Source organism: Scomber japonicus, chromosome 15 (assembly GCF_027409825.1).
Source record: "Scomber japonicus isolate fScoJap1 chromosome 15, fScoJap1.pri, whole genome shotgun sequence".
NCBI lineage: Eukaryota > Metazoa > Chordata > Actinopteri > Scombriformes > Scombridae > Scomber > Scomber japonicus.
Window position 1 is genome coordinate 17,749,058 of NC_070592.1, and position 136,585 is coordinate 17,885,642.

Below are 136,585 nucleotides of genomic sequence, written 5' to 3' on the forward strand. Positions count from 1 at the left end.
TTTGCCATTCACTCGCTCACTTAATCACACAACTCCTCAATTCACACTGTTCTGCTACTTATTCTTAAGTAGCTTTAAAGTTAGAAAAATCATTGTATTCCACACTGTCTGGATGTGATATATGTTTTGTGTCACCTCTTTGCAGCTTAATTTGAGCTCCATGATTACGCACTCATATTAAGTGAAATATTCAAACCAATGACTTCATATTGTTTCGGCCTCACAATCTGATGTAATGACAATATTCCGCTTGTTTACTACTTAATTTTAGACAGGAAATCACAAGTGAACTGAAGTGCGAGTCCGTTGCATTATGTTCGTCTACACTCTCTGGCTGATCAACCACTGGCTGATAGGAAAACGCGTCACTAACTGCGCTGCTTCTGATTTGAATGCGTGGCAGGAAAGTCCCCACCCTGACTCCCTGTTCATAATAATCATGATACTACAAATGTAAGAACTTTCATCAGCGGGCCATAGGCTAAATCCCCACTGTGTTTCCTCATTTGGAGATAGGTAGTGATTTAACAGACATTTATTTGAACGAAAATCTTCAAGATTATATTTTAACCAAATATACCAAAGGTTTGCTGGTTTCATGCTTTTCTTTGTCATACATGATAGCAAACATCTTGTGGTTTTGGACTGTTTATCAGACAAATCAAGACTTAAAGGACCAGTGTGAAAGATTTAGTGGCATCAAGCAGTGAGTTTTCAGATTGCAATCAACTGAAGACCCCTTCCTTCAAACCCTCCCTTTCAAGTGTGTAGGAGAAGTTACGGTATCTGCAAAACTTGCAAAAAACATGATAGTCTCTCTCCTGAGCCAGTGTTTGGTTTGTCTTCTGTGGGCTAGCTTAGAAACATGGCAGCGCAAAATGGAAGAGGTCCTGCTCCCAATGTAGATATAATGGGGCTCATTCTAATGTAATGGAAATGCAACAATTGTTATTTTCAGGTGATTATACACTAATTAAGTCATTCTAATGTACTTTAGTTGAAGCCCTAAAATAAAGTTGTATGGGTTTTAATCATTTTTGGTGGCAGATGAAGTTTAATCTTTTCAGCCCAACAGACACTTTTGCATGTTGTAATGAAGACCTCTAGGTTTCTAATAATAACTAACCTGTCATGTGTAATTACAGTGTAATGGGTATGAAATTATGCATACCTACACTTTTCTGCAATATTAGTGAATCAACTGTGAAAATAGCACCGTGGGCCCTGTTCTTCAAATGTGGCTCGACTAATTCAGGCTATCAGGCTCAAATAAACCTGTCAATTCACATCCAGCTAATTTGGCTCTTTGAAGGCAGTTTGAGGATTGATTTGTTGATCCTGGATGAAGTTGTCTTCAATAATGAGGGCAGAATGAGGAGAGTTGAAACCATGATCAGCATTCATCTAATTGCTGTTAAATGAGGTAGGTGTGTTGGTAACCCTCCCAGCGTGCATTGGGGCAATAGTTTTTAGAAGTCTGATTTTATCGACAACAGTCCAATCTGGAAAATGGTTACCCACCCTGTTTGGCAACTAATTTAATTTAACTGTTAAGTTATGTAATAGGAAATGGAGGAAATGTATTATTTCTCTCATTGATTTCCATAATGACATGCTGTACTTAGATCATGATATTTGCACCTGAGTGCATTATTTTGAATTTGAAGTGGTGAATAGTGATTGTTGATTGCTACTTATTCATTGTTTGTAATTTTTCAAACAAAATTAACAAACATTTGATGCTTCTGTCTTCTCAAATAGAAGAATTAGCTGTTATTTTCTTATGGTAAATTGGTTGCTTTGATTTAGGACTGTTGCCTTCAAAAGAAGCAATTTGAAGGCAACAGTATGGGCTCTGGGAAATTGCGATTTTCATTGCAACTGTGGCATTTTTGAAGAGCCACAAACGATTTAACCAATTAAGTATTTATCACAACAATAAATTGTTATTTAATAAAATTATCAGAGCTAACTCAGACTGGTGAGGGCTCAGTTTAATTTCAGATCATGTTTTGAGTGGATTTTTACACAGAACGAGAACTGTGGATTTTTGTCCTCTGCTTAAAGAAAGAATCTATTTCAGGCCAGTATTAACCATACTAAATATTACAGTAAATAAAACCTGTTTCAATGTTCATATGGTAACTTATACAAAGTTGGAAAAATGTGAATCTATCCTGAAACGTACCCATCTCTGTAAACTTCAGAGGTGTTTGGGCAAGCGTACATCCCTTTTGGTTTTTAAAATTATGTTCACCCTGAACAAATTTGATCATTGACACTATTGTTTACAATAAAAATAAATAATTGAATTTGACTGAGATGAATGCTGAGGCAATGTTTGATTGGTTCACGGCAGATGGAGATAACCCAGGTCTACTCCACCCGACGCTCTATCCGCTACAGCACCAGAGGCCGAGGCCAGGCCCTGAGCTTCCCTCTACTATCAGGGTTAGAGACTGTGGACAGCTGCCTGCTGCCACCTGCTCGCAAGAAGAAAGCACGAACACTCTACAGCACTGGTGAGGGACGTATCTATTTGTTCAGGTGTGCTGAGATTTAAATATTATGCAAATATTTGACCTGCATTGTGTGTTTGTGCACGTATGCATGCAGATCAGTTAGAGCACTTAGAGGCCCTGTTCCAGGAGGACCACTATCCTGATGCAGAGAAGAGGAAAGTCATTGCTGCATCAGTTGGTGTTACGCCTCAGAGGATCATGGTTAGACATCCATCTTCCTCATTTAACCCTATGACTAATTCCTCTTATGATGTAACGTTTGATGATCTATCTCCCTAAAAGAAAAATAACCTATTAGCAAACCGTGTTTGAATAAACTCTTGCTTTTCTCCCCAATCACCTTCATCATCTCTCCTGATCTCTATTTATTGCCTCCCTCAATATGTGTCTTTCTCCTAGGTGTGGTTTCAGAACCGCAGGGCAAAGTGGAGGAAAGTGGAGCGTTCCACCACAGCCAAGGTTGAACACAGGCAGATTAGAGCTGGATGCAGTATGAGCCCCCCACACCATCAAATCAACCCCACGCTGCCCAACCCATCCAGCAAGTCAGTAAACTCTGCCTCTGTATTTTTGTTGTTTATGTCCTGATATGGTCCATGTTACTTGAAGTTAAGCTTAATTTGATATACTACCTGCTCTTAGTGGATGATGGAGAAAGTCTAAACTTTTTTCTTGGTTTTCAGTAAAGGAGCTCCCTCTTTTTCTGCTCACTTTGCAACCAAGCTACCCCAGCTCGCCCCTGCAGCACCTTCTTTTCCTCCCCTGTCCGGTCACACGCCACCCTCCTACGGCAACCTACTGGCCAGCCTCAACAGTCCAGGTTTTAAAATCCACATTGATGCGCACAATTTTCCAATATACTGCTTGCACTGCACGTTAGATTATTATGCTCAGTAATTATTATTATTATTATTATTATTTAAAGAGTGTTTGGTTTCTGAGGAATTATGCTGTTTCTCTGACAATTATTATTATTGTTTAATGTCTGTGTGATCAAATAGTTTAATGAGTTTAACTGAGTTTAATACTTTTTGCTTAGAAACCAAGCATTAATTAATTAATTCATTAATTCATTAATTAATTTAACATTTTATAGTACAAAGTCTTAATAGTTACGCTATCTAATGGCTGTGAATGTTTTGGTGAATGGTCTCACTGTTTTGTTTTTGTTTGTATACAGCCAAAGCCTGTGTCCACACTAACACATTTTCATTTTAAAACAGCATTTTATATTGAAAATGATCTCCATCCACACTAGAGCTGTATCAGAAATAATCTCCATTCATAATAAAACGCATATCACATTAGTGCTGGACATGGGAACTGTTGCAGTAGTTAGATTATAAAATGCAGAATTTAACTGCACCACAGCTGCTAGCATAGACAACAAGGTCAGCAACGTAATTTGTTATCCATGTGGAATAGTAGCCTTGACTACCTTGACTGGTAGGCAAGGCTAATATAATTTGTAATCTTCCAGAGAAAGGTCACGTGATAGGAGTGTGACGAATCAGGGAAGGACACATTGTGATTGATCAGACCTAATCAGGAAGCAAATGTGTGTGTCTGGGTATGCATTTTCAAAACAGTTTTGGCCTGTCCAGACTACATCGTAATCCCAGAATTTTCAAACTAAAATGAGATCTGCAGTGTTTTCAGATACCACCATTTTAGGGGTTCAAAAACACTGGAGTAGTGTGGATGCATTTTAAGACCAAAATGCACTAATGTGGATTTAGCTGGCTGTTTAGGGAAAGTAATAAGAATAAACGCACCCGTCAGATTCACTTGCAGCTTTAGCAAAAATAAAAAATAAAAAAAACTTTTGCCCCACTAGCATAATGAGAAGTTGCTATATTGGCCAAACAAATATGTGTAATCACACATTCCTGGTAGATTTTGTTCTGTGAAAATTGTTTCTTCTATTTACCTGACCTCCCTCACAAGAGAGAATAACCTTCCAGAAATATAAATTCAGTTTCATGGTATTATAATCTGCTATAAATGTTCTGAGTGCCTATAAAAGGGGAAGTGCTTGTTGAGAGCCCCTACCGAGGGCTCAAAAGTCCCTTGAATATCATGTGTTTTGCATAGTTACACCAAAAAGTTGCTAAGTTTAATTTCATTTTATGGTTACAGTGTTTCCCACAGATCTGAAGGCAATGTGTGGTGGTAGTCCGGCGACCGACGGGGGGAGGGGGTGGGGGGGGTGGGGGTTGGTTTCGGTAAACCGGCCGACGGGGGGGGAGGGGGCTTAGTGTGTGTGCTATGTGAGAGAGACGCGTGAGTGACAGAGAGACGCAGGGAGAGCAGAGAAAGGAAAAAGGAAATGCAGCTTAACGAATACGATGCGTATTTTTTAATTAGCGTAAAAAAATAATAATAATAACGAAACGCAATATGTGGCGGCCGGTGTTGAATCTGTGGCGCACCGCCACGAATTAGTCTATGTGTGGGAAACACTGGGTTAATAATGAAATTAGAGGCTTCATGACTACATGACTTATAGATCATTGTGGGACCAGCCAGTCTTTTGTGCAGATTTATATTTACATGAGGAGCTGTATCATGATGCTGCAGAAATCCATGAATTGAGTTGAGCTTGGTGCAGGTTCATTGCCTCAGTAAACCTTTAAAGATCAAGATAGACTTTATTTTTCACAATGGGGAGATTTGTTTTGGACTCCACACTGCAGATTAACAAATAAACAACCCAGAGTAACAACACAGCACTCATTGTAAAAACGATAAGAGATGCATGCAAGTCGAGACAGTAAAATTCCCTAGAAACCAAACGGCACTATCGCTTTAATCTCAGTGTTTAATCTGTATTTTATCTCCAAGGTCAATCCAGAGTGAGAGATGGGGGCCAGCACCAGCTTTCATCTCAGGGGGGGTTGGCAGAGTACCATCCCCGCCCCATGCACAGCCCTCCCCCACTGCGGCGAGCCAGCCTCCCCCTCTTCACATCGACCTACAACAACGCCAACCCCACTCCACCTCTCCTCAACACCCCAGCCCACACCCCACCTCTCTTCTTGGATGCTCTCGAGGACGGCTCCTCCTTGGCCCACCGGGACACGCAGTCTCTTCAGACTGACACCAGGTCAGCACAGCTCACAGCTGACTGTGACATGAATACTAGAAGATGATTTGAACAGGGGCAAAGAGAGTAAGGGACTGAGCAGAGCTGAGCAGGGAACATGTGAAATACTGATATTATATGATGGCTCATACTGTGCCTGTGATAGAAGATACTTACAGCTGATTTTGCTTTGTACAAAACTATGATTATTTGACAACAAAACGATGTATCATACCACTAAAAAATACAGCTGTTAAAAGATGTTTTCAGAGGAGCTACTTTCTACGATATTAATCCTTTTGAATTGGCTGACAATATGTTGGAGTAATTGGGACTTTTTCCCCTCAAAATTATGCTTTTGAATGACTTAAATGTCATTTTAAATTGCTTTATTGAATGGCTAAAGACCAGTAAAATGAAATAAAATGCTTGTTTTTTTTGTCATTTGGGTGAACCGACCTTTTAAGAGTGTGTTGCTATGACAGCAAGTTGATGTTAGTGATTTTAAAATTAATCAATCAGTGTTTATGTCAGTGGTTCCCAAACCTTTTCTGTCAAGGCTCCTCTTTCAGCGAATTAGTTTTAGTTATTTACAGTCCTTTTTTACAAACTTTCACAAATCAAAATAAATATTCAGCCTTCACTGTGTCTCCACTGTTAAGGCTGATTTATGCTTCTGCGTCGGAGTTGCTACACTGTCGTTCCGACGCCGTCGTTCCGACGGCGTCGTTGTCCTTTCGAAGTTCTGCGTTGAGGGAACGTGTTGCTAGGGTGTGTGCGTGTGTGTTTCAGAGGAGTCTCTATCTGTATCCTTGTTTATCTTCCGGTTACAGTTGCATGTAGCATTGCGCTATGTGTGCTAATAAGAGAAAACACATACCTTTTGTTCATTATTAATAAATAAAGCAACTGGCCAAGGAACTGACGCGTTAACCGAATTAATCACAGCCCTTGCAGTCCGCGTTGCCGTGACGCGTAGTTAGGATTTTTTGGAGGTGCGCGTCAGGCTACGGCGTAGGGGTCCGTGTCGACGCAGAGGGCTACACGTAGCTACGCCGTCGGTCCGACGCAGAAGCATAAATCAGCCTTCAGTAACTCTGCTCCCGTCAGTTTGGGAAAAGATAAAATAAAAACACAAATGCACAAGATCAGAGATGCTGCATGTGGAAATCTCTAAGCAGTTTAAGAGATTATGTCCCAAGAGTTAAGTGTGTGTACTGTATATGTGTCTGTTTGTGACTAAATTCCTGTATTTTCCTTAGTTCTCTCTTTGATTTTGGGGAGAAGCTCGACTTCCTGACGTCCAACCAGCAGAACAACACCCTCTCCTACCAGCTCCAGACCTCCTACCCCACCAGCCAGCCGCAGCACCAACCTCAGGCATCTCTGCCCCGCATGGCCTACCTCACTCCGTCTCCCTACCTCACTCCCAACCCTCCAGATTCCAACCCCACCTCCTACCTGACCTTTGGCCCCGGAGGAAACTCCACCGGTATGGTGACCTACTCCAGTGGAGGCCACACATACTTCCAGTCTCAGAGCTCAGGACAGATCCTGCTGCAAGCCACTGGACACCACAGTGAGTCACTGGGACGAGAGGGAGAGTGATAGAGTTGTGAAGTATTTTTTTAAATCACTGTAGATGTACATGTGAATGTTTTTTAATGGTAACATGTCCTTCAACATAGAAACACAGGAACCTACTGGATCATTTAACAGTAACGTAGATTTATGTTCTGGCCCTCACTTTTAAATATTTCAGTTTAGTTTCTATGAAATCATGTTTTCTCCGTCTAAATACTAAACACAATTTGCAAAGAAGCCAGTCAAAGGTGAGAATTGGAAATGTAGCAAATTCAGAAGGTTCAGTGTTTCTGTTGGGAACAAAATACTGCTCCACCATCACCAAATTCATTTGGTGATTTAATGTGCATATATTTATATTTAATCAGGTTTTTACTTTTAAGAATTTTAAGTTGCAACTTGTCATTATCAGCGTGGGTAGCAGTGATTTGAAATGTGGGTGTTTTTTTGTTTTTTTTTACAGCCCCTTAGGAGCTGTAGTTGACTTACTCTGCAGGTTGTCATGTACAGAACAAGTGCTGCTTGATTCTGTTCGTACCCATTCACAATGTCTACACAGAAAATTAGGAGGACTTTTACTTCTGGATGCCCGGAATTACTTGTCACACATCTACTTAATTATCAGTTCAAAGACAAGGACAACATCAGCTGAGATGCAAATATAAGTGTTTACTTATTTAATTTATTTATTGATAGTTACAGTAAAGCTGGACAGGAAACATGATTAGAAAAGGGGGTTGACCTTCAACAAAGGTCACTTGCCTGCATCAAATCAGGATCATTGCATTAACATTTAACCATAACATCTAACCAATTATCGTCTAGGACGCCCCAATAAATAATATCAATAAGTGTTTAAATATAAAAATGTATGAGTACGAGAGGGGAGGATGGTGGAGCAGGATGACAGCTGTGAGGTGGGAAATGCTTTCAAGAGGATTTACTATAGCCTGGCCTCAGTGGATGCCTCTGGGACCAATGAGAGATAAGGGATGAGAGAGAAAAAGTCATTGCGGAGGGTGGGGCACAAAAAAGAGAACAAACAGGCGCATATGGCAAGAAGGCATTTATAGATGTCTGATAAGAAGAGGAGCATTATCTCAATCTCAACTGTCTCTGTTTGAATCTGTGTGTTTCCATCCAGGTGGCGTTACAGCGTACCAGTCCTACCCATGGGGTAACATGTACAGTCAGCCAACCATGCACCAGCGTGCTCAGTGTCCTGCAAATTACCCCCCAAACATGGGGGCTGCTCGAGACCACCAGCCACCTTCCTCCACCACCTTACCTCCCCCTCCTTCATTCTTCCCTCGGGGAGAGCACGCACCCTCACATACAAACCCACAGCGTTCATCACACACCCTGACACACACCACCACAAGCACCACTACCGTCCTTCCACCTGTGTCCACCTTGCGGCCCTCTCGCCTCAGAGCGGAGAGCGCTCCAACAAAGGTTGCACCTCTGCTGCCTTCTCAGGTCAGCCCTGCCTCTCCAGAAAGCCCTCCAGTGCCCCCTTCTGTCAAGATTGAGTATGACAGCCCCCGAGAGATTCACAGTCACTTCCACTGCGACTTCTCCCCCATACATTTTTGACTGCATGTTTGAACTATATTATGTGTAAGTGTGAATATTTCTATATTTTCTATTTGAATAATTATTAGCATGTTTGCCAGTAGAAATAGTATTGTCAGCAGGCTTGGCTGTGCTGCATTAACAAGGCTGTAATAAATGCTCATTGTTCTGTTAATCTTTATTTCTGCATTTAACTTGCTCAGTCAGCTTTTTCCACTCTGCTGAGTGTTTTCATTGAGAGAAAATTGAGACCAGAGGGAGAGGATTCTGGGATAATTCCCAAGTGTAATTGTTTTCCACATCTGCATCAGCATATGCATGCACGTTCAAAAACCACTATGTTTTGGTTTAGGCGCGATCACCTCCCTACACACAAAAAAGCCTTGAGAGCAAATTAGACATGACAGAGACAGGCAGAAGGCACAGAGTGGGCACGCATAAAAATTAAGCTAAATAGATATTATTTTGTCTGTATTGTGTTTTTTTTACTTAATTAGAACAGTATATCAACCTATCGGGGTTGTAGCTTCACACAGAGTTTCATGTTCTGCTGAATGCTGAACATCTGTGATTATGTAATTATTATTCAGCCCTTTTGCCAATGCACATGGTTCTTCACAGTTTGGTAGCAAATGTTCCGATTTAAATGAGACGCATTTCTTGCCTGGTTTAATTCAGATCTGTGTTTTGGCCACTAGGGGGTGCTGTTCCTTTGTGCGAGGCGACCACATACTGGGATCTATTTAGCAGTGTGATATGTCTGGCATCCCTCCATCAGAGGGGATATGTGACAGGCACTAATCCGATGGAGGAGAATAAGAACACTGATGTCTGGGGTAGAGGTATCCCAGACAATCACTGTTACACCCCAAATCCTTAATCTGTGTTGCCATCTGCTGTGTTCTCACACTTACTGCACTTTCCGCTCTGTTTGTTCTTAGTATGCCAGTCAGTTGCTGGAGCTTTTGGAAACCAAATCCCTATATGAAACTCCGCCTATCAAAGAGCTGGAGGCATTTTCTTGAGACTAGAAAAGACATTTGGGACCAGCATGTCGTCGTCTTTTACTCTCAGTAGTGAAAGTAAAACTAAAAGTTTCTTGTTTTAACTCTAGTTAATATTCCTGGTTCGTAGTCCTGCTGTATGTAAAGTTTGAAGTGAAGCTCGGATGACGTGGGAGTAAGAGAAGGAAGTGTTTGATGAAGAGAGGAGGAGGTGGCAGGGACCAGGGGAGCAGATAAAGGAGAGGTTGGGGGAGAGAGAGGCAGTGTGATGGACTGGGAACAAGGGAGGTGAGCTGAAATGAGCTGTTGCTATGGGAGGAGAAGAGGATAATGGGTGGGCTCTGCCAGTAGGCGTGGGAGGGAGAAGAAGACGGGGATGAAGGAGGAGTGTGTTTGTAGCGCAGGGGGTTGTGGGATGAACAGAACTGTTGGTTATGTAACTGCTGTATTTGGGTTTTTAATGAACCTCTCTCTTCCTGCTAACTGGCTACTGAGCTGTTACTGTTGGCAGGAGGTGCGCAGCATAAATACACACTCAAATACACACATACACACACACACACTTCATTTGCAGTGCAGAAAATTCTCCTCTAACTCTCTTGCATAAAGAAGCACACACAACACCCTCATTTTAGGAATGAAGCCCAAAGTTTGAGAACTCTATTCAAACTTTGTGCAGTCAGGTTTTAACTCTTAAACTTTTTTTATTTAGTGTATAGGTGAATCCTGCCAGTCTGTAAGTCTCTGTCTCTGTATAGTCCATGTGTCAGTGCAGATGGTTTCCTCATATTTATGAGGCAGTGAGCCTGCATGTGTGACTGAGGAGGGTTTCATGTAGGTTTAAGATTGTAATTAATTTTTCCATGACTTCCTTGGTGTGAACAGAGAGTGCTCAGAGCACAGCTGGAGGGCGTGTGTGTGTGTGTGCGTGCGTGTGTGTGCATGTGTGTATGCGTGTGTATGAGCACAGGTATGGGATGCTCAGTCCACCCCGATCCCACCATGTCAACATTTACACAGTATTCTGAGATTGGAAGAAAGGGAACTTGTTTCAATATTTATGGATGTGGTCAAACACGAGATCCTCGCAGTCTTTCCAAACGCAGTGTCAGTACACACACACACCACACACACACACTGACTGAAACCTGTGAACTGCTTGCATAAAGTCGCGTAATGTAGTTTATTGATATTACTGGATAGGGTTTATTGATATAACTGATTGAAAGTAATAACGTTAGTTGTGGAACAAAGCTGAAACCTGGTTTTGGAGATCCTCAATTCCTGTGGCTCTCTGGTTCAAAGTACAGCGGGGTGTTGATATTTAGTTTGTTTTGAAAAGATACAACAAATAGACTTGTGTTGGACTTGGAAGAGGAGAGAACATGGGGCAAAGTGGTCTGAGAAAACAACAATAAAAAAAAGATTTGCATATTCAAATGTTGTACAAAAACAAAGATAAACTGTGGAAGATAAAATATATCTCACCCCACCATGTTTACAGTAAATAGTCATTGAAAGTAGTGTTATTTGATCGTGGTTGTATAAAAATGCGTAATGGTATGCAGAGTGGCTGAGATGGAGGAATTTGTTTGTTTTAGACTTGTTTTCATTTACTCGATGGGTCTGGCAGCAGTATTGTGTTCAATATTGTCTAGATTTAACTTACCATTGTGGTTGGGCTGTTGGCAGTGAAAAGGGACTTACAGGAACATGTCCTTTTTCAGTAAAAAAGCAAATATACTTTGTCGTTATATTAGATTTCTGTTTTATTACTGGAAAGAAAATGGACAAGGAGGGAACAGGAAACAGAGTTATGTTAAATTTGGTTTGTGAATGTCATTACACAAACATGCCCTTGGAGTGATTTATTAATTACGAGAGTCAATCAATCAATACACTGACTCTCAACAAATCATCAAATTTGATGATTAATGAAGGGCGGCAATAAAGGATTATTTTATCAATTAATATGCCAATTATTTTCCTGACAAGGCTATGGAATGAGAGTGCCAGCCAGACTTTCTCACACCCCAAAGATGTATTGAAAATTACTAATGTTCTCCAATCAAGTTTTCAGTGAATTTTTGCCATTTTTACATTACCCTTTACATGACTTTGGCGAATACAATAGAACAATAACCATTAATAATGATTAATAAGCCCATCGACAGAAAAGCTTGATAATGATTTTTCATCTTTAAAGCAAAATGTCCAAATTCACAGGTTTCAGCTTCTCAAATGTGATGATTTGCTGCTTTTCTTAGTCTTCTAGGAAAGTACATTGGATACCTTTTGGGAATTAATTGTAGATTGGAAAAAAGATTTAAGTTTAGGACTTCATCTTCATCTTTGGGCTCTGGGAAATTTATTTTCACTCCATTTTATAGATTAATCAAGAAAATACCTGGCCAAAGCAAGCAATTCCAATATGTCTCCTTGGACTCTGGAAAAATGATAAATATTTCTAACTAATTTCTAGTTTCAAGAGATTATGTGAATAGTGGTTATTTGCAGTAATACTTTAAAGTAACAAAGTGAAGTTTAAAGGTTTAAAAACATATCAGTGTTTTAATTGGAAGTAAATCATGGTTATTTTTTTTATTAAGACAAATTTCCGGGCTTTTTTACTGTCAGAGTCTCAACAGTCCACGTCTGTTTCTGTGTGACTTAACTCATGTTTAAACACAATGATAAATTCCACTTAGTTATGAAATACTGTAGTTCAGAAATGCTGAAGTATCCAGCTACCTCCAGCTACCTGCTTATGTTTGTGTTTTCCCCACTTGCCAACTAGACCTTGTTACATAACTTTTGAGTGTATATGTGTGTGTGTGTGTACTGTATATGTTTGTGTGAATATATGGTTGTGTGTGTTGTGTCTTCCCTATAAGCCAAATAACCCTTTCCCAGAGATGACACACTGTCCAGGAATAACATCTTTGCTCTTTCATCTCCAACTCATCACAACCCCTAACACACACACACACACACACACACACACACACACACACACACACACACACACACACACACACACACACACACACCTGTTGATTTTGCAGCATGTTCAGTTCAGTAGGAAATCTGTCTGGCTTGTTACTGTACAGCCTGAGCCCCAACTCCTCTTCCCCTCCCAGACTAACCCCTCAATTGCGGCTTGTTCAGGTCGTGTGTGGATGATGGAGGTGTGTGAGGAGGAGGAGGGGGAGGGTGCAGAGGAATGCAGGGTTGGGTCGGGTAGAGTGGGATGTTGAAGGGAAAAGAGGGGTCTCTGTTTAATGTGTATGTGGGCTCTATAGAAAGATTAAAGATGTGTATGTGAGCTTATTGATGAAAGAGTGTTTTCCTACAGTGTTTACTTCATGGGGGCCGCTGCCTACCTGACAGTGGAGAGGAGAGTGATGGAGAAATATGCGGGAAGAGGAGTTGGGGTGAAAGTATAATTTTTTGATATGGTAGCAAATCAGGGAATCTCTACTTTTGATTTATGTGTTCGTGTGATCTGTTCTGTGGTAAAAATGACCTCAAAATATGATAAAATTCAGGCAGTGTCTTAACAGATCTTTAAAGATGTGAGAAAGGAAAGATGAGAGGAGAAATGGATGAGAAAATGACCCATGGAGTGTTAAAAATACAAAATGTGCAGGAATTCAGGGGCATTGAACTGAATTGAACTTAAGAAACCAGGTATTTGCTTGTATACTTAAATTTATACAGAAATGCTTATAAAGACACACACACACACACACACACACACACACACACACACACACACACACACACACACACACACACACACACCCCAATGTGCAGACTAGCAGGAACACTGTAGGCTGTGTATAGTGGCTCTGCTTCACTTCCGCACCATAAATGTGTTTGCTATACGAGGGAACACGGGGAGAAAAGAGGAATTCATGTTGGTGTTTATTTGAGCTTTGGCCAAATCCAACCTGGGGCGGCTGCGCTGGTGCGCACACTGCACCAAACCCCAGCCGCTCCTGTACCCCCAGCCAGACACACTCATACTGTACACACTCAGTACACCCAAGCGCACACACAACGCAAATTTTACTACACACACATACACATACCTGTCCATCCTACCCATATCAAGGTGTGTTTGTCTTTCCCTGCCCAACATTTTAGGTCCTCCCATGGCAGGTATTTCCCTCTCTTCCCCACAGACACACACACGCACACACACACACTGGAGCTAAAGAGGGGGGCTGTCTGTGTGTGTGAAGCACTTGCATTGATAACCTGCAGCTCAGAGTCACTCAGTCTCACTTTGTGGCCGTGCCCCTTGCCTGGAACTCCCTTCGCCCTGCTCCATCTCCCCTCCGGCTTTTCACTCTTAGGACCATCTGCGGACGTGCTCGGACCCCCGCATTTAGCTGTCTCCCCTCTGTCACCATGTCGCCTAACCCGCCGTTGTTCCTGCTGCTCCTTGGCCTCATAGGAACTCAAGCCACCGTGGACCTCCGCACAGCTGCTGCCATGGGTAAGAATGATGACCTTTAACCCCTTAAGTTGATTAGCCCCGGTGAGGACTCAGAGGCTGCTGATGGTGTGATTCCTGACATCTAACACTGGATTTCACTCCTTATACTCAAAATACTTAACATTTTAGACATAAAACCCCAGTGTAGACATTACTGTGATGACACTTAACTGATCTCAACAGGTGCCTGAGGCAGAAGTGCTGTGAAGGTCTATCTATGTAATTAGATCCATCTTCATTCTTGTAATGGGTATCCATCTAGTCTGAGTTCTGGTGTTTGAAGTTGCGCTCAAAATTTGTACACCAGAGAGTGAAACAAACTCCCAGAGGTAGTAAAATTATAGGAGGGGAATGGAAACAGTTAAGTTGTTATGTAGTTGGACCCTGTGTCATGTGGAAATGATTTAAATAATTGTTTCAATGCTTTTTTTTTATTTGAAAAAACTGCATAAATCCACAGTGATTAGTGTCTTTTGTAATAGAAGAATTATAAGTAATGTATGTGGATTGGATGGTCAATATTGGAGACAGATGTAGTTTCATTTTGTTTCTGATGGTTGAATGGCTGGCTTAAAATACTGTGCGAGTTTGGATGGCGGTTTCAGGATGGACTTGGTGCTCTGGGCTTACATAATTGTGTGTGTGTGTGTGTGTGTGTGTGAGATGGAGAGATTGCTAGGAGGAAAAACTGGAAGGAGGGAGAGAGGTGAAGGGTGAGAAGGGAGATCAGTGATTATTCATAGACACTAGAGGTTTCAGGGAGCTGACAATTAATTTAATGAGGCCAGAAATGCCTGGACCCACACTGAAAACCCACTCAGCCTTTCTGCTACAAAACTCGTATGGATTTATTATCATCAGACAGACTGTGGCAGAATCAGTTTTCTGTCTCTGGAATACATAAAGTTGCTCCAATGTGTGATTTCAACTGAGCAGCTTGTTTAGTAGAAATGTGTGCATCCATATAACAAATAATTAAAAATTAAGTCAAGGTCTACTTTTTCTGAGCTTTCACAGTGATTTTGCCCTGTTTTCATCAATCCATAATATATTGATTTTATTATCCAAGAGGCACCTCAAAGACAAAACCTTTTGGAATATATTTTCTTATTTGACCAAACATCTAATCTGGCCAAACATTCCTCCATCTCTCCCCCCACCTTTCCCACCCTCCCCTGTTGCCTCCTTGCATCCTGTTTTTCTGTTTCCTCCCACTCCCACTATCTCTCTCTCTCTCTCTCTCACTCACACACACACACACACACACACACACACACATACACATACACATACACATACACATACACATACACATACACATACACATACACATACACATACACACACACACACACACACACACACTCTCACACACACACACACAGACACCGGCCTCCAACCCTTCTGCCCTCCCCTTTCACCTTTATCCAAATTCCCCCCTCTTTTCTTCCTACTTCATCAACTTATTTTCTTCATATTCATCTCCATTTCCAGACAATTTTGTGGATGTAAAATTACATAAGCTATAAAATAATGTTTACTTAATAATCACCTTTGTCACCCTACAGCAGCAGGTTTGTGCAAAACACGGCCCACAGACATTGTGTTCATCATCGACAGCAGTCGGAGTGTTCGCCCATCAGAGTTTGAGCAGGTCAAAGTCTTCCTGGCCAAGGTCATCGAGGGGCTGGATGTTGGACCTAATGCCACCCGTGTGGGAGTCGTGAACTACGCCAGCCGTGTGAAGAATGAGGCATGTGGCTCAAGCAAAGTGTTTGTTATGTCTCGAGCTGTTTCAAATATCGCTGATTTTGCTATTACCCCTCTATAGGTGTCTCTGAAAACACACCGCACCAAAGCTGCGCTGATCAAGGCTGTGACCAAGATTGAGCCCCTGTCCACTGGAACAATGACAGGTCTGGCCATCCAGTTTGCTCTAAACGTGGCCTTCAGTGAGGGCGAGGGTGCTCGTGTCAAGTCGCCTGATATCAGCAAGGTCACACATACATTTTATACACACTTCCACATGCAGTTCACCATATCCCATAATGACTTTGCATCTAATTTTGCACCTGTTCCAACACAGGTTGCCATTATCGTGACCGACGGGCGTCCCCAGGACAACGTGAAGGAAGTGGCTCAGCGTGCTCGAGATGCCGGCATTGAGATTTTCGCTATTGGTGTGGGACGTGTGGACATGAGCACCCTGAAGCAGATGGCCAGTGACACCCTGGATGAACATGTGGACTACGTTGAGAGCTACAGCGTCATTGAGAAGCTGACCAAGAAGTTCCAGGAAGCCTTCTGTGGTAAGATGGGAAGAGGAAGAGGGACAGATGAGGGATGTTGTCTGGATTAATTGTTTACAGTTTAAGAGGACAAGGATCAGTTGTTAGTGATAGAAATAGACTAGCTGAAAGAAGTACCCTTAGAATGAGTCATCATCATTATCCACACCTTTATCCCTGTGGAGAGAGCTGTCTATTGCACCCCCCCATACTGAGGGTAAGGTGTCAGGGCTTTTATCTTTTCATTCCAATTTATTGTTCCCTCCCTTTTGTCCTCCACTCCTCCTCAACAAGATTCATTCAGCCATTAAGACTCATTAAAAAAATCCCAGTGTGTGAGGGCATTAGGGCAGGAACAACCTTTTGGAATGAAATTCCCTCATGTTCCTCAGTCACTCTCAAACAACTGAGAGGCGAGACTGATCTATCTGTAATTACCGATCCATTAGTGACAATCATTAAATGTCTAATTAGTTATGCCCTTCGGCACTCCCAGTCTGCAGCACTTTTGACTGCTGCCTGCCATTCACTTTGCAGCAGCTTACTGCAGATGTTTTGCCCAAGGGCAAAACTGCATGTTGGCAGTGTTGGATTGTTATTGGATAAGCCTGTGTGTCACATTTAAAAGCAGAAATAAAAACAACACATTTTGTTCATTTAAGGCTACTCCAATCTTTTCCACCTGTTTGTTTTAAGGATCCACTGGATGCATGCATCATCTACATATGATAAAAACTGCTTAGGTTGACTGATTGAAGGCAGCAGGTCACAGTGGATCATTAAAAATAAATGCTAGATTTTCCCATTTTCAAACTGACATAGTTTCATTGTCTCCTCCTAACCCCATTGGACCCCCCCCCCCTTTGTGTGTGTGTGTGCCGCCACACATACTCTATGTGTGTGTACGTGTGTGTTCTGCATGCACACGCACACACACAGTGTCGGACCTGTGTGCCACTGGGGATCATGACTGTGAGCAGGTATGCATCAGCAGCCCCGGATCATACAAGTGTGCCTGCAAAGATGGCTTTACCCTCATGGCTGATGGTCGCAGCTGCAGTGGTGAGTGTGTGTCCGTGTGTGTCCGTGTGTGTCCGTGTGTGTGTGTGTGTGTGTGTGTGTGTGTGTGTGTAGGTAGTGGTCCAATTACGGTCACTGTGCTACCATGACTAACATGGTCTGCTGCATATATGTGTGTCTGATATCACCAGCTTGCAGCAACTCAGCAACAGATGTGGTGTTCCTGATCGATGGCTCTAAGAGCGTGCGTCCTGAGAACTTTGAGTTGGTCAAGAAGTGGATCAACCAAATCATTGACAAACTGGATGTTTCTGACAGCAAGGCTCATGTTGGACTGGTGCAGTACTCAAGCTTAGTCAGACAGGTATGTGTTTGTCGGGCATGTATTATCACCCAGTAATCACATTCCTTCCTTCCCTCCCTTGAACAAGTCATGTTTTAATCTCATTCCTGCAGGAGTTCCCCTTGGGCCGCTTCAACAATAAGAAAGACCTGAAGGATGCTGTGAAGAAGATGGCCTATATGGAGAGGGGAACCATGACAGGCCAGGCCCTCCGCTATCTGTCAGACAGCAGCTTCAGCCCCAGTCAGGGCGCCCGGCCTGGAGTCACCAAGGTGGGCATTGTCTTTACAGACGGACGCAGCCAGGACTACATCGGAGACGCCGCCAAGAAGGCCAAGGAGCATGGTGAGAAGATACTTCTCAATGCATAGGTGTAGTATGAGTAATCTGATATAATACCTATTTACACCAGAGAACTGTGTGTGTATGTGTGTGTGTATATTACAGGTTTCAAGATGTATGCTGTTGGAGTGGGCAATGCAGTGGAGGATGAGCTGAAAGAGATTGCCTCTGAGCCAACTGGAGAGCACTACTTCTACACTGCTGACTTCAAGACAATGAACCAGATTGCCAAGAAGCTGCAGATTAACATCTGTCAAGGTCGCTCATTATAGCATAAACACTTCAAATATCAATTCTTATATATATACTCACATGAACAACAGCTAAAATTTTGCTTTCTCTTCCCACAGAGGAGGACCCTTGTGAATGCGACTCCCTCGTAAAGTTCCAAAAGAAAGTAGAAGATGCCCTACAGGCACTAACAAAAAAATATATCCTTTACAAGACATGAAATGGTTTGAGAATATGATGTTGGGAGGTTTTTGATGTCTTTGTCATATTTTCTGTCTTATGGTTTCTGTCCTTAACAAATATCTTACTAGAGAGCATGTCGAAGAGGATCGCTTTGCTGGAGAACAAAATCGTCTGAGGACTCACATCCCACTCTTCCCTATTCATATGCACACTCACCTTCATACACACACAAACAATTTTTACTTCCTGTAAAATACTGAAGAGGAACTTGTGTGTGCGTGTACACCCTGACCTCTGCTTGTAGCCTGAGCTCTCCCAAACCACCTCTGCCTCCCCCTCTCTCGGCCTTACCTCTTCCACCCTTGGTTTCCTGGGACACGAAGCGCCAGTTGCCATGGGGACAACACCTTTGTGTGTGTGTGTGTGTGTCTGTGTGTGTGTGCGCTCTGAAGGTCATCCTCCATAGCCAGCCTGTGTGTTTGTTAATAAAAGTCTTCCCTCATAGGGAAACGGTGACGGTACACTGAAAGGTTTTTCTTTGTTGCTGCCTGTGTGCAAACAATGTTGAATCTCCCCCAAAGCCCCCAGAGAGTCTGTGTCTCGTCATGTCAAACGGAGCAGCACATCACCCTCACTTGTTTGTCTCTTTAAATCTGTCACTGTCATGTTTCCCTCTCTCTCCCCTCATATGTGAAGGCTTCAACTTTTTTCTCTTACCCCCACACAAAGGTATCTAATATTATGTATGGTATATATGAAGGTAAATTAATGTAAGATATATGTCTGATAATAAGGGTACACCATTGATGTTTTTTATTTTCCTAAATAAAGGTGATTCAGGAAGTACATATTATAAGATTGTGAAACTATTGTATGCAAAAATAACATTATTGACATAAATGCGCATACAGACTCAAATGATGTTTTAGTTTTACACAGTTAATTACAATTAAGCTTAAAAAGGATGCAGAATATTCTCACGTTGGCTACATGACATGGTCTCCGAGGACCACAAGGGCTTTGTGAAAACTGTTTAAATTCAATATCAGAGTTAAGTGCAGTGGCAGATGTTTATGTATATGTACAACTTGATTGTAATTTTACACAAAGTCTTATAAGTACTATACTCACCAAATGGTAGTGATGAGGACAAAATCAAAGTTGGATCTGTGGCCCAATGTGAATATCTAGGTTTTGGAAACTCCTTGCAGCCATTACGGTAATGTAATGCTAAAATAAACAGTAATGACATCAGTTTGTTGGCTTACATAGAGGATAAAACAAGTCATCAAATGCATTGTTCATTACAGCATCATTGTAGGCGTTTTAGCAGTTGTGGGATTATACCATTTTAAGACAGTGTGTGATGGATATTTGCCATCAGTTTTAACATTTAGACATGAAAAACATTCAGGTATACTTATAACTGTTTTATTTAGTATTACATATGGTAACAAGGAAGCATTTGTGTGCAGTTCATAAAAAAAACAGGTGTAGGCCAGCTTGCCTGCAGAAACCAGCACAATTCTCACAATTTCATTAAAAAAAGAGATACTCCTTTATTAATCCCACAGTGGGGGAATTTACATTATTGCAGCAGCAAAGTGGACAGTAAAAATAGAAGAGCGCCAATAAGAAAGAATAAAGAACAATGAACAATAAGTAAGTACAAAAGCAATAAAAACTAGTAGTAAGAAGTATTGGAAAATAATAGGAGTAAAATTGGTGTTGAGTGATATGCCCGAGGTTGATATTGTTATTGCACAAATAGTAGTATTAAAAACGAGCTTAAACAGTTATTATTAAAACGAAAATGTAAGTTACCATTCATTTTATTTTTTCACACAGCGTTATCTAAATGTAAGACAAATATTTAAAACTGAAAGTGAGCGCCTCCTCGTCCTCTTCACTGTCTTCAGTCATTAGTGGAAAGTTTCGGTCACGTCACTGTGACGTCACGCATCTGCCAGCTCTGAACAGCTGAACGAAACCGGCGACTTGAACTGTCGCTGCTACAAAAATACGCCTTTTAATATCTCATGTACGCTGATTTTTAGACTTTAATTATATCGTGTGCAAGTCGGGGAGTTCAGTGTAAACACAAACTATTGGTTCTCAGTGTTTCTTTGTATTATTACGGTTAAATGCGTTGTTAAACAGTTTGCAGCATCTGCTAGCAGCAGCTAGGCTAACAGGTAGCAGCTATGAAAAGAGGAATATGTGATGAGAGCCTTGAAGGTTGACCGTCAGCGTTAATGATTTGTGGAGCTGATGATTGCGCAGTTAACAAAGATAAGACAGGCAGCGGACATCTCAAGTATTTGGCATTTAAGTAAACTAATCTTTGGGTGTAGCTAGCGGTTACTTAATACTTCAGCTAACTAGCGGCGGTGAACTAATCGAGGTGCTTTGAAGGTGCAGAGGAACCAGGGCAAGAGATGGCGAGTGACCCTGCGACGGGCTTAACATGCCGGGCTAACGGAGAGAAAGCACCGGGGCGAGGGTCCGCTTCTGGCCGCTCATGTCGCCACCTGTCTGAGTCAGAAACTGACGGTGGCCCGACCGTGAGGAGCTTAGCACGGCTGTGCAGCAGGGACGAGGAGGAGCGGGCAGCGGCTCTGGAGGAGCTGAGCCAGGGGGTCCTGGTGGGCTTGGATCTGGACCGGCCCGGTTCGGCACGGCTGGGCAAACCAACGCTTCTGCATCTGCTCCGGCTCTCCAGGTCGTGTCCACTGCAGGAGGTGCGGGAGAAAGCCACGGAGCTGCTGCGGACTGCGCAGGTAATGTTGACATAACATAGTATACAGTCCTCTGCTCACATTGAAGCAGGGGGAAATATCCATCAAAAACTGTGCACATTTGATAGTAATACGCAGAAGTTTTTTCTTATTTTACGAGCATTGGGCCATCTTGCTTATCATATTAGGACATACTAAGATTAGCTGGCTGGTTGATTAATCATCACCTAACAGCTGATTGGTCAAAGCTATGGCCTGATTTCCATTTTCTATCAAGATTGCTGCTGGTTTCATCAGACATTGAACTACAGGAGGTGATGCAAGACTCAGCTGCGGTGTGCACAAACAAGCAGGCCGGGCACGCCCCCTCCCGGTGCCCTGAAAAACACAGCTGACACACCCCCTTCAGCGTCACGGGCACAGCCAGCTGTAGCTTCGAGAAATAAAAAGTCAGACTAATCTGTTGGAAGTAACAAGCGGTCATTTGTGGTAATCTGCCTGCGGGGTTTCGATGATGTCGGTGAGTTTTAAACGCAGGCTGTGATAGGAAGAGTTTATGGAGAGCAGGTTATGAAACGGCTCTCTCCAGTTATACAATACAACAGCTGCAGCCTATGTGGGTCTAGTCAAGTTCAGGGTGGTTGAAACTCAACTACAGATCTGCTCATTCGTTTTAGATATTCTCTTTCTTTTAATACAACCATATTAACTATCTGGATTAAGTTTTTAAGAAGAACCAGTTTAACCTTTTAGTTCAGTTTGTTTGCTCAAAACATTTTTTACATTTTGATATGAGGTAATGTATAGACCCAGAAAGTGTAGTAAACACGCACTATGTATGTGTTGTTTTGGATGTATGCAGTGTCACACTAAGGACTCTGAATGAGGACTTTAATATTAGGCTTTTCCTGTGGATGTTTACTCTTTGCTGCCATGTTCTTGTCAGGTAGAATTAATTCCTGTGTTGTTTATTAATATCTGATTAATTTTACTAATGACATTTATATTTTTCATATTAGGCAAACATCTGATGGTTTTACATTGTAAACTATTAAAATAATAAGAAAATGAGGGACAAGTTTTTAGAATATAGAAGCACCTCTGTTTTAAATCTAGCTATATTTAAGATATGACAGATACTGAACTGATATGTTTCTGCTCTTAGGGTCCTTTTTATTTTTATTTTCATTTTCATTACATATTTCTAAAATATATATATGTGTGTGTCTATATAGATAGATAGATATATTTACATGTGTGAGTTGGTGCTTTTATATAGTATGTTAATCAGTGATAGATTGGGTTTTGCACATATATCATGTGACAAGAGCCTTTGATCTATTCAAGATGACGACTATGTATATTTTGAGAACATAGCTCAAAATGTCACTGGTGGATGTCTTATTAAATTGCATGTAAGGGAGCTACAGTGTACGAACCTTTACCTTAGTTTTTTTGTAATGTATAGGCCCGATATAATCAGCAACTATATTTTGTCGATTGATAACCACGTGTCATTTTTCAAGCAAAAATGCCAAACATCCTCAAGTCTCAGCTGTGAGAACTTGCTGTTTTTCTTTACTAAATATTATTATTTTTGTGGCGGTTGATCAGACTAAACAAACAACTGATCATATCTTGCTTGGGAGATTTGTGATGAGCATGTTTCACTCTTGTGTACTTCTGTCTTTTAACTGTCTGTGTCTTTCTCATCACCATTAGGAACAAGGAGTTGATGTACCACGTGCTCTGGCCTCTGGCCCAAGTGCCTTTATTCCAACAAAACAGGTGTGTATGTGTAACTTTGAACAGTTTTCTGGTCATTTAAATCCTTTATTATAACATAGCACCGTTTGTAACTAAAATAAAAAAAGTTTATTTATTTACAGATGTTATAGGGGCTTAATTATGAAAAGTATTACTGTTAAAAGAAGTGTTTTCAACATTTGTTTCCCACTATTGCTAAGTATTGTAATGTGAAGTCATAAGGAAGGCAACACTGGTAACCAGGTTTTCCTGATAAAACATCCCATAATCAGTGTGATATGTGTGTGTGGTGTGTGTACAGCTGTCCTGTATTTCTATTATACTGGGTGTCTCACAGGCTGGCATCATGATAAACAATCAAATCAGTGTGTGTGTTTCTTGCCAGTTGAAACTACAAATTACCATATCTTTGAAACATAATTTGAATAAATAGACATGATAAGGTTGCTAACAGTCACCAAATCAGTGCTAGTATTCTTATTTAGTTCCACTTTGGCTCAGATTTCTTTTTCTCTTTTATTAGAAAAATCACTGGATAACACACAGACATCCTCCTTCCTTTATTGAGTTTTTATGGTTAAAAGGAAGTTTTATTACCAAGTAGCTGTTAAAGTGTTGTGGCTGCTGCAATACTGCAGTGCTTGTTGCTTCATGTCATCAAGAAACGCAACACTTAAAATGTGTTGCCAAAGCTGATGACTGAAAATGCTGACTTGATGTGTGACTCACTCCAAGCTTTCCATTGGAACGAGTGGGAGTGTTGAATCAGCTCTGGACGTTTTCTGCCTCACAGGGCTGCTCGTTTCTGGCTTTAAGAGAAATGTATTACTTTCAAGTGAATTAAAGCCAAAAAGTGTCTGTATTAAAGAAAAGAAAAAAAAGAATGTGACTTCAGAAGTACTTAAGGGAATCAACTGTCAGACTTTAACATGAATGTTGTCTTATTCTTTAGACATTGAGAGAAGGAACAGACCAGAACATCTTGATTGAATCTTTTCTTTCATTGGGTCGTGTGGACCACATCACCATGGTAATGGCACTGCACCCTGCTTACCTCAGCTGCTTCCTGAGGACCCAACATGCTTTGTTGGAGCTGGATGGCCCCTTGCCCCACCATTGGAGACATTACATTGCTGCCATGGTAAGAAAACCACAATATATGATTATTATCTCCATGGCACTTTTTAAATCCAACACCAGCAAATGCAGTTATGGCGTGATGTACACTTGTGAAAATAAAGACCTAAAAATATTTTGATTGAAGACACTACAATAATATTCAGGAAAAAAGACTATTTTACAATCAAGAGAATATAAAATGTAGTCAGCTTTTCAAAAAGACATATTTTAAAATCCCATTCAGCACCTGCAAAGATAATGAAACATGATGATAAATCAACTGTGGACATTAAAGTTGCTATCTACTTCAGGTAAGTGGTTGTCCTTTTACAGCCGATATAGCACAAAACAACAATACACTACAACTAAAGTGCAATTAACAGTAGTTGAATACATGAATAGGACCAGTAAACTTTGAAATTAAATATTATTCTTACGGGCGCGCAGGTGGTTGAGTGGTTAGAGCACACGCCATATACGCAGCCAGCCCCGGTTCGAATCCTGGTCGGGGGTCCTTTGCTGCATGTCACACCCCCCCTCTCTCCCATGTTTCCTGTCTGTCTACTGCCAGACAATATCAAAAAAAAAAAAAAGATTCTTACAAAGGCAGCTTTTGAGCACATAATTGTTTTCTTTCTTTTTTTCAGCGTCTAAAATAATGTTTTTATATAAAAACAAACGGTGCAAATTAAAACTGTGCACATTAAAACAGACCCTTTTCAGCCCCCCGTTTTCTTTTTCAAATGTCTGCTGTGAAAATAGTCTATTGTTCTTAACTCTAAACAGGACTGCTGTCTGTTGAAATTTTTAGCATAACTGTGCAGTGTCACTGCGGGTAAAATCATATTATCAACACAGTCTGTCTGATAAAGCCCACATGATCATTTGAAGGGACATTTTTAAAGCGGTAGTGACCGTGTGTTTACTGTTATTTTATTTGCATCTTCATTTAGTTTTTAGTGTCAAATGAGGCAAAACTAAAAAGACTTATTCTGACTGAGCCACTTATGATTTGTTTCTTCTTACACACACACATACACACACACACACGTATCTAATCATTTTGGCTTTATTCCTGTCTTGGCACAATTATATCAATATTGCAGTAATGTTCTTTTCGGCATGCTGCCTCTTTTACAGTCAGATCAGCTGTAGTGACCATAAATAAATAGAAAGGCTGCAGGGGTAAGGATGTGAGGAAGCACAGTGCATTAATTAGAAAGAACAGCATTTTTACTCTCTGACTGAAGTGACATCACTGCATTTCAGCTTCAGCTGAACCTTTCACTGTGTCATAGCTGGGGGAACAGCTGCAGCTAATAAAATTAATGGAGGTAGGTGTGATTTGGATGTGAGCACCATGCGGTTAGCAAACACTGTTAATAATGACTATTATCAGCTCTTGATCGGTAACTAACCTTAATCAAACCTCTCGTTAATTTTATTAGCTTCAGTTTTAAAAAGCATCACTTGACAAACAAGTGAAACTGTTACAGCTGCATATGTTTAAAGTTTGTACTGTTCATTCTTTATTTTTCAAAACATGTTAAACTTGATCCTACATAAGCTCAGCCAGATGTTTTTGATGTAATTATGATGCTCCACCGTAGAGTTGTGTCACAGGTCATTGACTCATGTGTGTTTGTGATAACAATGTCTGAAAACCAGTGAACCAGTGACTGACTACTTACTGAACCAAGGAGGATTTGAGACTTAATCTTACATATCAAATGATTAAAATGTCTAGAAAACTTCAAAGAAACACAACAAACATTCTTCATTATAATTGTTTTTCATTTGGACATGTTGTTTTTTGGTCAAGTTCGATGGTAGATCATTGAAGGAATTAGTAGTGTATAAAAATATATTTTGACAGAGATCCCAGTTGGGTTGAAGTTACAATTTAAAAACAAGTGAATAAAAGAATGTTATGTTGTAATGTAATGTTGCAGGAACACAAACACATTAAGAAATTAAATGATTTTGTTATCAAGAGAAAGTTAACATGTATTATGCTGCCACTAATAGGTCTGCTGAAGACCCTCCCATAAATATTTAATGACTCTCCTCACTCATCGAAACATCACATTAGCTGCACTTTCACCTGATCTACTGGAGGAGAAGTTTAGTCGTGTTGCTTTAACCTGTGAGTCTTTGACATTTATGAGCACAGACTGATCTTAATGGGGATTTTACACATCAAAGTCTGTTTACACGTGTTGGGGAGAGCCGCTGCATATATGAAAAAAAGCTGAATCCTGAGACCTCTGTAACCCGCTCCTCATCTCTGCATGAGGCTAGTGACTCCAGGCTACATCACCCACTACTAGCATAACAAACCACAACCCGTACAGTCCATAAATCAAGACAGGTTGCATTGTTGGTAATCTAGGTGCTGGGTTTTGATAAGGAAGAGGAATACATAGAACAGTAATACACAGATTAGTAATGACGCTTTATTTTTAATGTATGGTCAAGAGTCTACAACACTGACTCTGTGTCATGTTTCACAGGCTGCAGCTCGACACCACTGCTCGTACCTAGTGCAGCATCACAGCGCAGGATTCCTGGACGCTGGTGGGGAGGAGAGCTGGCTGAGCAGCCTGGAGCACGCTCCCACCAAACTCCGCAGCCTGCAAATGCTCAACAAGCTGCTGGCACACAGACCCTGGCTCATCACACAGCAGCACATCCAGGTCAGACACAGCACCCACTCAGACACTCTCAGTCTCTCTGCTTGTAGCAGATTGTAGAGACTGATTGTTGTAATGGAGAAAAACAAGAGTTTTCCATGTGTTTTCCAATTTTACAGTGCTTTATATTTTCACTAATGAAAATATACAGTATGTAATGCCAGAGGTTTTTCACAATCGAAGGATTATTAAACCAGGTGCACAGAATAACATGAACGCCTTCTATATATTCTACTTAAATACAAAAAAATCAGCAATAAATATTGAAGCTTGATGGTTCATTCTTGACCTTTTGAAATAGACGTTTGACAAAACTTCTTATCCCAAGGCCCACTTTCTTGGTTTTTTCAAAGCTTTCAGCCACATTTTCCTGGCCTTCCTCAGCAGATGGAGTTTGCTCCATTGCCTATGGAGATGTTTTACTTGTTATTAACCCTTACATACATATTCTGTCTCATAATAAGTCTCTACACCAATTCACATTCATAAATTCTTCCATCAGTCATTAATAAATGTTTGATTAATCGTTCTGTTTGATTAATCAAATGGAAAAAAGACATTCACAATCACTATTTTATTGTCCAGGAGAACATTTTATAGAATATGATGAATACAACAACATGTTTGAATGCTTATTTTGGAATTTTTTAAATAAACATTTGTATAAATAAGAATGTGTATCAACGACACAGAAAAACATTTTATTTTTTTAGTTTTAGTTTTTGTATACTGTTGGTCACAGTAGGAAAAGTCCAGCTAAAAGAAATATCTATAGAGTGTTTTTACAGCTCTCAAATGTAAAAGTGGGTCAAATTTGACCATAAATCAGTGTGTAAGGGTTAAGTGAGCTTAGCAAAAAGGAAAAAACTAATAAGTGGACCGTGTGATGAGAATCTTTTATGAGGCCCTCTTTTGCACTAAATTGGCAGGGGTTATTGTTATTTTGTTCACAGCTGTATTTGGTGGTACAGAAGTTGTAAAATGTGGTCTGTCCTGTAGGAACTGGTGTGTCCTGGAGCAGATCCTCGCTGGTCATTGGCTGAACTTATTCATGCCGTGGTCCTTATGGCACAAGCTCACTCTCTCTGTTCATTCGTCTGGGGCTGCGGCTTAAATCCTGAACCTGACCACATCGGAGGTTATACCTTCCAGCCTCCTTCACCCAGTCACTTCCCTCGCAGCCCGAATAGTCCCGCTCATGAGGATGGCAGACAAGAGGTGAGTCTAGTGATCATTTTTCACCACAGCTGCGACAAGCCTGAACTTAAGTGTCAGCAGGACGCGGACAGAGATGCATTTGTTTCATCAGTCACACTGGTTTAGTAACAGTGGTAGAAACGGTCATTTAACAGTTCCTAAAGCCCCACCCCCACACACTTTTCTTCATTTCTTCCCAGTTGGTTGATGGAGCAATGGAGGTGGAGGTGTTGATGAAGAGGATGGTGGAGCTGCAGCAGCAGGAGGAGGAGTGCACACAGGAAGAGATGGTCACTCGCTTTGAGAAGGAAAGGAGCGAGAGCATACCAACAGGTACAAATCTGCCCACTAATGCGTGCATCACTCTGCCATTTACTCAGTTCGCTTTTGTTTACTCGCCGCTTCCTCTTTGTTGTGTTTGTTTAGCGGTTGTGCGGGGCGCTCCACCTGACCTGGTGCTTTGTCTGGTGGAGGATCAAGAGTTCACATATGAGGACTTTGCCCCTAGAGGAGAGCAGTCACCAGCCACCATGAGAGCTCAGGTAATTTGGAACATTTCTGTTTGTATTTTGCCTTTTTTTTTGACAGTGTACATGTTGATTGTTTGTGCTTAGTGTTGCAGAACTGTTTTTGTAACTGTTGATGTCTGATGTGTGCAGGACTATTCATGGGAGGACCATGGCTACTCTCTGGTCAACAGATTACTGCCAGACATGGGCCAGCTCCTCGATGAGAAATTCCAGGTATTCTCAACATTCAACTCATACACATAAACACCAATAAGCAGGTAAAAAAACAGGATAAGACATGACAGATCAAGGAGTTTTAGTGCAATAAGATGCAATAAGAAACTAAGATGTGGAGGAGATGGTGTGGGCCTACATGCTTGGTACAACTCCTGAAGTGAAACCACTTGGTGTCAGCAAAACAAGACATTGGTTCCAACTTAATAGTAGAATAGTGTTTCCCAACCTGTGGGTCAATGCTCCCACAAGGGAGAAGTGCAGAAAATGTCAGTTTCTATAGGTGTTTGTTCGCTTTGTTCCCACCTCCTTTACATGCAGTGATGTGATAGCTGGAGTACATTCTCTGAAACAGCACAGTGTCCTTGGTTAGAAGAGAAAGCTCAATAATAGAGCACAAGACAATTCAGACTGTCTTTGCCCTCTGTGATCATAATTTTATTGTAGCTGTCAAAGTAAACACATTGATTATGAAACACAGCTCTCCTGTGCTGGCTAACTCACTACAGACCAGGAGTTGTTATAGTCTCATTAAGTTTAGCACTGTACAAACAAAAAAAGTTAGGCATATTAAAGTTAGCTGATTAATATACTTGTCTAACAAAAGATAACATAGTTAGCTAGCAAAGTAAATGTTGTGACAAGATGTGTAACATTCTGTTCTTCTTCTCATGTTGGTGTTTATACTTGTTTGACAAACAAGAGAAGCATTATTAATTCTTCCAGGATTGCAAGTTTACTGTTCTATTTTTCCAACAGTTTCAAATCCCATCTGTGTGGCGACAGAGTTACTGTAACTTTTACCTTACCTAATTTTTTTCTGATTGAACCTCCTACAATTTTCCCTCTAAAGTTATTTTTCTTGGTAAATGGAAGTAGCTGCTGTATAGAGTAAACTCGCTTTACATCTATCAGCAAATAACATTTGATGGTAATCTCATGCTTAATAAACACACCGGAGAGACAGAAAAAAAAGAGAGTGAAAGCCCAGGCAAGGAAAGAAAAGAGAAGTAAACGGGTAAAAATTTGCACTATGAGTTGTAATAGAGACAGAGCGCAAGGCGTCACGCTCTGTAAACCACAACCACCAGAGAGAAAAACAATAGCACCATAATGCGCAACAAAGGGCTGAAGCGCTTACAAAAACCCTGCAGATTTCATCACGTCGAAGGATTATTTTAGCACCCTATGTCTACCAGAGAGGAAAATGTAGTTTATAGCGTATACTGAAACCTGTTACATTGTGTATGCAATACATAAATGCAAAGACTGACATCACATCCACAGTAGAGAGCACAATCATACATCAAACTCTACAATATAACAGGATGGCATGACACTTTTCACAGCTGATTTGGCGACTATAGTTTTTAAACAGCAGAGGAAATTACACACACATACAGATGTAATCATTTCCCATTCAGGCCCAGTTACCTTTCTTTAGTTCTCCTTTTACAGTTAGCATTGCAGCTGTATGCAAATTAACTGAGTTGCAGGCTGTTTGTGCAGCTCAGGTCGGGTCTTTCTCTTCTTCTGCACGGCACACAGCCTGTAACATTATCCACTTTTGTCTTTTTAGAGGCTCAGTTTTTCAATTCAGCTGCTTATAAAAACTTAGTTCTGGGTTCTTTACCTTGTTGGTAGTGCATCCCACCATACAGCAGCTTTTAGCCATTTTTCTATTGCTGACACACAGAAGTGACAAGGAAGGCACCTTGAATTGTTTCCCTTCTGGGGTGGCCAGGACTTCATTGCGCTGTATCTCTGTTATCTTAAAGAGCACATCCTTCTGATCTGAGCATTGTTTAAGCCAGTCTTCCCATCGCTCATTTTAAGAACACGAGGTCCATGAGTGGCCTTTCTTTTGTTTTTTTTCCGAGACCTCCCCACCACTTTTCAAATCAAACCTTAACCCTTCCATAGGCCTATTATTAATGTTTAAACGATCCCATTGCAGGTTGTGAGCAACTTAACCTACAACAGGATGGCCATGCATGAAGATGTGGACACTCACACTCTGAGGAAAGCCCTGTGGAACTACATCCACTGCCTCTATGGGATACGGTCAGTGTCTAAACTAAATTACTTAAAATAAAACTTTTTTTTCCCTCTGTTGTCACTAACTTTCTGCCACTGCATGTATGCAGATACGACGATTACGACTATGGAAGTGTGAATGTGTTGCTGGAGCGCTCTTTGAAGGTGTTTGTCAAAACCATGGCCTGTCATCCTGAGCAGACCACAGCACATGTTTACCACTCCTTCTGGAGACACTTCAGACACTCTGAAAAGGTACGGACCAGTTCAAACACTCACCTGACCTGCACTCTTCAGTCACAACGACTGGATCATCTGACATTTTATGCATGTCCTCCCTCTTTGCCAGCTACTCAGCACAGAATGAATCATTTGACATTTTAGCTTTTCTGCTCTTTTTTCCTGTATTTTTAAATGTCATTAGAGAAGGGAAGCCTCACAGTCAGGACTTGAAAGTGTGTCACCCAGTAACCTGAAAGTAATGACACGGTTCTCTTTTTTGCAGGTTCATGCAAACCTTATAGTGATGGAGGCCCGACTACAAGCAGCCCTTCTGTACACCTTACGAGCCATCACACACTACATGAGATGACACATGCAGACACGTGTTTTTGCAGATGCTGAGCCAGCTGTGTTGTACCACAGTCCAATGCATATCATGACATGGATAGACAATCTCACACACACACACACACACACACACACACACACACACACACACACACACACACACACACACACACACACACACACACACACACACACACACACTACAGTGAATGCTTGTGTATGCATATCTTATGTTTCAGTGTTAATGTTTTGATGCTGCTTTTTGTGACAGGGATATTTAAAGTTTGTTACTTATTTTGCACTGAAATTTGTCAGGTTTTGTTTCCCCACTTGAGCCTCAACAGTTCCCCCCCCCCCCCCCCCCAGAATATCTTGCACATGTTTCTGTCAATCACAAGCATATCTAGGTGCTACATGGCAGTTACAAGAGTGGAATAAGGCACAGCATTACTAAATCATCATGATTCAAGTGTTTCCTTTTCAGAAATGTTTTTGATATGACTGTTCAGGCCAACTTCTATCAACCAGACAACACAATGACTACTCATGCCTCAGTCCTCTCTGTCTGCAGCACACAGAGGCTGAGTTAAAAGAAAAGCAAAATAACTTGTATTTTTATATACAATAAAAAGTTACTTTGTTATCAAAATGAAAACACAGTGTTGCATGCTTCTCTGAACATACTCTATAGTTTAAGGTTGTATTTAAAGCACAGTGAAGTCTCAAGTATCTCTTGTATCAGGAAGCAGCTCTTGTATTTTTTGACATCCAATTCAAAGCGTTACATAAGAGATATGTATTTTGAGAGTTAAGTCCCCCCCCCAAAGAAACACAAGGCAGCTGGACATGAACCCGAACTTGTATGGACAGTTGCATGGACACACCAGACGATGGCGACAAAGACTACAGTTCACTTTGAGTCAGCAACTATTAAAATAATGTTAAAAATACATAAAGGCTTGTTCTGCTTTCCGGTTACAGCTGAAAGTGCATGTAGTGGCTGTAGATGATGGTAGCTTATTTGGCAAAACACCTTTATCTGTCAAATCAACATGCGATCAAATGTGACATGGCATCTAGAAGCACTTGGAGACTTTCTGACAGTTTCTGACATGCTCTCATGCAGCACGACTAATTTATTACGCGGATGTCACACATATGACGATACGGTTTTCCTGTAGTTCACAACTAAATGCGTCGCATCTCACCCTGCACTTGCACTTCAGTCAGGCAACAAACTCATCCAGACTGCACCAGTATGTAGACTGAACTTGTGTGTTTCAAGTAATTACACTACTGACTACTAAGGTGCATTTATGTACTCTTGTGTAAGGTTTTGATTTCAAATTGGTAACTCCAACCTACTCCACCCGTGTGACCTGGTGAGTGCAATAAAAACACATTTTGTGTTATATACCGGTTTATTAAATTGTGAGGGACTCTCAAATCCATGTAAGTAAGGCTTCAGGATGTTAACTGTTGCTGCTGTGTTTCTCGTAAATAATGTGCAACAGCGTCATTTTGTGAGCATTTAAGATAAGCACATACATTAGCCAGCCTATTAAATTGAATACGTCTTCTCTGCGCGCTCGCGTCCCTCTGGGGTGGACCTCGTTGTGCACGCCATTCGTCCACTCGCCGTGGTTTCCGGACGAGGCGCGCGCTCACATCTTCTCGTTTGCTCTGCTGAGCAGCGCGCGGCTTTTCTCCGTGCGCCCCGAGAGCCACCGGACTCCTCAGATATTGGTCCAGGTCCCCGCGCGGCTGTCAGGTATAACGACGATTGATTTTCGCGCCCGGTGAGTTTTACTCTGTTCCATCACTTACTAACTAAAAAAATGAATATTTAAGTGTTAAAATGAGCAAAGATATGGGTGAGTTTGTTGTTTTTATCAGAACAGCTGATGATTCACTCAGCTGACAGTGGGAATCTGCTGAATAATACATGAAATATGGGAAAGTATTATTCCTACAATGTCTGTTAAATGAAGAAGAAAAAAAAAACTTTTTCACTTTGGGTATGCGTGGAGGAAGTCGCCCACAGGCACCATCTCTGTAGCAGAGTCTAGGCTATAGAATGAACAGAATAGATACAGGGACACTGAAAGTAACAAACGAATCTAGGTGAGGTTTTTTTTAGCAGCCCACAGCCACCTCAGTGCCTCCTACACCCCTCTTTGTCAGTTAAACGATGAGAGCTCTGTTGATTTCATTGTTTGTGATAATTGGGTAACTTTAGAGTGCACAGTCTTTACACTGGCTCCCAGTTAGCTATAGAATAGATTTTATAGTTCTGCTACTGGTCTACAAATCACTGAATGGTTTAGGTCCAGAATATATGAATGACATGTTAGTAGAATATAAACCCAGTAGAGCTCTGAGATCTACTGACTCAGGTCAGATAGTTGAGCCCAGAGTTCAAACTAAACATGGTGAAGCAGCTTTTAGCTGTTATGCTGCACACAACTGGAACAAACTACCAGCAGAACTGAAATCAGCCCCAACTGTTTTAAATCCAGGTTAAAAACATTTCTCTTCTCCTGTGCTTATGATTGAGCTTTTTTAAAGCACTTTAAATTTTAATCTTACATTTGCACTGCATGTCCTTTTAATGATTTGAAAGCAAATCAAATCATTATTTAATGCTACAACCTTATATTTAATGTCCTATTCTTTCTATTTTTCTGCACTTTGTTTTTATTTTTAATTTTTAACATTTTTATTACTAGTAGTGGGGTGGGGGTGTGGGGTTAATTGTATGTTTTAATGTTTGGGTTTTATTTTTATTTCTCAAATTCTTACTGTTAAAAGTTTGCCTTGCCACAGTTAAAATAAAAGGAAGTTTGTTGCAGTTGCTTCTGAGAAGTGGTTAATCAAGTGCGGCATCTAATACTTCCACTCTTTTGCTGGATGGGGACCAGAAATGCTGAAGTTTGGACATCAAAATACCAATATTGCAATATCGAAAGAGTAGAAACCATGAGATGCTATTTCCTCAAATGAAAGACTTTTGTTATTGACATGGCTATTATTTGTACAGTTTTTGTAACAGAACGACTATGTTTCATCCATAAAGTCAAAAGGTCAAAGAGTAGGCTAAATTATAGGGTCTGGATTAGTTGATTGTGTGGTGTGGGGTCAAGTGTTGTGTTTTTGCTGCACACTTTTCAAATGTGTGATGGATTTTCACTGTGGATGAAGATCTCATCTCTCTCAGACTATGTAAGATATTTGCCTCAGAAGAAGCTTATTCTTTTATTTAATGTGGCTGATTTATCTGGCAGTACGCCTGCAGGAAGCCACCTTGAGGAAAAGGCAAGGCTGCATGTATCCTCAACATGTCCGTCTGTCTGAGGTGCTTCTGTGGCTCTGGCTGGTGTAGGTGTTTACTCCATCATGATTGTCTGTATAGGTGGAGGTTGTATAATGACACCTCCATCCTCTATGATCAGAATAGATTGTTTGTTCCACCACTTGTTTCAAGGGAATGGAGGCTTGTGTGTTTGTGTTAAGACTGAGTTGTCGTGGAATTTTGAGGGTCGGATAGGGGAAAAAACGCGATTAGGCTGTCCAAGGCCGGACTTCATCACTTCCTGTTTCTTTACGAGGTCAGTTCCTGTCTTTAGCCTCAGGGCTAGGCAGGAAGGAAGGAGGCGTGGTTAGTTTTTTTTAGTGTGTGTGTGTGTGTGTGTGTGTGTGGGGTGGGTGGGTGGGTGGGGGGGGGGGGGCAGTAATGGCGGTTACGGTCACAGAGCTTTCCCACCAAGCAGCTGAGGGCTGTGACAGTTGAATGTTTGACCAAGATGAGCGGCAACCTTAGAAAGCCTGATGTTGGGACCCTGGGCCACCTCTGGATGGGCTGGTCTGATGAATCTGTCATGTTCTGTTTTGTAGCTTGACTTCTGCTTCTTGTTGGTCCCTTAACCCCCAAACACTTCAAAAAGTGTCTGTAACTCATTTCATGTACAAGTTGATGAATGCATTCCTTAAAGCCTCCTTAGTCTGTATCTGGAGGACATGACGACATCATGTGGAAACAGGACGTCCTGATGACCGAGCCACCTTACTTTTCCATCCCCCCCTTCTATCCCCCCCTCCAGTTTTCTCCCTCTCATTTCTGTGTATGTTATGTGTGTGAGGGTTTGGTGACAGCCTGCTTCCCATTGTCCTATCATCCCTGCCCCACTCACACTCTGCATCCTGTGGGGCTTCCTGCAAATGCGGGAGTCAGAGTCAGGCAGAAAGACAGGGGAGTAAGGCCAGAAATGAAAGGTAAGAACTGAAGAAATTAAGAGATGAGAAGAAGGAGGAGAGGAAACCTGATCTGGAGTGAAAGCACAGAAACTCTACAGATGTGAACAATCGTGTGTATGTGTGTGTATTTGTTTTTCAATGTGTTCTGGTGGTGAATTCCCCCACTGGGAGCGCTTATCTGCAGTCCACAGTGCAGGAAAGGGTGTGTCACTTGGATTCGGGTGTTTGTGAGTGTGACGACGGTGAGGGTGATGTTATTGTAATTTTTATAAGAGTGCACAGAATGCAAGTTGATGCTTTGTAGAATTTCTTTGTTTCCTTATATTGTGTACAAAATATTCTTCAATTTACTCTTCTGTGATTTTTTTTTTCTAAGATGGTCACCCAAATCTTTAAAGAGCATATTTTCTCACCTCTAGTAAAACCAAACCATGCAGATAATTTGAGTTTCATTTGTCCAGATTTTTGACACATTCATCTTAAAGATTTCTGCCTTCACTTCAATACGATGGAGGCAAAGTATATTTAATTTATGGTACTTCAAATATTAACACATTACATTTCAGAATTTGAATTTTATTACAGCTACTCCATCTGTACTAAGATGAATTACACCAAACTAGCCGTGTGGTAAATAAAATAAATGTAAACTTGTCTTAACAGTGTAAGTGTCTACGTTACACTTGACCTTTCACAGGAATGATTTCCTCAGTATAAAGAAATTCCAGTGAATACTATCGATAGCTATGTCGCCATTGTGCTGTGACGGAGGAGGACATTTCAAAACCAGCGTAAATAAAACCAAAATGATTTGCATAACTTCATACAACCGGTGATAGAAGAGAAAATAACCTTTTTTTTTAAACTTGGGTAACAATGATATTGTCTTAACAACACAAACACAAAGACATTGACATGAATGCTTAGCCAAAATCTACTGAATAACAAGTGCTGGTCTATGGTATAAAAGAGCTCTTGTAGTAGACAGTTATCGCAAACCAACACCGCACTTCTCCTCACCAGAGGAAGCCACTTCTGTTTCACGGGGTATTAAAATTATTTCTTTGTCAACGCTTGCCAAACAGCTAATGAAAGTCTGTTGTGACGGTCAGCAGTCAGACAGTGAAGAGAAGTTTAGTTTTCACACAGCAAACAGGGGAAATACTTTACAAAGTCTTTGTTTTTTGTCAGTATTGCTGAACCACATGCAAATTTGAAGAAATTGACAGACAAATACAGTTGTAACAGTCACTGTATAAATTGCACACCATATACACACCTTTATGTCTCACTGAAGGAAACCATTTCAAACTTGCGCCCTTTAAAATAAGGAATTTCTGGTTTAATTCTATCCTAAACGGAACGCTATATGTGTGTACATCTCATTTTCGTTACTTGGTTTCAGGTGGCAAAGAGGAACTTAGAAGGTCCTTAAATTACTCTGCATGATAAGCAGTGAAGTAGCAATACCAGTATGTGTTTTTTTTAGCTCACTGTGCATACGTGCATGGTGAAACCTTTGTCCAGTGGCTTAAATGTTAAAATGTGCTTTGTCGTTGCGTATGTGAACACCTCAGTTCAACTCAATTATGCTGTGCTATTTATGTTGCAGCACAGTTTTTGTGTGCAGAGAAGTAGACAGGCAAGTTAGAGAGAACAGGGACCCAATGGAGCAACAGTGACTGTATGTCTGTGTGTCTGAATTCATATCCTGTGGTCATCTGCCAATCGTAGAAACGCAAAGAGAGGGAAGAGATGAGAGAAAAGGGCAGATGATAGATTAGGTTGAAAGGAAAGAGGCCTTCTTCACACCCTGTCACTTCTCTTTTTTGAGGTTTATCACAGAGTGAAAGAAAGTGGATCAGGTGCAGCGGACTGGTGGACAGAGGGAATACGAAAGGTTATTGTTGGAGTGGTGCGGGCAGGGAGGAGGGAGAACACGAGAAGAGAAAAACAGCAACAGAGAGGAAAGAGTAGTGTGTGTTGGAGTGTTTGTGCCACTGCAGCTGCTTCAGGCGTGTGTGTGTCTGTGTGTGTGTGTGTGTGTGTGTATGGATGGACTCTGTCCTCAGTTTCCAGGAAAAGGGGGGAGCCATCAGAAGGGTGGACAGGAAACTCTAACAGTGCTAACTTCCTGTAGCTCTCCTGATGGCTGACCTGATAGTGAATGAGTGTGTGTGTGCGTGCGAGCTCCTGCGCACGTTACATTTTTGCATATTTTGCTCTGGGTGAGCAACAGACTCTCCTGGACGAGGCTCATAATAGCTTGTGTTGCTTTAAAGCTTGAGAGGAATTTCTGGGAATATGTGGTGTCGATGGAACAAAGCTGACTCTGCTCATTGGGAGCTCTGTTTTTTTTTTTTTTTATAATGCAAGTGAATTACCTTTGTTTTTTTGTCGCTGGCTGCCATAACCTGTATTGTTCTTCCTGTGTGTGACTTCCCTCACATTCCTCAGTAGGTGGGGTGGCTGCAGACTGGAGTTTAGTCAGCTTGAAAGGTTGCCAGTTTGAATCCCAGGGCCACTGTTACTACACTCAGTTGTTCGATACACCAAGCTAAAACTAAGGCCATCTAATTCTACAGTCCTGCAATGAATTCTGCTGTCATGAGGTTATAATGTTAAATGAGGCTGAAACAGTTTTAAAGAGTTCATTCAACATCACGGTTGTTCTGGAGTCTGTGGTGATGTTCGCTTTTATTTTTATTAAAATTAAAGGTGTTTCTAATATTTTGTCCACTCTAATTCTCCATCTTGTTTGATTTGAATTGTCCATTCATTTTGTTTGGTCTACAAAATAAAAATAGTGAAACTTCTCTTAACAATTTCCAGGTCAAATTACTGATTGATTTCAGTTAACTATTACATATGACAAAGAAAAGCAGAAAATCCTCACATTTTTAGAGTTCCTGGAGCTTTCCTTTGTGCTATAAAAATGACTTTAACAATGAATCAATCAGCAAAATAATTGTCCATTATTTTTCTGTCGAGCGACTAATTGATGAATTGGCTTGTTCTCGGTTGTAGTTGAATCATCACCTTTTAAAAAATGGCTTCAACAACAACTAAACATAATAACATTCATGAAGATATGATCTATTGCTGGACTGCTGTATCAAAATACATCTTTCTGAACTTGGTGCACCTTATAAAACTAAAACTGAGTATTTAACCTTTGCCCTGAAGGGTGCTGTTGAGTAAGGAGGGCGCTTAGCAGGAAAGTTTGTGATTTCTATGAAGAAGTAAGTGACGGATCACCTTGCTTACGTTGATGGATAGCGTGCCGGCATCTCAGTACACAATTAAAATGTTTTACAGTCTTGTCTGTATGTTATTTCCTCTTGATGTCCTTGGCCCTGGCATTTGCTTTGTCAACACACGTTGTATTGAAACAATGCGGTTTGCTCAAAACTGGAAGTCAGGATTGTGTACATGTGTGCACATCGAGACACTGATCTCTGTGAAATGCATTTCACATTGTCAGTGACTGTCACTTGGAGTCAGTTACCCTTGTCTAATGATGACATTTATGATCTATTTCACCACAAACCCAAACTCACACACACACACATAGCCGTTGACCAGAGAGAGTGACTGAACACCTCTCGAAACTGCAAAGCAAAAGGGAAGTGGGTAACCTCACATCTCTCTGTCTTTCCTTATCTTGAGCTGTCTCTGTTTTTTTTCGAAACTCCTCTGTCTCCTCGCGTCTCCCTTCACGCGTCTCTTTATTCACGCTTTACTGCTCTTGAACCCTTCTCTCACATTCTTCACCACCTTTTCCCTCTCTGGTTCTCTGCCACTCATTCCTCTCTTGCCCCACTCTCTTATTCAGACCCTTGTCACTCACCTTTTCCCTCTCTTTCCCTCTTTTGTTTTTTTTCTTCCAGTGGCGATGGTGATTGACAGATGATCTGACAGAGGAAGACATCAGGTGAGGAAAAAGTTAACTTCTCCTGCTGTGTTCTCCACCTTCCTGCCTTTACGTTCACCACCACCCCCACCCCCACCTCCCTTTCGTTCTTCCGCCTTCCCCTCCTGCTTCAGGGAAGTTATGTTCTTTATTTAAAGTTTTAACTTCTCTCTTCACAGTTCTCTCTATTTTTTTCCACCACAGTGACCTCTTGCATGCTGTTAATGCGTGTCACTTTCATTTTCTATCAGGTTCTGGTGAAGTCTCAGGTTTCGCTCACGTAGGCAGCAATTAAGGCAGATCAATTACTTTTAGTAACCTCAATTTATTTATTCTCAATCTAATGATAAGCCACCAGATTTAGTTCTGTATTTAATTAAGTAGTTCAGTAATTGCAGTAATTAAAGGGGCACTCCACAAATTTTACACATACGTATGGCTCTGTTTACCCGTCACAAGGAGCACTCAGCCAGTGAAATGTAATGTCTCTGTGGCTTTTAATAATTTGAAATAATAGGTTGGGTTTTAGTGGAAAGCTTGCATTTCAAACTGTGAATGTGGAGTTTGAAAGAGGGTTTTAAAATTATTATTATGGGACATGTAGGATGTGATGTTTTTGTTTTTGGACTCAATCAAGCGCATAAAAGTCAGAGCATCTTGGCCTTTCAATGTTGACCATTAAAAAAAGTCTATTTTTAGCTCCCCTACTTTATGGATGTGAAATACTAAATCACTTTAAACAGACTGTGCTTTTTTAGTTTTTCATATTCCATCTTCTTTTTTATTCCAAACTAACCTAAAAGCAAGTACATTAAAAATAGGCTTTTATGAAGTGTGCACACAGCTTGAATCACTATTATTGCAGCAGAGAGAAGAAAACTGACATTGACACATTGGAAGTTTTGGTGTGTACTTTTACTGCTGCAGTTTTCACAGATGCTGTCTCTGTACAGGTTATTATGGGGTGTGCCTGTTGCAAGCAGAAGAAGTCCGCCAAAGCAGCAACAACATCAGCAGCAGCAGTAGACATTACAGATCTGACTCTTAACAACGCGGGTGGAGGGTTGTCTGCAGGCTTGACTCAGGGGCGTTACTGTCCTGACCCCACTCAGAGCATCCCAGACTTCAACAAGGGTTTCTCATCCAGTAGCATCTTCCCCAATGCCAGCACGCAGCAGCGGCCTGGAGGTGTAACATGTAGGTTTGTGGATGTGTGGGTGGGTGTGTATGTATGTGTGTACAGGAGATCCAAGTAAAATGGTCTTGTATCCTCTTATATTAATTTTACAATATACCTTACATGCAGGTTAAGTGTCTTGAAATGTGTCATTAAAATAAGAAAAAAACATTATTGTAATTTTGATATCACATGATATGTATGATATCATCATGATATTACACAGGTGTTTTCACTTGTTCTGGCTAATTAGACCTCTGGTCAGGTTTAAGTTGGGCAGAGCAAACTTCATGAACAAGTAAGAATGATAAAGGTGTAACTTCACCCACGACAACAGTAACTAGAGGATAAAGCAAATGTCAATTAAGCGTAGTCTGCACATACACACAGTCCTCAGTACAACCAGGCAAAACAAGTGAAAAAACAACAAAACTATGTATATATGTGTACATACATAAAGGATTTATATAAAATCAAATATTGTTTTGGACATAAAACATTCCTTCTCTTTAGTTGGCCTTCTTGAGTTGTTGTATTTAAGCATTAAAACATTTTAAACCATATAAAATAGCAACAACTCTAGGTGATTGTTAACATTCAGTGAAATGTATAACTGGAAACTTATTCCTCTTTTTCTTGTTTTATGTGTGTGTATTTGGGTGTGTCTGTGTGTTTTTGCATATTCATGTGCAGGTGGTGGAGTCACGCTCTTCATAGCTCTGTATGATTATGATGCTCGCACAGAAGATGACCTCACTTTCCAGAAAGGAGAGAAATTTCAGATCATCAACAACACGTGAGTACAAATGGATATTAACACAGCTATATTATAATCACATCTGTTTACAAATGGTGAAAACAACCACAAAATGTATATATGATCAGTGTTAAATGAGTTCAGTTATGACTCCCAAAGGTAATTATTTTTGTTTGCATACATTAAATGCTAGAGGCTGCAATTAAATGTCATCCATTAGCACTGTGAACTGTCGGAGGTCTCATTTGCTGCCTGGTGATATTGACAAGCATGTATTTCAGTTTTCAGCGTGCTGAAAACCGAAAATCAGTTTTTATGAAAATATTTGAATTTGGGTTTGTGGCAACCTGTTGTCGTGGTATGTTTACACGTCGCCACAATTACAGTTACTCCAAACAAGACAAGACATAATTTATTCTGCAGTTTAGTTTTATTCAGCTCAATTCAAAGAACTTTATTCGTCTACCACACACAAACACACAGTATAGAATAACAAGTTTAATATTAGAATCCTAAAAATTAAAAAGTATGGCCATAATAATAGAGTACGTAAGTGATGACAATCCGCTTATTAAAAAAGTGAAACTTAGGAATTTACAAATTAGATTATTTTTAGACTGGTCAGCAATTTCTGCACATTTCACACCTAAGGTGTAATAAATAAGGCCTTTTGTGCTGTTATACTTTATTTTTCTAACTTGAAAAAAGAAAGTGAAGCATAAACCTTGTATTTTGTAATATATTAGACTATGTGCTGACTGTCCACTTACCCCAGATGTTCTAAAACACAGTATATGTGACCTGCTCTGTGTATACAAGAAAATGTCATCATGCATGTTATTTGCTATTTATGTTTTTCAGAGAGGGCGACTGGTGGGAGGCTCGATCTTTGGACACTGGCAACTCAGGTTATATCCCCTCCAACTATGTAGCTCCTGTTGACTCCATACAAGCCGAAGAGTGAGTGCACAAACACAAACACACACACACATCACACACTCACACATAAAAGAAAGCTATGCTGCTCTTGTGTTAGAGTTCATATGTTTTAAAAAAAGACATTTATTATTGTTTGACATGTGGTCTTGTGGGGTGGAGGTCAAAGTATGTGCTGCTGTGGTGACCTGGATGTTGTTGTCATGGTGACAGGTGGTATTTTGGGAAGATGGGGAGGAAGGATGCGGAAAGACAGCTGCTGGGCCATGGCAACCAGAGGGGAACTTTTCTCATACGAGAAAGTGAGACCACAAAAGGTGAGGAGACCACACACACTTGTATATAGACACACAAACACTGAACAGAGGCTTACTACTCTACATATGTACAAGCTTTTAATTTTTCTCTCTTTTTGACTCTCTCCTCCTTCCCACCCATCAGGTGCTTACTCTCTTTCTATCCGTGACTGGGACGATGCCAAGGGAGAGCACGTCAAGCACTATAAGATCCGCAAACTGGACAATGGTGGCTACTATATTACCACGAGATCACAGTTTGATACCGTGCCACAGCTGGTGGAGCACTACACAGGTACACAGGAACATGGATTCATACTCTTTTTTTCTTCTCCTTCTACAGAGTAAAGAAACAGTTTTGTTCTGCCAATGCATCTTCATGTTTCAAAGTCTGTCCTTCTTAAATTTATTTGGATTTATTATCTTTCTCTGCTCAACTGCAAGAGAGAATTCAAGTCTCATTCTGTCTTTTCGTAATTCATACTTTGACTCAGTGACTTCAAGCTTTGCTCAGAGTTGGTCAAACAAACAGGGTTCACACCCTTCACTTCCTCTGCTCTCTGTCAGTGTAAATCTGCCCTCTAGTGGCTTGTGCTGATATAGCAAAGCAGCTCTGACATATTGATTGATAACACTTTTTTGCTGCTGTATATCACTGCTTTTTTTGTATCTGTACATGATGCTGCTGCTCAGAATGTGTTTTAAAGTCTGTTTTGCTGAATTTTCCTTGTGCATTTGTGCCTCAGTTTTTGGATTACTTGTCAGTTGCAGAAGCACATGAGCAACTTGTCTTGTTCTTTCTTAATCGCATTTGCTGCCTTTTTCTTGTTTTTCTTTTTTTCCTTTGCCTGCCTGTTGTCTCTCCACTCTCTCTCAGAGAGAGCAGCGGGACTGTGCTGCCGTTTGATTGGCAGCTGTAAGCGGGGCATGCCTAAGCTGGCTGATTTATCGGTGAAGACCAAGGATATGTGGGAGATTCCCCGTGAATCCCTCCAGCTGATTAAGAAACTGGGCAACGGCCAGTTTGGAGAAGTCTGGATGGGTAGGACTGGTGGGACTGTTTCGCAGGGGGGGAAGGTGACAGCTGGAGCAAACCTGGATAAAAAAAAGGATTAAAACAAGAGCCAATACATCCTGTATAGTATACCTCAGTCTAGGCTGTGTTCAGTTGACAAGAACATCAGTAAGGATTTCTGGTGTGAAGACACTTGTGTGCTCTCATACAGACACACTGTAAATCTCTGTTTATCTGTCTGTATTGTTCAGAGTGTCTGCCTTTAGCTGCAACAAAAAATACATGTGGATTGGAACCCACAGTCATAGACAACACACATATAGTAGTTAGCTGTTGTCTGGACATGTTTTTAAAATGTATGCGTTGAATAAATAATGTGGCCAAGAAACAAATCCATAAAAAAATTTTTTGAATACAATAAAATTACACAGAGGCAGTGGCTGATAAATTAAAATGTAATAGGTTGTGTTTTACATCCAGGTGTGCAGAGTTGTTCCCCTCCTTCCCTGCTGTTGCATGTGCATGTTTCATCATCTCACCTCATCTTTTTGTCACCCCCAACCCATCTTTCTTCCTTCTTTTCACCCATTACCACACCTTTTTACTCCCATTCTCCATCACCCGCTCCTCCCTCCTTACTTCTTTTTTCCTACATCTTCACCCTCCTTTACTACTCCCTCCCTTCCCTGCCTAACAGGCTCTAATGATGGGCTGTGTTATTTCCTGACCAAGCCCTGCCCCAACTCCACCCCGCTCACCATGGGTCTTGGGCGGGATGCCTGGGAGGTGTCCAGGGAAACGCTGTCCATGCAAAGGAAGCTGGGTCAGGGCTGTTTCGGGGACGTGTGGATGGGTGAGACTGACACCTCTGACTTGTGACACCCTCTCCAGACTCAGAGGGAAAACTGTCTGTCTAGCATTGTCCTCTGCAGTGTCCGTTACTACTGTCCTGTAGCAAAGACTGTTAATGGTGCTCTGGCTGTGGCTATCCTATCTATGTCAGGTAATCTAAGGATGTGCATATTTACAGTTACATCTAATGCCATTTTATTGCCAAAGTGGTAATACAATTTCCCTGACTAAATCTCAGTGTGGGTTTCTGAGTTATACAGAGTTTCTCCCTGAAGTCAGCAGAGCTCTGTGCCTGTCCATGTAACTCAGGTACTGCTGGTGTTGATGTAAGACCAGTAAACCTCCCTATATCCCTCCCGTCTAACATCACCCTGTCTCATGTCATGCATGCTCTCCAAAATAACATTGGTTTGCATGCATCAGGATTTTTATAGCGTGTGTGTGTGTGTATGTGCTCATTACAACCCTGTGTCTGTGCCTGGACATGCATAGTTCGTTGTTCTTCTGTGTTTTTTTAATATTTACAGAATGCATATGTGTGTGGGTGTTTGTGTCCCTGTATATGTTGTATGTACTGTATATAAAGCCATTCCCTTGTGTGTATGCCAGAGAAATAGGTGTGTTTGCTTGCACAGTATTTGTTTGTGTGTGTCCATGTACTGTGTGTGTATTAACTTGTTCTTGTATGTATGCTAGGCATGTGGAACGGCACCACCAAGGTAGCGGTGAAGACTCTGAAGCCGGGAACCATGTCCCCCGAGGCCTTCCTGGAGGAGGCTCAGATCATGAAGAGACTCCGCCACGACAAGCTGGTGCAGCTTTACGCCGTCGTGTCTGAGGAGCCCATCTACATTATCACCGAGTTCATGAGCCAAGGTATCAGGCTGTGTAAACTGTCATGCCTGTGACATACTGTAGGTACAGTGTGAGTTACTGCAGTTAGGTGGAGACCTTACTGACTCTGAAAAGAGAGCTCCTCGGATATTGGACATTAAGTGTGTCTTTTTTAAAGTGTAGTTTGATGAAATGATGAAAATATAAATCAGAGAGAGCACATCTTTACTGTACTCCTGATTTGTTATTTTAATAATAGAATATCTTCATTCTTTTTTAAATCTTCATTTGCATCCTTGCATGTAAAAATTTGGTCACACAGTTTTCAGAAGTCCTTCTAATACAGCCTGGATGCAGACCTGCACCAAGAAATAATCACTTGTTCTTTTCCCTGTGGCATAACTTTCTACGATTTAAAAAACTGTGCAAATTAGAGATATTCTGCTCTGCACAGAGCAGACAAACAGTTGATAATGAACACTCCTTGGCAGGTATAATACGTATTAATATTGAAAATTTAGAAAAAAAGGCAAGAGAAAATTTGGCAGAAGGGTGATGTTGTGACCAGAGAGACTTGTTTTAAATTAGAAGATCAGGGTTAAAGCATGGGGCCTTTGACCTCCCTGTGGAGGTGGCCAGGAGCAGGCAAAATATTCGCCACACACAATTTCTTTAATATTCAAATGATACAAAAGTTGGAATTTAGATGTGTCTATGGTAAAGGGAATACAGTCATTTACTGAAATGTGTCACTCTTTGTGATTTTAGAAGCATATACTGTATAGCCTAATGGGAGGGTAACTATTACATACTGTATTTTGTTTATGCTGCAATAGACAGTGCGGTATCTGGTAGACAATATGTTAACCACAGGAAGTGTAATAGATTAGTCATCTGTCTCATTTCCAGGAAGTTTGCTGGACTTTCTAAAAGATGGGGAGGGGCAGGGTTTGAAACTGCCTCAGCTGGTGGACATGGCTGCCCAGGTTAGTTTAACACACACACACACACACACACACACACACACACACACACACACACACACACACACACACACACACACAAATAAAGACACACACAGATAAAGACACACACAGATAAAGACACAAAATGACAGACTAGACGAACACATGTACTTGCCCTCCCTTCAGCTCTTTTTTTGTCTATACTGTAGATTGCAGCTGGAATGGCGTACATAGAGAGGATGAACTACATCCACCGTGACCTGCGAGCAGCCAACATCCTGGTTGGAGACAATCTGGTGTGCAAGATCGCTGACTTTGGCCTGGCTAGGCTCATCGAGGACAATGAGTACACAGCCAGACAAGGTAACAGGATGTGATAGTAACTCAGCTGTGTATGTGTGAGTGCATGAGAGACACAAGCAGAGAGCCACGCTTCCTCATTGCGATGATTAAGAGTGTCTGCCTCTGCCTCCATGCCTATATTTTTATATATAACCTATCCTAATTATATGATTATGCATCTTCACTGTGTTGCCATGGTTTCAGGGGCGAAGTTCCCCATCAAGTGGACGGCTCCAGAAGCTGCACTGTATGGACGCTTTACCATCAAGTCAGATGTCTGGAGCTTTGGCATCCTACTAACCGAGCTCATCACAAAGGGACGTGTGCCGTACCCAGGTACCAGATGATTCTTGTCTGTTTAAAAATATCTTCATTTAGTTGCAACTGGTTTATTACTTTTGGCAGTAACATTTCTCCAGGATTATGTATTTTGTCGCTATTCAACATCAAAACATGTTGCAGATGACAACAGAGTGTGTTCACTTACATTCTCACCCAGAACAAACTGCATCAGAGCGTTGTTGGTCACTGAGCAGCTCCACTGGAGACTTTATGGCAGCAGTACTTCAAAAGTAGATGGAGAGGGAGGGCAGCATATTTCTTATTCCCTGTCTTAAGCGCCCGCCACCCTGCTGTGCAAATTAGCACACAGATCATGCCGTTTCCCCGCCCAAACATTCCTGGTTTTATTGTAAGGCCTTAAGAATTGATTTGAACACTTAACTAATGCTGCAGTAAATCACAATAATTTAATTTAATATAATATTAATACAGTGACCTCAATCATTAATGTTTGAACAAAATATATGGATTAATGAATAGTATTTTTTAAAGATATTTTAGGTGGGAGTTTTTCATTCCTCTACATCAGATGTTTTAAATGTGGAACTGTCGCCTATTATAATGTCATAATATAATTTTATTCATTTAAAAAGATCTTTATTCTCTGAGATTAAAGAGCTCTTTTACAGGACAATCCTGCTCAAGATAGCAGCACCTCACACAACATAAAACAGTTTACAGAGTCTACCAAACATATAAGACAGACTTATAACAAATTCCATAAAATATGAGGCGAATAATCAAGGATCGCAAAACACATAAGATTAGAAGCATATTTAATATTGTTACAATAACTGCAACAACAATGCCATGATATGGAATATTAAGAACAGACGTGTAAAATAAACAGCTAAATCCTAAAACAGATGTTCCGGCATGTCGCCAGTTTACGGCTGTTCAGTGTTTGAATGATGTCATGTCAACATGTTGCTCAGTGTTCTTATAAGACTTCACACTTTATTACATATTTTTGATTGTATTCTTTGGATCATAAAGCGGTTCAAATGTTATTTAGAGATTATTCCTGTTTTTAAAATGATTTTGTAAATATTTTTTCTCCTTCAGTTGTTCAGTGTGCTTAGATGTTTTTGAGGGATTTTCTTGCAGCATTTAAAGTATGTATATAGTTGCAATATATCATCTTAGCATTGTCGCGAGTTACCCTGCATCATTTCTACCACTACTGTTTTGATGATTTCCGGGAGTTTTATTCCTTCCTCTTTTTTAATTCTCTTCCTTTTAAACATGTTGCTTTTTAATCCAACCCTCTTTCTCTGAACATCCCTCACTCCCTCCCCTCCCTTCTCCATTCCTTTAGGCATGAACAACCGTGAGGTGTTGGAGCAGGTGGAGAGGGGCTACCGAATGCCCTGTGCCCCAGGCTGCCCCTCCTCACTCCATGAACTGATGGTGCAGTGCTGGAGGCGGGAGGCCGATGAGAGGCACACTTTCGAGTACCTGCAGTCCTTCCTGGAGGATTACTTCACTGCCACAGAGCCGCAGTACCAGCCTGGAGAAAACCTGTGAAAAGTGCACACACATCGGAGAGATGTGAAGCAATAACCGGACAAACAGAGACATAGAAACATACACGTGAACATGCCGACTGGCGTATTGTGACTTACATGTACATGCTTTTTATTGTGACACACACACACACATGCACACAAATATAAAGAAACATATGATTGCCTTGTTTAATTTTTTAAAGACAAGTTCCTCTTTTTGTTCGTGATCACTGCAGCTCATTTGGGACAGATCAGTCAACCATGTTGAAGAGCAGAGTCGGAGCTCTGCTGCTCAGGCCTTGCAGTAATGTTGCTTTACTCTGTAACCATGACAACAAGGAACTGAAAGAAGATGTAGATGGTTGTGTTGGGGTGGGGGCAGTCGAGTTGGTACATGATCTATTCAGCTGCCATATATGTTCAGGTCCTTTGATTCCTCTTTCTAAGAAGAGCGCTTTAGTGGGTCAAATCTGACGTAAATATGTTAAATATGAAAGGATCACAGGCGCAACAGGTTGTCAGACAACAGTTGGAAAATGTTTAAATGAACCTCATGAACCTGTGTGGTGTCTGAATAGATCATGTTCAGGCATTCCACAAATGTCTGTGTGAGATTTAAGAAGATGGCTGCTCCTATATTACATGAACATTTTCAACCTTTTCATGGTGTTTGAAATAAAAAAGGCTGTTTAACTGATCCCAAATCCATGTCCAAACTATCAACATGTGTCCAATTATGTTCCAAATATGGGCTGTTTTTAGATTTAAGTGCCTTCAATACTGTGTTAGCCAGTCAGAGAGATGGTGAGAAATGCTCTTTGTTTGTCTGATAAATTGTTTTGAAAATTTTGAATGAACCGTCTCTTTTGTTGTTAATTTAACTTGGATATATCTGCATCACAAAGACTATTTAGTTAACATGTATACAGTTTTCATCCATTGGGAGGGCAGGGTGAAATGTTACACATAAAGGAGGAAAGTCAGTGTCAGTATGGTCTTTGGAAAGATAGTGTTTTTATTGTATTTCCTTGACAAGAATGTAACCTTTATGCTGAAATTCCCTTGACATGTTATTGCAATAAAGATCAGATATCTTTGTTTAAGACAAGTCTCTTATTCTATGTGTATGCTTTTTTCTTTAATGTAACATGTAATGACTACGCCAATCACATGCTCAATCTACTTTATCTCTCATTATTATTATTATTATCATTTTACTTTAATTGGACGCTATTTCCAGTTAGTCTTAAGAAAATGAGTAGAAAAAGTGAGCAGTTGGTTAAAAAAAAAATCTTTGACTTTCGAGCAAATTCAGTACAGTAATTGTATCCTTAGATTTTACCATATAAATTGTATCATATTATTAATACAATGGGCATCCCTGGCAACTATTGTCTGTCCTCCCACTCTATCTCTGCCTGTCTTCTTCATTCACACTCGCCCTCTCTTTCTGTCCTCGGTAAACTACTGTTCCCATAATTCCAGAGGTGTAAAGTGAGGCCAGCTACGGGTGCCCGGATGGCTTTGACAACCAGGCACGTTGGAGAGGCACAGCGGAGAGACAGGGGCGCACCAGAGACAGAGAGCTGGAAATGCAGAGGCAGAGACGCACGGGCGCACAGTCGATTTTTGCCTCCCGCATATTGGGGAGTCCCGTGCCTGTCACCAAAACCGGAGCCCAGCGCTCGAGCGCAGTTATGTCAGCACCTTAACTGAGGAGAAGACTGTGAACCAACGTCTCGTCTCCCTATTTTCAAAAATTCTCTTCGTTTTGAATTTTTTTTTTGTGCTTTCCCATCTTTGTGGGTGCAGATATTGATGTGAGCCAGAGGAGCGGGGTTTTTTTCCGTTGGCGGCACGATACGGTGACGCGCGACGGCAGGAGGACACAACGTTTACATTAATGTGGGAAGACTATCTCCTTCCTACTCGGGCAGCCCAGATGAGAGGGAGCTCCGTGACCCGGGCGAGGAGAGGAGTGAAGCCCCGCCACTGACAGCCTCGCGTACCGCCAGCCCCGCGAGCCAGCGTTGACACCGCAGCAGCTCCAGCAGCGCGAGCCCCCAGACTCTCTTTCCCTTTCTTGGTGAGTGCGCGTGCAGCGTCTTGTGTACACAACACCAAAAATGTTGCTTTCTGTCCGCTCAGCCAGTTGTGTTGCGCACCTCTGGCTACGTTTCTTTTTGAGTTTTTTTTATGTTAACCTCGTCAGTGCCGTTAACTGAGGAGGGTCTGCATGCGTACCGCTCGTGCTGCTGGATCATCTGGGCTTTTCTGTGGGCATGCAGTGTGTGGCAAGTGATGATGTTCAACCACACACACACACACACACACACGCAATATGATTGAATGTGTGCGCAATGAACTCTGTGTACCCACACCTGTTTTTCTGGGTATTATCATATCCTCATCTAATAACCTCATTATCACTGTATATTGCTTACATACAGTGTAGGCAGGGCAACAGTATACAGTACCTCTTCTGGTACTGTCATGCTGCTGACACACACACACACACACACACACACACACACACACACACACACACACACACACACACAAATCCTTTCTTGTTTATTTGCTGTCTCCACAGGCTGTACCTCTGTGGCTGAGTTTAATGGTTCTTTTTCTAATAATGAATATACATACCAGTGGCACATATATCATGGGTCTGATGATGTATACAGATGTTTGCTTTACATATGAACATCAGACACTGAGAGTCCCTGCGAGCGTCCGTCCAGCTCCCGGGGTTTCCATCCCAGCAGCTGTCAGGCCACTTAGACAGGACACAGCAGCGACACATCCTGCAGTGGCAACAGGGCCGGCGCATGTGCCTAGCTGGAGAGACGCACCATGCTCATGGTGGTGATTATCAGCTCTTGTCTGTGGTTTAGAGAGGAGGAGGAGGAGGAAGAGGTGGGGGGTGGGGGGGTACAAAGGAAGAAAGAGTGCCTAAGAAACTGAAAGAGAGGAGAGGGAGAGAAGATGAGAGGGAGAGAGAAGTCAATGTCAGTGTCTGGGCAGTGACAGTTCGTTATTTAAGGGCCCCTCAGAGACGTGCACAGGCTGCCCTAGTGCAGGTGCAGTTAGTATGCAGAGTGATGCTCTGCCTGCCTGCCTGCCTGCCTGTCTGTCTGTCTCTCTGTCTCTGTCTCACAGTCACACAGTCTCACTCTCTCAGTTGTTGGTTGAAGAGAGAGTTCTCTTATTGGCGGTTCCTCTTGGACATAATGAATAATTTCAACCCTCTGAATGCTGGAATGAAAAGGAAATGGCCTCACCTTGGCATGCAGCCGCTGTCTGTCAGACTTGTCTTGAGTGCACGGCCTTGTGTGTGTGTGACAAACAGAGAGAATGTGAACATATAACAGCTTAGGCCTATTGTGCTTCCTACCTGTATGAGCGGGGCTAGTTGTCATAGCAACGGCCTTTTAGCTCCGTTGGTGTTCCTCCTGTCCTCATTGGCAGGGTCAGCGCACCTAACACACCACATCTCATCTCAAAGCTGTGTGTGTGTGTGTGTGTGTGTGTGTGTGTGTGTGTGTATGCGTGTGTGCATGTGAATGTGAATGTATGCACATGTGTACTTCAAACTGTGTGTGTGTGTGTGTGTGTGTGTGCGTGCGTGTGCTGTAGAAGTACCTTTTGTTTGCGCCTTGCTGCAGTTTGTAGGTGTGTGGGTTGATGGCACAGACAAGCCATAGTGTGTGTGTGTGTGTGTGTGTGTGTGTGTGTGTGTGTGTGTGTGCGCACAGGTGTGTGTGTGTGTGTTGCAGTGTCACAAAGATATACCCTGCTGATATGACAGCCGACAGCTCAACCAATCACCTGTTTTCTCTCTCTGCCTATCAGCATGTGAGGTTGCCGTAGTCAGACGTCCTCTTGATATGGAGGTCGTCATGGAGATGGAGAAGACAGAATGGACACACATATTCATGTTTGAGCATACACACACATGTACAAACACACATAGACACATAAAACACTGAGCTGTGTGGTATATTTAATGACTTCTATTGGTTTTCTGGTGTTTCTGGAAGTTTTGAGTTATGTTCAGGATGGTGCAACCTGTTGAATGGTTAATATTTGTTTAGAGGAACCTTACATTAGCATGGTGACAGAGCAATAAGCTATATATGGTCTGTTTTGATCTTATCATTAACCTTTTATATCATGGTACAGACCACATCCCAAAAACATCACCACCAGTAATCAGAAACAACACCCTACCAGCGATTGAGTTTGTTCAACTGCTGATTCTCAAAAAACAATCTCAGGCTTCTTCTTAGAACTACAAAGCATCTCATTTCATGATATTGGTTTCTAGCTGTGTGCAAGATTTGTCAAATGCAACAAAGAGCTTTTTTTTGTATTTTGGTTACAGATGTTTTGTGAATGTCATCTGAAGATCATTCTGGTAACTCCTCTTTGAACTCTTCACAACAGATATATTACTGCCATTCAGGAAAAAGGCAATTTACAGCGTTGTGAATGAGTCAGGCCATTATTACTCAGCACTTGAAATGCATCCCAAAATACACAAGAAATTGATTCTAGGGCACAGATTCACATACACAATTCGCAGTGACAGAATCTGGATGAATTGAGTTTAAAGTTGTCTTCTGATAGCTTTGATTTATCAGAGGATACCTGGAAGCCTAAACCTGAGATGCAAATTGTAAATGTTTCTTCTGATGTTTCCAAATCTGAGATGTTATATTGTACACGTGCATGCTTTCCGCTGCCTTCCCTTTAAAAGACTACTTTATATCCTATAAAACCTCTTATTTTTAATATTTAGTGAGAGGACTTTTTCAGAATATTTTACAACTTTTAATATTTCACACTATTCAGCAGGCTACTAAATAATTAGACATTACTTTGTCCTTGGAGTGAAGGGTCCTGTCTTTTACGACTCCTATTAATCTAATCGTCACCTGAAGTGAAAGAGCTCTCGCCACAGGCAGGTAAACATGGTTCAACTCCCACACACACACACACACAAACACACACACACACACACACACACACGTGCATGCGCACACATCACATGCACCCACACACACAGCAACCATTTAGCATTAGTGTAAGCAGTGTTTGTATGCTCCATTCTGTCACCTCCCACACAATACATTCATAAAACGGCTCCTCCACGCCAAAGGCACTGACTCAATAGAAGACATCTCCCTTTCTCTTTTTTTTCTCGCCTCCATCCCTCTTTTAAACCCTCCCTCCACCACCACCACCTCATGTATCTCTGCCTCTTCTTATCACTTGTCCCTTCCTCTGCTTCTTTTTCTTCCACTTATCTCCCTGTTTCCTTCTCTCCCTCCTTCCCTACATATCCTTACTCACTTACCTCCTCATTCTCCTTGTCTCTCTAACACCCTCCCCCCTGCAGGGCTGGTTGCAGCCGGTTTGAGTCTGACAGTGAAGAGGAAGCTTCGACCTCTCACCTCCAGAGGATGGAGGGAGGGAGGCAAGAGGAGAGGGATGATGGAGGGCACAGAGTTGGAGGAGAAGGGAGGGAGCGGGGAGGGTGGGTGGGGGGTGGTGGGACTGCAAGAGGCGAGGGAGAGGTCAAAGAACAGGAGGGATTTGCGAAGAAAGAGGGAGAGGAGAGCTGGGGGAAGGGACAGAGAGAGATAGGACGGAGGGGTCAGAAAGGAAAACGAGAGATAAATGAAGGGAGAGCGGCAAGATGGAAGGATGAGGAGGGAGAGATAGAGAGCGTGAGGGGATGAGAAAGAGAGAGACAGAGTGTGAAACTCTTGTGTACCTCCCTAACAAGCTGGACAGAATCAGCTCAATTATTAAAGAGGAGCGAGAGATGGGGAAAACACGCAGACACACAGACGTAGACACACACACACACACACACGCAGAAAAGCATCTCTCGGTGTCTGGCACACAACTTGTACTCGCCGTCTCTCACACACAAATGCAGAGTTACACACACACACACACACACACACACATCTATCTGCAGTTTGACATCAACATACTTACAATGCAACAGACTTTATTGGCATGACATTAGACATGTGCTGTCAAAGCACAATTACGATTATGAAAGACTGTTAAAGAATGAAATGAACAAGTTAATGTGGATTAGAATATTAGTTTATAGGGTAAATGATTAAATATAATATGCATATGAGTAATCAACCTATAGATGTACAGTATGTCTGATTTTTTAATGCTTCTTCATGCTTGTGCATCAGAGAGTCGGAGACTTAGTTATCTTTGTTTTTAGTGGCGTATACATGTGTCTGGGTATGGGTGTTAAAAACAGTGAGTCAGAGGATAAGCAGAGACTTGTTAGTGATTCTCCTCAACACCCCCGACCCCCTCCCCACCACCACCACCAACAATACCCAATTTGGCTTCAGCGCAGTCTCAACGTTCCACCAGCGTGGCTTCAATGTCGTCCCATCAATATGAACAGATAATCAGAGCACTAAGGGGTCTGTCTATAAATCCCCGTCATGAATATAGTTTTCACCCTCTTCCCTTCCTTTTCTCCCTCCCTTCCTCTCCTTCTCTCCTCCTCCTCCTCTTCCTCCCTTGCCCGTTCCACCCTTGTTTCTAGTTCTCTTTCTTCTTTCCCTTTTCCCTCCTTCTCTGAGGAAGTGTATGCCCCCAAGGGACGAAAAGATTTGCTACCTTCCAGGAGAGAAAGAGATTGTGTGTGTGCATATGTGTGTGTCTCTTGCTGTGTGTCTGTGTGTGTGTCTGTGTGTGTGATTGTGTGTGTGTGTCCTCCATATGTGTGGATGATTTTGTGTGTGCGCGTGAGAGTGAGAACACACACTTCCTGAGACAGAGAGGGAGAGAGAGGCAAGGATGAGCAAGTGAAGAGAGAGTGAAAGCAGGAGGCTGTGGAGGGGGAGGAGAGAGAAAGAGATAAGAGAAAAAAGACAGAGTAGTCGGGGAGAAGGGGGAAGATGGATGAATGCACTGCGCACTGAGTGTATGTGTGTGTGTGTGTTTGTGTGTGTGTGTGAGAAAGAGAGATGGTGGAGAGATGCAGGTAGACAGAGAGGGACGGAAGGGCTTCTTATCCTCTCAGCAGAAGTCATAATTTCTTAGAGCGTGCACAGATGTGTGTGTGCATGCCTGATTGTGTTTGTGTCTGAGTGTGTTACCTTGCTCAGGCTTGAGGCCAAGAACCAAAGAGGTACAGTGGGGTAGCGTTGGTGTGCAGTGTGAGCCGCATGTGTGTGACTGTGCGTGCTTTTTGAGCGGTGTGTATGTTGAGGCTGTGGCTGATGAGCTGTCAGTACCTACAGTTGGAATGTTCACAAGGCGGCCATTGTTGTTCAAACAGCCAGCAGCCTTCTCCTTGGCAACGGGCGCTGCAGCAGCGTCTCCCACAGCAACTGTGGAACAGGAGTATGGAAGGAGGAGGAGGAGTCAGGAAGTCAGGGCCGCAGCACAGAGGCCCCTCTCCAAAACACTGGCCTCAAGGTCTGACTGTGTGTCAGGGTCCAAGCATCTGGTTTGTGTGTCCTCTGTGTGTGAGGTAGATGTGCGTGACTGTTTTTGTGTGTTGGTATGTGTGGTTTTTAAGTGTCTCCATGAGTTCTCGCCAGCGTGACTACGTGGAGTGTCAGTGTGAACGTGCATCTTTGCTTGCATTTGTGTGCCTCTGCATATGTGTGTATGTGCTTGTGTGTTTCTCCCTGTTTGTGTGTACATGTCAGCTCAGCGTGTGCATGCACCTGCATGAACTGTAAGTAGGAGCGTTTCTGTGTTTGCACCTAAGTGGTTGGCTTCGTATTCCTGTATTTGCATGTGTTTCCCGACATATCCCTGTGTGTTCTTGTTTGTGTTTTTTTGTGTGCACATGTGCACACTCTTGGCTGTTCCCAAGCGGTTGGTCACATGACCTAACTGAGGGGCGGCCATCAGCAGCGCCATGAAACTGCCTGCAGGAGAGAGAGAGACAGAGAGGAGAGAGTGTCAGGCTGAGTTGAAGATGAGGGAGGGGTGTTGGGGAGTGGGTGCGTGTGTTGTGAGAGAGAGACTGGGAATGGGAGGAGGGGAGGTGGTGGTGGTGGGTGCTATAAAGATGAGAAAGGGAACAGTGAGTATGAGAAGTGAGGAGGGGGGCAAAGGAGGAAGAGGAAGGGGTAATACAGTCCTCCTTGTCTTAAAATAACTACACCATGTGCTGTAGGTTTCTACAGAAACAACAGGAGAGAGACAGTCAGATAGTGAGACTGTCAGAGGGGGGTGGGGGGTCCTAGTTTTGTGTTGTCTAGTGTTTCTAGCTACTTCTCTGGTCCCCTGTGTGCATCCTTGGCTGAGCTGCAACTGTATCTGGTTTGAAGTCTGTTTACGTTAGATTTCTGTCTCTGTCTAAACGTCTGTCTGCCTTTTTGTTGGTCCGCACATATGGTTTATGTGTTGGTCTCTGTTCATTTATATGCTTTGTGTGCCTGTTTGTTGTGTGTGTGCGTGCACATGCTTGCTCTTGGCAGTAGATACAGCGTGCACACTGATGATGAGGATCATTAGGAATTTCCTGCAGCTGGGGAGGTGGTGGTGGTGGTGGGGGGTGTCAGTGGGATGGGTGGGATGTGAGTGGGTGAGAAAGAGAGGAGAGGTCAGTTTGAATGAAAGTGTGGGTGGGGGTGTGTGTTTGTTGTACTGTCTCAGTTTGACTGACGTGTGTGCATGAAGCAGCAGCCCACCAAACCCAAAGTTCAGTTCTGTACTGAAGGGACTCTGATGGTAATTCTGTGCAGGGCATATCGGCCCCAGAAGTATGATATGTGTGTATAACACTGCTTGCCTCCTTGGCATACTTACACATACCCCAAGCTCCCAAATGACCCAGGCCTGTTGATTGGAAGGTTTGGATGTGCTTGAATTTTAGCTGTTCAGTGTTGGTACCCGTCGGGCAAGAATGCACTGCGGTCAAGGCAGGACCTTAAAACTTCAATTTTGTTGTTTTTTCATTGACTTGAATTAAAACTTTGCAGCTTGGCTGAGTATTGAGTAAATAATGAAAACTTTTTCCCACAGTGGGAACACAAATAGCGCCTTCAAATTTGACATGTAAGACTAATTTTAAGATCATTTTATCATCATTTTAAGATGATGTTTAGGTTCCTTTTAGTTTGTGCTCATGTTATAAGAAGGTTTTCTTGTGTTCTGCTGTTCAAGTTTTTTTCTTTTACCCTCAAGCTGATGTGAAATGATATCAACATGCATTAGCAATACATTTTCATTTAAAGTTAAAGATTAAAGAGTCCTGGTGGCTCAAAGGTTGATGTTCCAACCAAGAACTGAAACGTGTCTGGTTCACATCTGGTCATGACCTTTGTTGCATGTCGTTCCTCATCTCTTTCTCCCATAGTTTCCTGTCATGTCTCTGCTGTCTGCTATCACATAAAGGCATAAGCATAGTCAAAAAACTAATATTTAGAAATTTAAAGGTTATACCACTTGTTATTTTAGTTCTATTGCTCCACACACTGAGGATTATAATTCATGGTTATTTGATTTGATTAAGTGACTGCTTTATTACACACAGTGTTTACAGTTCACACCCTTGCCACTGAAAACATGTCATGAATGACTTGAAAACAGTTAGTCATCAAGTTGTCCAACACTTTTGTTGATTTTCCTTTGATATATTTTTTATCATATTTCTTTTGACTCAGGACTTTTTTTTTCAGAAGTTGCACATTGTCATGTGAGGTTTTGAGGTTGAGGTTGCATCAGGGTGGAGGTGGTGGTGTAGAGGAACAAGAGGCTGATGGTAGCTGAGTTTCTGCACGGTGTCACTCAGTCTCTGTGGACCCCCTGACCCACTTCCCCCTCCCCACCTCTCTTTCTCTCCTGGCCTCACATACACTTTCTCTCTCTCACACTCTCTCTGTTTTATCCCCCCTTCTTCTTATCTTTCTAAACCTCTCTGTGGAGCTCCCCCCTCCTCCCCTCACCACCTCTCTCTAACTACCCCTCTCTCTCTCACTCTCTCACTCTCTCGCTCTTTCTCCCTCTCCCCTCCATGTCCCCCTCCCTTACAACACCCCCCCCCCCCCCCCCCCATGCTGTTTCGGTGCTGCTGCCTGTCTCTTAGCAACAACTGCACACCCGTTAGAGCTCAGTGAGTGCTTTTACAAACACACCCAGGAAAACACACTCATACACGCACACACTCGCAGACACACACACAGGGGTGTGCGTTAACAACCACATCCATACACACATAAGGTCTAGTTCCTCATTGAGGGTTGCTGCTGGCAGGCCAAGTGAGTCTGCAAGCCTTTGTGGCAGTGAGATAGATGAGAAGAGAGCAGATATGCTGTACAGCTACCATGTACAGAATGATTGTTTCTCTCAGACTATGCACAACAGGGCAACTGCCTAAACTGGAAAATGACAGCTTCTTGTCTGTGCTCTCACACTGGCATCTGCACACATCCACTCTGTGGCATGTTGCGTTGTTGTTGCCTGTCCTGCAACCACACAATAGCACTGAAAACTTTTATGCGCAAGAACAAATTTTTCAAACAATATCATTCATATGAGAGCTGCTCTTTGTGAAATAGATTCAACAGATCATCATGTGGGAGAAGTGCACACCATTGGCTGTTTTCACAGAGACAATACTACACCACAGTGTGTTCCAAAGCGCCAGAGCCATTCACAGTGAAATGCACCAAAACACATTTGCTACGTATGACGGTGAATATATTGGAACGGTGGCTGATGGATTCCAGGAGTGTTTGCTTAAACAATGAATCATAGTAGGAGCGTTTGATTGGCTGGCATCTAAGCCCTGTCAGAATGCCCCCCACAGAGCACAGTAGAGGGATATTTGCATGTGTGTCTTTGTTTTGTGTGTGATTGTGCAAGACTATACGTGTGTGTGTGCGTGTGTGTGCGTGTGATATGTATGTCTTTATGTGCAAATCGATGTGTGAGTGTGTGGGAGGATGTAGCTGTGGGGGCATATTTGCATGCGTCTTTGTGTGTCGGTATGTGTCGCTCTGTGTGAGTTTTGTGAGTGACAGTGTGTGTGTGTGTGTGTGTGTGTGTGTGTGTGTGTTTGTGCATGTATGTGGAAGCACATGTGCAGCAATGTTTAATTAAAGCATGTGTTTTTCTTCCCTCACACACCGGTCAGATGGAGGCTTAATTAATGAATGCTGTTAATTAGACGAAAGGGAAAGTGAGAATGAGAATGGGAGAGAGAGGGAGGGTGGGAGACAGCACTGGACATAGAAGGGAGTGAGGGAGTTAAAGAAACTATGTGCAGTGTGTGTGTTTGTGTTCATCTCCATGTATGTCTGTCCCAGTTGTGTCATTCCTCAGAGCAGCAGAACACTGAGGTTGTTCTGCTCCGTGTGTGCAGCTCCAAACTCTGCTACAGCAAAACTCTGCTTTTCCTCCTCTCGCCTCCTCCAACTTTTTCTCCTTCCTTGTGCCTGTCTTAAATCTGTCTGCCTCTGTCTGTCCCTCCACTTACCATCATTTTCCCATCTCAATCACATCTTTCATCCCCTTGTACATCTGTCACTTGCCCTATCTCATAGTTTCTCTCCTACTGACTCACTCATTCTAGTCTTTCACCCCCTCCCCTTCCCTGTCCCCCTCTTTCTCTCTCTTACTCTCACTCCTTCTCCCTCCCCCCTAATCAGAGCCATATGTTGGAGAGGGAGGCAGAGAGATCTGACGGTGGACAGGATTGTGTTGTATGTGGAGAGTGTGGTACAGCGCTGGAGCCAGCCGTGCGCGTATCTGCGTGCAAGTGTGGCACGCATGCTTGTATTTGTGTGTCAATGTGTGCAAGCATGCAGTCACGTGTGAGTCTGATGCACGTGTGGTTCAGATTTCATGAGACTTCTGTCTGCTCTGGGTGTCTTTACTTCCATTTCTCCTTTGCTCTGTTTCCATAATCCCTCCATCGTTCCTGTCTTTCTGTCACCTTCATCTCTCCATCCTCTTAACACCTCTCTATTCATCACCTCTCTGCTTCCCCCTGGTGGCTGCAATTATTCACAAATTCTCATTCTTATGCATCCTCCAAGTATGGTGCTTTGTAAAGCATTTGAATAGTTTTGGCAAAATGTGGCAAGCAGGGTGTGTTTATACATGTGTTTTTGTGTGCGTACGTTTCACCACTACACCGCAATTTCTTTTGTTATATTTAGTTGAATTTTACAAGAGGTTAATTTGCCACATACTGAGACTGACCTACACAGCTCACTGTATCCCATACACAGTACTTGATTCTGTGAGTTTGGTCATATCATCAGTTTGTGTGAGTGTGCACATCTGACATCCATTAGAAAAGAGTAAAGTGGCACTGGCTTACATGTATACCTACAATCTGCTGTTACACAGTGAAATGAAACACAGACTTCAATTAGAATAGAAAAATTTATATTGCAAGCCTTCTTCCAAAATAATTGCGTCTGATGTGAGATGGTGCAGACCTCACCAAAATACTGATTCTAGTCTGGTCTGGTGCATGCTGTGACATCGTGTACTAATCTCCTATTCTCTTTTTGTTCCTCCCCACCCTCACTGTTCCTCCCACCTTCTTCAAGTCTCTGTCTCTTCCTCTGTCTGTCTCTGTGTCTTTCTGTCTCTCTCTTTCTTTCACTCTAGCAACCATGGGCAAAAGACAGGAGCAGAGGGGAGAGAGAGAAGTATGTGAGCTCTCCACTGCAGTATTGATGACCCAATGATCCCCTGCAGAACAGAGCCAGTCAGGCAGACAGAGTGAGGCTCAACTCAGAATCAAAATCAGAATCAGACCAAACCATTTGGTAAAAGCAACCAGTTGAGCAGGATATAAATGGTAAATGTAATTTAATGTTGTAATGCTGCTGTGTGGGTGGCACAGTTAATAAAATGGAGTGCATTACAGATTAGGTTTATGGACCATTGCCAAAAATGTTGACGATCATATCACACAATCATGATTCCATCTGTGCTGTAAATGTTCGATTTCTCTATGTACAGTATGTTTGATGTCTTACAATGAATATTACAATGAATATATTTAGCAGCATGGATTTCAGATTACATGTCTTAAATGCAACAATGAGACTGTGGATTTCCTATCTGAATCATGATGTTTTTTTTCTTTCCGTAGGTCCTTGAATCTTCTTGACAGCTGTTTAAGGAGGACAGCCACAAACACGAAACATTCATTTACATACAGCAGAAAACATCCTTCATTTTCCTCTTCCAGTAATAGCAAGACTGTTCACTGAATGAGTGGCTTGTCAGATCACCTACATCCAGGCCAAACTGGGGCTCCAGTGGGCTGTGGGGGGACTCAGGCTGAGGAAAAGGGGTGTGTGGGGGGGCTGGAGGGGCTAGACAGGCCTGAGCTCTGGACCAGGGAGCTCAGGCTCCAGGATGGGTCCCAGGCTCCCTCTAATGATAGACTGGTGCCGGTGACCCCCGACCATTTTCCCACCTCCTCTGCTTCCACCCTGGCCAACGGCCTCCATCTACAGAGAAGGCTGGGGCACGGCCCCTGCCGGCGGAGGCAGACGGAGACACACTCTACCGCTGACACACATATATTTGCAGAGACACTCAGAAACATGCAAACGCACATAGACCCAGATGTGCATGAACAGGCACATATGGATAATTGTGGAAACATGGATATGAATGCACATACGGGTTCTGTAGTACCAGAAAACTCCAGAACTCTCTCACCAGAGGCCATACACACAACATCACCTCAACCCCTGTCTTTGGCACTTGGCAATCATCCTGCCTCTACCAATCAACTGACAGCCTCAATTCTCAATGCAGAAACTGACATACCCCCAAACCTTTGTCCAATCCCTATTGGTCCAAATCCAAATACAAGCTCTTCTCCTCTTCCTGTTGAGGCGGAAAAGAAGTATGCACTCCGCAGCTCTGGGCGTCCCCGCTTCCCTTGTCACCTGCGCAAATCCTCCCGTCTTCGCCGAAGCACAGAGGATGGGGAGAAGAGAACAGAGAGGGAGAGGGGAGGAGAGGAGGAGGATGAAGCATTAGAGGAAAAGATCTGGAGGGTTAAGGAGGAGGAGGTGGTTGCTGTCAAGAAAGAAGAGCATTTATCTGTTGAAACTGTTCTCCCTACCCCTCCCTGCCCTACAGATATTGCTCTCGCTCTAACAGTACCTAAACAGGTCCCTAAACCCATACCTAAACCTGGGCCCAGACTTGGCCATAAACCTGGACCTAAATCCAGGTCAAGGCCTGCACCGAAATCAGTCCATAAAGCAGGTCCTAAAAGTGTCATGAAACAACGTCAGGCAGCCCAGGCCATCCATCATCGTGCTACCCCTCATCTGCCATTTGCAAATACATCCACCATCACTGCATCTCGGCTAACTGTGAAGGAGGCACCTGTTGCAGAGGTGGAGGTATCGCCTTCCAATAACCGGAGGCGTGGACGTTTTGTTGGAGTAAGTTCATCAATAGTTACATATACCATTGTACATACCTACTAATCCTTGATGTTACCTACAATTTCATACAATGTATCTGAAATAGACAGTTGGTAATTGCATGTTTTACTTTGGTCTCTGCTGTACAGGTGAGGAAGATTGTTGTGAAGGTGGCTCGCATTCCCGTTAGCCTTAGCCGCCGACAGAAGAGTTACAAGATTTCCAATTTGGAGACAGTTACTGGGACAGAGAAAGGTAATGATGGCGGTCTGGAGGGAGAGACAGTTCGAGAACCAACCGCACTTCTTCGCATGAAGAACAATGGGAAGAGTGTTATGGTGATGTTCCCTCCTGGAGAACTGCCTGTTATTCTCAAACGCAGGCGGGGACGACCACCTAAACAGCCTCTACCAGGAATACCGGGAGAGCCTCCCAATACTGGGACTGCTGGGAATGCTGGAGGTAATGGAGACCAGCCCAAGAAGCCCCGGAGGCGACGTCGGACTAAACTCCCATCCCCCTTTCCATCATATGTCAATGATACTAATGATGTGAAAACGGAGTATGGGGATGTTCTGTCCAAACTGGCCTTTCTTAACAGGCAGCCCCCTGCCAGTGGTCGCTGCTCACCCCCTCGCTGCTGGACACCAAGTGAGCCAGAAAGCTTTCATACTCCCTTAGAAAACCCTGGAATATCCACCCTGCTCCACCGGCTCACTGGTTTTAGACGCCCACGAGGTGGCAGAGGAGGGGGCATTGGAAGAGGTGGAGGAGCAGCAGGGGGAATTGGGGGCAGTGAGCACAATAAGAGTACCTTTAGTGACTTCTTTGAATCCATTGGCAAGAAGCGAAAACTGAGCCCCATGTCTGAGCATGGATTACCTAGGAAAAGAGGTAAGGGTGGGGGTGGTGGGGTTGGTAGAGGAGGAGGTATGGTAGGAACTGAGCCTGGGGGAGAGAAAATAGTCAGAAGGAGACGTGTGAGGAAAAATGGTGCATTTAAAGGGGAGGGGGTGTCTATAGGGCAGGACTGGCCTAATGGGGCAAGTGGCTGGGGGGAAGAAGGGGGTATGGACAAGGAGAAAAGTCTGGGTGGGTATCAGCTCTGTGGATCTCCAAGGGGGGGCTTTGCCTCCTGTGAAATCGGGAGAGGTGCCTACAACAGTCCAGGAGGAAGCAGAGGGGGTGGGCCAGCTGGGGAGGACTCACAAGGCCTTTTTGCTGGATATTTTCGGTCACTGCTGGACTCGGATGATTCGTCAGACCTTTTGGACATCTCCTCACAATCAAACCCCCGCAAAGCGTCATCCACCCCGGGTTATGAGCCATCCAGTCCAGCTACTGGCCAAAGCTGGTCTCCTGCATTCCCTAAGTGGGCTAACAAAGGTGCAGGTTCTGGGGTGGAGGGTTCAGCCCAGACACATTGCTCCTCAGCCAGGCCTCCATACAGTTATGGGAGCCTGGCCCAAACATCCCCCACCACTTCTACCTATCCCAAATCCACTCCTCCATCTCTTTCACACTCTCCCAGCTCCCCCCACCCCACCTCTTATGGCCACTACTCCTCTGGCTATTCCTCCTCTTCTCCTGCAGGAGTTGGTGCAGTGCCACAGAGATCATCAGACTGCAGCTTTGCATATGGGGCTGGACACAACAATGGCAAGGTAACCTCTGTTGGTCAGATGGGTTATTCTAGCTACCAGGCAGCCAAGAGGGGCTATAGTGGATATCCTGCAGCAGGTCATTCCTCTATGGTGCGGGGGGAGTCGACAGGACCTACATCACCAGGAGGAGGGTTCATGTCTGTTGCCAAAGGTAGCCCCTTCAGCTCCTCATCTTCCCCAGAAGGTTTTAAACAGTACAACTGCAATCAGTGGAGCTACAGGTAAATCACTTGTGACAGAAATGAAAAATACTCAAAAAAAAACATGAATTCAAGCAATTTCTCAGTGACCTTTTTACACAAAAATCTGACTTTGTATCAAAGGATTTTAAATGAATGGTCAATAAAACGTTTCTTCCTCTATAAAGATAACTACAAACTAATAAGGGTCTGGCCGAGGCAGGATCAAAGAGATGTGATTTTATTTAAATAATGTCTCACTCTAGAACATAATTTTCAGTTCTTCTTCTTCAGTTAACTCTGGGCTAAAATGTGCATTGTGGTTCTGTTATCAGAGTTGTCTCTTGAAGTTCTTATTACTGATTGGTGTAACTGTAACAAAGAGCAGTGGAAACTGAAATATTTATCAAGTGCAGGGAAATTGTTTATGTGTAATGATTTGTGTTGCTGTATTTATGTTTTTTTTCAGACAAGGCTATGGTGGCTGGCCAACAGAGGGCTTTGGATCTCAGTACCATGGCTACAGTGAATATGGCTCCAATGAGTCCAAAGACATCTTGGATATCTCAAACTATACCCCCCAGAAGGCCAAGCGGAATCCATTTACTGAAAGTCTTTCAGAATCCTCCTCTGACTCTTCACATCTTGGCTCTGCAGCCACTGTTAGTGGACCTGCCCCCACAGGTGGCATTTACAAACAGAATGAGTCTGTTTCTGTTGGTGGAGAAGGAGGTCAATCAAGCCTATCCAGCCTGGAAAAGTTAATGATGGACTGGCATGAGAGTGCTTCAGCACCCTCCTATAACTGGAGCCAGAATGTCCTCTTCCAGGGTGGGGGAACCAGCAAGCCTGGCCGTGGTCGCAGGAAACGGACTGAAACACAATCAGAAAAAGAAGGGGGTTCTGCTTTACATTCGGATTCCCCATCCAGTCCCTCCCCAACGCCCACTCCAGGACCTAAGCGAGGGGCTGGAGGACGAGGCAGAGGGTCCAGAGGAGGCAGAGGGGGTTTGTCTCCATGTCAGAGAGAGCGCCCATCAGGGGCCAAAGGTAGGGGCAAGGCTGCCTCTATATCAGGAGTGGGAGCAGCAGGAACCACTGGAGGTCCAGAGGTGTCTGTGCTGTTCCAGGAGGGACTGGACTATTACAGCGGAGATAGTAGTAGTCTCTCTCCCCTGGCCACTCCCAATCCTGCACCACCTTCCAGCTACCTCCAGGACCCCTGTGAGTACCCCTCCCCTTATTCTGCCCACCCCTCCACACCTTCCTCAGAGGAACGATATCCAGCCTTGTACCCTGGAGAGTCCTCCTCTTCACTCTCACCCAGTGTTTCATCCCCCCCTTACCCTCCCAAGCCTACACCTCCTCCACCCCAGTCTTACCACCCTGTGCCCTCCAGGACCTTCTCCCCCTCCTGCTCTCCTTCACCACGGGTAACACCCCACTGCGGCACTGCACTGAGTCCCTCTCATCGCCCCCCTCCAAAAGAACCACAGTTCTCACAGTATGACTCCCCCAGCTACTGCAGTTCCCCCTACTGGTATGGACAGACATCACACAGCGGCAGCCCGAGCCCACACTCACACAGCACACACTCAAACACAGCCGTGCACACACACAGCAACCCACACACAAGTCCTCATGGAAATACACATGGAAATCCACTGGCTAGCCCAAATGCAAACACGCACACACATATGAACCCCACTCCCCATGACACACACCATCACAACGCACAAGGCCATACAAACCTGAGCTCACACACCAAAACCCATCCCAACTCACACCTCCAGAGCAACCCCCTCTCCCACTCAAACCTCCACACCAGCAATCAGCCCCACCACAATGCACACACAAATCCCAACACTCACCTCCCCTCCCATACACACTCCAACCCCAGTCCCAGCCTCCACACCCACTCAACATCTTTGCTCTATGAGGAGCGTAGCCCTCCCTCCACCATGACTCCCCTGAAGCGGGATCTGACTCCCCATGCCATAAGCACAGGCCCCCGCCAGGGCCCCTTGTCCCTCTCCCCATATCCCAAACCTCCCCTTGACTCTTCACCCCATCAGGAGGACACTACCAGCTACTCTCTGTCCCACCAATCCTACCAAGGCATGGGACACCGCTACCCCTCCCAGGCGGCTCAGGGGGGCGGAGTGCTGTGCCAGCTCCTGGACCCAACCAATGATGACAGCTTCAGCGTCACCAGCCTGTAACAGCAGGTGAGTTTATTGAACCAAGGACCACCGCTGCATTACTGGATGACCATACTTAATGACTCAGATCTAGCATAGAAAGCATTCATTGATATTTAATTGGAAAGTAAAAAGAAGGACAAAAAGACTTAAAGCTGGGGTAGGCAGTTTTTTTGAAAAGACAAATAAAGGAAAGCTGGAATTTGAAAATACAACCCTCCTTGTGCAGCTCTCACCTACTTCTCCCCACAGCCATCCTAAGTCCCTGCCATCAGACAAGCACAGGCATATCCACTGGTTTTATATGTGCATGCCACACAATATTTACTGCACTCACTTACACACACAACTTCCTCTCAAGGCAAAACAACCTTTAGTAAAGGGTAAACAGGCCCGCCTCTCACCTGTTTGAAGTCTGCCACAAAAGTAATAAGTGTCCCATCTCTCTGCATGAATTCGAGTGATATCGTGTTTCACTTCTGGGAGTCGACTTCACTTCCATTGAAAATCTTTCGCTCCAGGGTTGTTGATAAAATTATGTGCTGTTCAGTTTCCCCCACACGACAAGCAACAGTCCAATGATCGCACGCTGCTTTTCATTCTGCTTTCTGTTGATATTCCTGTCTCTTTTTTTCTCTCCTTCTGCAATTCATGCAGTCCTGTCACTTCCTATCCCTCTGTATCCCACTGCTAGTCTGGCCTCCAAACTTTCTGTTTTGAAGACTCCAGTGATGCACAATAAGTGCAACAGCAGAGTGTACACGGATAGATAGGCAGGTCGGCCATCTAATCATTTCATACGAGCTAAATGAAGTGATTGGACAAATTTAATATAGGCCCGCAAAAGCTATAGATTCCAGAATTTTCTCTTTTTATTCATCATCCTCATCAACTTTATTACAGACATGTAGTTATTGTTATTGTCAGAACATTTGATTTATTGGCTGCTGTTGGATGTCATGGGAATTTCAACAAATATAACACAAAATACTTCTTACATAAATTGCCTACCCTAGCTTTAATAAACTAGTAAACTCTTGCACTGATGAATACATGTAACTGTAAAGCGGCTCATTACTTGATATTGAATTGGATGATAAAGCAGTATGAGTAACAAAAAGATATTTACAGCCTCAATTGCTACATAATTATAAAGGCTTATCTGATTGGTATATTGAAATGCCCACTTAAATAGCAATTAATTCATTGCTTTTTGCTAGACTCCCTAGATTCATGTTTGCAGACACTGCATGGACGTAATAGGTAGATTTCAATGGGTTTTATGGTAGGTTATGTTATGATAAGATGTGTAAGTCCATGTATAGTCAGAGTTGAAGTATACATAGATAAATTAAAGAATGGACTATAACAGTACTGACACTTTCAACAATGAACCTCTGTAATGTAAAGCTTTACGTTTAATTTTATTACAGTCAAAAATGTATTATTACTCTATCTCTCTTTATCTCTTTCTATCTCCTTCTTTTTTTCTTTCAGGTGCATTCAAACCAAGCTTTTACAGATTTGCAAACATTTTTTTTTTGTTTTTTTGTTAAGGAAACTTCTTTGTGAGAGACTGTGAAATGAAGGGTGAGAATTTTGCTGCCAGCTTTGGACAGTAAAGCTTTAATTCTCCAGCATTGACAATCAACCGCAACTTAAACACCCAAGCATGCGCACACACGCACATGGACACCAACACACATACACACACACACACACACACACAGACACACACACACACACACACACACACACACACACACACACATGCACGTCCACATACACAAACAAAAAACCCACACGCATGTGCAGAATCATTGACTACCTGAAAACATAAAATCATATATGTGTACGCTGGAAGGAGGGAATGGCCAAGAGGAGCTGATGGATGAATCCCAGACGCTGACGGACAGAGACAAACCTATTGCCTAATTCCTTTTCTTTCCTGCTGTGATACATAGAGGTCTCCCAGAATCTCACCAAATCTCTGTCTGTATCTCACCAAATCTTACTGGTCCTGTGCTGTACATCTGCAGTGTGGACAAAGCAGGATCACACTGCTCTTTCTCTCTCTGTTTCTTTCCTGTATCTGTTCTCAATTTCCCCTCCTCTGCTAAACCAGCAACCGTGTTCTGCACTAGACTCAGCATTTCTGTCTTATGCCCTAACCTGAACCGCATCTGAGCCCAAATCATCCTTTTAAATATCATGAGCCCAGCAACCGTCCTACTCTGTGCGCTCCCTGTGTTGTGTCCCATGAGAGAAAAGTGGACTAAACCAGTTTCTGCTCTTGAAATACCAGCATCTGTACATACGACTCCAGCTCCAAACCACGGGCCCCCTCTTCACTCTGAAGGTCCGTCATCAACCTCCTCAGCGTTCTGCCATAGTTTCTCTGCTCGGGGGGGGAGAGACAACTGCAGCATGGAGACTCTACATCCTGTGTTTTGCTGTTTTAACTACAAGGGAAAGAGACATTGAAATCACACAATGGCCCCAAAGAGACTCTTGTTTTCTGTCGGCAAATGTGAGAAAGACGAGGATGTGCTTGCGTGACTGCAGTAATGCATGTATTTGTGTGTATGTGTGCATATATGTGTGAGTGATTGTGTGTGTGCCTGTGGGGTCAAAAGGAGTGGAGCTCCCCAGACACTAAGTCTTGGCGGGGCTTCATTCGCTCTTTCACTCTCTCCCTTCTTTTTTCTGTGGTCTTGTGTTGTTTGGTGGTTTTTGTGATGAAAAAAAAATGTATATCTGTCCGTTACATATCATGTATGTATCTGAGGTGCAAAATATTTAAATACACATTCTGTTCTTGCCATTGGTAATCTCGTCTATAGTATAATGCTTCTTTAATGGATTATGGGAGGTGTGAGCGTGTGTGTGTATGTGTGTGTTTTAGAGCCTCCCTGAGTATTGGGCTTTGCCCAGGCTGTCTGCGACTGAGCGAAAAAGAGTTCAGTCAAGGACACAATTCGACAGGGAGTGAAAGGGAGGGAGGAGAGAGGAATGGATGGTTGGGAGAGCAGGGGAGGATGTGTTGGAAAGGAAAGAGAGAAACCAGACTGGGGGAAATCAGAAAAGAGTGTCAGAGAGGTATCAAAGCCACTGAAACAAAATGTACAAAAATGTACTGTTTCAAAATTCTTCTTCCAAATAAGGAAATGTATTAAAGCACAGCGTAAAGGCTGGCGGTACCAAGGCGCTGACAGAAAGGGACCCATGCTCATTTAATGTCCTCACAGGGAAACTTGATATAATACAGCAAATATTGTACATCTGCAGCTCATGTGTATATGAGCGTGAGCCAGACAGAAAGCGAGAGTGAGAGAGGAAGAAAGAAAGCAGATGGGGGGAGTTTACTGGCTGCATACTGTGTACAGTTTGTCAACAGGCTGACTAAATAGACTCAGACATGGCCGGAGGAAATGTGTTTGCTGTGACATTCCACTGTATGGTGGAAGGGGACATGCACTGTCAACAACACTACATGACAGACAGAGAGGAAGGGGTGCAGGGCAATAGCTCTCTTTCAGACTTTTCTTTTGTACTATTTAAAAAAAAACTGCCTTCAATTTATCACTTTCTGTGCAAAATTAGCCAACTGAAACTTAAAACCACAATCTCAGCAAGTTTGACAACACTAATATATTAAGTGTGTTTCTCCCTTAACATTTTTACTCAATCACTGGTGGAAAAAGTATTCAGATGTTTCAGTTATGCAGAAAGCAACAATGTAAAAAAATATCTATTACAAGTAAAATTTTTGCATCCACAATTTTACCTCAAAGCACTCTGAGCAAAATGTAAAACTATAAGTATTCCCTATGAAGAAGAATGTGACAGGGGCCATCCTCCTTCAAGCACTTTAACATGTAACACTGACAGGTTGTCAGTATTACATGTTAAAGTGCTTGATGTATTGACCCATTTACATGTAAGCAGCATTTCAAGGCTAGAGAGAGAGAGAGAGACATTTCCAAACTACATTTATATATTGTTGCTGCATACAATTATTCATAACCATGCATCATATTTTATAGGTATTGTATGTATAATTTTAAACTCCTTACTTGTAGCTGTTAAATGTAGTGCAGTAGCTAATGAGTACAATATGTCCCCCTGAATGTCGTGGGGTAGAAGTGTATCATAAATTTGTACATAAAACTTGCATATAAAGTCTACTTGAGTAATTAGGAGCTACTTATAGGCCACAAGCAGTGACTGAACTCTATTTCTGCTTTATAAAAAAAGTAACTGCATCACATTTATCACTAATTCAGCAGTCACTGCTCATGCGGAAGAGAGCTGCTTGGCATCGCTTAGCAACAGCTGAAGCAACCCTAAGTTAGTTAGCAACTTTGAAATCATTAGCTTGAGTGTCTTGGTTATTGATTTTTATCGAGGTAGTTTTAAAAAGTTTTTGGCCTTTAAACTCAATATGTGACTGTGAATAAAGGGGACGGTGGGACGTTATAAAAAGAAATGTAATTACTTGATGTGGTAGTTATTATTATGGGCTAACGTGAAATAAAACGTCGGTCACTGTGACAAAAAGGCCACTGCTGACCGAGGAATGCGCTGCGTCATCACAACCTTCCCCTGGGGGTAAAGAAGGAGGAAAGAGGAGGAGGGGAGTAATTCTCAGCTGGGACTTTCCCCTCTACCTTCCAGAAAAAAAAAGTTAAATCACAGGGCACCGCACCGGAGATGTTCCCCGGTGCCGCCACAGAGGAGGTATGCGGACCTGTGTGTGGTGGTGCGGCCGTGGTGGTCTCCCCTTCCGCTCGGGACTACCACTTCTTCTGATCCCTCCATTTCTCCTCGCGCTCCAGCTCCTCGTCGTCGGGCCGTGGTTACCTCGAGCCGCGAGGATGGGGATGGAGGAGCAGGAGGGCGCGGTTGCGTTTTCCGTTATCAGCATCGAACCGGAGAGGAGCTCACGCCAAAGGGAAACTCTGTCCCGGCGACCGGATCTGGCAGAGGAGGGGGAGGAGGTGGAAGATGGGAAAAGGATGGAGGGGGCAAGAGCATATGAGGACGAGAACGAGATGCACTCGAGCCAGGTATGTAGCGCGAGATATTAAGTTGACTGAAATGTTTCTGAATGTTTGAATTATTGCCAAAGAAGTGATGTTTATTAAGTGACATCACACCTGGTCACTTTCTGGGGGGTAGAGTGACTATTTACATTTTAGCCAACATTTTTATAGACCGCCATAGGTGATAAAACAATGCCCAATTAATTGACTTCACATGCACAATCCAGCAAGCTTTACTGATTCGGTACTGAGCACAGAAGAGGACAGATAATGCCTTTCAGCAGGCCTGTACATATTAAAATGAGTACTAAAATATGTGCTTTCTTCATCCAGTATATTCATTATGTTTCTGCACAGCTCTGTGAATTATTACAGACATGATGGAACAGGTGAGGGCAGGGGGGCGAGCACAACACTGACCCCAGATCAGAGAGAGGTGACAGCTGTTCTCTCATTCTCTCTTGCCCTTCGGATACCAAGAGCTTCAACCTTCATCTGTGTTGGTGTGTGGGTGCATCTGTCCCCTCTCTGCCTTGAACTCCTTCCCCTCACTCCTCCCCACCCTCTCTCTTTCATTCTCTTTTTCTCTCACTGTCTCCTTTTCTGCCCGAGGCTAAACTCTGACTCATTCTAGTGAATCATCACCCCCCCCCCCCCCTATAGAGGTTGCCATGGTGACCACAAGGCTCAGTCTGGGTTGGGTGGGGGGCTTTGTGTGTGTGTGTTTATGTCTTACAGTGCCTCAGGCAAATACGTTACCAGTAGGACTGAGGTCAGAGCCTGTGACCTGCCTCCTCAGCACTCATACCTAGGGCAGGGGGTGCAGCAAACACAAACATGAACACACACACACACACACACATTCCTGTCATCCCTATGCATTATTCAGCCCACTTCCAAATTCCCATGAATCTGCTGATATTCCTTGTACTGTTGTATCAATATATTGATGTGTGTTGGTATGTGTGTGATCCCAGGTCAGATCGAGACCTTTGGAGTTGCAGCCTTGGGCTGCAGACAAGCTGTCTTTCTCAGCAGAACTCAATCGTATCGTCACATATATTACCAGGCCACAGGTAGGCTACACAGAACATCAGCTAACAGAAAGTGCTGCTGTCAGATGAAATCACCTCACATGTTAAACAAATCTACTCATCAAATCTTATTGTGTGAAAAATGTGTGAAATGTCTGAATGCGCTGTAATATCATTGTTTCCTGACCAAATTTAGACATAACCAATCTTGATTTACTGTATACTCTACATTTTAACTGCTTGAATATATTACATTCTCTTTTTTTATATTTTACAGACAACAAAGCAATATGAGAGTAAAGCACTAACAAATGACAGGATAAACAATTACTCTTAAAAGTCATAAAATACATAACCATGAAGGAATTAAGTATAAATTTATAGTCAAATAGAAAGATTCCCAAACTTTTTGTGACCCTTTAAAACGAAGTGATGCATGTTTATGACTAGTATGTTTATGATCTAGTATTACTTTTTTAAATCAAATCTTTAACCAGGTGAAATTAAGATTACAAACTCTCTTTTCTGGTGACATGAGAAAATACTGACCATTGTAAAAGTCAGAGAGAGAGAACCTATGTGTAGCAAAAATGTTTTTCTTTCTTTTTTTCTGTCTTGATAATCATCTTGTGACCCCTCTGATTTATCTTGTGACTCTGTAATGGGGGTCCTGAGCCTCAAGTTGGGTACCACTGGTCTAACATGTAGAGCCCTCCCTGAAGGCCTCAGGCTACACTCCAACTCATAAGGGACTTTACAGATGCTGCAGCCAGCAGTTAGAGCTTGCCAAGCCTTAAGAGTAATCAATAATACTTCACTTTCCCAACTACTACTTCTTCACTTCTGCAACTGCAGACTTGTGGGGGTTAACATCGCAGTAATGTGATCAGTCGGGCGCTGTCGATATCCCTATTGTGCCAAATCTGGAGCCAGAAAGGACTTTCAGTTCCAGACTGGAAAATCCCGTACTAGAGTTAAGACTTACATAACACCAAGTTATGGGGAACTGGAAGCAGAACAATATATTCAATAATTTAAATGAGAATGTTGTGGTGATTTTGTTAATTAACTACTCAGTATTTCCCATAAATTAAGATGACTTACCAAGTTACTTTTGTAAAGGATTATCATCTACTGAATCACACATTTAAGAGCCAGAAAATAATTCGCTTTACCTAGAGGTATTTGGAGACATCACTTACTGTCTGAAAAGTTCTCATGCATTTATATCCTTCTATCGACTGTCTTTCACACAAACTTCCTCTCTTCATTTGTATGCTAATTTTGTGTAAGCTGCACCGCACACTTCTGTGCCCATCTTATGTGGCCTTTCTTCTCCTGTCCATCCCCAGCTGAACTGCTCCAGGGTTTTATCTCCAGGTCTGGCTCAGGTATCACGGCCGCCTGCAGCTTCACCTGTCTGGCTGCTGTGTGCTGAGGAGTGGCTCCTTCCAGCTGCAGATACACCATGTGTTGCATACTCCTTCAGGTGTGCCCATGTGTCTTTACAGTATGTGCATGCGCCATGATGCTTTTGCATTCACATCGCTGGCAGAGTTGGAATAAACAATGCAATGCATATTTAATCATGCACGCAGTAATCTTCAAACCACCTCTGTGCTCCCCTGCCTCTCTGTCTATCTTTCTGTGTTTGTCTCTGTCTCTCTAGTATGGATGGGGGAGATGCAGACTTTCTAAAGACTGTTTCAGGGCTGGAATGTGAAGTCCACAGTTTTGATCCCAGTAACTCCAATGCATCTGGTGGTCACCTTGGCAACAGTTTGGCCAGTAACCATGGTAACGGAGGTGTGGCGAGCCAGCACAAGATGTGGCTGGAGTGGCGGGCTCCAAGGAAGCGCAAGCACAAGACAAGAGGCAACCTGGGTAGTGTTTCTCAAACACTGGCAGATATCATGGCAGCTTTGGGACATCACACAGTAAGACAAACACACGTACATGCACATGCATACACATACATACACAGAAATATAGAGAAACCGTGCCAAATAAACATACCTTATAGTCTTTTCACCCCAACATACCCAGAAAGCTCTCTTACTTTTATGTTCCCATAGCAACAGGGCTCTGCGCCATCCCTGGCTGCCATGGCAACAATTTAAGTGAGTGAATCACACACTGGCTCAGTTACATCCTGGAGCCACAAGAGGGAACTGCACTCCTACAGTTTGAATATACTATATTTTAGTTGACACAATAAGGAACGCTTAAAGACATTTATGAATATTCAGAGATCGTTTTCCTTTGATTTATCCATGTTTGCAAAGGGATAACATGGAAAACAGTGAGGCAGCACGCAGACTCATGTGCATTTACATGTACATTTACATGTACATGAGTCTGCAACACTGACTTGTATGGAGCTTCTCCATTGCTTTCTTTTTTGTCATTTCCAACAAAGAATTCCAGATGCCCTGTATTTTTTTTGGAAAAAAGTCTTAATTATCTTTCACTTTTAAAATAAAAAGGGCTGCTGCTTTTTCTGATTAGTATATCTGAAAAGTAACTGATAAATTCCTGTTATAGCTTTGATGAATATTGGATATATATGGTATTTATTGTGGATCTCTGTTTTGCTTCGTCTTTTAGGTTCACTTCCTGTATGTTGATCTACTCAGTGCTGAGTGGCGAGTTTTCCAGAACTGGATCGAGACCGGAACTTTGCAGAGTGTTCGTCATCTGGTTGCCACAGTGCACCTGCAATGGGCAGGGTTTGAGGTGGGCGGAACCAATGAAGAAGTGCTCCGCTATTGGTTCAGTGTCCTGCAGGGTCTCCAAGACTCTGGACTAAAGCTGGTCCATAGCTCTGCAGGAGAAGGACACAGTGTCTTAAAACAGACAGCAGCAAATGCTCACAGCTCCTATACACTCAGCTGGGTCAACATGAGACACTGACAGTTGTGAATGGACAATGGTGTACACACATGACCAGATATTGTGGGTGGCCTGTAACAAAAAAGAGAGGATCAAACTTAAAATAGTTGTTGGGAGTCAGACTTTCGGTTTGTTTCTTTTTCCTTTGAATCAGGCAGACAGGTTCTTAACATGACATCTCCATCTGGTGGAGATGAAGGGATCTGCTATTTTATATGTCGCCACCCTCAGAAGGAAATACTGTACTGTAATTCTTGAATATAATACTGGTTGATTTTTGCCAAATATGTAGCTGAATGATTGCTTTCTCTGGGTACAATGAACAGATGCTTTACAAACATTAAAGGATGTAGTTTTCTCACTGGCAACAAGGAACACATTTTCTTTTCTCATTTTCTATTCTATTTTTTTCATTGAAAGTATGAGCTGTTCTATTGCCTTGGTATTATATCAATATATCATCATTATATCATAACAGTACAACCTCTTTTGTATTCCTTTGATTGATCCAGGGTTGATCCAGATGTTTGAATGTAGTCTTAAGAAAGTCTCTGTAGGCCTTAAAATGCTTTTTTGCAATAAACTGTTGACACAGAAGATTGTTTAAATGATAATGAAAAATATTGTGCCTGCTGTGGAATTTCTTGAATTTTTTTCCAATACACTGATGCATTTTTTGCACTCTACTTCTGTATAACAATAATAGAAACGATGAAACTCTATTTAAAATGTGGATTAATATCACAATAAATTATTTATCCTGATCATCCCTGATAGCAAGAGGTTTTAATGTCCTGAGAAGACAGGTTGAAAAAGATAATCTTATAGCTGAATGTTTTGATTTTTTGTTTTGGTTGATTTTCCTCTACAGTGTATAGTGTATGTGGAAGCACAGTTATAATACTAATCTACATATAGAAGTGTAAATGCAAGCATATTTATGCATCTTACTTGATACCTAACTGTATGAGTGTGTGTATTTCCAATAAATTATAAGTGTTATTCAGTGACTGCGTTTACATTTTTTTTCCAAAACATATTTGCACTTGATCCAATAAGCAAAATTAAAGAAGCGATTGCAACAGTGGCATAACTGTTTAATCCAACACAAATAAAGTTAAGAAGGCATTGTGCCGCAAGACAAGGCTATAATTGCCATCATATTGCAACAGTCAAACAAACACATCATCCCAGCACTACTAGGTTCTAAGCCACTTAGATAAAATATTTATCTTTACTGGATGAAGTCTTGATTCTTCTACCATAAACCTTGTGTACTTGTAGTGTGCACTGGCTGAGTTGAGGTGAAAGGTGCACTTAACACTCGCCCACATTGTTATCTGTCTTCTTAAGTGATTTTCTACATCCATAGTGAGCTTTTGTTACTTTAATTCATAAAAGGCCAATTCCAGTCATACCTCGGATGGGTTCCAACTCGCTAGAGCGCACGTCGGAATGTGCTCCTGCCTCCACCCTCAGTTACGCAAATTACGGCCAGATGTTTGCCACTAGTCAGGGCGGAGTTGCGCATTTTGCGTTGAAATTTCCACATCCTGTTCTCAGCAAAAACGAGCGACAGGCACAGTAGCCAATTAGCTTCGAGGAATTCAGCCGCTCGACCAATCAGAAGTTCAGAATCCCGGGACTTCTGAAATCTGTTTAGCCCGTCCGCGGCGTCCTGTACCGCTCAACATTTCTTGTAAAAATCTTGAGATAGGACAACAACCACACTGTATAGAGAGAGATTACATCCACCAATTGTGACGGTAAGTAAAGTGTGATTATTTGGTGTTGTTATCATGAATCGAAGGGTGTAAATATACTTTTGTGAGGTTGTTTCTTCGAGATAAGAGGCGTTTACAAGTTACTTCCTGCTGTGACAAGGCCGAGATCCCAAGTTACATTTTAGCATATTTTAGCCAACTTAGCTTCATGTTGTGGGCGTTAAATTGTAAAGTTGATTTATTTTGTTGTGGCTTCCAATCTTGGATACAATTCTGAGTTAATGCAATATATTACATTTCTAATGAGTAAATGTTTCCTATTTTCAGTGTGTCAGCTTGACAGTCGAGGGCGGCTGACTGTCGCTAACTTACTGCTGAACATACCGCTGACTATACCACTGAACATACCACTAACCCACAGTGAGAAACTATTTTCTGCTTAAAGGCGTAGTTCAACCTTTTTATAGCGAAAATAATAAATGTGACAGAGCTACAATACGTTCCCTGCGGAAATACTCATAACAACGTGCCTGTCAACCCAAGGAAAAGGGCAGACAACTTGAATCCATTTGTAGGATGACCTCACCATTCTCAACATGAAAAACTTGTAATTAGGCAATCGAAATGGGGAATAGGAAGCTCTGTAGGGTATACTTAGTGTAAGCTAAATTTTGCCTGACTGTACTGTTTTGGTTGCAGGAAGAGAGAGTCTGCAGTCACTGCACATCTGTGTCATTTTCTGAACTGATTCCAGGTGGCAAAGTAGAGATACTGTTTTGTGTGGGAGTTGACATTAGCACACGATAATTGTAATTTGTCCAGAATAATTTGAAATATTTAAATAACTGTATGCATAATGTTGCTGATATAATTACTCTACCAAAGATTTTAAAAAATGTTTATGTTTTCCATTTTAGTTTACATAAACTGGGTGGGTATTTTAGGGTTGTGTGCTGAGTGGAGCAAGTCTTTAGTTTTGCTTCTGCTTTACCCCTGTCTGGCTCCCTGTTTATTTATATGTGTGGCTGGGTGTCACATGAGCATGTATGTGACTTATTCAAGGATTGAAGTAATAACTATTTTCATTAACAAGTAACCTGTTAAAAAAAAAAAGTATGCACTGGTCAGTCGATAAGGTCATAAACCAGTGAAAAATACACATCAAAGCTCCAAGGGACCCTTACTGGAACTAGTGAATGTACAGCATTGTTGCTTGATAAAATAAAAAATAATAAGAATAAAAGAAATAAAAAACGATCATTATCAAAATTGTCGAATAATTATCTGACAATAAACAAATAAATTAATCCTGTCAACACAAAACTAATGGGTATATTTGTCGTTTTGTCTTATAGGCAATGTTTGTATATCTGGCTCAAATTAACCCCCTTCTCTTCCCCTTCAGGGTTTGGCCCCACCACCCCACCATGCCTCTCGTTACAAGGAACATAGAGCCACGACATGTGTGTCGCCAAACCATCCCTACCAACATCCGCAGTGAGCTAGAATGTGTCACCAATATCAGCCTGGCCAACATCATCCGACAGCTCGGCAGCCTCAGTGAGTGTTTGCTGTGTGTGGATAGGTGTCAGTGGTTTATAACGCATGGTGAATGTGTGTGTGTGTGAGACGCCTATTTGCATGTTTCTGCGATGACTGCGATGTGATTTTAATTTGAATGAAGTTGCGATTTATAAATATGTAGTTATTGTGCATCTGTGAGACAAATTCCTTCATAAATGCACATTATAGCCCTGTGTGTGTGACTGTGTTTGTAGGCAAGTATGCAGAGGATGTGTTCGGGGAGCTGTTTGTACAGGCTGGAGCATTCGCCATCAGAGTAAATACACTGGGGGAAAGAGTGGATCGCCTTCAGGTCAAGGTCACTCAACTGGATCCTAAGGAAGAGGAGGGTAAGTACTCCTACATAACTAATACTCATGTTAGTGTGTACATCAATGTGAACTCAGATAATATTATATAATAGTCTGCATTTTAATGTTTTGTTACTTGTCTGACAAGATGAAATACATCACTATTAGTCTATTTTAAAATTGCAAATAAGCACAAACTGTAAAAACAATGGTTGAACATCGCTGACACTGCTAATTGTAAATAGAAAAAGCTCTTAATATTGGTGTATCATTTTCTTTTATAAAGATCTTAAAATAACAAAATGTATGCAATTAAAAATGACTTTCGCAGCACCTCTTCTCTTTTTGGACAGTGAATATTCAATTGACTTCCCTTTGTTTTTTCTTTCTCTTTCAGTCTCTCTGCAGGCCATCACTACCCGTAAGGCCTTCCGGAGCAGCCTGACTCAGGACCAGCAGCTGTTCATCAGGCCATCTCTGCCATTACCTGTACAGGACACCTATATGACCTGTGACCCACCCCCACCACTCAATCATCTCAGTCAATACCGGTAGGACTCAGCAGACACACATTCAAGGCTCACATTCATTTACTGCAGCATATCGTGCAAGGAATAGAAAGACCACGTGCATACATATGTGCACACGTGGAAGTACACACGCATGCCATATGCTTGTCATCATTATGCATTATTGAAACCCATCTCTCTGATACATATGCTTTCAAACATCATCAGGGAGTAGGTCTCAAATATAGGCTGGGCTGTAATATTGTGTGTTTGTCCTAATGAATCTTACTCCCAATTAAAAGGTGGAAAAAAAACAATTGCAGATTTCAATATTTAAGAATTTAACAAAACACAAATTCCTGTAGCCCCCATTCTAGGGTTAACTTCTGTTTATTAGTCAAAACATGAACTAAAGAAAATGGATCTGACCTATTTATATGACCAGGAAGTTTGTTTTGTTTCACTGTTTTTGATAATTTTGTAATAAACAATAAACACTGATCAATATGTTGTGGTCTAAAAAAATCTAAAACATTATATGTCAAAGACCATTTAAAGCAACAAGTCATTATGTAGTATTTGGTTTAAATGGCTCTGCTTTATACTTTAAGTGTTCCCCTCTATTGAACCAAGGCAGCATTAAAGAAATTCTGCAGGCAAAACAATAATCATGTCTGTCACAACCCAGCTGACACATATCAGTGAGATCTTGAATATAAATTATGCACGAGACAAGAGGTGTCAACGGAAGTATGATTAATTAGAAACCAGAAGAGAGGGAGGCTGGGTTGGTAGAGGGAGAAGTCAGTGTAATCACTAACCGCAACTGTGGCATTGATGATAAGCAGGAGGAGAGTGTAAGCTTGTCTAATTATATTATCAAGACTGTCTCTGAGTGGTTTCAGTGTGACAGTGGTATTAATTTGACCTTAAAAGTGGTAAATTTGCTCACTTTCATGCTTACTGGGTATTGTGAACATGACAAGACAATAGCGCTCTGTTGCTAAAAAGGGAAGTTTTATGGTGTGATGATATACACATAAGACACATAAGGCAGATAGAGCATTTACATAATGTGTGAACATAAGAGTGTAACTGATATCAAAATATTGTTATAATGTCTGTAAATGGTTGTCTGCAGGGAGGATGGGAAGGAGGCCCTGAAGTTTTACACAGATCCTTCCTACTTCTTTGACCTATGGAAGGAGAAGATGCTGCAGGACACCAAGGACATCATGAAGGAGAAACGCAAGCACAGAGTGAGACATAAACATGCTAATACACATCAAAAAATAAGTAACACAACAATAAGTCACCAAACTGAACACAAGGTCTAATTTAGCTGTTAATCAATCTTTTCACTGTCTCCCTTCTGAGTAGAAGGAGAAGAAAGACAATCTGAACCTGCGAACGCTCAATCCCCGGAAGATCAAAACCAGGAAGGAGGAATGGGAGCGCCGCAAGATGGGAGAGGAGTTTGTGGTGCCAAAGAATGATTTGATGTAAGTTGAGAGATTGCGTGAAATGAGATGAAGTCTCCGCAGGTTGATGGAGATGTGTTTTGGTGCAATACTACGAACTCAAGACGCATTTGAGTGCCTTTTTAGTGATGAATTTAGTTTTACTTTCACACATTAATAGAACGGAAGTATGTGCTTACAGAAAGGACACTCGCTTGAATTTAACCCCCACCCCCTTTTTTAATTTTTTTTATCATTCAATCTTTATACAGTGATTGGCCAGTCTCTGGTATGTCCTGTATGAAAATGCTCTCTGGGGATTGGGTGTAGCACTGGCTGTCCCTGGCAAAATGGCAGTGCACAGATATATGGGTCACATCGGGCCTTAGGGTTGTTATTCCTTTATATTGTGTATGATGCATTATATAATCCTGTAAACATGTTGAATAGGCATAAACATAAAATAAATTTCTAAACAATATCACAGAGAAAGAAGAAATTAGTGTCAGTAATATTTATTCTTTTTGTTAGAATCAAATACAGTATAAAACAAAAGAGGAAAGGAAAAGAAGAAGGAAATAAATGTTAGCAAGAATACAAGAGCTCAATTCCTCACTGCTGGGCAAGTCTTAGCACTTTGTATTTTTAATAATTGTGTGAACAGTCACCACGGGGTGCATGCACTATTTGTGTCCTCTGCTTTGAATGCATTTGTTATACTTCCTCTTTTTGTGGTCATTTCTTATAAAAAAAAGTCCATAGCTCACCACTGCTAATGACAACTGAAAATGCTAAATAAGGTTTCAGAGACTACAGATGACAAACTGTATTGTAGTTTATAACAATACATTGAATTTGTTTCAAGGAATTCCTCTGAGGGTCTGAATGGCAGTATTGGATCTGGAGAAGGCTTCACTTCTGAAGGCCTGGAGATGAGTACAGGCTCCTACGCTTATGAGGCCGGCTCCCCTCTCCCTCCGCCTGGCCCTGATGACTTCCTGCCTCCTCCACCTCCAGACATGGCGTAAGTAGCATCATACGTATGAGCCCATGCATACGCCAACACGCTGCTAACACACTGCTACCTCCACCCACCAATGTGTTCTGAACATACTGTGCAGCTGCTCTGAGACACATCCTCTTAAGATTATAGGCTGCAACAGTATACCCGCTGTTCACTTTCAGTCTGTGGTTCTTTAATGAACATGAGCTGCTGTCCTTGCAGCTGCAAAGAAACTGATGGTTAATGGAGTGACATGAGGGGTCCAGTAGCGTCTTCATTTATCACTGAGTGTGGTTCTGTCTTTTGCAGGTATAACGACGGACAGTACGGTGCGCCCACCCAGAAACGTGCCAGCGTATTGAGTCCAAACCACCCTCCTCCTGCTCCCCCAATGGCCTCCCCTCTGGCCAACTCTCGTCCTAACCTCGCCCCTCCACCTGCACCTCCTCCCCCTCCTCCACCCTCTGGCTTTGGGGTTCCCCCACCTCCCCCCGGTTTTGACACCCCACCTTCTCCTCCCCTTTCCTCCTCTCCCACCGCTTATCCATCCCCACCTGCTCCCCCTCCTCCACCTTCTATGTCTGCTGCATCTCCTCCACCCCCACCACCCATGCCTGCAAGTGGTGGACCACCACCACCTCCTCCTCCTCCACCACCTCCCCCTGGCCCTCCTCCCCCATCTCTTCCCAACCTCTCTGCTCCCTCTGGTGGTGGAGTGGCACCCAGTTCTGCTCCTAAACCACAGCCAGAACCCGAAGGTGACGCTCGGAGTGACCTACTGCAAGCCATCCGAAAAGGTAAGACACCACAGAGAAAAAGACATTGTAAGATGGATGGACACAGTCCTCACTGCTGTTTGGGTGAATTACATCTGAAACTAGGAAAACAAGTAAAATACTCCTGTGACTACATAACAGCAAACTATATTACATAAAATATAAAATGTCAGACATTTCCCTTTAAAGGTGCCCTGCAGAGTTTTATTGTAAACAAACAAAATTATATTTGCATTAATTGTTTTTGACTTTCATGTATGTGTGTGTGTGTGTGTGTGTGTGTGTGTGTGTGTGTGAGTGTGAGTGTGTGAGTGTGTGAGTTTGTGTGTATCCGTGAGGCCTAGCAAACTTGATCTATGTAATTATGAACATCACATTGCTGAGTTCTTTTCGTCAATTTTACGCACAACAGAGATCCTGTTTACACCTGACATTAACATGCATCTCGGGTGATCCGCTCACAATTAGAAAACGCTAAAGTCAAGTGTAAAGGACCACCAAGACACAATCACATGGACACACTCGACCACATATCTTTTGTAGTGTAGATGCTAAAGTGTCCTGATGCATCCCTGGCAAGAACGTAACAGGAAACTACATCATCAATGCAGGACGTCTGGTTGTTTTGGTTAAAGTGTTCCAGCAGTTGAAACAAGAAGCATTAATGTACGTTGCTGGAGTAATCTGAACAGTTAGAATATTTAAATGTACATTAGTTCTTGAAACAAATATGGATTTTGTCTGACAAGATAACTGTTCATGGGGCAGAAATTATGTAGGCAGCAACCAAATCTGGACACACACAGCCCAAGACACATAATAGAGACAGGTGTGAACGACAGTGTGTCTCAACTGTCCACTTGTCATCAGATCACCTGAGACACATGTTAATGCCAGGTGTAAACATCATAAACACAAAACAGGGACCAACTTGTAAAACCATTGCTTCATAGCACTAGTGGCCACAAATTCCACAGGGTAACTTTGAGTATGTTTGCTATCATAAATATTAATTAACTTTAATTAATGTATTAATTAAAGTTTTGCTTGTAATTATTTTTACATGCTTTAATTTCTACGATTACTTAAAACGGAGGGTCTGAATACTCCACCATACTTTTTCTGAGTATGTAGCAGTAGCACTACACGCATTAAGAATAAAACCGGGAAAATCAAGTCATACGCTCATTTTAACCATCCTCACTTACTCCTTCTTAGGCTTCAACCTGCGAAAGACGGAGGCACAGCGGGAGCAGGAGAAGAGGGATCACTTTGGCAACGACGTGGCTGCCATCCTGTCGCGTCGTATCGCTGTGGAATGCAGCGACAGCGAGGATGACTCTTCAGAGTTTGATGATGACGAATGGTCTGAATGATAGTCACCCTATTTTCACCTTCACTACGACCTTCGTTTCTTTCCTCAGCTTTAAATATTGTCAGAGTTTTACCATTGATATGACATTCTTGAGCACCAGTCAATCAGAGATCAATGTTTCTGTATGTCTGTGTTTGAGTTTGAGACCTATTATTATAAATTACATTCCTTGACCCATCTATTCCTATTTATCAAAAATTATTCAGATCAGAGATGCAAAAGTACAAAGATGAATGTGTGTGTGTGTGTGTGTGTGTCTTGCTTCATTGGATGACACATTGATGTGAGTGTTGTGTTGTGTGGCACATCTCGCTGTGAAGTCTGTGCGTAAACACATCACATTGTCATTAATATCTCCGTCTTTATCATGGTGTCTATCAGAATCAGGTACCCTCTGCTGCTGACCAAGCACCTGATTTTATCTGCTTGAGTATATTATGGCAGAGGGTAATGTAGAGGGAGTACACACACACACACACACACACATGCAACCTCTTCCATGCACAGTATTTGTGTGGAAAGGCACACTGTGGTGTGTTGATGTCAAAACACCCTCATTCATTCATAGATTATAGATTATATAGCTCTAAAGTTTATGTTTTATGTTACATATTGAATGATATAAAGATAATTAATGCAATATCTTTAAATCTTAAAGCACAGTTTTTTTTATCACTTTTCCTCCCCCCACTTTTTATATCCAGTCATTTTTTGTGTTGTAGTCATGGGAACAATTGACTTGTGGATGAAAGATGGTTGTAGCTAATAAACAAATTCATAAATGTATTATTCAGTGTAATAGGGGAAGTATTGGTCATGTCACACCTGGGGTGTTGATGAGATCACCATACTGAACATATGCAGACATTTAACACATATGATTCATTTTGTACTGTGTTTAGACTCTGTGATGTATTTCTCTCTGTAATTTTGAGTTTTCCTGGGGATGAATGAGGCTCTGATGCTTTAATCACGGTGCTCTGAATAATATCAGGCAGCCCTTTGCCTTATCCTGCTGCCTGAAAGGGGATTTTGTACTGCATTTTAGTCTCAGTTCAGATTGGCTCCATTATCCACACTGATCACTGATGAGCTTCTTCCAAAAATACTAACAGCTTTGATTTATGAGTCAAATGTGGAACTGACCGAATGTTTAGTGTGGACCACGTATTTCTCAAGTGCCTTTTGTTTTAAGTCTGCCTGTGTTAAAGCACACTCACACAGCATGCTTAGCCAAAGTTCAGCTTCTCCTGCCTTACATTTCCAAATGATTATAGTTATTTCAATAAAGATAGAGTGAATGACAGTGATTGTTTTGGTCTGTGTCTCTGTGAGAATGTTTAAATAGCTTGTGTGGTTTGATGTGTTAAATAACAAGTTCCCAAGGATGGCCTTGGCAAAAGACTCCCAATGCTTTATCCATAACTCATTCACACTGTGTAAATTTTAAAAGGATGCAGCTGGCACAGCGTGATGGTAATAATGTTGAAGTTTTCTTTGGCCACCTAATAATTTAGGATACAGGAATATAGAGCACCAGTGTATGCCTAATTGAGTTAAAGAGAGAGAGAGGGAGACACTAAAAGCCTCAGTAACAGTCGAGAGAAGAGTGCTGACATCGTCTGGTAGAAAAAAGAATATTTATTATTCATCAGTATAAAATATTTATTCATTTCAAAAAGGTTGTGCAACACGAACATATGGTCAGTACATTTCAAGTGCAAAATAGAATCTCAAAGGTTGAGAACATTGTGTTTTCTAGACATTCAAGTACATAATATTGGGCTTTGGATAAAATACAGTATCAGTCTAAAGTTTGGACATACTTTCCCAATCACTTCAGTGAGAAAGTGTGTCCAAACTTTTGACTGGTACTGTATGTCATTACACTGTGATTGGCTTACAATTAAAAACCCATTCCTTCCTCTAGTCTTAAAGTGCCGGTCGTCGTTAAATCCACTTTTTATGGGTGGGTACATATATATATAGTATCCCTGTGATTGTTTCATTCTGGGTATCCAGTGGAGCTACAACTGATTCAGGATGAGGCACAAAGTACACACAAGACAGTACGTTTAGTCTTTGTGGTGACAGCAGAGCTGTTCCAAGATGGCTGCCAGCCAGAACAGGTCAGTACATTCTGATTTACAGAAAGACCCTCATCTTGCAGGGTAGTGCTGCTTATGTGTGGGTGTATGTCAGACTTCATGTTCTGGATCTGGATGACAGTCAATGCAGCTGTGTGTGTATCTTGGCACACAAACTGATAAGTCTGGCATAGATTGGCAAGGTTTGGCAGTCTACACATCAACAGGGTAGTGTATGTGTGTGTTGTGTGTGCATCTGTTGGGGCAGCAGGCCTGGAGCAGCACCTTGCGAATGTCTTTGTTTCTCAGACTGTAGAGTATGGGGTTCAGCAGAGAGCTGCCCGCCGCTGGCACCAAGGTGGCATAGGTGTACAGAGGAGGACTGGACGCATCACCCAGCAGCCCCCAGAGGGAGAAAGGCATCCAGCAGCCCACAAACACACTCAGGACCAGGATCAACCGAGAGAATCCCCTTCCACTGCTGTGTTTGCTTGCATATGATTGGTTGGAGGGGAGGAAGTGCCTCTGTGTAGCAATGGCATGGGCGTGCCGCCTTGCCACACGGCAGATCCCGGCATACAATTGCAAGGTCACTATGACAATCACCAGGAAGCCACCACACAGTAGAGATAGGTATGTCCGGGTCAGAGGTTTTGCTACAGAGCAGGAGTTTGGCTTGTCAAGACAGTGCCATCCCATTACTGGTCCTGCCCCAATGACACAAGCACCCACCCAGACCAGCAGCAGGAGGACAGCGGCCCAGCGACGGGATTGGCCTGAGCCATAGGTGAGAGCATGGCTTAAGGACAGGTATCGGTCCAAGGCAACACCCATCAGGCTACAAAGTGAGGCAATCAGTGATGTCACCAGCAGTCCTGAGGTCACTAATTCCGACCAATCACTGGGCTCCATACAGAACAGGAAGAGGAAGTGCAGGATCAAAGCCACACCTGCCAGGAGATCTGCCAGTCCAAGGCTGGCAAGAAGAAGGAAAACGGGGGCCCGCAGAGAAGGGGTGGCCAAGATGGTGGTGACAACTATTGCATTTTCAGTGGCAATGAGAGTTCCTGAAACACACAGGGCCACGCCCCAAACTGTGAGGGGTGGGACTTCATATGGAGGGGAGTTATCCAGCTGGTCCAGAGGGAAGAAGGGGTCCGCACCGGAAGACTCATCCCAGCCCAGGTCAGAAGTGTTCAGGTTCATGGCTAGTTGGTGGTCAGACACAACAGACACAACCTAAGAGAGCGAAAAAAGGAAAAACATATTGACATTAGCTCTGATGGGTCATTAGTGCATCTCCACCTGTACACTTAACTGCCCTCTGCTTGACCAGAAGCTGAGGTTTCAGCCTGTAAAGCCAGAGCAGAAAATAACTTAATGGGATTATGTAATTTAGATCTTAATGCAGCAGATATAAAAATAAATGATCATGATGAGTGCTTTAAGTGGCATTATAGTGATTGTCATGTTCTGCACTTTCTTCATCCAGTGTATTTAATTATTTAGTTACTATTTTTACAGCCTGAGCTAATTTACAGTCAAAGTTATTCTTGTCCCTAGATGTGCTTCAATAATAATTATATATATATATATTTTAAACATACCTAGCAGTAAAAAATAGAAATGCAATTACAAAATAATAAGTAAATATAAATCCACCAATTTACCATTTCTGGTCAGGCTGGAAAATATATTTTTAAAATTACTTATTTTAAGATTTCCTCTCTGTCCACCTGGCCCTATACTGGCTCTTATTTTTAAATAATCACCTTTTTTTGGCCCACATATTCTGACTTTTATTTTCATTTTTCCAAAAATGAACCTGTATGGTAATCATACTTCCACTTGAAATGTCAGTGACGTCACAGTTTTAGGTCTTACCATTACTCATGTGCAAAGTTAATGTAGGCTTTATGCAACAGATAAAGTAACTAAAACATCCCTGTATTGTTATCATTAATGAGGCTATCATTAATAAAGCTCAGTCTTAAGCACATCACTCTAACCTGGTTATTACTATTCTCTCTTGACTTCATCCTCCATCCACATATTTCTGCACCATTCAAACATCTTAAATATAATTTATTGTGATGCTGTGTGTGTGTGTGTGTGTGTGTGTGTGTGTGTGTGTGTGTGTGTGGTTAAGATCTAATCACTTCCAGATTTATTGTGTGAGCTTCAGTTTCCCTCATGTTGCTGTCCAAACATGATGTTCAACAGGAGAGACACCACATTTTAAACCTCAGCCAGACTACATGTACCATGCAGTATATTATGAAAGACAAAGCCTCCACTGTGAGTTATGCTACACTTAAGCTGTTCGGCTATTACAAGGTTAGGAGACGTGCGCTGCCTGGTATGTTATCTGCTTGTTCTTTAGTACATGTCAAAATGTACTGTATCCTCACTGAAAGGAAATGAATCATACATTAATGTTATTTTAAGATTATATTTAGCTCATACAGGCTGAATTAAGGAGGAGGTATATCCCATCTCTTGGTGCGGAGGACCCTGCTGTATGATACAATTGCAGGTTCAATGCACCACAGAGGATGTCCCCCACGCACGCACGCACACACACGGTCACGATCACACAGCACAGTATACATGCATACATAAGGTGCTCATCTTACCTTACCGTGATTCTTCGACTCCTTTGCAAGACTTTGATAGAGCAGCTCTTCTCTGCTCTTTTAAGATCAGATGATGGAGATGCAGTGAAGCCTGTCCGATGTGATGCTCGGTGCCAGTTTAAATGGGGAAGGCAGTCCTTGTGTATCCCTGCCGCTCTGAGCTCCCGTCTTCATCAAAGTTGCATTTAAGGCTTACTTGGTATCACCTGCATTCCCTCTTCTTTAGTCTCTTCGGAGCGCTTATCGGAGGCAGAATGGATGCTCTTGCGCGCGGACTCAGCCACAAGAGAGCCGGTCTGACGTCAGCGGCTGGGAGGCTCGACCAATGAGGTGCCAACGTTGCTGATGCGGGAGAGTAAGGGAGGGGACGGAGTAATTTCATTCAGAAAAATGCGGCATCTCTGTGGCTCCTCCCACTGCGGTTCACTCTTGCTCTCATTTCTTGTAAATAATGACCACCAGTAGACCCCCCCCCCCCTCTCAACCCCCCTTCCGCACACACACAGACTTTTTCTCAATAAGACTCAGGGGCCTGCTTGAATGAGAGGATATTGTTTTGTGTTGGGTTGGGCTCCGAGTGTCGCGCTGAGAGGACAGACATCTGGGCTGGCGCTGTCCACGGTGCTGAAACGCAGCGCGATAACTGATGAGGAGAGAGAGGGAGCAGAGTATCACAAATATCTGCAAAGTATCTTTAAGCGCAAACTGTACATCCAGATGCATGAGTGCTTAGAATATGGCATAATTTCTATGACAGATATTTGTGTTCATGCAAGTGTATTGGGTGTTTAATCGTGTATGTGCATGGGGAAAAGTTGTCTCCAACCCAAACTCATTTAGAAAGACTGCGCCTGTACGCACGTGGAGGTATGTGTGCTGATGTGGGTGGTGTGCAAGACGACGAAGTAAACGGTTGTTATCTAATTCATCGATTTTTTCCTTGAGCATTTTTTCACAGAAACACAGACCCCTGTCTCCTACAGTAATAACACCAGCAACAGGGAATCCGTGGCTTCCCCGGTTTGATAGTGAGCGTGGGTGCTGCAGTATGGGCTGTGCTGTCGTCTACGTGGTCGCGCATTTCAATGCGCTAAACTAGGGAAAGCTCATCCTTCCCCGAGCCATATTAGGACACGCTTCCTGCCGATAAACCCCTCTACGTCACTGAGAGAAATTATGAAGTGAAACATTTGTCACCTTCAAAATGTCTCCCGTATTAGCGAGCATCATCTAATTTATACAAAATTCCACTTTCTGTTTACATTTTATAACAAATGTAGATATTCTAATACCAAAAGCTTTACAGTATATCTTTACTTCCTTATTGATGAGGTCATTAAAACACTAGTCAGTGATATTATTTGTGGAACACCCTGGTGATTTTTTTCCTCATAAAACGCTATTCATTGTGATGGTTTCCTACTTCTGTCTCCTTGCCCTAATAGAATATGTGTATTTGTATTAGTAAGTGTTCTTGATGGTCTGGGCTGTAAATTGTAGCATTATTCACATGTTTTATGGCTGGTGTAATGATTTTTGCCAGCAGTGGGAGCAACAGTGGAGGAGGACATCGTGTTCGACAGTACTGCGGAATAGCCCTGTGTTTGTGTCTGTTTGTCTGTCTGTGTGTGTCTGTGTGTGTCTGTGTGCATGTGTGTGTAGGTAGAGCTGAATAGATCTACCCAGACAATGTGTGAGAGAGCATATGAGATGTGGGAGTGCATGAGCAACTGTGTGAGTGGAGGAGGAGGAGGTGCTGGTGCAATTCATTGCATAAAGCTGAAAGTGTGTCGTGATATTGGACTCAGTGCAACTGATTTTGAGGGCTAGGCCCAGGCTATGACTCAGTGCATCTACATGAAAAAGCGACACTTTGAAGGTCAGAGCACTTGTACTTTTTGTGCTGTTGCATTTGAATGTTTGTGTACCGGAGCATATCTGGGTGATCCTGAACCCTCTTTATTTCCACAGCCTCTATCCAACCAGTACTAGCAGTTTTCTTGCACTATTTGTCCAGATCGGGTCTTAATTTCATTGTAAATGTGAAAATATGCCTAAAATATGTAATTGATTCCTAATCTGACACAGCTTTGTTTATGTAACTTTGGAAAGATTTCACCTCACTTCTCACTTCCATACAGCCAGCGAGAGCATTGCTGTGATCTCACTGTGAGTTTGAAAGGTTTGACAGTTGACTAACTCGACACCACTTCATCACTGCCAGTGACACATTTTGAGGTGATAATAGACTATTGACGTACAGGCTGTCTAATGTACACAGTCACATGATTTCTGACCACCTCTACATCCCACACCAACGTCACTCTGTTTTAAAAGCACTCATGCCTACAGTATGTAAAGACATCCACAAGAAACATATTAGTAACTATCAGACAGACCCTTGATTACAATAAGTACCCCAATAGGGCTGATAAACCTCTCTTCTTAATCAGACTTTCCCCAGTTAAAATCTGTCTTTGAGAGGAACATGTGGCTTAAGCCTTCACAGGAAAAACAGCCAAATTGATTCATGCTGGTTCTAGAGTATTTCCAGTGGTGGCCGACCTTTTCATTTTGTGTGTTTTGTGTCATTCTTTACTTGAGATCTGTTGTTACAGGTTAAAGCCTTAGCGAGGACATGAGTTGTGATCAGTTTGACTAAAGATAAAGGTGATTTTTCCTTTTTCGGTTGTTCAATTTGACTTATTTTTAGAGGCATAAATGGGTGAAAGCATTTAACAAAAGAAAAATAGATAAGCTGTTAAAAAACAATTTGGTGATACACCTGTGGTATGTGTGTGTGTGTGTGTGTGTGTGCACATTGCATTGCCTGCTGAAGTTAGCAGGTGTCAGCTCGTCCAAACAGGTGTGTATTTCAGGAGGACTGAGGTGGGTCAGCTGGTTGCCTGGGAACCAAGTTTGGGTGTTGCTCATGTTACACAGATCTCTATGTCCCGTCTTTCTCTTTTTCTCTGTCCTAGCAAGGAACCGTATCTCTCTTGTTGCAACTTTTGGATACGCTTACTGAAGATATTTAAGTTTGAAAACCCGTTAATACAGACTCGACTTGTCATTTGGTGCTCCGTCCAAGCTTTCAGCAGCAGGTGTTCTGTGGCTGTCAGGATGCAGCAGTTGGTTTTGAAGGTCCTCTGTGCCACTCTGCTGCTTATTGCAGTGGTGCCCTCTGTATACTCACAGTCAGGTAAGATCCACAAGTTAAATTTCTTTCTTTCTTTCTGACAGTAAGCTGTTGGGATGTTGTCCTACACTTTGCATCTTATGTCACCTTTCCTTGCCTTCTTGTGTCCATCAGAACCTGATTTGATCTACCTTCAAGAGCTTTTCTTGATAATATCTCTTCTTCTGTTTATTGTGAAGACAGCCTCTTCTCCAGCATTTCTTATACACTGAGAAACTGTGAGAGGTGAATGAGAGTCTTTTCTTTGGCATCTGTCCTGTCTTTTGCCTGTTTACTTCATTCTGACACTGTCCAAACTAATGTGACGTCTTGCAGTTATTAAGCTGGTAACGTGTTCTGTGGGAAGATAATTGTTCATCTGTCAATAAACTGCTATGAGTGACATTTCTAATTGACTGCCAGTTGTGTCCCTCCTACAGATTGTTCCCAAGCTGAGTCATGTGACTTATGTGTTGGAGACTCCATGCTCAACTTGACAGGCTGCGTCTGGAAGCTTTGTCCAGGTGATGACGCGTGCACACACACACACACACACACACACACACACACACACACACACACACACACACACACCTGACCTCTGATAGTAATTCAATCATCACAGCTGCTGTAACATAAGCTTACCACGGTTTGTAGAAGATGAGTGAATTATTCAGTATGCCAGGAACACAGACATGACACACACAATAAGATGCTTATTCTTCCTGGCCTAGGTAATGATACAGGCATGTGTATGAATGATGAGGGCAACGCGGAAGACAGTGCGATGAACTGTAGCTGGACCAGAGTGTCTGAACTGTGTGCAGGTAACATCAAATAACCACAAAATAAATCACTGAATATTTCCCTGCTCCTTCAGTATCTCTTATGCATGTTTTATTTCACCCAGTTGTAGAGAATGTTGCAGAAGGAGGAAGTGAAGGTGACTCAGGTAAATTGCATTGGCTCTGCTCCATCATCCCCCCCTCCCACTCTCTTGCGTCAGACATTTATTATTCCCATAAGAGCTGAGTAAAACATTCCCCTAAACCACTCAGTCATGTAGATGTCAATGCATTTTCCTCTGCTGTTATACTGTAAAAAAAACAAACCCTCTCTTCTTTCCCCTCCCCGCTCTGCTTTCATGAACATGTCACTGTTAACCCCTTAATCTCTGTTCCTCTACCTCCAACTGAAGGCAACCCAAAATCAACCTCTGAGTTCTCCCAGGCCAAGTTTGACATGTCCAGCTTCATCGGAGGCATCATACTTGTGCTATGCCTGCAAGCTGGCGGATTTTTGGCCATGCGCTTCCTCAAATCCAAAGAACAGAGCAACTATGACCCCATGTGAGTTTGCGCACATAGGTGTCAGAAAATAGAGAATGTGGCGTGACTGTATCAGTTTAACTGTGTGCATGTAAATGTGTCTGGGTGTCACTGTGTTAAGAGGCTGGTGCAACAGCAACATCTGGTGGCAGTAGTGTGATCAACACATACAAAGCTATTCACCTCCAACAACCCTCCTGATTGTATTTGGATTCTGATCACACACCCCATCTGTCCATATCAAAATGTGTCTCTGTCTTTACACAGAGATCAGCCACAATGAAGACAAAGATGTATGAAGGGCAAACAGATGAGGGTGGAGGACAGCAGAGCAGTGACTCATCCACTTCTGACGACAAGATTGGATTTCTTTTTTCTTTTTTCCATTTTTGGTTTTGTCCCCATGTGTACCCCTGGGGGATGGGTGTGTTTATAAGAGGACATTTTTCTCAGAATACTTCATTGTGTAATGAGTGTCTGTGCATGTGTTGATTGTGTTTGTATATTTTACACACATCAGAGACAGTTTGTCTTGACAAAAGAGATTCAGACCAAAGAGATTTATTTAGCATGTTCAGCAGTTGATCTTTGTGAACTCCTAATCTTTACTGATGATAATTTAACCAACTGATTGATGTGCCTCCTGGTAACGACACAATTAGCTGTGTGGATATGAACTGTTTTCAAATAGGCCTACACTGCAGCGCAGTTATGGGAAAACTTGATATAATCCCATGTAGACAGCAGGTCAGACAAGGTCATGACAAGCATTTGAATTTTTTAAGAACCCCGAAATAGACAAAATTGAAACCTTTGAACTCTGTTTCACCAGATTTTGTCCATTATGTAAGATGACTTCTGTATTTTATTGCCAGGTTGAATAACTTTCTGGTGTTTTATTGAAACCAAATATTAAAATATTTATGCATCTTATATATTTCTTTTATATGTTATTGTTAAGTGAGTGAAATAATTTAGCTGATGCACCCTGAAGCTCCCAGACTCAACTTTTGGGACCTTTAAACTTCACAAGAGTATAGCAAATAAGAGATTTTTTAAAAATAAATTCAGTTTGATGGAGGATAAATCAGTTTTGACTGCTCATATTTATATGAAATGTATAACCGTTATCCTTTAATAACAGCTCAAAAGAGATGTAATCCTGTTTATTCATGCTAGCAAAGGATGCTGGTAAATATAATGATTGAGTCGTTTGGATTTTTTTGTGATGCCTTAATAAAGAAAAATATGTAGAAAGCTGCCAGCCTGTGCAATACTGAGAAATACCTGTTACTCTGAATGTCACATGTCAGCTTTCTTGAGTATGTGCAGCTAATCAAAGAAAGAGATTGTACAGCATGTGTTGAGTGCTTATTTGCTCATGCCAGCACAGTGAGAAAACTGATTCGACAATAATCTGGGTGCGACAAGACACATATTCCTTCAGATAAGGATCACCTATTAATCTTCATGTGCTGTATATACCGCCCAGTAAAGATCCCAGCATGCAGCAAGAATGGAGCGCAGATGGAGGCCTTTGGGGGAGCAGTGGGATGGCTGGTTGGACACACCAGTTGCTGTCTGAGCCAGAACCTGAAGGCTTGAATAGGCCCACACAAAAAGGTTTCCCAACTGGGCAGACTATGGCTGTCATCCAAGTCTGTTGACAAAGGACAGGACTGAATACAGGACTGAATGCAGATCTTTTTCACCCTCCCCCTTCCCACACAAGCACATTTGCAAAGAGAAAAGGAAGTTCAGCACAAAGGCACACACATCTCCAACACCAACGTTTAGGCTGGCCTCATGTGCTGCTGGCTATTCCATCCTCTGCTTAAAAACAAGCACGGATCAATGTTTGTATAGGCTATGTATAAGCCCATGTATGTGTATGTACAGGTATGTGTGTGAGTGAGCGTGCGTGTGTAGTCGAGTGTGTGTTTAGCAGGTGTGGACAGTGGCAAGAAAGTTCCATCCCACCTCCACCCTTCCATTTGGTAAAACATCCGTGTTTGTGTGAGTCATATCATACAGTCGAGCAAACACACCGTATCAATCTGAAGCTGCAACACACACATACACGCACATACACACGCACACACTCTACCTCACAGTGTTTTCTGTTTGTTCCGCCTCGTGCTCGGCTCCCAGCTGAGTGCAGCCTGTATTGGTCTGACTCCGCAGGGCGTGTTCACACCGTTTACTCTGCACACAGACCTCAACACACGCACACACACACACCGCACTCAACTCAAGGCAACTTTTTATCGAAACTTTTCATAGATGGAATTGACGGAGGCTGTCAAATAAGGTAACGCAATTGATTTAACTTCTTCTACTTTATTGTGTGTATTTATGTTTAATGAATGGGAGAGGGTGTGCTGTTGATCCAAGCTTTGATCCAAAAGTTAAAAAGTAGCGACAGGTGTCCTCTCTCTCGCGGTGTTCATAATGAGGAAAGTGCTACACGAGCCTGTCTGTTTTTACTAAAGGGAAACTTCATAAAGTTAATCATGTCCTGACACGTTACCAGTATGTGAAGAATTTAACATTAAACTTTTAAAATCGTCTCATTTTGTGTTGAAGGTGTAGCAAACCCGCAGATTGGCGTATCACCGTCATAGTTATTACAGCAATTATTATGTTAACAACAACTGTGTCATGTGCTGCAATACTTTTAGTTTAGTTGAATAGATGGAATAGACATGTGGAAGCTGCAGTGTTTAGTTTAAAGATATCCTGTTCAACAAACTCTTTACACGAGAAACTCTTTGCGCATGCGTTAGTTATTAGAGGGGGGCAAGCCTCAAGGCAGTGGACACAGACACTCAAGTAAAGAAATTAACAGGTTGTGATGCAGCAGGTTAGTCTATTCATACAGAAGTTTGCTTTATTCCCCTTTTATGTCCACGTCAGTGATACCACCATTTATAAGTTTTATAAGACAGCTGAGCTGCAACGATTAGTCGATCCACAGAAAATGAATCAACAACTATTATAGTTGAATAATCGTTTTAGTAATTTTTTTAAAGGTCCCACTCGGACATTTTTAATATTTATATAAACTCGATATAACTCTAATTCGAATAATAATTTGTATCTGACATGTTTTTTCCACAAAAAAGTTAAATTATCTTGTTAAAACCCTAAAAATAGAGTTTACTCCTTCTCTCTCATAATCTATGAATATGTATGTAAATATATTTAATTTCAGAAGTTTAACTGCTGAACAGAAGATGTCTCATACGCCACTGTAAAGTCCATTGTTACTGTTTGTGTACTGGAGGCTTCAAGTTTCCACATCATACGCATCTACGTTGAGTATCGGAACAGGATTGACTTCAAACTATTTGTGATGTCACAAATCACGCTAGTAGGCCCCTTTAAAACATATTTTCAATGATAACAGAGGAAGTTTCCGCTTTCAACAGATGAATTTGAAAACAGCCTTCTAGTGTCAAACTCTGCACATACATCATTCTGGAACAAAAAGGAAAACATAGTTTTGAGTGGAGGGGACATGGTTTTATTATTTTCTTTGTCCTATATGATAGTAAATAGAATATCTAAAATGTTTAGACTGTTGTTTTGACAGAAAAAGACATTAAACATGTGAACTTGGACTCTGGAAAACTATAATGGACATTTTCACTATTTTCAGGTATATAACAGACTAAATGAAATCAATAAATCAATCAGCACATTGATTGATAATACAAAATGTAATCGTTAAATAATCGTAATCGTTCCTACAGTAGAGAGGACTTGGAGCAGGAAGAGATGAAAGTCTTTGATGACAGACAGAAATAGCCTACCTAACACAGCATGTGTCCTCACCCACTGAGGTACCAGATCAACCAGAGGACACAGTATTTTAAAGTGTACTGAATGGTTTAGCACAAACTGAGGGACCTGAGTAATGTATTTTTTCTAATATGTCTTTAATGTGTGCTTGGTTTGTATAAAAAGCTGGATATTTTTATCTCTTCAGACTTAAAATTATTCAAATTAAATCATTTGAGAAGGAAAAATTACTCTTCGGGACAATTCATAACAGCTCATAACAGAAATCAGCCTTACAATAGACATCGTTTCAGCTTCAGCACTTTTTCAATAATGTCATAATGAAACTGTAATATAACACTTGTTTATTTCATATGGTGGCTCAACAGTAAGCTTTATTAGCAGGACATGGTGTAATTACAGTCACCGCCTGTTTATATAAGGATTATGATTTCACTTCTCTCTCAGGAATGGAGGAGGAGCGGGTTGACTCTCTAGACCTGAGCCATCTGACAGAAGAGGAGCAGTCCACCATCCTCCAGGTGTTACAGCGTGACTTGGAGTTGCGTCAACGTGATGAAGGACGTGTAAGGTCAGAGGTGACTATTTATTCCTTTTAGGTGCCAGTTCTGCTCTGTTATTCACACTAACATACAGACAGGTGACAGTAAAGGAACATAAAATGTCTCATTGAGGTGTTGGGTAACCATGAGCTGCCGTGCTTTTCATCCTGCGAGTCTCTGACCTCGACTGGAGTAAACATTTGATATTTCCTATCTGGAGATTTGATGATTGAGAGCACTGTTGAGATCTGGTGAATGTAAAGGTTGCAGCAAATGATTCACATCAATTACATACTTATCCAATCATTAAGTAACTCCTTGTGTCACTCAGGAGAGAAATGTTTCAGCACCGGACAGAGGTGATGACTCAGAATACATTTGTATTGACTTTCAGTCACAGACAAGTCAGAGTCAGAGTTGGAGTGTGGCAGGATGTTGATGCCTTAATTACATCCTTTAGTACATTTGTAAGGATGCATCTACATTTGCTATGATTTCATATGGTTAGTTTACTCAGGTTTTTCCTTTGATTTGTCACTCATCTGTATGTTGTAGTTAAATAAAGTTTTAATGAGTGCAGGAGCAAGCTTATTTGTTGATAGAAAGCTTGGCAAACAACTACATCTATTCACATGGCGTCTTGGCTTATCAGCACTCAAGTGATTTTGCTCTACTGAGTTTTAAGCCAACTACCTAAATGATTTCTGCCAACTCTGAATCTGAGAAATGTTTGTATAGCTAGAACATTGTTGGCTGCTAAGCACATGGTATTGAAATGCGGATTTTGTTTATGAAGACTACTAGTCAACCTGTTGGTGGTGCTTGTTTTGATTGATTTTAGATTGGGGCTGAAACTATTTTCCTTATTATGAGGGGAGAGGGATTTTGTCGAGGACATTGAATTTACAATGATACATAAAGAACAGAGAAGCAGCTTATTCTCACATTTAAGAAGCTAAATCCAGAGACTGTTTGGCATCTTTGTTTGATAACTGGCTCCACTTTTACATACTGTTCATATTCTGACCCTTCACAATATGGAGTAGGTCATTTTTGACCTGACTTAAGTATTGCTTTTATAATTAGCCCTTATACCAAATTCTGAACCACAGATTTTGCCTTCATTTTATCAGTTGTTAACAAATTTATAATTGATCCTTCATTAATCTTTCAGAGGGAAGAAAGAGTGTTTTGTTGAGGTTTCACACTATTCATTTGCAGTCACACTACATTCACAACCACACTTGATCTCCTGTCATGTTATCTAAAACCAGAGAACAAAACAACCATAATTATTTCTATGAATTTATTTATATATATGTATATGTTTATATGTCATCTTTGTGCTGAGTTCCAGGACCCAAGTGAAAGCAAAAACTGTAAAACCCTGTGGTTAGTTTCTGACGTAGTGTGACATCAACTGACTTGTGAAGACAGGAGATTGAGATTGCCTGCTATTTAACGTGGCCCTGTTGTGCCAAACGCTGCAGGGTCCTCGAGCAGACAGAAACAGACACCACACGATTGCGCTATCTGTCGGGGGCATGGTTCAGAGAGGAGCTGAGCAAACGCCATCGCAACCGGGCGTCTGGCTGTGACCTCGTCCACACCACTATAAGCCACAGGAGGACAAAGAGCAAAGGTCAATTTTCAGTCATTGCAATGTCAGTATTGTTGGCCGGTGGGGTTGTCTTCTTTATGTAACAAGGATATCCCGGTCCTGTGGTTGTTTCCATAGTAACAGACGTGCCTCTGACAGGACTGTTCAATGGAGAGACAGAGGAAACCTCTCACAACAACAACACATCTCCTGAAGCAGAGAAGAGACTGAAGGAGAGCAAGGATGAGGAGAGCGGAGGGTTAGTCAGACACATGTCACCTCATTAGTGTTAACATTTGTTTGTAGCTGCTTTTTCCAATATCTCATTTGTGCTTTCAGGACTCAAGGAAATTTGAAACCTACACCCACACCTAGAACAAAAAGTCCTGTCATACAGGTCTGTGTGCATGTGCTTGTTTGTCTTTTCCATGGTTGAAAAAGTTTAATCTAAGAGTAATCATCTAAATAGAAATACATCATCTTTAATTCCAGAGGTTCCAGTGTAGAAGTAGTTCCTCCTCATCCAAAGGTAAAGTTGATATCGTATTCTCTCTGTACCTCTATGTATATTCTTATTATTTTTTACCAACTCATTGTTCTGTTCTAGAGTATGAAAGGAGAAGTAATGGGCACTCAGAGGAACCTGAGGTGATTATAACACACACCCATGTTCACAATTAACCACAGCTTTATGATTGGTAAACACTACTTCTGAGTAGCTGCTTTTCCACCTCCTGTCAAATGACTTACCTGGAACTGAGTAAGTATGTCAGTTATTATGTGTGTGTTTTTAGGAAAACTTTGACGGTCACAACGGGGACACTGACTCCCTGAGCAGCAGCTTTACAGAGACAGATCCAGCTTCTCTGAAAACCAGCAGCTCTACCAGCAGCCTTCATTCTAGCTACCCGGTACACACACACACACACACACACACACACACGCATACATGCATGCACACACGTACTTTTGATTGATTGACCATCCAGCGACGTAAGATGACTCAGCTCAGGACAATGACGCAGGAGCTCATCTCTGTTCTTACGTGTGTGTGTTGTAGCTGAGTGGAAGCATGATGAGCCTGTTCAGCTCGGGGGATTTCGGAGCGGTGGAAGTGAGGGGTCGCATCCAGTTCTCATTATTGTATGACACCCAGAAGGAAGAGCTGCAAGTCAAAGTGCATCGCTGTGAGGACATTGCCATAGCACGCAAGAACCGCTCAGACCCGTAAGTGTTGTGTGTATCGCATATACCACAGCAACATTACGACATACAGAATCAGTCAAATAATCTTTTGTGTGTGTGTGTGTGTGTGTGTGTGTCTGTGTGCTTGATTCACAGATACGTTAAAACCTATCTCTTGCCGGATAAGTCAAGTCACAGCAAGAAGAAAACTGCAGTGAAGAAAAAGACACAGAACCCAGTTTATGATCAGATCCTCCGAGTGAGAAACTCTCTCATTTACATATTACATAAAGTGGCAGCCTTCACAGAAATTCTCCATCTGCCATGTGTCCCACAGCTCTCCTCCACGTGTCCTGGCACATGCACTACAGCCTCCAGTTATTTCTCCAATCTTGATGATAGTCTTTGAAATAAATGTATTAGATTTAAAGTAAACAACGATTGTATGGTATATCTCAACAAATCCAAGTGATCATTAAGATTTTTAACTGTTTGACTCCTTCTCATTTTATAGTATAAGGTACGTATCGGTGAGCTGCGGAGCCGGACCTTGAACCTGTCTGTGTGGCACGCCGAGCCCCTGGGGAGGAATGTGTTCCTGGGGGAGGTGGAGGTGGTTCTGAGCCTCTGGGACTGGACCTGCACACGGCCACTCTGGCAGGACCTGCAGCCACGGGTGGGGAATGGCAGACAGAATTGAGTCACATGAAAAAAAAATACACTTTGAAGTAGACACATAGATTTGCCTGCTTCTGTGTTTGTTCAGAATCTGTGTCTCTGTATAACAGCAGTTTGGGAGACACAGAATATAGAAAGGAGTGTCTCTTGTGTCTGGGAGAGCTGAAGGGAGATGAGGACATGCTGTGAATTTCAACTAAGGTTTTATGTAACCTTAATCTTCTCCTGCTTTCACACTTTTGCCTCTCTTCCCCCGACTTTTTCTTTCCCTGTCTTTATCTTTTTTTCTACTCCCCCTCCATCTTCACGTTACAGGTTAATTTAAGTCCAGAGTCAATTAGCAATCGTGGGCTCGTCATGCTGTCTATTAAATTCATCCCAGAGGGATTCGAGGGTGAGCAGGGCACATGTATCATGAATGCACATTATGTCCTACCTCAATACCACAATCACTTGTTTCACATTGTTTCTCACATGTTTTCTGTGTGTGTGTGTGTGTGTGTGTGTGTGTGTGTGTGTGTGTGTGTGTTCTTCTGTATGTGGTAAGGTGGTGGTCTGCCTCTAACAGGAGAGCTCCACATCTGGCTTCGGGAGGCTCAGGGTCTCCTTTCCAATAAAGGAGGCCCTATAGACTCATTTGTTAGAAGGTATGCCAGCTTTGTGTCATATATCCCGATACATGTTCTGTTCTGGAAACAATTTAATTTGTAGAACTATGCAAAACTATGGATATCCATTATGTATAATTTTGTGATTTATCATGATTCAGCGTTTCAAGCATTTTTATCATCAAAATATTTTAATACACCACCAGAATTACAATCTCAATCTTGAAAAAAAAGGGTACTGGTTTGACTCATAATCATACTCTACACCCCAAAAGCTACATACTACCAGATGCCAGTCGGCAGAGCGGTCAGAAGACGCGGTTGGTGAAACGCTCCATCAGCCCTACCTTCAACCACACCATGGTGTACGATGGTTTCCAGACCAGTGACCTTAGAGAGGCCTGTGCTGAACTAACTGTCTGGCAACGCGAAGGGCTAAAGATGCACATACTCGGAGGGGTTCGCCTTAGCTACGGAACTGGTGAGACACACACGTTTTGACAGTATTTTTTTTTTTATGTTTGCATAAAAAAATATAAAATAACACATGCTTCATCATGTTTCAGGTGTCACATGCTGAAAACAAAAACTTATAGGCTTTCCTAAAGTGACAGATTCATGTATTTGGTGATAAGCAACTGCTTTTCTCTTTTTCATGAAACCAAAACAGTTGGCAAAAGAATGATAAAAACAGACTTTTAGGTACATATCAAGATGTGGATTTTGCTTTTAAGACCTACTGAAGCAGGAACCCCATCATCAGGACTCTGAAAATGGTTGCCTTGGTGGTTTAGGGATTAAAGTGCCAATCATGAACCACAACATCCCCAGTTTGTGTCTGGTTGGGGTTTTTTGTTGTATCTCATCCTCCTTCTCTCTCTCCTCTCATTTCCTGTCATCGCCCTACTTTCAGCTAATCATAAAACATGCCCCTAAAATGTATTTTTAAAAAAACCCCACTTAAAATTAACAAAAGTGACTGAGTTGGAGGAACAACACTTCTACTTCACCTTGTTCTGAAAGCAGCTGTCAGTGCTGGTGATTAGGGACATTATTTATTCTCCTGTGCTGCAGTCCTTGTGGTCTACACAGGGGGTCTTTTCTATTCATGATTTGTTTTAGATGGATGCAGATCACACAGCTTTTTTCCAGTTCTGCACCTCAGATGGCTCTGGGCTGTTTGCTTTTTCTAAATGCATCACTCATATGTTTACTTTTGTGTGTCTTCTATACTGTTAGTTAGTAATTAACTGGAGACTTGGTATGACAAATAGTTTGCAAGGTGATGGGTGCAGCTCCAGTGCTTTCTGATTACAGTGGTTAAATTCAGTTTTGCCAACACCCTAAACTTTTTTTGTGCCGAGCCCTTACTAGAGATTCAATATGATCTCATGGGTCCTTGACAGCATTTTTTGTGTCAGGATACGGGACATTAAAGTGGTCAACTGCTTGGTTGTTTTTTGTTTTATTGTCAGCTCTGTTGATGGTGCCATAAAAGCTGTTTTATGCTTCATCTACTGCGGTGTTATTGAGTGGTATGGTGACAATATTTCAGTCCAGTGCTCACTGTGTTATGTCCCGGTGGCATGTCAGGTATTTCAGATGGCTGTGTCATCAGAGCGAGGTCATTTTGGCACTCCTAGAGTGTCTCAGTGTTACCTTTGTTAGGCTGGTGTCTGCTGAATTGTACCACATACTGTAATAACAGGATGGAGTACACTGGGTGTGTCTAGGCAACATGTTTTAGCATGTGAGAAATGTGAAAAACAAGTACGAGTTAGGCTTATTTAGTTGTTGTGAAGTAGTTTGCTTTGATAGTGTTATTTGTGTACACAGAAAAGTGCCAGCATCTCTAAAGCATTCTCTTTTAAAACAATTAAAAATGCCTTCATTGTCATGGCATGGTCATATAAGACTTTTAAAACAGTCTAAAAGGTGTAATATGGCCATGCTATGGCAATAAAGGCATGTTTAATTGTTTTTAAGTGATTGCCTTGGAGTTTACATGTATCCTTGTGCACCTCAAACTAATTATTTTGTTTGAGTCCTTGTAGTGCTAAAGATTTAACCATTGTTAGAGCAGCAGCCTCTATCTCAATGTGGGTTTCCTGAAGGTAGATGATGTCTGTAGAGTGATGGGAAGCAATACATTTGATGAGGGTTTGCTTGTTGAAGACTAGTGCACTAACTAACTTAAGTTTATTAGACAAGAAAAAAACTGAAAATGCTCATCACAATTTTCTACAACCTGTTGTGGCAATTTTGCAATTGTATTCTGACAAAGAGTAACAAGACAAGACAAGACAAAAATCTCTGACAGTTTTGTCAGACTTAACACTCAGAGAACAATACACAGCACAAAGTTAGCTTGTAGTATGCCCACTGTTCACACCTTTTTTACACTGAAACACTTCCCTATTGTCGAGGCTGCTTCCTCCAGTAAACATCCTTATCTGGTTTTGTTTCTGTACAAGGTACTGTGGCAATCTTGCCACCCTCTGACACGCCAGTTTAGCCTTGGCCTTTCTAAACACTTAACAGTTAGCAAATTCTCTCCTCGCACTCCCAAAGACTGAGATACACTTTCAATGAACTTTTCTGTTACATTAATAACACTTTAGTATGTAATCAAGCAGAAGTTCTCTCAGTTAAAGGTTACATGGCAAGATTCTGGGTGATCAAACATAGTGGAAATTAAACATGATTACATGTGCAGTAATTGTACTCAAACATGTACAATAAAGATATTCAAACTTGATTATGCATGTACAAAACCCAGGTGATGCCCTCAAATGTCGGTTTGACACCAAGGTCTTCAGTTTTCTATAATGTAAGAGAAGGAAAAGAAGCAGATTCTCATGTTTGAGAACCTTGCAACCATTAAATATTTGGGAGATGGCGTGCAGGTGGTCGAGTGGTAAAGAGCGCATGCACACACAGCAGACCCCGGTTCGAGTCCCGGCTGGCAGACCTTTCTGCATGTCACACCCCCCTCTCTCCGTGATTTCATGTCTCTCTACTGTCGAATAAAGGTGTCTATGCCAGAAAAAATCTTTAAAAATAATATATATATATTTGGGATATCGATAAGTGCTGACTTCTTTTCTACTGATATTCAATATACTGTTATGAGTTCCTGGGTTTACTTGTTGTTGCTGCTCTTGGCTGTGACTATGATTTGTTAAAAGTGGACATGGACACTCATAATAATAAATAGCCTTTCATAGTAGCATAATATCATATCATATTTTCAGTGTAACAGGGAAATACAATCTATGTGCGTACAGGAAGCATGCAAAACAGGAACAGTGGTCTCTTGTTTGTGTAGTTTCCATGGCCTCATTAGGTAAAGCAGTATTTATCAGAGTGTGGGTTGCATAAACACATAAATGTGTTTCTTCATCTGCAGGTCAGAGTTACGGAGAGGCCGTCAGCTGGATGGACTCCACAGAAGAGGAGGTTGCAGTGTGGACCTCCATGATCGAAACCCCTAACCACTGGATCGACACAACACTACCAATCAGAACTAACCTTGCACACCGGTCTGAGTGACTCTAACGCACCTTGCACAAACACACACTCACGGGTTCATACGCTATTCAAATGATGCAATGGGCTGAAAAGACACCCTCAGCACATTGACCGTTTCTGTCACAATGACACACACTCTGTTCATTTCTGTCCTTCCTACATACAAACACAGGAGTCTGTAAAGGTGCAATATTGTGAATTAATTGTGTAGATCAGAAATCAAGTATTTAGTTTTGGAACCAAATTTGTCTTCATATCAAATGTTTTATTATATGTGTTGGTTTAGTCTTTGTCTTATCTTACAGAATTGATCTTATGATAGTTTATTAATTAAATATTAAACCTGAACTAATGAATTGTTTAGTGTTTTCATTACTTACTGAATGAACTTATGATGTTACATTATTTACGATCACTGTTATGTAATTATTTCATTTACAGCCTTCTGAAATACTTTCAAGCATACCAGGAATAACAGGATTAATTACTCTCGCCCTGAAAGAACCTCCATTCTATTTACTCAGCCAACTGTAATAGCCTAACCCTAATTAATAGAGAGATTTTTGTATGTCATTACTAGGGGTGTGACAATACACTCGGCTCACGAGACATGATATTAGGATCACGAGACGAGACAAGATTTTAACTATATTTTTAAGAAAACTTCAATGAGGAAATACATGTCTGTTCTTTTATTTGAAATTCAAAAAATGGATATTGAATTGAAATGTTTTAACTAATCATTTTGTAATGAATCACTTTAGTTCTACTTTCTAAATATATAATTATCATATGCAGTATGCAGCACTGTAAAAGCTTTCCCCATATAGATATTTTATAGATGGATCATTTTGGTATTTATGGAAATAACAACCATAAATAAAAAAGTTAGATACAATCACGAATACTAAAAAGTAAATTATAAAGAGTAGAAACAAATTCTAATATAGGCCTATAAATATAAATTAAATAAAGAATCTAATGATCACAAATTATAACATATTGCTAATAAATAAAACACAGAAATAAAAGTAAATTGCACAAATCCTGTATCACATAAATACACAAGTAGAACAAAATATGAATTTGGTAGTGTGACTCATTTTACTTTTAGCATCATTAGGTTTCCATAGAGCGCTAGATTCCCTGCTCCTCCTACTTCAGGCTCTCAGTGTAGAGACCTGAGGTCAACCTACTGCTGCTCGTCTCCTCATCTCATACTTCTGACTGAGCTCTTCTCAGCAGGTAGAAGCTGTAACAAGGTTAATGACCCACACGTGACATTATAAAAAGAAGACATGAAGTGCGAATCATCGATAGAAAACCGTTTGTTTTGTTCGCCCCTTAATTAATTATAGCTTCGCGAGACACTCGTGGTACGAGATCTCTCGTCACACCCCTAGTCATTACTCCACTTCGATAGGACAGAAATAGCTTGCAGATACATACATTTAATATTCCTTTTGATGGATGAGCAGACTACCACCTTGTGGTCAGACAGTGTACCTCGTGCAAATTGCAAAGGGGACACTGAAGAATAAGGTCAAGAGCATCAAAAGAGAAGACAATGTCCCATAAACTGTCCTCACTTAACATGATTTACATGAGGTACTACTCTAACCATGTATGATCAAAAGCTGTAATGAGGGTCAGAGTTTCTGTCCAACAGATGGGAATCTTTAAAAGGAAAAAAAAAGCTTTGAGTCTGTGTTTGAGGATTTTAATCTTTGAACCTTTTCAGATGTAAAGGCATATCAGTTATATCTTGTTTTAGTTAGGATGACACCAAACAGTGAGCCCCAGTCCCTCTGCTGAACTATTTATGTTTATTTTTATGGTTCTACAGTTAGATGTTTGAGCTTCACTGGGCAGAATTATGTATGTCAACGTTTGGCATTAGAAAGCTGTATTCACCTTAAATCTGTACCTATGAGCATGATTTTTGACATCACAACTATCTCCAGTGCTCCAGTATGAGGCTCAACACTTGTGATGTGGAAACATGATGCCTCCAGGGCACAAACCACAAACACTGCGAATAGACCCTATAGTGAAGTTGATATAGTAGGTGGGTAGGTAGGTAGGGTAACTTTATTGATGCTCCTAGGGGAAAATTCAAAATGGACACAACTGAATTCTTCAAAAGTGATGAATAAAATAAAATACTATATAGCCTACAATAAAAACAATGGACGTCTTTACATCCAATAGTTAAACTTCAATGATGGAGACCGAGTAGATGCCATTTAGATTTTTTTAAAGGAATAATCATGTCAGACAAATTATTAGTCAAAGAGTATTTTTAATATTCAAACATGGAGGGGATCTTAAGATTCTTCTGATATATGTGTGTGTCAATGATGTTTGAGTCTTTTGAGTTACTAGTTATTCTGTTTGATTACCCAATTTGAATAGACTGGCCATTAAACTAAATCTACTAATGGAAATGCAATGTGTTCCCATCTGAAACTAGGGTTCAGTAGGATTATGAATGAAACTGAAAGCAAATTTCAACATTGTATTGTGGCCAATTTTGTATTCGTATCCACCTCTGAGGTTGTACAATGATTATATATTACTACTTCCATCCTCTGGGGAAAAGGGACACACTAGTAGGGAGGTTAAACCTATTTCATTGGATTCCTTGACCCCATAAATGTACACTTTGACACCAAATGTGTCATTATATCTATAAAAGAAACAAAGATATGGCCCTCTCAAGTATGGTCGGTGGGCATTTTTTAAAAATGTGTGTATTTCCGATACAAAGTGTGATCTCACTTGTGTCTTTGGATAAATTTATTTGTATGACCCTAAGGTACTTCCATACCAAAGGGGGCCTTTGCATCATGACTTGAAGTCAAAAGTCACTTAACCTCCCTACTACACGCTAGAGACATAGACATGATTCTATCCTTTCATTAAGGTGATGTGTATATTAAATGAATGCTAATAAAGTGGCACACTAAGAAGCTGGAGCTCCTTATGCCCCTTAGAGACCAATTTGAAGTTGTCTGCTTTGCCCTGAAGACCTGTAACCTGCATAATGTTAAATATATTTATTTTGATAGTTACTGGAACAACAAAGGTTTGATTTAAAGGATATTGCATTACTTCCTCAGGATTCAGGCCATGTTAGTTATTGAGGTTTTCTGGCCTGATAAGCTTATCAGGATAAGTTATGGCAGTGCATTGAGGACAGTGGTGGAAAGTAACTCATTTACTCAAGACCTGTTAGTACAACTTTGAGGTACCTATATTTCCATTTGATGCTACTTTATTTTTCCAATCCGCTACAGTACGTTTCATTGGACAATATTGTACTTTCTCCTCTTCTACATTTATTTGACAGGTTTAGTTACTTTTCAACATTGTTGTGTTTTGACCCTCAGGACACTGGTAGAATAAGAAAACACATGGAGTAACTACAGAAAGAAGAAGAATAAATGAAGAAGAGAGAAGTGAGAGTGCTCTCTCAGTAAACTCCAAACAGATAAAGAGCAGCAGAAATCACACTGACTAAATAAATACATTCAAACAAGCATTCATAGCAAAATTAATTTACACTTTGTGGAGCCACAGCAGATACAGCAACACAAACTAACTTTTCAACCAGCGGCTACACCGTTGCCATGGCGACGGCATGTCAACATCGCTCTAGTCAGACCACTGGTGGTCAGCCTGTCCTGCGTCCTGTTTCTAAAAATGTCGGAAATGTCTGCTATGAACAGAAAGCTGATCCAAACCCTCGCCGAAACAATCTCAAAACAAGTGGAGCACTGTGAGTATTGTTTGAACTTGACTCTGCCTCGTTATCTGATGCTAAACGAAGCTAAAGCTCCAGTTAGGAGAATCCTCCTATGCATAGATCTGTATTTTGTAGGAGAAAATATCAACTGTGTGTATTCTTGCGATTTCAGTCAATAAAACAGAGGTTGCGTGCCTTATCCGAGAGTTTGACGTGCTGCTAGGGGAGCCGATAGTCCCCGGTAGAGCCGCCAGCGGCCTGGACAGAGGCAGGTTCAGAAGCATCCTGCACAACAGCTTTGGGATGACCGACGACATGATCATGGATGGAGGTACTCTGTGGTGGAAAGTAACTCATTTGTTGAGTGTTTCCTTTTCATGCAACTGCATGCTTCCACTCTACTAAATTTAAGAGGGAAATATTGTCGTTTCTACTCCACTACATAGCTTTAGTTACTTTTCAAATGATGATTTGACACATTAATAATCTCTCTTGTCACATATTTTTATTTCAATGGACGTCAGATGATTCAGTATTTCAGCAAGAATCAAAGATTAGAGGAAAAGTAAAGAAACCACAAAACCAAAAAAAAAAAGAGAAAAGAAATCAGATTTGTGCATCAGAACTTTGTTTTTCTTCTTTCTTCTCCCACTAAAAAAATCATGACCCCCCAGATTTAACCAGTGACCCTTTGGAGGGACCCTGCCCCTAGGTTGGGAACCACTGGACTAAACTAACTGTATTTAAAGTAGTGTAAACCAGCAGGTACAACAGTAACATGCTGCTCTAACACTGACGCTTCAGTATTAATAATCTAATGATGATATAATATAATAATACATCAGTCAGAGGGACCAAACCATAAATTTTACTGTAATACTTGAACTACATCAAGCTCATAATATTTATGTACTTTTAGTACAGAGTGTTTTTACATTGGTGTATTGGTACTTTCAGTAAAGTAATGGATCTGAGTACTTCTTCTACCTCTGAGTTATTTTCAAGGACAGAAACAATGATTCACAAATAACCAGCAGCCATTTGGAGTCTGAGACTGTTTGGTTGCGTCAACATGCTCTAAATGTCACTGATGACCTGTTCTTCAGTCTTCAGGACATTTGACAAAGACAATGACGGCTTTATTAGTATGAAAGAGTGGATTGAGGGGCTGTCGGTTTTTCTGCGTGGGACCTTGGATGAAAAAATAAAATGTAAGTTCTCAATCTTACTTTCAAGGCTAAAGTGCACACATGCATAATGAAGCTGAGTAACAATGTATCATTCAGCCTATAACCCTTCCCTGTTTCCACAATAGACTGCTTTCACGTGTATGACTTGAACGGCGACAACTACATCTCTAGAGAAGAGATGTTTCATATGCTGAAGAACAGCCTCATCAGACAGCCCACTGAGGAAGACCCTGATGAAGGAATTAAAGATCTAGTGGAGATCACACTGAAGAAGATGGTGAGATGTTTACTGCTCAAACATCACGGTCTAAACTAATGAACTTGTGAGTTACTTCTGCATAGCCAAAGCTCAAAACGAACTTAACATTTTAATGTTTCATGGAGGCAATATGTAAGATAATCCTCAGATCTGTACATAACTTTTTGATTTGTTAACACCCAAATAAAATAGAAGTTGATCACAAGCTAATTTCCAGTGTTATTTCCATTCACAGGACCATGACCATGATGGCAGGCTGTCGTTTGCAGACTTTGAGAATGCAGTGAGAGAGGAGAATTTATTGCTTGAGGCTTTTGGAACATGCCTCCCTGACACAGCGGTAATCACAAATTGAAAAATAACAGCTTAAATTTCAAACCAGATATTTTTAATCCTACATTCGGTTTTCCTCTCTTTTCAGGGTATTGAGATATTTGAGCAGCACATATTTCAGGATCAACTGGACCAATGGTGAAATTATAGTCGTGTGCACTTTCAACTGCATGTTCTTTAATAAAAATGTTAATAGCTGTTTGTACTGACATAAAATGTATAAATTAAAGCTGCCAAAATAAACAATCTCAATGTTCATTTTTCATAGTCATATATAACAAAGCTGGTTTTATCAGATCCGGCGACGTTGTTTCATCTTCTTCTCCACTGGTTTCAGGTTAGGAACAGATTCCACCTAAAAAAGATGACATTGATTTTACTGATATAAATTATGATATTTAGATTACTAATTAGCACACTAATTTTGTGCTAAATTCCTATTAAAACATCAGATATGGGCTACCTGTTTCATTGTGTTCCTGATCAGGCTGACAGTTGTATTCAATGATTCATCCTCCATCTCCAATTTCGGTTGGTCAGGTAGTTTTGGCCCGATTAGTGGCTCATTTTTCCCGGCAACGTCAGTCAGTGAATGCTCCGCAACCTCTTCCATCTTACGTTTTCTGTTCTCCAAGTGAGCGTTCCTCGGTAGAAATCTGATAGCAGAGGTCTGACTCGAGGCCAGTCTGTGCTCTTTGCCTCTGTCTGTATGTGAAGAGATTTGGCTGGAGCATGGACTCTGCACTGGCTGTTGCTTTTTGTCCATGATCACATTATGTAATGTCCCCATTTTGTCCTCTGTTGTCACAGTCCTGCGTTGATTTTCATGTCTGTAGTAAGGATGTTCCTGGGGAGGTAACGGCAGTAAAGGAAAGCTTGAAAAATGTCCCACGTTTGAACTCTCCCCTGTATTATCACAGTCTGAGGTTGGCTCATGTCTGGCAGAGATCTTCTCTGATGTTGTGTCTGATGGTGTAGGCTCTTCGCTCACTGCCTGCTCCTGCTCCTTTTCTCTGGCTTTGTAACAATAACATGAAAGAAAAAAAAAAATACAGCATGACAAAATAGTTAGAATTCAGGTTTATTTATCATTTCAACTAGAGCTGTAATTGATTACTAATTCAACTGAAAATTAATTAGCAACTATTCTGAGAGTAAAATAGTCATTTTTTAAAAAGTAAATATGCCAAAAAATGTGATAATTAATGCTTATTTCTTTGTAATACTGTAGATTAGACAAAACAAGACATTTAAAGAGTGGACTCTGGGAAACTATAACAGGCACTAGTTCACTAGTTTCAGACCTTTTGTAGATAAAATGATGCAGCTCAAAATCTAACTCCAAAATCATAAAAAATTGTTTCATGGCTGGGGTGTAAAAACAGAAAATCAAACAAAAGTACATATGCTTTAAAATCCTATGTGCATTTAGTTTCTTATGTCTGTTTATATTTAATGTCAAAATGTACCTTTATTCTGAGCCGCCCTTATTATGTATCTCCTGCGGTCCTGCAGCTTCAGCCTGGTGTCCTCCACTGTCTCATATTCAGGGACATAGCACACATGCAGCACACCACCATAGAAGCTCTTCTCATCCATGTGTCGTTTGGCAGCTCTGAAACAGATTTGAATGAGGTGTTTAGTTTATTTTTATTTTTAACACATTAGCAGTGCTGCAGTATGATGAACAAGGTGGTCTTCATCATGAACCTGGCGCTGGTGAGTTTCTGGAACTTGACTAGATAGACCTCAGTGAACTCCTCAGCTGGATACTCGTCCAGGGGTCTGTATTCCTCCACAGCTCCGTACAGGGCGCACAGCTGGATCAGCTCTGTCATCACTCCAATAGCTGGGACCCCCTGGACCATCAGGTAACGCGACTCCAAGTTGATGGTGTACACCTGACAACACACAAGAGCGTTTGATACTCTACATTAAGTTCATCAAGACAGAACAGTATTCTCAAAAGGTACGATGATTATGAGTACAAAGGTTTTAAAAAATATATATAATATTTGTGTAACTTAAAGAGACTTAAACTCCAAGTTACACCCTGGCTACGATTCAAAGTGCGTCATAGCTATATTGTTTTTTCCTTGTTAATATTTACAGGTAGTACCGTATTCTTACCTTAACCGATTTAGCTTTTCGTCCCTCTCTATATTTTGGTCTTGAAATGCAAACTTTCCGCTGTTCATGGTGTTCGTAAATCTCTGGGACTGCCCAGCAACCTGAATTGTTGTTGCCCGCCATGTTTCAGGAAGTATTTTCTTCTTCTTCTTTGTTGGTGTTTAACTTCCATATTATTGTGATAGTGCCATCTGCTGGAGTCAATGAACTCCTACAGCAGGAGACTGTGGGGCTCCCCTCAGAGCTTGGAAAAAGGTACCCCATTTTATGGAGCCAAATCTGGGTCATTAGCTGTCTTCAGTCGAAAATGAAAGTTTTAATAGTTTTAATATGGAATTTTGAAAAATACAATAATTTATTTAAAAACAAACAAACATTAAATTAATTTTAATTTAACCTTTTTTCTTTTTCTTTTTACAGTTTCAAATCTTATCTATTCTGTTTCAGATCTTTTTTTTCAGTTTCAGGCCATTTTTTTCAGTTTCATTACTTTGGTAATATGAAGCGAGAGGGGCGTGAAATAATGTTTCACAGCATAACAATGAAGGAGAGCCCTCCTCTGTAAAAAGAAAAAGATTTGGATTTTGGATTTTATTCAAAGTAAAAACAAATAAAATTTAAAAAAATATATTGTTGTATATTTCAAAATTCAATATAAAAACTTAAACCTTCAGTTTCAAATCTCTTTTTCAAATGAAGAAAACTCATGGCCCAGATTTGGCTCCACCTAAAAAAGGTCTATCTGAGGCCATTTATTTGTTTATGACTTTGGAAAAGTGGGGAAAACAGTAAAATTCCCCAAACTATCTCTTAAATATCACACATTAAGGCTATTCTATATTTGAAACCAGTGTCCACTGTCCTACAGAGTGTTACACTTTTTCTTTCCATTTCCTCCATCATGTCATTCCTTTCTGACTGGATGCTTTCTGGTTGGGTGCTAACCCATGACATGAAGTGTGTTGTGTAGATTGCTGTCTCCTATTTTTAGTCTTGTTAATATGACCTCTTCTTCTGTGTTCCCTGCCCTATTTCTTACACAACCTACACTATTTTGATTTGGATGTAAATGTCAAACAGCCACAAGAAAATAAAGATAAAAAAGTTATATGTATCACTCCAGAGTTTCATCCCAAAGTATAGGACAATGGGTCAATTTACACAGGAAAATTCCTTTCAATATTATTAGCAGTACAGTAAATAGAGGATGCAAGACCAGTGAGAGCAATCATTTGTTCAGATTCAAGCTCATCACTACCTAGACAAACAGCAGACCAGACATTTTGATAGAAGTACAATTGGTAAAAATATACAGGCAGATGTGACTACTGTGGGCAAGAAGAAACAGTAAAGCATGTTATGCTACAATGTCTGAAATATGAGGCAGAAATAAACATTCATCACAGTCATCTTAAAACCCCCGAAAGATAAAAAATGCACTTCGATCTAATCGATATTCTACAAAATAACTCAATAACTACAAAATAACGATGCATGTTAATGTTTGACACTCCTGATTGAACTCATTCCATTGTGTTCCACATATGACCTGTGGAGGGCAGCAGTGCGCCTTCGTGCCGCAAAACCTCCTAGCAGAAGAAGAGGCTCGATGCTGCTGTGATCTGTCAAAAACATTGCTCGATTATGAATTTGTTGCACATTTAACGTCAGCAGACCTACCTGTCTGGCATTTACAGTGAGTCAGGATATGTGACGACTATGTTTAGCAATCAGGGCATCCAACCAGTCACGGTTGTTTTTAACAACACAAAAAACTGCTTTCTTCACCTCCCCTCCAAGTTGATTTCACATCTCTCCCTGAACGAGGTAAGTTAGCTTAGCTCGCTAACTTCTCCAGGTAACGTCAGTAGCAGGTATAGGTGGACATTTAGTTTTTGGTGAAACTAAAACACCTAAATACATTGTCTTGTGTTTGTTCGTCGTGGACAGTGCAAAAGAATAACAATGTGTCTACTCTACAATGTATAGACATATACTATACTAGAAGGCATACTGTAAAAACAAAGCAGCAATTGATGTATAATAAATATAAGTACCATCATAAGGATGAAATATCCAGTGTATGTTGTTAACTCTTTCACTTAACTTTCACTACTCTTTCTTATGGGAAAATAGTCAAATTTACCCTCCATCCTCTGCATGATGTTTAACTCTTGCGTAAGAGTATTCACAAGTACACAAAAATGCAATAGTGGACGTAGTTTTGCTTATAACAGGCTTAATAACACGCTAATTTTGTCAGAGAATTGTATAAGCTTTATAATATATACGTCAATGTGAGTGTAAAAGGGCGTTAAGTAGTAGTGGTAATAGGAAATTCCAAAAAATGTGGTTTCCTTTTGTATTTAATAACAATGAATGCAACAGTAAATGGAAACAAATATCAGTGAGTGGACAAATTAAACATCCGTCCTCTGTCCTATCAAGCACGTCACTGGTATGATGATCCATTTTGACATCCATTTTTGTAGTAGTTCCCTTACAATCTCACTTGGTGGTGACAAAACATTGCAATAGAAATGGAGCAGGAGTCTGGGTACATGCCAAGGCTTTCATATAAATTACTGCACTGTCTTGTATTTCATTAACATCTTGATAATTGTTTGAAGAACACAGTCTTTCAGATGACAGCTGATTGATAACATATGAAGGATCTCTTTTTCTGTTTGAAATCCGCTCTGTGCTCATTGATTTACAGTCTAAGCTGTGTAAAATGACTGAAATGAGGTGAACTTGTTTGCTGGCAGAAAAAGGAGGGTGGCTATGATATAGATATGTAATTAATAAAGCACTAGGGTAAAGAAAAAGAACATGTGTTTGTGTCTGTCTCAGAATCAGGCTTTGGAGTTGTCCTGGGGTCATGGATCTCCAGTGTTCCTCAGCTGGACTCAAAACAGAACCTCCTCTAGCCTCGACAGCCATCAAGTGGAGTTGTGTCGACAACTGGGAGAGAAGCTGGGCCTCAAAGATGGAGAACAGGTGCTGTAGGGCTCCACAGTATATTAGTATGCTAGTATATTCTGTACCACAGTAGATGTTACAATCTGGTAGTCTGTTGATAGTAAAAGTCAGTTACCCTCTCGGCTGACCAGGTGTTTGTATTGACTAGTTATGTGTTTCCCCTTAGGGCTTCCTGAGACCATGTCATCAGGTCTCATCAGTGCATCAAGTGTTTGTGGAGCCTGTGTCGACTGATGACTGGGAGATCTTGGTGGGTACTTATAGTAATCTGTGCTCTAATGTCTTCACAGTAAAAGAACAAGATATACTGTACCATCAAAAGTTTTGATGCATCTTCCCGTACTCTTAAATGAGTTTCCAAACTTTTGACTGGTACTGTATGTTAGTGTCCTTTCTGACAGCAGCAGTTTATTCTAAAGATCATTAAAGCATGATGGTCCTCCTACAAAATCAGACCCATCATCTTGTTGGTGACCTAAAAAAGACACATTGAGAAGCAATGTTCTATCATCGTTTTACTTTGATTGACATCCCCAGGAGCTCCACAGCGCTGCACTGGAGCAGCAGTTGTTGGATCAGATCAGAGTAGTGTTCCAAGATGCCGTGTTTCCTGTGTGGGTGGACAGCCACACAGCCATCTACATTCAAATAGGTCAGAGTTGTGCAATTATTTATTATATTGCTCTTTGTGCTGTCCCAAAATGAAAAACTTTATGGGGATAAAGATACCAAATAACTAAATATTGTGGCTCTGTTGTTCCAACTAGTAAAAAGTTTATGACTTGGTTATATCAGTAGACCGTATTTATGAACATGGTGCAATCTGTTTTTGACTCTGTGCAGTATCACTTTCACCTTCTGTGCCCTATGGTCGGCTGGAGCAGTTCACAGAACTGATTGTCTCTCCTAAGAGCCGAGCTGGAATTGGCAACCTCAGTGGTTCTCTGGTGAGAACCAGTCAGAACCAGCGTCCTCATAGCGGGCCAAACCTGTCCGACGCCGTAGGATCATCATTAGAAAGTACCTCCTCTGTCCCTCAAAGTCACCAGTGGGGTGGCATAGCTGACCTGAAGAGCCTGTTACGCTACATGATAACTGGTACTCATAACCCGGTTAAAGAGCTACCTCCTGTACCCGAAATCCCTGCCCTCCTCACTGACTCTGTCTACAGAGTATGTGGCGCACCTCCTGACTCTCTTTGCACCGTAAGCCACTTTGCAACTGGTGTTATTCATTTATTTTCCTGGAGCCACGGATTAAATGGAAGTCAGTCTCCAGTGACATATGGTCTGATCTCCAAAGTTCCCTCACCTAAAGAAGTGAGGGACAGAGTCAAGCAGGCTATGGAGAAAAAGAAGAATGCAGGAGTTTCTAAAGTTGCTGCAACTGCGAGTGGGGGAGAGGAGATGAAAGAAGAACAAACCACAGTGGTGAGGGTGGTGTGCCATGGCATTGATAAGCTGGCAAGCAAGCATAGTCCAAGTCCAAGTAAGGGAGCGATCCATTGTGGTGCAGTATGGGTGAGTATTCAGTCTAATATAGAAATATATAATCCATTTAACCCCAGCTTCTTTATACGATATATCTGTTACAAAGATTTTGATTTGAATACATTTTTTTTTTCAGATCCCACAGCCCCTTGCGATCAGGTTGAATATTATCCCTCATTCAGCAGTAAGAATTAAGCCAGTCAAATCAACTATCAAAGTAGCTTCCACTATTCGCCTGCAGCCTCTAAAACCACTGGTGAGTGCTAGCGTCTCTGGCTGCAGTGTGAGGCAAATGATCAAGACAATAATATTGACATTTGCTAAACTGTCAAAGCTGCATAACATATGAGTTATGTCTGTCCCTTATGTCCTTGTAATCTTTGACATAGCCTGAGGAGGACGATGAGGCGATCCAGACAGCATTCCTGGGTTGGTTGCACACTCGAAGTCATGAACCTTTAGCCTGTGTGACCGCACGGTTTGGCACCATCCTCCTACATGGAACCGATGGTGAATAACATCTTTTACAAGCTTAACATATATTTACTCATAAATGATACATTGACAAACTTGTAGATGACAGTGTGGTGAAGTTCCCAAAATGTTGAATACTGAAGGCTAAATCATATTCTATATATAATCTTTTTAATTTACAGCAAAGTTAGAGTTTGCTTTAACTGTGCTGAAACCAGAACCTGAGAGTGATCATCCAGACCAGCTGTTTCTACTAGCATTATCTGTTATACAGAAGGAAAATATACAGGTACTAGAAAGTGTTTATTTTTATTTGCCCATCAATATTCTGATGCAGTTCACATGTCCTGTTTGTTCAACGTTTGAGTTTGTTTCTGTACTTAATCCTGTGTAGACAACAGATTAAACATAATTTCTTAAATGCCTCTCTGGTGCTGTGCTTCACTCTCAGGTAGACAGAGAGCCAGTAATCATGCCAGCTGTAAAAACTGCAGCTGAAGCACCTAATCCAGAGCTTCCCTCTCTCAGTATTCTTGGGTAGGTTTGTAGCTTTTTTTGGTGAACCTGTATGCAGTTTAAGCAACAATTTTATTGAGTATTCATTCCTCTACACAATTCTTAATACTTTGTCTTTGCTCAGTGGGATCAATGAGCTTAGCAACACTGGATTTGAGTTCATCTCTCACAGCCTTCTGGGTAGTCCCCTATCAAGGGAGCTGGGTACCACTGGACAGGGACTCCAAGGTGGAGCACTACTCATCACTGGTGGAAAGGTATCCATTTCAATTAATGATAGTGAAAATGAAATGAAATAGTGGACGGAATGAAATGAAATTTTTTTTTAAATATTGCCTCTCATAACACAGACATCTTCTATAATGTTGACAGGTTCACGAGGAAGCGAAATAACCAAGTAACTGAAAGCATTTTGTATATCATGTATCACATGATCTGTTTTTTTGTGTCCATACAGGGAAGTGGAAAGAGCAGTCTATCCCGAGCCCTGTGTAGGAAAGCTAGAGAAGATCTTGATGCACATGTGGAAGTGGTAGACTGCAAAAAGCTACAAGGTTAACATATACTCCTTGTACATGCATTACATGAAAATTACATTGTGAAATTACATTGTATTTATCATCAATGTCATGTTGTTTGATTTTTTCTTTAGGCAAAAGGGCAGAAACTGTGAGACAGATGTTACAGGATATTTTTGAACAGGCGGAGTGGAAGCAGCCCTCTGTTGTTCTCCTTGATGATCTGGATCATATGACGGGGGCACAGACCTCACCGGAGCATGAGCATGGCCCTGAGGCGCTGGTTCAACAGCACATTGCACAGAGTAAATCATTAATCCTGTATTCTTGTGTGTGGGCGGTTGTTTGCCGTCATATATGAATACAGACAGAAGTGATAATCATGACAGTTCTTGATGCTGATTCTTATTATCTGTTTGTGGCTGGCTGCAGGTTTGAAGGATGTGGTGGATGAGATGGTAGTTCACTGCAGCCTGGTGTGTCTCATCATCACCAGCCAGAGCGAGCACTCCCTCCACACCTCATTGACTGAGGTGCAGGGGTCCCACTTCGTGCAGGGCTTTGTACACATCCAGCCACCAGACAAGGTCAGTACACACAGATACAAACACACACAGATACAAACACACACAGATACAAACACACACACACACACACACACACACACACATACCAGGAACGGTAAGAGGTGAGAAACCAGCAGTCTGTGTGTCATTGTTTGCAGGCACAGAGAGCAGAGATCCTGCACTGTCTGATCCTCAGAAAGTCCAGGCTATCGGAGGAGAGCTTACAGACTCTTGACCTGGGAGTTGTTGCCAAGGAGACGGAAGGATACACGCCTCAAGACCTAGCGCTACTGCTGGAGCGAGCTGTCCATGCCAACACTGTACAAAGAGGGCAAGGTGAACAAGGTACCTAAAACTATCTTTAGAGAGTGAAAATAATGATGTTTAAGGTGTGACGCTGTGGTTAATGTCTAGTTTACTTGATTAGAACTATGAAAAGATCATGGTTTGGGTTAAAATGATCACTGGAGAAAAGTTTTCAAATTCCTTAAAGATATGCAACCTTTACTGTCATGGCAACAGTGAACACCACGATTAATTGACATGAGCAAGATTAAGTCGATTAGAGTTTCTAAATGTCGGTTTCGATTATTTTTCAATTAATTGCCCAGCCCTACCAAAGACTCATTAAAATATAGAATTCATAATAAAGTGACATGTTTTTCAATCTTAAAATCACTTCCAGGTGTTGGTTCCTTTGAGTTCTTCATCATGTCATGTCTCTAATTAAGCTAATGCCAGTATAATGTGTCAAAGTAATTGATGTGTACTTTTCTCTCTTTAAATCTTCAAGATGTGTGTCTGTCATGGAGGGACTTTGCACAGGCTCTCAAGGGGTTTACACCTCCCTCTCTATGGGGGGCAGACCTCCACACCCCAAGTGGACTTGGGCTTGAGAGAGTGGGAGGGCTGAGAGAAGTGCGACAGCAGCTAATGGACACCATAATGCTCCCTGCTAAGGTCAGTGACAGTGCAGCTAACAAGAAAATCTGATGTGTTTTCAGTCAGATGAGGCTTCACTGTCTTAAAAACTAGTGAAAAGCATTTTCAGTTTAACATTCTTTTTGCTGTTAATTGTTGTAAATGTAAGCAATCAATAATCTCATGTGGGTGGGTGACAGCACTTTAGTGATAAATTGAGATGTAATGATCATACAATAAAGGAGCTGCCACTAAAAAATTGGCTTAAGACAGCAGTGTTAGTGATGATCATTTCACTGTATAATGTAAAGTGTTCTTCATAGCAGCATGAAATTGAAATTGGCGTCATGAAATGGTTTTTAGGGAGAGATACCACTTTACATTAAATAACAGTGAATGTAAAGATATTGTTTTACACATATCAATAGAAATGATGGTTGAGATATATCATAATTTCATAATAATTGATCATGGGTCTTTGGTTTTTTGCAGTATCCAATCCTGTTTGCCAATCTTCCAATTCGCCATCGCTCAGGAGTCCTGCTGTATGGAGCTCCGGGCACAGGGAAGACCCTGCTAGCCAGGGCTGTGGCCAAAGACAGTGGTATGAACTACATCAGCATCAAGGTAGGCTGGTCTTGACCATCAACAAGAAAAGAGTGTATTTATCAGAGCACCCTTCATCTTCAATAATACAGGATTTTTACTCCTCCCCAGGGACCTGAACTTCTGAGTAAGTACATTGGAGCCAGTGAGCAGGGAGTCCGTGATGTCTTTCAGAGGTTAGTGAAAATTTCGTCTCCTCCCAAAAGCACATCTTCACTTTGTTATTATGACTCTAGCAGATGTTTTTGGCTGCTACTTATAATGAGTAATATTAAATATTTAATAGCAATTATTAAACCCAAGTAACAGCCACTCATATAGTTGAAATAATTTTCTTACAATTCCAGAGCACAGGCTGCTAAGCCATGCATCCTGTTCTTCGATGAGTTTGACTCTCTGGCCCCCAGGAGGGGTCACGACAATACAGGTGTGACAGACCGTGTGGTCAATCAGCTTCTCACCCAGCTGGATGGTGTGGAGGGACTGCAAGGTACAGTACTGAACAAGTCTGTATTCTGACAACAGTTAAGGAAACAGATTCTGTTGTCATGTTTTACTGATTTACTCAGTGCTACAGTTGTGTTTCTTAATATAAATGAATGAAAATCCTTCATGTTTGTGCTTGTAGGTGTGTATGTGCTTGCAGCCACCAGTCGTCCTGATCTGATTGATCCGGCACTGCTGAGACCTGGACGACTGGACAAGTCTCTCTACTGCCCTCCCCCTGATCTGGTCTGTTGATTTTTTTTAAAAACAAACTCAGTGACACCATTAATGACACTACAATATTATAGTTTATGTAGAAATCCAATTCAGTGATGATACAGCAGGTCCTTGGTGTTAAATCCAGCTGTTGACAAACTGTTTCCAGGAGGCCCGTGCAGAGATTCTGAAGGCTTTGAGCATTGGTGTCCCGCTGGCTGGTGATGTGGACCTGCAACAGCTGGCAGCAGCGACAGAGCAGTTTACAGGGGCAGACCTGAAGGCCCTGCTCTACAATGCCCAGCTGGAGGCTGTCAACAACAGCTTGGGCAACAGCACACCGCATGTAAGTCTGTTGTATGTCCAAGATGCCACCACTCATGAACTTATTGTGTTGGGATTGTGCATTGTGTTGCCTCGGGCTATTGAAGCAGAAAGCAAACTGTTGGCCAGTCCATTTTCAAATTATTTATGGCTCATGTTGAAGCAGCCAAGCACAGTTTTATTTGTCCCTCAAGGTTAATTAAATGAGTTTTGTATGCATCACAGAATGTGAGTCTCTGTACTTGTGAATCCATTATCAGTTTACAACATATTTCAAATTATCCCCAGCCATGGTGACAAGGATGTGATTTAAATAACTTCAGCGGCTGCTAGAGGCAGAATGAGTTTAAACTAAACCAGGTTTAAAATGTTGTCTTTAACTTAAGTAACAAAGATTTGTCTGTCTCACAGGAGCTGACGTCTGGCTCAGACAGTGACATGAGTCTGTCCTCCATGATGTTCCCGAACCACAGCAGTGGCTCAGATGACTCAGTGGGAGAAGGGGACCCAGATGTAGGTCTGGATCAGTCCATTGTTCTCCATGAGCACAGTGAGCTCCAAGCAGACGATGAACACCACTGCGGCAATGTCTGGAGACTCTACTTTGGAAGTTCCTACGAGTCAGAGTTGGGGAATTCGCCAATTTCTGGATTGGTGAGCAGTGCTGCAAGACACCTAGAAAGTTTTTTTCCCCAATATTTTATTTAGATGTAATGGTGGTTAGATACACATTAGGTAAACAACAACAAACAAAACTTAAAATCAATCTAGTCTGAATCCCCATCTTCAAAAATACAGTGCACTAGTTCCTACATAACATACTTTATTATTAAACATTACATGAAATGTAAATCATGCATTTTACATAGCCACAAGCCAATATTGAGGTCACAGTTTTTATGTCGTTTTTAGCTTTTCCAGAGCAAGGAGATATCAGTCTCATGTCTATGCATAAGACTGATATCTCATGCACAGACATCAGATTGACATCTTTAACCTTGTGATACCAGATTATTGCAGCAGCAAAAAGTTCACTCAGTTTTATCTTCTATGAAGTACTTCACATATGGTCCTGATGATGAACACAATAAGTAAGTTAACTGAGCCATTTGATAACCAGCTTGGTGATACTGGTTATTCAGGATTGCCACTATTAGGCGCAGTGAGGTCAAGTAACCCCAAAAGAGCCACACTAAACTGGCCTTGTATCGTGCTACAGACTCCTGGAGTCAGGACATGGTTAGCCTGCCTAGCATACAGACCAGAAGATAGAGAATAGTTAGCTTGGCTCTGTCTAAAGGGAAAAAAACCCTTCCAACAATCTAAAGCTCTTATTTATATCAAATCTGTTTAATTTATACAAGAAATAGTTCAAGTCCATAATTCCTCTTAAAATTACAAACTGTCATAGTTTAGTTTAGTGTTAGTAAGTGTATTTTTGAGCTTTGGACAGAGCCAGACTAGCTTTAGCTAACCATGCTATGAGTCACGGTTGGAGAATTCACCAATTTCTTCACAGCCCTTTAAAGGAATAATTAAATAAGGAACAATTTATCTATTAGCTCTGGTAACAGACTGAAGTCCATAAGAAATATTTGACTCAGTTTGCAGCAAATTCCTGTGGGCAAAACTTGAGTTAACTAAGCATAGTAAGGAACAAACTTTCTGACTTGTATGAAAAATATACTATTTAAATAGGCTACAAGACTACAGTGATCCCAGTGCAAACAAAACATGTTGTAAAATTAATTCAGTGAAGTTTGTAGAGACCTTTGTGAAGTTTTGAATATCTGGCAACATTTACAAAATTCAGTTCTGACTTCAGTCTTCAGCAGTGATGTTGAAATGTTAGATATACAAAGGACATATTTAAACATTTATATGGTCCTAAATGCAGTGGTTTGATATTTCTCAAATCATTTTTGTGTCTGTTTTCTCTCTTCTGCTTCCCTTCACAGAACTCTCATTGTGTCTCTGGACCCAACTCAATGATTCATGACTTCACAGGAGTATCGGTCCGTGACCCTGGTAGCTCACTGCCCCCTGCCTATATGTCCTCCCTTCAGAGTGGGTATGAAGAGCTCGGCCCAGAGCAGCTGGAGCGCCTCCAACAAGACATCAATAACATCAAGAACAACTCCAGGAGAGCCAACGTAAGTCTTTGTTCAATACAAATTATAAGTCTTTACTAATCAGTTACATATAACTCTTTGTAGTACTTGTCTTCTTTTCTACTTTACACTACTCCACCCGTGGCTACTGGAGCAGTGTGTGTGCAGGATTACTCTTACTTTTTACTTTATGTGTGTGTTTGTGTGCAGGAGGAGTGTGTCCGGGTGCATTCAGCCTCCAGCCAGCTGGGTCTGCTGCTGTGTCCAGCTCATTTGAACTCTGCCTTGGCAGTGACCAGACCATCTCTGAGCAAAGCCGACTGGAACAAATACACAAAACTGTGAGTGTTAGGACACCAGACGATTGACACTAATGATCATGGATTAACAGTTTCCTCCACATAAATAAAAAAACCTCTTCTCAGTTGTTAGCTTTTGGAAAAAAATGTGTTTTTAATAACTTCAATATGTTAAATTTATCAAGCATATAATGAGCCATTTAAAGTCTCACCTACAGGAAGAAATGAAGAGCATAACAAAGTTGGTGTTTCACAGCTGTCATGGAAAAAAAGCAAAAAAGAAATATGAGTCATTATTATAAACCTTCTCACAATATTGAGCCATGACTTTGTGTATTTTGAGGATTCACTGGAATTAAAGCTATTGTTGTAGTACTGGAGATTGGTCTCGAGACCATTTTTTGAGGTTCTTGGTTTTGTCTTGGAATCAAGGGCATTTTTACTAGGTCTTGTCTCTGTCTCGGACTGTGTGGACTCAGGTTTTTTTAACGAGACCGGTCAAGACCACCGCTGATGGGCTTTTTGTCCATGCCTTACTTATAAGAGTGAAAAAGGACCCTCTCAAAAACAGCTAATAACTTCAAATCATTGGTAGTGTAAAGATTTCCCCCAGCTGCAGCTGTTACCTGCCTGGTGTCAGTGTGAGAGTGACTGGCACGCCCCCTGCACACAGAGTTTGGAGACAGCGGCTGTGTGAACTTGCAAGGAAAGATGTCTGCCAACTCAGCTATAATTGAATTTGGATTAAAAGCAAACTTAAATAAACAAAACTCACATTTTGATGTTTTGTTATGATTTTCCTTTGATATATGGTCTTGGTCTTGTCTCGGTCTTGACCTCTAAAAGTCTTGGTGCTGTCTCGGTCTCGACCTCCAAATGTCTTGGTCTTGTCTCGGTACTCTCTGGTCTCTGTAATGTCTTGGTCTCGGTTGGTGCGGTCTTGACTACAACCCTAATTAAAGCTTAGCTGGAGAAGAGAAATTGCACAGTCTAACTAACTATATACAGCTGCTGAGTCATCTCTGAGGTGTCAAGTGAAGGACTAAATATCTGTAGCCTATATAGTCAGATCTGGGGTTTAGAGTTTTAAGATGACAGCCTGTAGATGATGTGTATACATATTATAAATGGACTATTTTAATCTGTTTTTTTTAATTGTTTTTTTCTCAGGTATGAAGCCTTTGGAGGTCTAGAAGATGGAAAATATATTCAGTCAGTCACATTTAAACCGGGACAACGTGTGACTTTAGCTTGATCACACACGCTATTCAGCTTTCTTTGTTTTTATGAATAAAGATGGCAGTGCATTGATAATTTAGCAATCAGTGAAGTTTAACAGTTCCAAAGCTTTGAAGACAATGTAATTTAATATAATTTATGTGATGCTTTTATAAATAATGTTTCCTACTGACTTGTTAACCAATGACACATTTAATTTCTTAAATGTGATTTCTGTAAATATGTATGATGTCAGAGTATAAATTATGTAATTGTTTGAAATATAAAAAGAAATCTCTACACTTATCTTGCCTGCGTTATGTTATTAACTGCATTATATTTTGTTTGCCACCACTAATTGGAGACACAAATTAACTTAACTATGACTGCTGGACCAGATTTGACCCTGTTTAAAATAATATAAAATCACTGATTATTCAGATTAAGCTATGAAACCATTTTAAACATCATTTTGCTGTCATTGCAGTTTGTGTGTATTTTTAAAAAGATAGATAATTATAAGCCTTATAACCCCACAGCAGTGTTTTCATTTATACTAATTAGCTGTAAGCTAACTGTACATGTTTCTAATAAACAAATTACTACCTCTGCTTTTTTCACCAAACTTCATGAACAAATAAGACATTTACATTTTACATTTTTTTGGAGTTAACATGCAAAACCTAGATTAACAGGAAATTATAAAATATGTGCATGCCAATCAAATTGCAAATTTCAAGAATTTCAAATGTTTTTTAGTTTATTTTAGTTTATTTTGCTTATTTTGCTGCTATGATTAGCTCCTATGTTTCCTTTATTTATGTCATCATGCCAACATTGAGACCAAAAGAGATGTTTTGGAATGAATATTGTCTGATTTGAATATTCTTATTTTTGTTATCCATCCAGTATGAACACACTACAAATGTAAGCCTGTTTAGATTTAGTATGTATTTGGGACACAGTTAATGAGACGTCAATCAAGCAGTCTGTGCACTCAGTCCTGTAAGGAGATCTAATCAGGCAAAGTGAAAACACCTGTGTGGGTGAACTGTGGGTACAGAGGGGCTTCAAAATGACTTAAATGCATATTTGTACTAAACTAAACTCTTAAACACAATATAATACATAAGACTAACAGAGTTATAATAATTGATTTTTTTTTAGCTGCTACTATTCATTATTTAAAAAACCCTAAGCTGACAGACATTAATCCATGATAAAGTCTTAAACAACATTAAGTGTTTAAAGCTTAATCTATTTTAATGAATTTACATATAAATATAATTGAAGAGGATTTAATGATCAGAGTTGGAAGCAAGAACAATTATAAATGTCTAATTGTTAGTGTGGCTGTAAAGAGAAAAGCTCATTATAACTTTCTTGTAATAAACCTAGCTGAGATAATAGTCATTGTACCTTTAAATGTCAGAACTGCACATTAATTTGTCACATATATCGTTGTTTAAGGTTTAATTTAGGAAGCAGCACACAAATCATTTGATGTAGTAGAGTTACACAGGTGTGTCATACAAGGCTTTATGCAGGTTAGTAGCATTTGTCAGCTGTGAGAGGTTCAACATTATATCAGTAAACTACTGACACAGCTTTGAAGAGACCAAACCAGCTGATCCACATTTGTCATTTCTGTCTATTAAAGATAATCATGTGACCACTATAAATTGTTTTCCTTTTCAAACATGATCAAATTAATTTCAATCTATTTAATTTGTCACCTGTCTGTTGTTTTACTGTATTTCACATAAACACTGCATCCTGAACTGACTTTAGCTAAGATTGCCTTCACAGTCACTTTAGGTGCTCTGGTGGTCCTGCTGTATATCTGCACTCCATATCTAAAAAGAATTGTTTGTGAACATCAGCCATGTTTATACTTTTAGCTGAAGCAACTGAGATTTAAATTAAGGATAAACACCAGTCTATGTCATATTTTAGAGAAGAAGAAAAATGAACTTCAAAGATACAATGTGATGTGACATCAGCAGGAAGTTTCAGGAGTAATTTACTGGCAAAGTGAAAGAAAAGAAAAAACTTTGAAAAGATTTTGAAGCTCTTTTGATGGCTCGCCAGCCATTTCTTCTACTTAGCTGTTACTTTCCTTCATTATTTTAAAGTTTTAGAGCTGCTATTTCCATAACTCTTGACTGAAGGGTCCTAGGGCATCTTAAACAGCTGAGAGTCTTACCTGAGATGAGAACAGTAGTCTTCAGCCTGTTCCTTGGCTGTTGTGGTGAGTCGTCTTGACAATATTTTCCTATTGAAGCGCTACGCCTGCTGTCATCCTACACACGCTGGCACTGGCAGGTTCTGCAGTGGTAAATATAGACACACAGGGCTGGATTTGGTTTGCCTTAGTCTTGTGTCAATCCCACACAATGCAGCATGAAAAAAGGTGCACTTGGCCCAATGGGAGACATTTCCTCTCTCCTCGTTTATCAAGCTCTCTCTTGTGTTCTCTCACACATCTATGATGAAACAAAGAAAAGGAAAGGAATTGTTACCCCAGAAAAGCAAGTTTTCCTTCAAAATATACAAAATGAAAAATAGATAGAAAAATGACATCTAGGACACTGATAAAAAGCATTTGTCTCTCATGGGACTGTCTGGTGTGCAGAATGTGCAGACAGTGGGAAAAAAAAACTTGAGTCAGAAACAGCATGGATGGATTTGGGGTATCATTGATATTGATTGTGTGTCTCCTTGATTGTTGTATGGGTGAGACAGCAAGATCAGCTAGAGAGCTGCACCCGTAGGCTTGTTTCTGTCTTGCAAACATCCACTTGGTCCTGGTTTAAGGACAATCCTTCTGCCCATTATGCATTTGTTTAATTAGGTGCAGCCTTGGGTGGGGCTGGCAGTGCAAAGATCCAGATTTATTAGTGCATCAAGTGGATATTCCCTGTAGTGTCATGTTTATAACATCCATGTTTCATTTCCCCACATGCCCTCTTTATTGAAACTCAAAACCATTGAACATATGGTGGCTTTCAAAAACTCAGGAAGAATTAGAGGTGCAAACGTCATGGTCCAAAAAAAGCTGAGGGAAAGTTCAGCTCATTTGTTTTCACATTAAAAAGTCGCTTCTTCACCATTACCCCCTTATTGGTGCTCTGGCTCTTTCAAGTCATCCTGAGTGATTCATGGGCTCCTGTTTGCAACAAAGTACACGTCCATTGTATATCATCAAAAGGTGTCAGCCTTCACCAGAATTAGATCCTGCAGAGAAGAACAAAAGACTCGAACATGACATGTTCACTTGCTGAAACAGCTTTTCACCAAAATAGAACAAAAGATTTTGATGTGTGCATGTAAGTGTGTTAAAAGTGGGAACAGAAGAGAGATGAAAGTAGTTCAGTGATTATAAAGAGGACATCAGAAAATGCAGGTGTGGGGATGACTAAAATGTGTATGCTGTTTTTTTTAATGAGTGAGACAGAGATGACAGTTTAACTGCGGGACTGTTTTAGGTCTGTTAGGTTTTGTTCCTTCTTGACAGGTTTCGCAGCATGCAAGAATAAGAGAATAGACACACAAAAAAGAGAGAAGACATTTAAAAAAATGTACATTTAAAGTTCCAATTATTAGAAGACAAACAAGTTCTGGATGGAGAAATTTCCCCAGTCTGTTATAGTTTTTGATATATACTTTTTGGCAACATCTTATTAAACTTTTCCAGTAAATAAACACCTACAATACTTAACATAATGAGTATTGTTAATTTTTTAATGGTAGTTGTGTTCTCAAGGTCAATAATTTTGAAATTCAGCATTTAACCAAACATGAATGGGAAGTTCTGTAAGAGAGAATGAGAAAAAATGCACAAGGCCATGAAAAATGGGAAATGAATGGACGTTGTGTTGAGGTTGTTTTCTCAACTGCTGTCTCAAAGTTCAAGAATTAACTTTAAAACCTCAGAGTTTTGTCTTGTTATAGATTAGGGGAAGTCAGGCGTATTCGTATTGCCAATTACTATATAGACAAAAGCTCTAACAGTTTTCCAGTCATACCAAGTGAATGGATCTTGGCAGACTACTCCTCTTGCAGCCTATTACAAATGCATTAACTCTGGTGTGCTTGTATATAGCTTGTAAATGCTGACTGACTGCGGCAGTCTGTGTGCACCTCTTCAATCAATCACCACACCACCACCAGCAAAGATACGACTTTCAGATTCATCACCAGAGATGGCTGAGATTAGGCAGCTGTTGGGGTGGACATGGGAATCAATTTCAGAGTTGTATCCGTTTATCTAAATCACAGTTTCCCACTCTGCTGGGATGATCTCTGCCTGGGTTAATGCAATCATTTCGCCCTGCTAATCCTGGCCGAGGGCCTCAGGTGCTGCAGCTGGAGGAACACACATAGTCACTGCTCACCTGCCATTTACTCAGAGTGGAAATTTACCCTCTACCTCAACTATAACAATAAACTGCACTTTACACCTAGTTTACTCACCTAACTATCATTAAAATCTAAAGTAGAAATAAATTCCCTTAAAGAGTAACCTAATAACAGGCTGGAAAAAAGTGTGTCATCGCTCTTGCTAGGTGAATGTTTACAGACAGTTTGACCTCTGATAACATCCAGCATCACTGGTTTGTGCTCTGTTGCACCTGTAAGTACACCCAACAGTGATGTCACATTGCACGACACACTCCAGAGGACACATGTACAACACTTCGGTCAGTTCAAGTAAAAAGTTGAACCACTGGAGGTCAGCAAACTGGATTATCACAATAGCTTGTGTTTGTTAGTCCTCAAGTTTTGTTCCACACCAGAGGAAAAGTATTTAGAATGCTAAAGTTACATTTGAGTAGTGGGTAGAAGGAAAATTAATCCAAACACCTGCTATTATATATATAGATTTTATGTTGTTTGATGTCCTGTTTGTCCTTTTTTAATGATGCTGCTCCTCATGCCTTTTAAATCGGGGACAAATAAAGTGTTTTGAATTGAATTAAATTGAATTGAATATACTCACTGTTGTATTTCTTTACTGTAAATATGTTTGGGGGAAAAAAAATCCTTACATATTTTTTATTCTTTAACACTCAAAGACACAACTAATCTGCTTCATCAGGACTATGAGAATGGTTTTATTTAGTTTTATTGACAGGAGCATATCAAACAACCTCCCAATCAGACTTCAGGTGTTGCTAAACTGTGATTGGTGTTGAGAAATATGACATCACTTTTTCTCTGAATAGGCCCCTCTCATGTGAAAAGGTCAACACTGTTCTAACTTTAACTGTTAGTTTAAGTTTAACTCTACAACTGTATAAAAAAACTGAACATAAGAAGCTTATAATTGTTTTTTAGATGAAAAAGTTATTTATCAATCTGCTCTGTTCAGACTCTGCATCTGCACATGAGCAATGACTTCAGAGCACCAGGCAGTCTGCTTCAGCCTGACTGAAGATTGTGGCTCTCAGGTCAGGTGAATGATACTACAGGAGGAACGTGAATCTGTCCCTCCAGCCATCCATAACATTAGTGTGAGCTCCTCTCTGCAGCCTCTGACAGATCCACATTGGACAAATATCTTCAGTAATGAGAGACTCAAACAAGTCAATACGAGCGATGAGCAGGACAACTTAGAATAGCTCTACCACATTTTTTCCCTCTACCTCTTGAGCTGCTATTTTGGCACTGTTAGATTTGTGATTTACTCGGATAAATGACATTTTGTCAATAACGCCCTTCGGGAACAGCTGAACTATGGCAATACACGGGTAATAAAAGAAATGAGAAATAGCAAGTGTAGTTTTTTTGTTTGTAATGCTTTTTCTCCTCATCCTTCCTCACTTTGAAGGCGCTTTGATGATTCAGAATAAAATCTTTAAACGTTCCCAAGCTTCCTGACCTAAAGTCTGATGCTACTATAGAAATAGAAGCAGGATAACATCAACATCCAGCACAAGATCTTCTTTATCTGAGAAAGGTTGAAGGATTAGATAATTTCCCCCACAGTCTACCTGTTGTGGTATCTAGCAAAGTAACAAGTTATACATAGAGGTAACTGGAAATGTATGGTCACAGAACTGAAATAAAAATGATTTGAAAGTCTCTGTAGTAACAATGCCCTGTAATCCACTTCATTGTAGATTGTTGTAACTGGGACAGCTGCTTTGGAAGAAAATGTCTTTTTGTGAGTTTTTGGCTGAAATGACCCAACAAACACTATCAAGTGGGCACCAATGAGGGCAGAAGGCAGACTCATCTGGATGCTGTGCCAACTTGTCTGAACATGTTGAGAGCCCAAGGTGGAAGAATATGTGCCCATGTAATCAGTTCCAGCCTTAATCTGATCTGATTAGTGTGTCCTGCAGTAGGCGGAGAGGAGCTGCACCCTGCTGGCTGCAGCCCCCAGGCTGCTGTCACACATGCTGTGTGAAGTTTCTGAGAACTTGTAATGAGGCCAGCCAAGTCCTTTCCCTTCCCGTCTTTCACAGGCGAGAGTGCATGGTAACACACACATACACACACGACAATGAGTACTTCAGGGAATCAAAATATGGCAAGTATGTAGAAATAGCATTTTTTGTTGCGGTGAAGCTTTTGCAAGTCTCTTTCTTCAGCAGTTAGAGTATGCACATTCACACACTGTAAGAGTTTGTGTTTCTATTTTGTTGATTTGTGTGCTGTATTTTATGTTGGTTGATATACAGTACAAGTCAAAAGTTTGGACACACTTTGTCATTGATGTGAATAGGAAAGTATGTCCAAACTTTTCACTGGTACTGTATATTTGAAAAATCTAAAATCTAAATGAGATTGATATGAAGTGCAGGCCTAAGTTATTTCTCTTATTTTGTCCACATTCTGCATTTTGTCCAAGTAGCTGCAACTAGCTAATAGAGTTTCATCAGGGCCATCAACTCCAGTGAGTAATCCACTTCACAGACTGGCTCTGCTCAGCCTGCAACACATTGCGGCTTCCCCTCTCAGGGATGGAGCCATTTAGGTGTGACTGTTCAAACAGCTGTCTGCTGTGTGAGAGTGTGTGAGTGAGAGGACACGGTGAGTGAGTGAATGAAACACTGTGTGGCATGAAAAAGTGTGTTTTCTTTTTTGCCCAAGAGAGTGTGAGACAGATGCTGTTCTGGCTCTGACTTACATTTCTAATGAGCACAGAGGCATCAGTATCCATTAGTGAGTGAACAATCTTCCCCTCAAGACGAAGCTCAGTGGAGGTTCTCGGGCCGGGTGGTAGATAGAGCCGTCAAGCAGGAAATGGGTGTCACACACTGAGGAGTAAAGGACTGCTATGACCTGTGTGCAGGAAAATAAATATCCTGAGACACAGCCAGGCATGTAATGGGAAAACCCAGGCAGCAAAACCAAGGACAGACACACACACACACACACACACACACACACACACACACACACACACACACACACACACACACACACACACACACACACACACACACACACACACACACACACACACACACACACACACACACACACACACACACACACACACACACACACACACACACACACACACACACACACACACACACACAGAAACAACCATGAGAGCAAAATATGCACTTATTTGTTTCTTGTCATAACAAACAGATTTCAGAAACAGTACAGTTCATTTGCATATTGTGTAAAACAAAACAGAAACCCCCCTACTGAATAGTGAGTAATGATTTAAATTAAGACTCACGCAAATATTGACTAAATAAACAGTTTCATCTATTTAAACTGCATAGGTGTTTTTTTACATAGGTACTTTTGATTGCAGTCATACATTGGTCATTAAAAAAAAGAAAAAAAAAGAAGCACTGATTAAAACGAACAGTAAACAACAGGTATAAAGTTATTAGTAACAAACTGATTAACAGTCATGAAAAACTGGAGTGATAAAATAAAGCAAATGTGAGATATGACAAAAAGTGTGTCTCTGTGGTCTGCAGGTTCCCCAGCCACTAGGATTAAGGCTAAAAAAGAGGCAGACCCTTCAGGATGATGACAGCAAAAGCAGTGATTGATTTAAGAATAATTTAAGTTTGGCATCCAAATACTGCTTCATTTACTGCAGTATTCATATATTGAATGTTTAATTTCTCACACTGCATTTTCTACCAATTTTAACATGTTGAAACTCTAACTTAAGCAAACTTTTTTTTTTTTTTACACAGAGGCACTTTACCTTTCATGAGGATGTAGGATGACATTTGAGCCTGAGGCCTGAAAGCAGCAGATGTCTACAGGCAGAGACTCAGAAAGTATTTCTGTACAGCAGCGTTCAGAAATGGCAGCTATGAAAGAGGTAGATGGAGGCTGTTGAGGCATTTTCATTAAGTGCTGGACTCTCTGGAGGAGGACTGTGCATGCCACAATGTATGACATCTCCCTCCAACACAGCCATGAGGTGTGAAGGGAAGCACCTTTATAGAGCAGAGGATACTTCCTGGAAGTGTTGAGCAGTGTGGCAAGAATCTCTTTGTTCCACTTCAGACAGACAGAGACTGAATGAAAGAGCACCCTCTGGTATATTCATCTACTAAAGCACACTGTAACAATACAACATTATTATATTTCTGTTGTTATTCTTGGATTTGTATTTCTTAATACAGTTTACTGTTCATTTGATATTGTGTTTGATTTAAATTCAATTTCTGCTCCAGTTTTTTGGTGGTTAAATAATGTGTATTGATAAAAGTTAGGAGGCTCAGTATATAACTAAATGTAGTTTTGTGTGATTAAACTTTCTTTTCCAAATGCATTTAATTTGTCATACATTTAAGAAGCAAACACTACAACTAAAATATATCAATTTTAAGTTGGATTACTGTAGTTATTGTAAGTAGATTAAATCATTTCAGTAGTCTTCATGTAGTTTTTTTTGTTTAGTATCTGCTTTTAACATCTGGCTTTTAGTTTAATTCAGTCAGAGACCTTTTCATCAAAAAGAACCATTTGCAGCAGATGGTTATACAGTTACATTTGATAGAAAAGACTTTGCTGTTTGAAGGAACTCTCAAGAGAAACTGAGCAGTGACTAGGATTCTGCTCATAAACATTCATGAACATTAAATCTTATTTATCACCTTTTCAGTTAATCCTGGTTAAAATATGAAATACCACATAAGGAGGAGATTGGGTTGGCGGTTGGAGCTGCAGCAGCCAAGTGCATTGGCAAGAGCACATTTGGCAGAGTGAACTGTGTCAGGTTAAAATGTTTGTGGTGATTGTCTGCATGGATGTGATTGGTTGTTAGCAGCCACACAGCTGTGGATGAGTCAGTGATTGGGAAGCATATTGAAAATGTCTGAGACCAATCAGCTAAAACAACTTTAGTGCTCAAAGTGCTATGTTCCATTTTTGGTTTATGGGTTCACATGTGACCTGTTTGGACATTTTGAATGCTCCGACACTTCTTTGTTATCTCATTTCACATGCAAATAGGGTTAGATCAATATATGTATATGGCTAATACTAGTGCTAAACTGTTAATAGGTCAGATGACAGTAAAGGGCTTTAATTTAGTGATTTTGTGTTAATTTGTTTCAAATGCTTTTTGTGAAAATGAAATTGCTTCTGTGATAATTTGAGTTTTAATCTTTGACCATCTGTTACTCAACTAGGTCAGTCTGTCCACACAAGTCTATCAGTGAGGAATATAGCAGATAATGGCCCAACATAGTGTAGTAGTATAACTTAATAGTGGAAACATAACCATGTACAGTTGTCTAACATTTCATTTTTATGTTCAAATGCTGGAACGATGTCTTTTAATGACAGAAGAAGGAACTACACAAAGTGGTTACAGTTCTTAAATCTTTAATGTAAACAGCAGTTTTGAGGGGCTTTGAAAAAATCCTAAAGAAAAACATCTGAAGGTATTAAATAGGAAGGGGGAAAATATATATAAATCATACTAGAAATAACAACCATGATTTGTTTTTTAAATTAAAAAAATACATAAACTTTCAATTTTGTGGCCATATAATCCTGAACACAAAAACAGACAACTTCCCTTAACCAAAAACACTAACATCCTCTTTGTAATACCAACGATATGGCAGTTTCACAATTTTAAAAACCACTATATCATGACCATCTTACAAATGATAAAAAA

At 41.3% G+C, this 136,585-nt stretch overlaps 12 protein-coding genes across 18 annotated transcripts; 10 read left to right on the top strand and 2 right to left on the bottom strand.

The window, feature by feature from the left end:
* The first annotated feature begins 14,140 nt into the window (after positions 1-14,140).
* matn1 (matrilin 1) lies at positions 14,141-18,893 on the top strand. The gene is made up of 10 exons (XM_053334886.1): positions 14,141-14,274; positions 15,843-16,027; positions 16,106-16,270; positions 16,361-16,583; positions 17,502-17,624; positions 17,774-17,946; positions 18,039-18,270; positions 18,373-18,525; positions 18,618-18,698; positions 18,807-18,893. The coding sequence occupies exons 1-10, from the start codon at positions 14,187-14,189 to the stop codon at positions 18,854-18,856; spliced, it is 1,473 nt and encodes a 490-aa protein (XP_053190861.1). The 5' UTR covers positions 14,141-14,186; the 3' UTR covers positions 18,857-18,893.
* Positions 18,894-20,576: 1,683 nt separating this feature from the next.
* On the top strand, positions 20,577-32,200 carry sesn2 (sestrin 2). Of its 3 annotated transcripts, XM_053334878.1 has the most exons (11): positions 20,577-21,461; positions 23,142-23,207; positions 24,139-24,327; positions 26,819-27,001; positions 27,998-28,216; positions 28,396-28,528; positions 28,622-28,737; positions 28,855-28,938; positions 30,896-31,002; positions 31,086-31,230; positions 31,481-32,200. In XM_053334878.1, the coding sequence occupies exons 1-11, from the start codon at positions 21,120-21,122 to the stop codon at positions 31,565-31,567; spliced, it is 1,671 nt and encodes a 556-aa protein (XP_053190853.1). In that variant the 5' UTR covers positions 20,577-21,119; the 3' UTR covers positions 31,568-32,200. The 3 variants fall into 3 exon arrangements, with proteins under 3 accessions (XP_053190853.1, XP_053190852.1, XP_053190854.1); XM_053334877.1 differs by lacking the exon at positions 31,481-32,200 and having other exon boundaries at positions 31,086-31,401; XM_053334879.1 differs by lacking the exons at positions 20,577-21,461; positions 31,481-32,200 and adding an exon at positions 21,850-21,939 and having other exon boundaries at positions 31,086-31,400.
* A 1,028-nt stretch (positions 32,201-33,228) lies between these two features.
* Positions 33,229-49,838, top strand: yrk (Yes-related kinase). Of its 5 annotated transcripts, XM_053334884.1 has the most exons (14): positions 33,229-33,344; positions 39,690-39,733; positions 40,666-40,909; positions 41,583-41,685; positions 42,508-42,606; positions 42,796-42,899; positions 43,024-43,173; positions 43,756-43,920; positions 44,591-44,746; positions 45,442-45,621; positions 46,489-46,565; positions 46,754-46,907; positions 47,091-47,222; positions 48,547-49,838. In XM_053334884.1, the coding sequence occupies exons 3-14, from the start codon at positions 40,672-40,674 to the stop codon at positions 48,753-48,755; spliced, it is 1,767 nt and encodes a 588-aa protein (XP_053190859.1). In that variant the 5' UTR covers positions 33,229-33,344; positions 39,690-39,733; positions 40,666-40,671; the 3' UTR covers positions 48,756-49,838. The 5 variants fall into 5 exon arrangements, with proteins under 5 accessions (XP_053190859.1, XP_053190855.1, XP_053190857.1 ...); XM_053334880.1 differs by lacking the exon at positions 44,591-44,746; XM_053334882.1 differs by lacking the exon at positions 43,756-43,920.
* Positions 49,839-61,940: 12,102 nt separating this feature from the next.
* ahdc1 (AT hook, DNA binding motif, containing 1) lies at positions 61,941-67,227 on the top strand. Its single transcript, XM_053334855.1, has 3 exons — positions 61,941-63,180; positions 63,312-65,047; positions 65,475-67,227. Exons 1-3 carry the CDS (start codon positions 61,984-61,986, stop codon positions 67,225-67,227), a joined length of 4,686 nt encoding a protein of 1,561 aa, XP_053190830.1. The 5' UTR covers positions 61,941-61,983.
* A 4,693-nt stretch (positions 67,228-71,920) lies between these two features.
* On the top strand, positions 71,921-76,416 carry LOC128374649 (probable methyltransferase-like protein 24). The gene is made up of 5 exons (XM_053334890.1): positions 71,921-72,275; positions 73,229-73,327; positions 74,638-74,774; positions 74,955-75,222; positions 75,893-76,416. The coding sequence occupies exons 1-5, from the start codon at positions 71,949-71,951 to the stop codon at positions 76,196-76,198; spliced, it is 1,137 nt and encodes a 378-aa protein (XP_053190865.1). The 5' UTR covers positions 71,921-71,948; the 3' UTR covers positions 76,199-76,416.
* Positions 76,417-77,840: 1,424 nt separating this feature from the next.
* wasf2 (WASP family member 2) lies at positions 77,841-86,198 on the top strand. Its single transcript, XM_053334885.1, has 9 exons — positions 77,841-77,943; positions 79,307-79,461; positions 79,680-79,814; positions 80,173-80,326; positions 81,426-81,543; positions 81,665-81,786; positions 82,610-82,768; positions 83,057-83,544; positions 84,742-86,198. Exons 2-9 carry the CDS (start codon positions 79,329-79,331, stop codon positions 84,897-84,899), a joined length of 1,467 nt encoding a protein of 488 aa, XP_053190860.1. The 5' UTR covers positions 77,841-77,943; positions 79,307-79,328; the 3' UTR covers positions 84,900-86,198.
* A 1,000-nt stretch (positions 86,199-87,198) lies between these two features.
* Positions 87,199-88,191, bottom strand: gpr3 (G protein-coupled receptor 3). The gene has a single exon (XM_053334893.1). The coding sequence runs from the start codon at positions 88,189-88,191 to the stop codon at positions 87,199-87,201; it is 993 nt and encodes a 330-aa protein (XP_053190868.1).
* A 4,553-nt stretch (positions 88,192-92,744) lies between these two features.
* Positions 92,745-94,152, top strand: cd164l2 (CD164 sialomucin-like 2). Its single transcript, XM_053334102.1, has 5 exons — positions 92,745-92,823; positions 93,240-93,323; positions 93,534-93,626; positions 93,710-93,751; positions 93,998-94,152. Exons 1-5 carry the CDS (start codon positions 92,745-92,747, stop codon positions 94,150-94,152), a joined length of 453 nt encoding a protein of 150 aa, XP_053190077.1.
* A 2,191-nt stretch (positions 94,153-96,343) lies between these two features.
* On the top strand, positions 96,344-106,106 carry sytl1 (synaptotagmin-like 1). Its single transcript, XM_053334103.1, has 15 exons — positions 96,344-96,438; positions 98,379-98,502; positions 99,964-100,115; positions 100,218-100,332; positions 100,413-100,470; positions 100,566-100,602; positions 100,681-100,721; positions 100,868-100,984; positions 101,134-101,300; positions 101,415-101,517; positions 101,773-101,934; positions 102,252-102,330; positions 102,484-102,583; positions 102,820-103,025; positions 105,954-106,106. Exons 2-15 carry the CDS (start codon positions 98,381-98,383, stop codon positions 106,094-106,096), a joined length of 1,602 nt encoding a protein of 533 aa, XP_053190078.1. The 5' UTR covers positions 96,344-96,438; positions 98,379-98,380; the 3' UTR covers positions 106,097-106,106.
* Positions 106,107-109,780: 3,674 nt separating this feature from the next.
* On the top strand, positions 109,781-111,747 carry clxn (calaxin). The gene is made up of 6 exons (XM_053334104.1): positions 109,781-109,856; positions 109,996-110,154; positions 110,930-111,034; positions 111,139-111,290; positions 111,508-111,612; positions 111,694-111,747. The coding sequence occupies exons 1-6, from the start codon at positions 109,781-109,783 to the stop codon at positions 111,745-111,747; spliced, it is 651 nt and encodes a 216-aa protein (XP_053190079.1).
* Positions 111,748-111,817: 70 nt separating this feature from the next.
* On the bottom strand, positions 111,818-113,858 carry rbm48 (RNA binding motif protein 48). Its single transcript, XM_053334891.1, has 5 exons — positions 113,736-113,858; positions 113,316-113,506; positions 113,075-113,220; positions 112,069-112,622; positions 111,818-111,960 (listed from the first exon to the last, which is right to left on the bottom strand). The coding sequence occupies exons 1-5, from the start codon at positions 113,856-113,858 to the stop codon at positions 111,898-111,900; spliced, it is 1,077 nt and encodes a 358-aa protein (XP_053190866.1). The 3' UTR covers positions 111,818-111,897.
* A 1,509-nt stretch (positions 113,859-115,367) lies between these two features.
* On the top strand, positions 115,368-126,836 carry pex1 (peroxisomal biogenesis factor 1). The gene is made up of 24 exons (XM_053334864.1): positions 115,368-115,562; positions 116,589-116,735; positions 116,884-116,967; positions 117,255-117,369; positions 117,561-118,237; positions 118,344-118,463; positions 118,597-118,717; positions 118,864-118,970; positions 119,133-119,218; positions 119,322-119,454; positions 119,655-119,751; positions 119,850-120,020; positions 120,148-120,302; positions 120,440-120,626; positions 121,075-121,241; positions 121,695-121,829; positions 121,920-121,984; positions 122,156-122,298; positions 122,437-122,540; positions 122,680-122,856; positions 123,246-123,488; positions 124,793-124,987; positions 125,156-125,286; positions 126,415-126,836. The coding sequence occupies exons 1-24, from the start codon at positions 115,455-115,457 to the stop codon at positions 126,497-126,499; spliced, it is 3,753 nt and encodes a 1,250-aa protein (XP_053190839.1). The 5' UTR covers positions 115,368-115,454; the 3' UTR covers positions 126,500-126,836.
* The last annotated feature ends 9,749 nt before the right edge of the window (positions 126,837-136,585 follow it).

Excerpts from the sequence above, each read along its gene's own strand:
- matn1 (XM_053334886.1), top strand. The coding sequence starts at position 14,187 with ATGTCGCCTAACCCGCCGTTGTTCCTGCTGCTCCTTGGCCTCATAGGA. Across the intron at positions 16,271-16,360 it reads AGTCGCCTGATATCAGCAAG|GTTGCCATTATCGTGACCGA; the intron begins GTCACACATACA and ends GTTCCAACACAG. Across the intron at positions 16,584-17,501 it reads GTTCCAGGAAGCCTTCTGTG|TGTCGGACCTGTGTGCCACT; the intron begins GTAAGATGGGAA and ends GCACACACACAG.
- sesn2 (XM_053334877.1), top strand. The coding sequence starts at position 21,120 with ATGGCGAGTGACCCTGCGACGGGCTTAACATGCCGGGCTAACGGAGAG. Across the intron at positions 27,002-27,997 it reads TCACACAGCAGCACATCCAG|GAACTGGTGTGTCCTGGAGC; the intron begins GTCAGACACAGC and ends TCTGTCCTGTAG. Across the intron at positions 28,217-28,395 it reads ATGAGGATGGCAGACAAGAG|TTGGTTGATGGAGCAATGGA; the intron begins GTGAGTCTAGTG and ends ATTTCTTCCCAG.
- yrk (XM_053334884.1), top strand. The coding sequence starts at position 40,672 with ATGGGGTGTGCCTGTTGCAAGCAGAAGAAGTCCGCCAAAGCAGCAACA. Across the intron at positions 42,607-42,795 it reads GACTCCATACAAGCCGAAGA|GTGGTATTTTGGGAAGATGG; the intron begins GTGAGTGCACAA and ends TCATGGTGACAG. Across the intron at positions 42,900-43,023 it reads AGAAAGTGAGACCACAAAAG|GTGCTTACTCTCTTTCTATC; the intron begins GTGAGGAGACCA and ends CCCACCCATCAG.
- ahdc1 (XM_053334855.1), top strand. The coding sequence starts at position 61,984 with ATGAGTGGCTTGTCAGATCACCTACATCCAGGCCAAACTGGGGCTCCA. Across the intron at positions 63,181-63,311 it reads GGCGTGGACGTTTTGTTGGA|GTGAGGAAGATTGTTGTGAA; the intron begins GTAAGTTCATCA and ends TCTGCTGTACAG. Across the intron at positions 65,048-65,474 it reads TGCAATCAGTGGAGCTACAG|ACAAGGCTATGGTGGCTGGC; the intron begins GTAAATCACTTG and ends GTTTTTTTTCAG.
- LOC128374649 (XM_053334890.1), top strand. The coding sequence starts at position 71,949 with ATGCGGACCTGTGTGTGGTGGTGCGGCCGTGGTGGTCTCCCCTTCCGC. Across the intron at positions 72,276-73,228 it reads ACGAGATGCACTCGAGCCAG|GTCAGATCGAGACCTTTGGA; the intron begins GTATGTAGCGCG and ends GTGTGATCCCAG. Across the intron at positions 75,223-75,892 it reads CAGCTTTGGGACATCACACA|GTTCACTTCCTGTATGTTGA; the intron begins GTAAGACAAACA and ends TTCGTCTTTTAG.
- wasf2 (XM_053334885.1), top strand. The coding sequence starts at position 79,329 with ATGCCTCTCGTTACAAGGAACATAGAGCCACGACATGTGTGTCGCCAA. Across the intron at positions 81,787-82,609 it reads GTGCCAAAGAATGATTTGAT|GAATTCCTCTGAGGGTCTGA; the intron begins GTAAGTTGAGAG and ends ATTTGTTTCAAG. Across the intron at positions 83,545-84,741 it reads ACTGCAAGCCATCCGAAAAG|GCTTCAACCTGCGAAAGACG; the intron begins GTAAGACACCAC and ends ACTCCTTCTTAG.
- gpr3 (XM_053334893.1), bottom strand. The coding sequence starts at position 88,191 with ATGAACCTGAACACTTCTGACCTGGGCTGGGATGAGTCTTCCGGTGCG.
- cd164l2 (XM_053334102.1), top strand. The coding sequence starts at position 92,745 with ATGCAGCAGTTGGTTTTGAAGGTCCTCTGTGCCACTCTGCTGCTTATT. Across the intron at positions 92,824-93,239 it reads CTCTGTATACTCACAGTCAG|ATTGTTCCCAAGCTGAGTCA; the intron begins GTAAGATCCACA and ends TCCCTCCTACAG. Across the intron at positions 93,627-93,709 it reads AGTGTCTGAACTGTGTGCAG|TTGTAGAGAATGTTGCAGAA; the intron begins GTAACATCAAAT and ends TATTTCACCCAG.
- sytl1 (XM_053334103.1), top strand. The coding sequence starts at position 98,381 with ATGGAGGAGGAGCGGGTTGACTCTCTAGACCTGAGCCATCTGACAGAA. Across the intron at positions 101,301-101,414 it reads CGCAAGAACCGCTCAGACCC|ATACGTTAAAACCTATCTCT; the intron begins GTAAGTGTTGTG and ends CTTGATTCACAG. Across the intron at positions 102,584-102,819 it reads ATAGACTCATTTGTTAGAAG|CTACATACTACCAGATGCCA; the intron begins GTATGCCAGCTT and ends ACACCCCAAAAG.
- clxn (XM_053334104.1), top strand. The coding sequence starts at position 109,781 with ATGTCGGAAATGTCTGCTATGAACAGAAAGCTGATCCAAACCCTCGCC. Across the intron at positions 110,155-110,929 it reads CGACATGATCATGGATGGAG|TCTTCAGGACATTTGACAAA; the intron begins GTACTCTGTGGT and ends CCTGTTCTTCAG. Across the intron at positions 111,291-111,507 it reads AGATCACACTGAAGAAGATG|GACCATGACCATGATGGCAG; the intron begins GTGAGATGTTTA and ends TTCCATTCACAG.
- rbm48 (XM_053334891.1), bottom strand. The coding sequence starts at position 113,858 with ATGGCGGGCAACAACAATTCAGGTTGCTGGGCAGTCCCAGAGATTTAC. Across the intron at positions 113,507-113,735 it reads GAAAAGCTAAATCGGTTAAG|GTGTACACCATCAACTTGGA; the intron begins GTAAGAATACGG and ends GTGTGTTGTCAG. Across the intron at positions 111,961-112,068 it reads TCAGGAACACAATGAAACAG|GTGGAATCTGTTCCTAACCT; the intron begins GTAGCCCATATC and ends CATCTTTTTTAG.
- pex1 (XM_053334864.1), top strand. The coding sequence starts at position 115,455 with ATGTTTAGCAATCAGGGCATCCAACCAGTCACGGTTGTTTTTAACAAC. Across the intron at positions 120,021-120,147 it reads TCAACAGCACATTGCACAGA|GTTTGAAGGATGTGGTGGAT; the intron begins GTAAATCATTAA and ends GGCTGGCTGCAG. Across the intron at positions 124,988-125,155 it reads ACAACTCCAGGAGAGCCAAC|GAGGAGTGTGTCCGGGTGCA; the intron begins GTAAGTCTTTGT and ends GTTTGTGTGCAG.